Below are 140,585 nucleotides of genomic sequence, written 5' to 3'. Positions count from 1 at the left end.
AAAAAAAAGTAAGAATTTTTTGTATGGAAAAGTGAAAAAGTTTTGTTTTGTAGTAATTTTTTTATTTGAATAATAATAAAAAGTGAATGATGTAATATAAAAAGTAAAATATTTTGATGTTTGATTTTTTTTTTTATAAAACAAATGTGAACAATAACAAAGGGAAAAAAAGACTGCCAAAGAAAGCCTAATATTTTGGAATAAAAGGAGAGGAATATTAGGCGATAGATGATAGGACCGTGTGCTTTTGGTGATGAGGAAATTAAAGGGACGTGTGATGGTGGGAGAAACCTGAAATGGGAAGAATTAAACAATTAAAAAAAAAAAGAAAGACACCTTTTGGGAATATATAAGTATAATATTGATATGGATAAGGGCATTCTAGTAGTTTTGGAAAGGTAGAGTTTTAAGAGGAATTTATAATGATCTAGAAATACCTTTTTGGGATTAATTTTGGGCCAGAGGAATTGAAATGGGAAATATCAAATTTGGAAGGCTAAATTTGGAGTTAGAATGATTTGGAAATATCAAATTTGGCCCAACAATATAAGGTTTCAAGAGATTGGACTTAAAGGGGCCTAATGATTAATGTGTAGGCCAATGAGCCCAAGTAAGGACCCATTAGGCTAGTGCTCTAGAAGAGGCCAGGTTTCTAAAAGGTGAGGTGGATGCTTCTAATTGGACCAACATAGCAAATAAATAATAATAACCTTAAAACAAAAGAACAAAAAGAATAATGAAAATGGATATTTGAGAATGCTTAGTACTATTTCTCGTAATAATACGGAAACAAATGGTCCAAAGATCATGTGAATTTTGGAAACTATGGACTATAAATGCCTATAAATACACAGTCCCACTATGGCGGTGGGTCAGGCATGGGCGATGGATTTTTCTCAGCTGGAGGTTGGTTTCTATATTAACTTGTCAGAAGAGAGGTGAGAGAATAAAAGGTAAATGAAGAGATTTTTTAGTCTATCTCTGTTAGATTTGGTGTGATACGGTGTCTTCGTAACATTTGATTTTCTTGTGTCCAACCTGACTTGTTAAGTTCTCATTGGAGGACAAAAAGGCTTGGGTTGTGCCACATATCACTGGTCTTTTTCTTTTTTTTTTTCCCTGGAAAAAAAAATATATTATTATTACATATGTGAAACTCACATAAGTCCTATTCCTATAAATTAAATGATAGAAAAAAAAAAAAAAAAACATTTCTCGGTTTATTATGGTAAAGCATTATTTATTTGACATGAATAAACTTAATGAAATGCATTTTAACTGTTCCAATGCGAGCGGATATTAATCACAATTATTCACTATCTATTGTTCGTATATGCGGACACAATTAGCAAAAACTACTATCCGCATATGCGGATACTGACAGTGATTTTATTATATGCAGAAGCAGTTAATAATCACATCACCACACATTCGCATTAATAAATTCACCAAAATGATGTCGTTTTGGTGTTTAATATCAAAAGACATCGTTTTGGATCTAGTATAGAGCTATGTTTAGGTTTTTATTTTCTCCCATCTCATATCTACATACTCACACCTATGCCGTAATAATAAGGTTTTAAACAAAAATTAAAACAAATTCAAAACATTAAAAACATGTCAAAACTATTTTTAAAATCGCTTAAAATATGTTCTAATAGAGACTCAAAAGACTAAAATATACCCAAAAGGCCACATTACTTAATATACAGATAACTAATAATAATTACAATGACTACCCAAATGACCATCCCTAGGAAAATGATAGTGGCTCTTAGCATAGGAAACACATTCATTGGAAGGAGAAAGCACTTCTAGTCTTTCAAGCACTCTCAAAGCTGAGCAGACTTTTCAATCAATAATGATATGGTTTCCCAACCACAACTTTAGTTAGATTTTGACAATATGGGCTAAGACAATTATTAAAGGATATATATTTATAACTTCAAATAGATAAGTAATCTTTTAAACCACACATTGATAAATCAAACTCAGGCATGAACAAGAAAATAAAAGTACACAATTAATTAACTCCCAAAAAAAAGGTAATTACTTCAAGAAGGAAGCCAAACGTTTGATCAAATTCTTGGAATTCTCACTCCCAAACAGCAGGACATGGAAAGCGTGAACCTCCCCGTCCACTTGAACAAATTCAGCTTCTCCTTCCCACTTGCTTTTCTTGACTTCATCATAGTAAACAACACCTCTATCCCTCAGCTCATCCTTCTCGGCCACCACCACCAGCAGCCGGGAACACCCAAGTCCAGCCAAGCTGGGCGCTCCCGGGCCGGTCGGATTGATCATCGGATTATCAATACCGCCAGGCGCCGCTTCGTAAGTGAAGTTCCAGACAACCTGCGGCAAAGCTTTGTCATGTCCTTCACTAGGCTCGGACCCTACCGGCTCCGACCCCCAGAAGTAAGGGTGGGTAAGAAAAGCTCCTAAAATCTTAACACCTCCACGCAAGCTCTCCGCGCCGGCTCGCATGACAGTGTTGTGAGCGATGGTGGCTCCTGCACTGTCACCGCCAATAAAAACTCGTTTAAAGTCGCCGTGATTAACCAGCCACGGCTCTTCATTGATGGGAGCGGAAGCGGAAGCGGAAGCAGAAGCGACCCATTGGAGGGCAGCCCAGCTGTCTTCGAAGGCGACGGGGAGGCGGTGCTCGGGGGCTAGCCTGTACTCCACCGAGACAGCGACAACTTGAGCTTGGGCGACCAGACTGTTGAGGAACCGCTGGTGGTCGGAGGAGAAGGCGGATTCTATGCAGAAGCCTCCGCCGTGGTAGTAGACCAAGATGGGGAGCTTTTGGTGTTGGGCTTGGGCCGTTTGGTCGAGTTTAGGGAGGTAGAGTCGAGCGGAGATGGAGGGGTTGAGTGAAATGGTGATGTCCTTGGATGAGACTCCGGTTTCTGGGTCTTGAGCCGATGGGGGCACATAAGGAGAGCCTTTGAGCCGCTCAACCGAGCCGTCCTTGTAGATACGGACGAAAGGGAGAAGCTCTGTGTCTAGCTCCTTCGGAATGGAATCCATGTGAGAGAGGTGTTGATTCTATTTCTGTTGAAATACGGGGAATGTAAAGGTATGCAGCTATACTATATAATAGCTGGGGGTGCAATTGTGCAAAGCCTGGCGCCTGGCGGGCATTTTCTAGCCTTAGCTACCTTTCTGCCTATATCCCAATTCTCCTTGAGATTTAGCATCCGTACGTGAAAGTAGATGCCTTTTAGAGAAAAACAAAAAAAAAAAAACAAAAAGGATAAGGCCTTGAAAGTTTGTTGTACTAGAATTTAATAATTCTCCGAGATTCCGGGCGGTGAAAGTTGGTCAACTCTAAAAGTCTTCGATTGAAAACAAGTTTGAGACACTTTTGACCAACAGAATTCCCGTGTCCCTCACGTTGCTCTACTAATGCGGTCTTTTTAGAGAGGATTAGGTTATTTTTTACCCATTTTTAAATATTTGGATTTTTTTTTTAATTGTATTTTTTGTTTTGTTTTGGGTTTATAATGTAGGAGTCAACTCCTTTTTATTTTATTTTATTTTGATCCCATGTAACATTTTTCTAATTTGCTTCTAAAAAAATATCGCCTTTTTAAGTTAGCATGGGATTTTAATTTTAGGTGAAAAAAGAAGGGTTCAGAATGGACAAGAAAAATAAAAAAGTTCAACTATAAATAAAATATTCAGCCAAATAAGGGTATAGTTGTGACGATGAAATTTTTTTTGACTTTTTTTTTTTTTATAAACGACCAAAACAGAAAATCAAAAGAGAATTAAAATTGAGAGAGAGTAGAAAAAATCCACCACTGCCAAGGACCCAAGCCACCTTATGAAACCTCCAAACCGGACTGCAACGCTGCCAATCTCCACGCCCGCAAAGCCACCAATCCCTAGACAACCGAAGCCCCAGCCACGCTACATCGCCGATCGTCGACCCGCTGCATCACCGAACCTCCAAACCAGCGGCATTGCTAATCTCCAAACGGCTGCAGCACTGCTGAACCTCTAGACCCACGGCATCGTGGATCTCCAAAACAGCCATAGCATTGCCGGCCACCCAATGGCCTGGGGTGTCCACGCGGTCCACCCTAGATGATGCCATCCAAATTTGGCCGGAGGTGGCCACGCGCCACCCTAGAAGACCGCCGGATCTCTCTCCCTCTCTGTCCGCCGGGAGCTTATCGGTTGATTGGGCGTGGTGCTGATTGCTGGGCGGGTTGGGCGGGCTGGGCGTGGTGGCTGTTGGGCGTGGGCGTGAAGGACGGTGAACTGGGTTAGGCGTGAAGGATTGTTCTTTGTTGGTTTTGATTTATGATGAATTGATGAAAATATAATCAGATGTAGGCATACTTATTTTCTATTTTGCTACATGTTGAGTTGTCATTCATTCCGTGGGTTATCCACACGAAGATGCACTCTCTAGAAAATACCTTTTTGGAATTAATTTTGGGCCAGAGGAATTGAAATGGGGCCTTACGGTTAAATTTACAGTCCAATTGATTTGGAGGGCAAAATTTGGAGCTAGAATGATTTGGAAATATAAAATTTGGCCCAACAATATAAGGTTTCAAGAGATTGGACTTATAGGGGCCAAACGATTAATGTGTAGGCCAATGAGCCCAAGTAAGGTCCATTAGGCTATAGAGTGCTCTAGAGCCTTGAAGAGGTTTCTAAAAGGTGAGGTGGATGCTTCTAAAGTTCTAATTGGACCAACATAGTAAATAAATAATAATAATAAGAGAAATGATACTCACTATTTTCAAATATCCTTTTTTTTTTAGCATTCTCTGTTACGTTGCACATTTACATCCATTTTTTAAAAATTAAAAAAAAAAAAAAACAAACAAACAAACAAACAAAAAGAATACTGAAAAAAATGGATATTTGAGAATGCTTAGTACTATTTCTCGTAATAATAAGGAAACAAATGGTCCAAAGATCATGTGAATTTTGGAAACTATCCCATAATAGCGGTGGGTCTGGCATGGGAGATGGATTTTTCTCAGGTGGCAGGTGGTTTCTCTATGAAATTGTCTGAAGAGAGGTGAGAGAATAAAAGGTAAATGAAGAGATCTTTTAGTCGATGCCGGTTAGATTTGGTGTGATACGGTGTTTTGTTAACATTTTATTGTTTTTGTCCAACCTGACTTGTTATGTTCTCATTGGAGGGTGCAAAAGGCTTGGGTTGTGCCAAACCTTTATAGAAGTCATTATTAAAGTATAAATGAGATGTGGTATCATCCTCCCACGAATTATTAGTCTTTTTTTTTTTTTTTTTAATTATTATTAAAGTGGAACTCACATAAGTCATATTCCTATAAATTAAATGATAGGAACAAAATAAAAACCAACATTTCTCTGTCATAACGGGAAAGCATTTTTCTTTGACATGACTAAACCTAATGAAATGCATTTTAACTGTTTCAATTTCAACCATGCGAGCGGATATTAATCGCAATTATTCGCTATCCATTGTTCGTATATGCGGATGCGGATAACGATTTTATTGTATGCGAAAGCGGTTAATAATCATATCACCACACATTTACATTAATAAATCACCAACATGACTTTGTTTTGGTGTTTAATATCAAAAGACAAGGTTTTGGATTAGGTATAGAACTATGTTTAGGTTTTTATTTTCTCTCATCTCGTATCTCACATACTCACACCCATACCCATGCCATAACATTAAGACTTAAAAAAACTAAAACAAATTAATTCAAAACATTAAAACCATGCCAAAACTATTTTTAAAATCACTTAAAATATGTCCTAATAGAGACTCAAAGAAGGTTCAAAAGACTAAAATATAAACAAAATGCCACATTTCATAGGATTTGGCTTTTATGCGGTAGTGAAAACTACCGCATAGATGCTGTAGTTCAAAACGGTACAGTTTTGAACTGCAACAGTTTTGGGTACTGCGCCTGCAATAAAAACGGCACTACAGCATTAATAACTCTTTTGCACGCCTGGAGCTCTTCTGCACGCTTGGAATCACGCCGTTACAAACGGAAAACCATGTTTAAGCTTACCAGTAGTCCTCACAAGAGGCAAACCATGTTTTAGAATCCTCCTTCTTTTTTCATTTTTTAATTTTTTTTAAGAACTTTTAGAATCCTCTTATGTGTGCAAAAAGTTTGATATTTTCACTGGAACTTTGCCACTTTGGTCTCTGTTAGTTTTTTTTAGGAATTTTCAGAGTCGGCCTTTTTTTTTTTGTTTTTTTTTTGCAGGTTTCTTCCTCTGGAACTTTGCTCTGTTATTTTCACTCGATCTCTAGGAGGCAACTACTACTTGCCTCAATAAAACTTTGCTCTCTGTTTTTGACTTTAACAGAAAAAAATGCAATTGCATTTTATCAATGTTTTTTATGGCACAAACTATACACACTTAACTCTAAACATAAAATCATCATAATTTTTGTTGTAGAGAAACAGTTGTAATGACATCAAACGTAAAATCATCGTAATTTTGCTGGGTAGCTGGAAATAGAGAGTATGAGCAATGTAAACTCGATGCCATTCTTTTGCTTGTATTCACCTTGAATATGCATATTAAAAAAACAAAAAACACAAGACCTGGGAGCAGTTTTAGAGCCTTTGGACGAAAAAAAATAACACAAGACATTACCGTTTGCACTGTAATGGCGTGATTCCCGGCGTGGAAAAGAGCTCAATTTTTAATTAATGTTGTAGTACTGTTTTTATTGCAGGCGCGCTATCCAAAACTGTTGTAGTTCAAAACTGTACCGTTTTGAACTACAGCATCTATGCGGTAGTTTTCACTACCGCATAGAAGCCAAATTCCATTTCATAATATGCAGATAGCAAATAATAACTGCATTCAATAACTACAATAACCATGCAAATGCGGTTAATAATCATTTATACTAATGTGAATGCAAGTAGGAATACCTAAAAAGTGATAACCAATATACAATCCCTTGGAAAATGATAGTGGCTCTTGGCATAGGAAACACATTCATTGGAAGGAGAAAGCATTTCTAGTCTTTCAGCAAAGCTGAGTGGACTTTTCAATCAATAGTAGGGGTGTCAAAAAAAAAAAAAAATTGGGTACCAATTGGGAAACCAGGTACCAACGGGTAACTAGAAAATCGGTTCTAGTTTAAGTTTTTGGCACCCGATTATAACCGGATAACCAGGTATATATATAAAATAATATATTTTTTTTATTTTTTATTTTAATTTTTAAGGCATTTTTAAACATTGAAATTTTTATGACATTTGTAAACATTGGATTTTAAGGGCATTTTTAAACAATGAAGTTTTAGGACATTTTTAAACATTGGATTTTTATTTTTTTTAGGCCTAAAAAGTCAAAAATAGTGATTTTTTAAGGATCCTTTTAGGTTTTTTTTTTTCTTCGAACAATCACAACAAATCCCACCTTATTGGGACAAAAATGCTAATTGCGTTTTTAAAAAATAGGCAAAAAATTATTAAATTAAGCACAAAAATTAGACTCAACCTCAAATAAGCCCTAAAATTATGCACAATACCTAAAATAAGCCTTTTTTTTTTTTTTTTAAAGAAACCGGTTACCTGGTTTGAATAACCGGTTACTAACCGGAACCGGCCGGTTATTGTATAACTGGGTAACCGGTTCCGATTTTTTTATTAACCCTAGTTCTAATTCCTAGTTTTGGCCAATAATCGAGAACCCGGGTTGACACCCCCAATTTTTCAACCACAACTTTAGTTAGATTTTGACAATTTGGGACAAGAAAATTATTAAAGGATATATATAACTTCAAATGGATAAGTAATCTTTTAAACCACATATTGATAAATCAAACTAGGCATGAACAAGAAAATAAAAGTACACAGTTAATTAACTCCCCCCCAAAAAAAATAGCAATTACTTCAAGAAGGAAGCCAAACGTTTGATCAAATTCTTAGAATTCTCACTCCCAAATAGCAGGACATGGAAAGCGTGATCTTCCCCGTCCACTTGAACAAATTCAGCTTCTCCTTCCCACTTGCTTTTCTTGATTTCATCATAGTAAACAACACCTCTATCCCTCAGCTCATCCTTCTCGGCCACCGCCACCAGCAGCCGTGAACACCCAAGTCCAGCCAAGCTGGGCGCTCCCGGGCCGGTCGGATTGATCATCGGATTATCAATACCGCCAGGCGCCGCTTCGTAAGTAAAGTTCCAGACAACCTGCGGCAAAGCTTTGTCATGTCCTTCACTAGGCTCCGACCCTACCGGCTCCGACCCCCAGAAGTAAGGGTGGGTAAGAAAAGCTCCTAAAATCTTAACACCTCCACGCAAGCTCTCCGCGCCGGCTCGCATGACAGTGTTGTGAGCGATGGTGGCTCCTGCACTGTCACCGCCAATAAAAACTCGTTTAAAGTCGCCGTGATTAACCAGCCACGGCTCTTCATTGACATCATTGTTGTCGTCAGTAGAGTTGGAAGCGGAAGCTGAAGCGACCCATTGGAGGGCAGCCCAGCTGTCTTCGAAGGCGACGGGGAGGCGGTGCTCGGGGGCTAGCCTGTACTCCACCGAGACAGCAACAACTTGAGCTTGGGCGACCAGACTGTTGAGGAACTGCTGGTGGTCGGAGGAGAAGGCGGATTCTATGCAGAAGCCTCCACCGTGGTAGTAGACCAAGATGGGGAGCTTTTGAGCCGTTTGGTCGAGTTTAGGGAGGTAGAGACGAGCGGAGATGGAGGGGTTGTGTGAAATGGTGATGTCCTTGGATGAGACTCCGGTTAGTGGGTCTTGAGCCGATGGGGGCACATAAGGAGTGCCGATGAGTCGCTCAACCGAGCCGTCCTTGTAGATACGGACGAAAGGGAGAAGCTCTGTGTCTAGCTCCTTCGGAATGGAACCCATTTGAGAGAGGTGTTGATTCTATTTCTGTTGAAGTACGGGGAATGTGAAGGTTTGCAGTTATACAATATATAATAGCTGGGGGTGCAAAGCCTGGCGCCTGGCGGGCATTTTCTAGCCTTAGCTACCTTTCTCTGCCTATATCCCAATTCTCCTTAAGATTTAGCATCCGTACGTGAAAGTTGATGCCTTTTAGAGAAAAAAAACAAGGCCTTGAAAGTTTGTTGTACTAGAATTTTATAATTCTCCGAGATTCCGGACGGTGGAAGTTGGTCAAGTTGTCAACTCTAAAAGTCTTCGATTGATCGAAAACAAGTTTGAGACACTTTTGACCAACAGAATTCCCGTGTCCCTTCACGTTGCTCTAGTAATGCGGTCTTTTTAGAGAGGACTAGGTTATTTTTTACCAATTTTTAAATATTTGGATTTTTTTTTTAATTGTATTTTTTGTTTTGTTTTGGGTTTATTATTTAGGAGTCAACTCCTTTTTATTTTATTTTATTTTGATCCCATGTAACATTTTCCTAATTTGCTTCTAAAAAAATATCGCCTTTTTAAGGTAGCATGGGATTTTAATTTTAGGTGAAAAAAGAAGGGTTCAGAATGGACAAGAAAAATATAAAAGTTCAACTATAAATAAAATATCCAGCCAAATAAGGGTATAGTTGTGATGATGAAATTTTTTTTGGACGGCCGGACAGGTGGGTGATGAGCACTTCCAAAATAGGAAAAATAGTCACTAAAAATTAATCAATTGTCAGGGGGACAAAAAACATTTAGATGTTAAAGTTAATATATACATTGTTTGACAAAATAACCAATGGTGAGAGTATTTGAGCCTCATCTTTCTTTGAAGAGAGTGTTCCTTTTTAACTTGAGAGGCTACTATATATGGCCTTTAGATACTTGTCATGGGGTGGGTTGATGTTGTTTAATCAATTGCACAATTATATTCAAAGTAGTATGGTGTATGAGTGGGTTCACCTATCATTTATATCCTCAACAAACTAATATGTTGTTCATGCACAGTCCATCTCCCTAATTTTTCTAGGATGAGTGTAAGATTTATAGGTTTAGTGCATGGCTACCGCTCAATATTTCCTTTTTACACAAAGGAAATTCATCGAAGTAGGTAGAGATGAGCACTACTAAGAGTCTATTTAGAATTGTGTTAAAATTTAAAAAAATATTTTTAGTACCTAAAAATTTGTCCCAAACAAAAAATCGAATATATTTAGTAAAAAATTATAAAAATATTTCTTTCACTTTTTTATTTTATAAATGGCCAAAACGAAAAATCAAAAGAGAATTAAAATTGAGAGAGTAGAAAAAATTTATCTATTCAACCTAAAGCCGGCTATTCTTACATAGGGAGAAAACAGAAAGGAAAATCAAGAAAGTTGGTGCTAGAATAAAATCATCATTAATATTATTATCCTTTACCAATATATTATGAGGAATGTTACAAAAACATTTTACAAAAAAAAATTTACAAACTGATGTGGTATAACACGATTGAGTTTCTCAAAATTTGAATTTATCTCATATCTAATCATATTGTGCCAAATCAGTTTGTAAATATTTTTTTTTTCTGTAAAATGTGTTTATAAGCCTAACATTTTTCATATATTATAGGTTAAGGATCTCTTCAAATAGCCATTTATCATTTTTCTTGCTGTGGACTATTTGGTTCATATCATTGGAAGTAGGTAGTGGAGTATGGTGGTTGGAGGTCGTGAGAGAGCTAGGTATAGCCAATTTCTTTAACTTTTTGTTTTTAATGTGATATAAAAATGAAAGTAGTTTCTTTAGTGTTTTGTGTATTGAGTTGCTTGTAAAAATTATTGTTTTGAAAATAGAAGTAAGAAGAAAGAATGGTTTAACAAAAAAAATTGTTCAAAATCAATGAAATTGACTCAAGAGTCGTATTGTTAGGAGGATCTTATTTTGATTTTTCGTATTCATGCAATTAACTTGACAATGATTATAGGATTTCATTCTTACCTTTTATCATTTTGGTTATAAACCTTGAAACAAAAAATGCAAAATCAGTATGTGGTAGACCTGATTTACAATTAGCTCATTGTAGGGGAACATTTAAACTGTTCCTCACTAGGGCCAAGGAATTCGAACAGTGGTCAACAATGTGAAAAACATTCTACTTACCAAGACGACCATAAGAAACCCATTTATTGATTCTTGGATATAAGCAAATGAAACTCATTTACTTTGAATGTAAATAAGATCCACTCTATTTGAAGTTAAATGAAAATAAGTCATTTTATGATTAAGATTATATTTTACAAATCTAACTACGTACATAATGCCACATGGTTAAGATAAATGACAAAACATCATACATATATATAGCTTATATAAAAAATTAGGTGCAAAAAAATAATAAAAAACCTCTATTATGCACCTTCTAACTTGGTAAGTTAGATCACTCCACGAGTCCATGGAACCAAAATCCCCTCTTAAATGCAGAACTTAATTTTATTAACATAAAAAATTCACAATTATTTTACTCGTATCCCATCATCCCATGAACTAGAACTAATGTGGTAGTGTTCATTAGCCATTAAAAAAGCACTTGTTAAAAGAAGAATTCAAAAGATTTAATAGACACTATCACTTCAACCTAGTTAACTGAATAAGTGCAGTATTTCCCGTTACTAAGTTCAATATGCAAACTCAGAAATCTATTTCCAAAATAAAAACCCAAAACTGCTCTCCAATTTCAAGGATTCTAGTGCCTTTGGGACGCAGGATTAGTCTGCTCTTAACATTCTTAATTTGTTGGTTCTCAATAAAAAAAAAATGGAGTCAGAGAAAAAATGTCTTTCAGGAGAATAAGCATAATGTTTAACGTAATACATCATATCCCAAGCATTGAGGAACCTAATAGACTCCGTCGCTGGGGCTTTAATTGATAATTCTCTCCGAACAATTTCTCTCAATCTTTACAGAAGAAATCAATGGCAATACTATAAAGGTAGCCTTCAAAGTGAACTTAAGCAGCCTACTATTATTGCACAAAGATGCCAAATTCCCTACACTTGAGACAACACATTAAGTCATATAACTATCATAGTGCATAAAAATAGTAATATTCGTGAAGGTAATATTGTCACACAAGAAACTTACAGCGTATTCACAAGCAACAGGACTCTGGCCTCAGAAAGTTTAGGAACCTCACTACAATCAACAAATTAGAACCTTCGACTGGCTCGTCAACAAGAACTACCATTTCTGTACATCGTATTTGGTTAGAGATCAAGAATAGAAGGGCAGCAATCTACAGCCGCAAGTCATGTAGGTTATGCTTAGTAAGAGCTTTAGCAAAGTAATTACGAATCTCTGGTATTATACGCTGAATCAGATGAGAGTGCCTGCAAATTCCAGCATTAAGGACAATTTAAGCAGATGCCAAATAAATTTGAGTCTAGAGCTTTAGCTGACGATGAATATAAATTCTAGGTCCGTTTGATGAAGGGTTTTGGCAAGGCAAAGGCAACCCCACTTATTTATTTTTCTAACATTTTCTTCCTTTTTACGTCACATCAATCACTTTTTTATTACTGTTCAAATAAAAAAACCACTACTAAACAAAATTTTTTCATTTTTTCATACCAAATATTCTTACTTTTTTATTTTTTTTTAAAAAAAACATTCTTACTTTTTTTTTTTTTTTCACATCAATCAATTTTTGTTACAGTGTAAAACCAATGCCATCAAAAACGTTTGTCAAACACACCCTATGCAATCATTCTATACATGGAATGCAATCGAAAAGTTCAAAATATCTACGGCTTGCCAGCTAAAAGTTGAGGATCCTAGCTTCTGTGATACTACATATGCTAGAATTCTTAACAATATTGGGAATTTGTCACTATTTATAAAAACAGCTTTATTGAATTTTTAATCGGTCTCTCTTTTTTGATTTATACTAAAACAAACAAACCCTCTTACTGTTAAGTTTTAAACTAATGAGGGTTATAACAAAGCTTTAGCCATAACTTTCATCATGGGTGTTTATTTCTTTCCCATCTCCCAATTGTTCTCCCATCTTTTTTCGCAACATAATTTTTTCTCTCTTTTCTCTTTTTAAGGGATGAAATGTATCTCAAACCTATATATTCAATTGGATCTCCGTTTCAAAACAGAAAGCATAACCAATTCAAAAAGTTCCAATATCTATCAGCATGCTTCACCACTTCCTACATATATTCAAGGAATATAATTTGACATTTAAGATCTAAACTAATGTCCGGTGAGCAAGCTAACGTCACAAGCAATAATGTAGCTAGGACTATGTGCATGTGCAAGTACGTGGGAAGAAAAGCAGTCTTAGAACCCACACGTCGCTAAAGGCGTTCATTAAATGATCTTATTCTTTATATGATTACCTCCCATAAAACTTGGAAAAGTTCCCGAAATTATTCAAACTTTTTCTCAATGATTTAAATAGTAAACAAGAAACAAACACTATAGTTTTTTGTTTATTTGAAATTGCCAATGGAAGATTTAAGAAAAGCAGGAAAAAGACAGGTTGAAAGGAGTAGATACCCAGGCCTAGCACTCAATTTATCAAACTGCTCCAAGATAAACAGGATGCATGTGTGTCTCAATGACATCGCATTGAAGGCTTCTGAAAGTTCGTACATGCTTGATACATTCTCCAATGATATATCCTGAGATTTATATTGAATAGTCATAAAACAGCCACTTCACCTTCCAAAAACGCATATATATATATAGGTGTATCTGTGTGTGAACCAACATCCCTAGCTCACCTGTGCAATAGTATACTCACAAAGTCGCTTAAGTCCCTCCAAGAGATACTGATCAGCAGCTCTGAGGAGATCTTGTGCTATATCTAATGCAACATCTACAGATCCAGTGTATATGAATCTGTAGAAAATGAAAAGTCAGTAAACTAAAAAAGCTCACCAATTACAGTTTTATCAAAAAGGAAACTACAGTGCATTAAACCTCATCATCAAGTAGAAAACCTCCCATCTAATATTTGGAATCTCAATGTCCCTTGCGTCCTTTTCCTGTAATACATATGTAACGGAATACATTAAATTGTGTATTAACCAACACATCCATCAAAATTTACATTCAAATTCACATTAAGAAAGAGACTAAAAGCTTAAAGAGCACAAAAACCAGAATCATCCGGATTTACATCAAGTCACTTGTGAAACCAAAGGAAGTTCAATAATGCAGCTCTCTTTTGGGGGGAAGGAATAATGTATGGTCAAACACAATATATAGATACTCACCCGGTAACCACCATCAAACATTGCACGGAATGCATCTGAAGAAGCAAGTAGGCAGATTCTGTGAGCATTGAACCGTCTACCTGCAACAGAAAATGCAAAGACACCTAAGTATTCAATGAGCTCATCAGTGCTAACAAAAGTTTTATCACTGCAATCACATTACTCAGAATGTTTCCCAAAATTATGCAGCACAGCTTGAAGTAGATCAAACTCATGAAAATAATAATTTTTCAAACCTTCAACTAGAAATGTAACATCAGACAATGTAGGATTGTTTACATAGTCCTTCCCTAGGTAGACCTGCAGGAACGTATTGTCCGTCATCATAGGCAATTCAAACCAAAGTCAAATTTCAAGAAATTCTCAAAAGTATGAAACAACAGCATGTACAAAAGTTGGAGGTGCCATGCCCCAGAACTCATGCAGGAGGCAAACATGCACAAGGGAGTAGGCATCAAGATATTTTTCTTTTTCAATTTGTGGAATATCCTTGGAGATCGACATGGACTCCCCTAAATGATACTACACACCCAAAATGAATCTTCAATCCAGTTTAATAGCTCATTGTCCAACCATTATGTTTTTTTTTTAAGTAACCGAGATATCATTAAAAGCGAAAGGCGCACCAAGGTATCCAGGAATTATACAGGAGAAAATACCTGGCTAGAAGAAGAAAAAAGAAAAAGAAAATCATAATAACTATACACCATAAGAGATACAAATGCAACTGTGAGTCGATAAATTATGTGAACCATTATGTGTAAGAAGAAAGGAAAGCAGAAGAAAACTACATAACTAATCACCAACCTTTCCATAAATTTTCAGCCAACAAATAAATTGTAGGTCGGGTCCTTAAAAACAGATCCCCAAGTGCATTCCATAGCAGTTTAACTAATATCATGATGCCAAATGGGTCCTAGTACAGTAATAAACTACCACAAGCATTTTATAGAGAGGGGTAGAGTCACTGGTCAGTTAGAATCAGCGACCAAAATGGTATAAGCAAACAGCCCAATTTAAGGCTTAGTGAGTTGAGTTGAGTTAATAAGCAAACATACTGACCAACAGTTGAAGCCCCTAAATTTAAGAGGCTGCATCTATTTGCTCTAACAATAAACACAATCCATATAAATTTGTATGACAAACTATTCTCTTGCCATGCTACCGTTTACATTATGACCAAAACACATTGATATGATTTATGTTATGACAAAAAAGCATGAACAAGTCAAGCTTAAAAAAGGAAACCTACCTGCCGGGTTGGAGATGGAGGAGCTGCATCAACAGGAGAAAGAGCCATGGCTTTGTTAGCCAACTTGTATAGAGCCATGGCACCATCAAGTTGCTGCTTAAGGCTAGTAGAACCAAGAAGCCCAAGAAGCAACTCCATCCCTGCAAGAAAGTGTAGTATAATCAGAAACACCATGAACATAATTCTACAAAGAACTTTCTGTGCAAGGAAAAAAATTGATTAAAATAGACAAAAGGAGATTACTGAGGATATGACATGCCATTGTTATCAATAAATATGGTTCTCTGATCATCTGGGGAACAAAGATGGGCAAGAGCCAAAGAAACTCTTCTTTGGACAGCCTTCTCTGCCACACGCATAAGATATAACAGATGGTTCAAAACCTGCATGGAGAAATCTTTTTTTGATAAGAAAAAAGTAAAGAATAACTGCATGGAGAAAATTAAGGATCAGCCTCTCAAACATATTGATCATAGATATTTATGGATACATATGAACAAATTGGTACACTATCATGCCTGGTAGTCTGAAAGCAAATAATAACAACAAGAAGAAGAACAAAACAACGAAGTTAAAATAAGTAAAGTGAAATATAAGACACTTACACGTCCATGAATCTTCTCCTCTAATCTTTTCAATGTCTTGGCTACACAATCTTTTGTTGCCTGCAGATAAAATTATCAACTCGATACAGTTAAGGTGCCCCACCAGGCAAGAGGAAAAAAAAAACAGCAATGTTCCCAGGTTCTTATGATCATTATGATAAAGAAGCAACCGTATTGAGCTCTTGTTTGCAATAGGCCATCAGTAGCATGAGGCATTTAAAGGAAGCCTAATTAAAACAGCTCAGGTTTGTAAATAAATAGAGACACACACATACTTGAACTATAAACTCTCCATCCTGCAGCTTCTGAACACCTCCCACCCTAATAAAATCGGACACATTATCCTACAGGAGAAATGAATAGACACTATACAACATTAAAATGGTGTCTACTAATGACAAGTTGAAGCAATTCAATTTTCTAAGCCGTTACAATATAAGGATTCATAAGTTGTAATATACCTCATTATCTGCAAGGCCATAAAGAGCAAATGCAGCGTTATGTTGCAAAGACCCATTTTTGGAATCAAGAAGCTTCAATAACGGCACCAAACCACCATTGTGAGCTATGCCAGCTTGGTTGTGTGCATCCTGAAAGTAGAGACTCCCATCAAGCCAAAAAGAACTATGCCTATCAAAGCTTGCAAACAGGAAATTTACTTGAAGCAATTATCTTAAAAAGCTCTTGATTATTATCATTTAAAAAAAATGCTCACAATCGAAATAGTTTAGTAATTATACATTTAGCGACAACAATGCAACATATGTTACACATGATATATTGCAGAAAACCAACATAAGCCAATTTGCTTCAGCACATGCATTTTAAAAGCTATATAAAAATTCAACGCATTATACATGATTTGACTTAGTTGCCACCATGATGCGAAGATTTTCTTTTTTTTTTTGGATAGGTAATCAACAAATATTATAAAAAGCGCAAGGCGCTCCTAAGTACACGGGAGGTATACAAAAGGAACACAAACAAAGCAAAACAAAAAGAGCAAAGATAATCCAGCCAAGGACACCCACAAAACCCAAAAGAAAGGAGCTACAAAGAGACTCTTAAGTCCCAACAGAACTAAAACAAGACACCCACAAACTGACACCCGCACAAGAGCCCTGGGCTTCATCAGAACAATGAAAAACCCTCTTGCCTTTACCCCGGCTAGAACAGTCACCTCTAGCACCAAAATTTATAGAACACTCCAAGTTTTTAAGCTCCCTCCCTCCTTTCGGTTTTGAAGGAGAAACCAAAACCTCATGACATTGTTCCTCTTCAATAACTGTCAAAAGATCCCAAAGCTTTTTCTCATTACCCCCACATGAGATCCCCAAAATAGGAAAGATCTCCCTCAAACATTGCACAACCTTGGCGTAGCTGAAATCACCCACCTCTGTCCATTCTCAGCATCACCTGCCCCATCCAACCTTGACTCTCCCTCTTGCTGATCACCCCCCTTCGAAGTCTCTACCAAATCTGAATACTTGGTTAGAGGAGAGGTGGCAATGTCAACCACCGATGGATCAAGGATAAAAGGTGGCCGAAAAATGCTACTGAATTATCATATTTACTTATTTTTATAAGTAATTGAATTTCATTACAATGCGCAAGAGCGCAACCCAAGAGGATTTCAGTTCTTTTTCTTTTTTTTGGGGGGGGAGGGGTTACCGAATTTAGAAAGCAACAGAAAACATAAACAAGCAAATTCCAATACCATTAGAAACCTGAAGAACTTGTAACTGTAGGAGAGAGTATAATAACTTCCATATGCTTTTCAGTTTAAGGGTGAATTCATCCGCTCAAACATATAACCTTTGAATTCAACTTAAATTCTATCAAAACATAATAATTCATCAATAAAAGGTCATGAAAATCAAAGAGACTCTGCTCACTAGTAAGCAGGTGCATAAACGAGTTTTCTTGTCCGATAGCTCGGGGTATGGCTATGTCGGATTTTGATGCCCAAGTGCTCCAGCTTTCGGGGAGAGGGGTACGGGGTTCCTAATTTGGGTTTCTATTTCATGAGTTATGATTAATTTTGTAATAGAGGCAGATCTGCAATTTTTTACTAAGCCATTCAAATTAAGGGCATTTTGATCATTGAGTCAAGTCTATAACTCCTATACATGTCTAAGTGTCTTGGGTTTATTTCCTTTGTGTCCATGTTAGTCTTTATTGGGATTTTATTAGGTCCTTAGTTTACCAGTCAAATTAAGAGTTTCTCCTAAACCCTTGAAAACCTTAAATGCCTCTCAATCACTCAAATAGTATCCATGAATTGTGATTTGAAGAAATTAAAAAATGCATAGACAAATGATAACCTGTGCCAACCTCCCCAATGCAAAAGCTGACATTTCCCTAAGCTGTACATCAGGAGATTGAAGCATCTCAATCAAAGGTCGGACAGCACCCCTCTGTACGATATGAACCTGTAGAATTTTCAGTTTTTCAATAAAAAGAGATAAGCAAAAAGGAAACCAAATGGGCCAATAATAAATAACAACAATTGATGCATCATCAGAGAAGGTATGGAGCAAAGAAGGAAAATAATAAGCCATAATTAATCAACAAGGAAAGACTGATGCTCTGCTTATCAACTAAGAATACAGAGAGAAGGGAACAAAAAAGTTTGGAGTTATAAAACAACCATCTCAGCTAGAAAAATTCAGTAGCCCATCATTTAGTTCAACTTCCCTGTCTTCTTGGCCCAAAAAAAACAAAGGAACTAACTCTAAACATGAAAATCAAGCAAAATGCAAATATATAATCTACCTTGCAATCAGAATCAGTTGCAGCAAATTGTCCAAGTAATAAAGCTGCCTCTCTTTGACTCTCGGAGCAGAAGGAACTGTTACACAGCATAAAAACTTAAGAAGTGTTTTTTTCTCTCTCTTTTTATTTTAACAGTACAAGTTCTGGTGGATAAATAAAAGCTAAACAAGAAGAGAAAAAATACAATAATTCAGAGAATCCAAAGTTGGGGGCATACCTAAGCAGTCCAATAACAGGTTGCAAAGCTCCAGCAAGAAGAACTTCTTTCTTTATGTTGGGCGATGAGTGCACCAGATTTCCAATCACACCAACCTGGGAGCCATAAAAAAATGATCTGATGCTGCAGATGATGTAAAGTGCAAGCAACAAATTCCACACTATTATAAATTTCAATAGTTTATAATATAAATTGCATCCTCTTCATATCCTACCGCTTCATAATGTATAGCAGTATCTTCAGATCGAAGCATTAGAATGAGGGTAGGAAGCGCATTGCATTCAACTATCTGCAAAGTCATGATGTTATATGGTTTAACAATGTGCAACCTCGTAAAACCAAAGTTTCAACGAAAGAAAGGCCCATTACCTGGTTCTTATTTTCATCATTTTTAAATGCCAGGGTTCGCAATGCCCCAGCAGCAGCTCTTTGCACCTTTGTATCAGTGAATTCAAGCAATTCAACAAGAGGTGGAATTCCTCCTTCCATCCTGTATATCCATATCCACTCTAGATGGTCACATAAAGGAAATGTGGTTGAATCCCAAACTTTAAGTAAAGCACATAAAACAATCAAACCTGACACGGGTTTTAATGCTGCTGTTCTCATGGGCAAGGTTGGTGATGGCATCAGCAGCTCTACGAATGACACTATTCACAGCACGAGAGCTGGAACAATCCTTGTGTCTCTTTAACAGATCCACAAGATGTGACAAGGCACCAGTGTAAACTATGAGTTGTTGATGCTCTGGCTGTTAACAGATAAAACAAAACAACCACAGGTCAGCAACTACACTAACAGCATGCATTATCTTTAAGATAAATCCTAGATCATAATTGCCCAATAGCACAACTAACCAAGCAAGGTCAAACACAAAGAGATAACAGAAGACAGGTGAGGGTGCAGGTCGATCAATGGCAGAAATCATAAATGGAAGCAGAAGTCACCGAAGGGCAACTCAACTAGCCCTAATTAACCAACACTCATGATATCCTACAAAACAGAAACAACATGGCTGAGTCCAGACACGACCAGGCATCATCAACTTCGGTCAGTACAATGGCAAAAAGTAACCACTATAGTGCATGTACCCTATTGAAGACTGCCGCAATAAAGTGCAGTTCGTAGATTCTCCCAGAGCATGTGCAATTTTTACTTTTTTTTACAGCTACTCATTAATGCTTCATGTGTCATGGAAGCTAAACTAAAATAACGCAGTGTTACAAGTTCATTTAACATAAAGTTCTATATTATTAAGAATCTTTAAGGATTAGCGCTCCCTTCTACCATGATTTTGGGGCCTCAGAGTTCCATGTTTGATTAATAGTATGACCAACAGTAAAATGAAGGGCAGCGTTCCTTTTGTTTTTCTAAGATATCTAAGGAACACTACATAAATTTACAAACAAATGAAAAAAAAATATATATATTGAATTATTTTTAACAACACCTAGACATATTATACACCAATTATGATGCATTAACAAATACTGTATATAACATAGCTACACCACTTTTGTTCACTAATAGATTAAAAACACACTTCGTCATTTAATAAAATTGTATGGATTCATAAATTAAAATATGATATGAAGCTTTAAATCCATCATCTTGACTAATGAAAGCTGTAAATCTATTATTACAAGATGTTTTGGATGGAAATAAATGATAGAAGTTTTGAGGACCATGAGAGGACTTTGGAGGAGACTACGTCTTTATTTTTCAACACCCTGTATCTTTGGACAGCTGCTTTTGTTTCCCTTTGACGATTAGTTGCCATGATTTTCTTGTTCTTTTTGCTCCTAGTAGTTAAGTGGCTCCCTCTTGAATACTCCCTATGTACCTGAGGGCGCTTATGCTTTTAATGACGTCTCAATTACTTACAAAAAAAAAATCTATTACCACGAGATTTACATCACCAACTAAAGTTTCTAACACAAGGTATTTCAACGGCTGCAATTAAAAAATGCACCATTTAAGATGTAGAACATACAAAAGAATAAAAATAAAAATATATGAAACTAAATGCAGTAATGCACACACAGATTTCCCACGGAACTGCCAAAGACACCCTAATATATATTTCAATTGTTCAAATCCTTGCCATTCTTAAATCTAATTTCATGAAATTTATGCACGTCACGTATGATTTCCTATGATTCTTAAAAAAATCTTTAAGACATCAAAAATCTTACTTATGCCACAACCAAGAAATAAAAATACAAGTACTGCTGCTAGACGGTGTATGCTACGAAGTAAGAAGACTCGCACTAACTGATTTACTCTCACTGTAATTCAAACCCTACGAAATCATTCACGATAATCTTCATGTGTTTGCAACTATGTAACCTCTACCAAATATTAATTACTCTTACACTAATCTTTTTCAAATTTAACAAAACTTGTGGAAAACTAGAGGCCGCAAGCCATTAACAATAACTTCAATTCGCATCAATACCACTGAATCGCTAAAAATCAAGACCAGGATATCACAAACTAAGCACAGAGCTAGAAATTCAAACAACTAACAACAAGATTAAGTAAAATTGGAAGAAAAAAAATAAAAAATAAAAAATAACCTTCACAGCAAGAAGGCCCAGTGCAAAAGCGCTCCCCTTCTCGACCTCGTGCTCGTACGGCTTCGGACTCCGGTCACCTTCAGTCGACGGCGGCGCCTGAAGATGCTTCACCAGAGCCGGAACCGCCCCGCCCTCAACAATCACGTTCACCACTTCCTCTGCACCAAAACAAAAGTCAAAAACCAACAAAAGCGCAAAAGAAATTCATAATTATGAAGAAGAGCGAACTCCAGAAACTTCCAGCGAGTAGAGAAGCGGAAGGGGAAGGGACTCGCAAATACGGCGAGATCGGATATACATACCGTTCTTGGCGAGCTCGGCGAGGACGTGAGTGGCGCGCTTGGCTGCCGCGCGATCGGCTTCCTTCCAAGAGAAGGTGGAGTTGAGGATATTAACCTGCGCACCAACGTCGGCGAGTAGCTCTTGCCTAGCGTCCCCGGAGGGCACGGAGATCTGTCTCTCCTCTTCGATCTCCTCCTCCAGTTTCCTCTTCTGCCCCTTCCTCTCCGGGAGGCCCTCCTCTTGGCGCCTCTGATGCTCCATGAACAACAGCAGAGAGAGGCTGATCCGAAATGAAAGATTTGAATAGATGCGGAAGACAGACAAAGAGATAGAGAGAGAGAGATGAGGGTATTTTGGGAACAAAAAACAGGTTTTCTCTTCTTTTGTTTTCTTTTGCCCTTTTTTTTTTCTTTTTCTTTTTCGGTGAAATGTGTCGGGTTAAAACCGGCCACATGATTTCCGGTTTCGGAACGTGTAGGAGGAGGGTCAACACTGCGCACCTTTATTCTTATTTGATTAATGGGCTAACGTGCGCTCCCGCCGGGAAGCGAAGAAAGGGAGTGAAATTAGCTAACGTCCGCATGCTCTGGGCGGGAGGGCTGGGCCCACGAGAACGTTGGGGTCCGCTTGGTTGCACGTTTGGTTTGGAATAAGAGAATGTGGAGCGCATATCATCGTGGTGGCAAGTTGCAAGTAAGGAAATGAATGGAATAGTTTGATTTGTTGATATTTAAAGATGAAATGGTTATGGAACAGACTGAGTTGGGTGGAGTCGGGTCAGGTTGATGTCGGGTGTGACCGGGTAATAATTGATTTAGAATTTTTTTTTTGACGCGACTTTTATTGGTGTAACCTCATCAATTAGCCCTAACCAACCCAACCGACGGAGCCGTGCACGTGATGATATGAGGACCTGGTTTTACACGGATGCTGATTATGGTCCCTTCGAGTTCACTTGCGTAAGGTACACAAAATCTCGATTGGTAAGAGCAACGGGGATGGGGCCCGCATTACTTTCACAACCCAAACCAAATATAAATATTTACAGAAAGAGAATGGAGTGCCCCTGCTGTCAACGTCTGCCACCAGGACTAAAAGAATCCTATGAAGTACGAAGGATGAGCTTGAGATTTGAGAGCAGAGGTTCGAATGGGCCGGGTAAGAGGTTTGGCCCAAGTTTCAGTGCTAGGCCCATGATTATCTCACACTCCAATGCCGGAGCTTTTTCCGGGGTTCGAAAAAAAAAAAGAAACAGAAAAATCTCTAACGGCTCCATTTAGTTACCGTACCTAACACCCAACTAAAGCCGAATAAACAAGTGCCGCCCTCAGGGGCCCTGACCTGGCCCTAGTTTTCCCGCGTCACCCCCATCGTATACCTTTCTCTTCCCCAACTCCAACCCCCCGGCCCCTCCTATTCCTTGCTTGCATCAGCCAACAAAGAAATAGACCCATTCAAATCCAAAACTAAGTCTAACAAAATTCAAACCAATCCTTATTTCGTCCAAATCATATCTTCTCATTCTCATATGCCAAGCCCTCAACCATGTTGCCCTTCCTCTCCCTCCTCCTCCTCGTCCTCTTCAACTTCCTCTCCGTTTCATTCTCCCAGTCCGAATTCCCCAAGGGTCTTTTGATTGATTGCGGTGCAACTACCAAGTCTACAATCGACGGCCGGAAATGGCTCCCCGACAAGGACTTCGTGACCGGTGGGACCCCGAGGAACCTGACCACCCCGGTCCTGGTTCCCTTCCTTTCCACCGTCCGATCGTTTCCTCTCCGCAACAACCTCCTCAAGAAGTTCTGCTACGTCGTGCCGGTGTTCCGCCGGGCCAAGTACCTGATCCGGACCACCTACTTCTACGGAGGGATCAACGGCCGGGATTCGCCGCCTGCGTTCGATCAGATGGTCGACGGGACTTTCTGGAGCGTGGTGAACACCACGGAGGATTACGCCAACGGCATGTCGTCCTACTTTGAAGGGGTTTTTGTCGCTCAGGGGAAGACCATGAGCGTCTGTATCGGGGCGAACACGTATACGGATTCGGACCCGTTTATATCGGCGTTGGAGTTCCTGATAGTCGCCGATTCGCTCTACAATTCCACGGATTTCGGCAAGTTTGGCCTCAGCTTGGTTGCAAGGCACGCTTTCGGGTACTCGGGACCAATCATTCGGTATGTAATTCTACTATGCTTTTGCATTTGCGAATTGTTAATTGCTCGCTATGTGAATTTTGATTATTCGTTGGTCAAGCAACTTGCATGAATTTTTTTTTTTAGATAGTATATACACAATTGTTCTAGGTTGTGTAATGGTTTTTGGTTTAAGTTGTATGAGTTTTGGGATCGTAGACCAAGAAGGAAGTTTAATCTGTAAGTCATGTGCTCGTTTTTTTTTAATTGACTTTCTCAACTGTTAAAAGCTATAGCAATGTTATTTATTGTGTTAATTAACAAAATTTATTCAATTTTAATGTATAAATTGTTTTATAGAAATCATTTAACCTGTACAGAAGAGACAATTTAAAACTAGATACCCATGAACTAGAAGGGACTGGTTTCCCATAAATAGTTTAATGACTAAGAAATAATTTTGTAATAGAGAGATTTGATGTGTGAGTGTGCGTGTGCGTGTGTGAAATATGTCTTAGCTTTCAGAAGACTTGAATGTGCTTTTGAATTGATTTGCGACAAAGGGTGCTTTCAAGTTGTCGATAAAATGGGATTTGCTTATTAACAACGTTGAAGTTTTTAAGCTGTTTTGCTGCATATTCTTTATCTTCTTTTGTTTGGATTATCACCAGGTATCCTGATGATCAATTTGATCGGTTGTGGGAGCCACATGTGGGAATTTCTTCTACAGTAGCAGGCAACAGAAATGTATCTGTTTCTGCTTTCTGGAATGTTCCTCCTTTAAAGATATTTGAGACAGCTCAGACAACTAATGGAATACAACCCATAGAGTGGAATTGGCCTCCAGTGTCCCTTCCAAACTCAACATACTACATTGCTCTATACTTTGCCGATACTCGTAATTTGAGCTCAAGGGTGTTTGATATAACCATAAATAACATATCATATTACCGCAATTTGAATGTCACTCCAGCTGGTGCTTGTGTCTTTGCAACTCGGTGGCTTCTTGCTGGTCCTACTAAGATAACTTTGACCCCTCCTTCTGGTTCAGACATTGGTCCCTTGATAAATGCCGGAGAGGTTTTTGACTTGCTGGTTCTTGGAGGAAGAACTGCTACTCGAGATGGTATGTTTTTTTCATATTGCATCTTCTAAAAAGGAAATGAAACTGGAGTAATCTGTGGGAAATCTCCAATATTCTCCCAGGTTTACTAGTTGCTAGTGTGGCTATTTCCTTGATGAGCTAGATTAAAACATATATGGCCGAAGTAAGATATAGGAATGTGTTGTGAGTAATGGGAGGAAACTTGATAGTTTATCATGGTCTCTCTACCTTATGGCATTACATACTTATTCCCAAAGCAATGGCTGTACAGCTCATGTAAGCAGTGACCTATCAAGTTAATGGGGCAGCAAACTAATCTAGCCTTAATAACAGCTTCTTTTGAGAAAAGTGAAGTGTCTTTTAACCAGGATAAAGTGTTGAGTTGATTCTTTCTCTCCCGCTGCCCAATCTCTTTCAACATTGTTTATTACACTTCATCTTGATCATTATCAATTATATGAATTTGTTTTTTTAAAGGAGAACTGCTTTTCTTGTCTCAGCTATTGCTTTGAATGACCTAAAAGATAGTCTCAAAAATCCTCCACTTGATTGGAATGGTGATCCTTGTTTGCCCAGCCAGTACTCATGGACTGGCATTACGTGCTCTGAAGGCCCCCAGATTCGTGTGATCACCTTGTGAGTGAGACTTGACCCACTATATCATGATAATTTTTATACTTTTGTATTCCTTAACAGGAAGCTTACTATTTCCCATTGTTTCCAGAAACCTGACAAGCATGGGTCTCTCAGGATCGCTGTCACCTGGCATTGCCAATATGACAGCATTGACTGACATGTAGGTTTTCAATGATAAATTTATTGATTAATGAAATTGAGGGACAGGGATTTAATGATTAACGATCTAATGCTACTGGCAGCTGGCTTGGAAATAACAGTTTGACTGGACCTATTCCTGATCTCAGTTCATTGAAGAGGCTAGAGACATTGTAAGTTGTGGGATTTTCTATTTTTGCCCTATTTCCTACTATCATTTGTTGTTGAGCTTATAAACATGATTTCATAGGAAATTATTACCGCATGGGTCTCATCTGTAATGTATCATGTATTTCAATGACATGAAACTTATTGTGCATATGGTCTGATGAAGTAATTCATATTCCTCTGGCAGTTACTTTTATTTTAACCATTCCATTGTTTGTATTGTATTATCTGAATGGTTAGAACCTGCAACCTCATTCATCCCAAAAAAGTAGAACCTGGGACCTTTTCATGTGACTATTTATGTGGATAATAATGTTGACCTTCTCTAATTTCAATTCCATTTTTCTTCAAGGGATTTGGGAGATAATCAGTTCAGTGGAGAAATTCCCTCATCACTTGGGAACATTAACAGCTTGCGTGAACTGTAAGTTTTTTTTCTCCAATATGGCATGCGCGTTAGTTTTTATAGATATATCAAATGTTACACATTCTTTTTATAATTTTTATATTTTTCTTATGTGATTGATTTAGTTCCATCCTTTTTCTTTTTTCTTTTTTTTTTTTTTGTTTATAAGTAATCGCAAATTCACTAAAAAGCGTAAAGGCACAACCCAAATACACAAGGAGTATACAAGAGAGAAGCCTAGCTAGTAGCGGAAAAGAGGTCTAAAAAAACATGAAAGTTTGAAATACTAAAATCTAAGGCAGCAATCCAAAGAAAGAATCTTAAAAAATAAAGCCTTTAATTCCATTAAGGTCCTCTCATGGTCCTCAAAGCTATGATTGTGTCTTCCCCTCCGCATAGGCACCATATAAAGCAAGGTGGGATCATCTTCCAAACTGCATCAAGCTGAAACCTACCCCTTAGTGCTCTCCAATAGGCGAAGAGATCTACCACCCTTCTAGGCATTACCCAAGGTAGCCCTAGACTGCTGAAGATAATATACCAAAGTGCACCTACAGTCTCATAGTAGAGTAGAAGATGGTCCACTAACTCCCCATTCTTCTTACACATGCAACGCTACTCAACCACAATGATGTGTCGTTTCCTTAGATTATCCGTGATGAGAATCTTCCCTAAAACGACCGACCAAGCAAAATTAAACCACTCTTAAGGGAGCCTTGTCCCGCCAAATATTCCTCCAAGGGAAGGGAGTGTTATCGTGGGGAACAAGAACATTCCTAGAAGAAATCCAACAGAGTCTATTCTCACCACCTTGTCTCACTCTAGTGGAATACAATAAAGTAAAGAGAGAGATAAAGAGATTCATCTCCCAATCATGAGCCGCTATGAGAAAGTACGTATTCCACTGATAGGAGGCACTAGAAAACTCCAAATGGTCTGCTACAACAGCATCCTTAAAACGGGCAATGCTAAACAATTTTGAAAAATATGTCTTGAGAGCTTGATCCCCACACTAAACATCATGCCATAATCGAATTTTGGAGTCATCCCCCATCTCAAATCTAGATTTTCTAGAAAGCTCCCTCTAGTCCGTCCAAATATTCTTCCAGGGCCCCACCCCAAACGACTCATGAACTTCATTAGAACACCACCCACCTCAGGTACTGCTATATTTGAAATAAAGAATCACCTTCCATAAGGCCTCTCTCTCATGAATGGTAATGCCACAGTCACTTCCCCGAAAGAGTCCGATTGAATACAAGTAAATTCCAAACCCCCAACTCTCCTTCAGATATTAGAGTACATATGTTGATCGAGCTAACCAACCAAAATTTGAACTCTTCACCCATATCACCCCACAAAAAATCCCACTGTAACTTTCTAGGCAACAACTCTTTGATAAGTACATCTTCTTCTGTCCAGCCAAACAACGTTCCACCTTCTCAATGATGTCATCCCAAATAAACAAAGCACCCAAGTGAATACCTAGGTACTTCATAGCTATGGAGGATACCCTACAGCCCAATCTACATACTACACCCCAATCCAAATTGTGTCAAACACTATACTTATTAACTTTCCTGCTCTTAGTTATCATGAGCAGTTATGAGTTATGACTGAAAGTCCTTGGACGTAATGTAATAAAATTTTTATAGGAGAACTAACTTTGATCAGATTGAGTTGTCTCTAAAGCTGAGGAGGTTCTTATAAAGCATTGGATTATTCACTCGGTCATTGCAATAATACGAGTGATAAGCATTATCTACTAGCATGTCATACTGCAATTATTTGGATTGTAAAATATTAGATTAGAAATCTGTCTCTCACTAAGTTAGTTGTGGTTGGGTACAAGGATAATGACTGATTCTCATTTTCTTTGGTACTTTGATATCTATCTAATTAAACTCAACGAAGCCTTAAGTCTAACTATTTAGGATCAGCTACCTGAATCGTTTTCTACAATTCAGCTCTATCTATCTTCCATTGACCCAACTAACCATCTTTAATATATTAATGCAGTTTGATATATAATGTAGTCATAGAACTCAACTTAATAAGCCTTCGTCTCAACTACATAAATTTTCTTTTTCTTTTTTTTAAATTAATTGGAGCTGGCTGAGTCGTTTTAAAGCCAATATAGTCTGCTGTGTATTTACTGATCATATTTTTCCTTAGTGCTTCTACCCACATCCCTACAATCTCTTCTGATCTTCCCCTTTTAGAGCAAAGTAATGGGGTTGAACCTTCATATTTATGGGGTGTTATTGAGCACCAGACATTGACAAGGACTTGCTGCCTTACAAATTTAACTTTGTTCAAGGCACCAAAGATGCTACTGCTAACCAATATACACATTCGCAAGATCTCACAGGCTTTTTGTCTTTACTTAGGTGGCTTGAAAATATACATTATGTGGATTAAAATTTAACAAATATGAACTGAGAAAAGGAATATGGAAGCCTCAGCGGTCTAAACAATCCAAAAATTGATTGTTCCCTTCTTGGATCTCACATTTAAACATTGGTTTTTCTCTTCATTTTAGAATATATAAAATCTTGGTTTACTTTGTCGTTTGTGCTTGGAATACTGGACAGTTTGACTAGATAACTTAGAATATGCCTTTGTGTAATTTGAACAGAGACAATCTCATTTTATGAGATCAATAGCTTACATTGCAAACGAGGGAAATAAATAAAATTATGATGGAAAAGTCTATGAAAACAATGGGTCTATATGATACGTATTGGAAGTTTTTAACTTTTGGCCCTAATATATGTATTTAATATTTATGCATGCATATATAATTCATCTTGTAATTAACCATCTAATTGCTGCCCAATCTTAACTTGGTTGGACCCATGTACTTGATCTACTTCACATGATTTCTTTGTCCCGTATCAGAATGAGAACAGCCACAATTAAAAAGCCCGTGCTTTTTGTTGTGCTATAAGTTACATCTAGACACTGTAGGATTTCCATGTGATCTGTCCTATTTGTTCCAGGGCAGCAATCACCTTTTATCTTATGGTCTGCTCTTGGTTTATATGGTAGAGCAATTTGCTTGCTTACCAACATGGAATCAATGCTTTTTGATGTATATATTCACCTTTCTATTTTAAATTTAATATGCCATCCATTATTACACCAATTTATTCTTCAATTTCTGAAGATTTTGATAATCAAATTTTCAATTGTGCTGCTGACAATGCTACTGGATGTTTTTTGGTGTTTATATTAATATTTGATTAGAAAATGTGGCAACTCTTGAGTATTACATACCTAACTTTGTTCCTTCTGTCTTTCAGTTTCTTACAGAACAATAATCTGACTGGTCTAGTTCCAAATAACCTTGATGGAAAGTCTGGACTGAACCTTAGGTAAGTGTGTGAACATCCACTAGTTTTATTATCCCTATCTAATCTTATCCACAGCTGCTTATGCTGATCGTTTCAATTTTATTATCAGAATTTCTCCTGGAAATAATTTTGCATCTCCTGCTCCTGCGCCTTCTTGAGCAAGTACATCTATGAACCCAACAATAAAGGAGATTCTGACCATTCATCCCTGTATAGATATATTCCCTTTAAAAAAAAAAACTCACTTTTGTTTCACAAATTTTGCTGGAAGTTCTTTATCGCAAGCTGTCCCACTGTGAAATTGAAAGCCCTCCATGCTTAAGACTTCTGTAGTTGGGCAGAGACAGCTCTTTGAAGCAATTTGGAGAGTCCACAAACTGGATACTCGAAATGGTTGTTCATATTCAGTCGGTCTGATTCCTTTTTTTGTCAGTTTGGATCATGCTTCCAAAATTTTATGTGATTGTCTCCCAATAGTCATTTCTTATTCTTTGATTTATAAATACTTGTCTTGTGTCTGTTAGTGTACTACGATTTCTTTTTTCTTTTCTTTTCTTTTTTTTCTCCATACTGGCTCATGTTTCTGTACTTAAACAAACAACAATATTTGTTCATGTTTTTGTAATGTGACATGATTTGATTCCCTTGCTGTATAGGTTTTGCGTTGTAGCTCGTTGGGCATTTTCTATATATCTCTGAACTGTTTCCAATAATTCTGGATGTCTCTGAAGAGACTTTGACATTGACGCCTCAAACCCTTCCAGATCCCACCAGTATGTTCGTTTTACTATTATAGTATTATTAGTCGTGGGACTCAATCAGGGAGTCATTCATAACTGGGATGAAAAGAATTAGACAAATTTCCAATTCCAGACAGATACTCGGAACTGCATAATTAGATGTACAGTAACATAGTTTTTTCAGCTCCGTTCAACATTTTTCATAAAGGACAATCCGACCAAATGGCCTTTAGACCCTTTTCTTCTATGAAGTACACACTGTCTGATACAGGCCCTGTATCCTGCATCTGGGATGACTTTTCACTTCTTAGTTCCCTATCCATGGGAGACAGAAAAATGTGCTTCTATTTCTAGGCAATAGAAGAAGAAAAATTGTCTCCAAGGAGTACCTCAATCGGCTGGGGACCATGCTTTAATAAAGCAGAGGTCACTAATTTGAATCACTCTCTCCCTCCCCTTTTGTTTGGACATGCCAAAAAAAAAATAAGAAAAAAGGAATGCAACTAAGTTTAATGTTAATTTCTCACAAAAATAGAAGTCACCATTTACATATTGTCACTCTTCAGATCCACAATAACCCACCATAATTAACATTAATCTAAGCACAAAAGCAGATACATATGTAATGAAATAAAAGAAATGAGAGTGATGAACATATAGAACAACTCTGTAGAGATCAAAGGGACAACTCTGTAGGCTTTAGCTGCCACTTTCTCATCCTCACCTCTCTAATCTTCCCTTCTTGAGGGGAAACAAAGGTGGCAAGCCACTGCTCTTCATCTGTGTGCAAATGGGCACATTAATCATGGGCCTTATTTTAATACTCGCTGATCTTGTCCTCTCCAATCCTTTCTTTATCCTCTTCACATGCTTCTCTCTGTTTCCCTTGCCTTCCTTCCCTTCATCTCTGCTTGCAGCTATATCAGCAAGCGAGCTGGAAGAAGAGGAAGAGGAAGAGGAAGAAGAAGATGGTGATAAAGAAGAAGCGCGTTGCTTCTTCAACCTCAATAGCTCTTTCCACAAAACGGTGCACTTTGGAGGCCTCGGAGATGGGTCATCATCAACAAACCAACTTACCCTGTTACTCTCCTCCTTGGTTCCTTCCTTTATTCCCTCGGTGTCTTTCCCTTTGAGACTGATCTTGTTGAGCTTTTCTGACTGCTGCATTTGCCAAAAGGGAAGGAGCTTCCCTTCAAAGAAAAGCTCATCTGCAGTCAACATCGCATGGCTACTTACATTGCTTGACAGGAACTCAAATTCTGCATTTCTTGCTTTATCCATCTCCTTTTCTTTAGCTTTTTCACCCTGAGAGTTTGGGCTAAAGGAGATGAAATCCTGTTCATCGAGGAATTCTGCAGAGAAAGAAATCCGGGGACTTGTATGTGGTTCATTGGCTGTAGAGGTGGTTTGAACAGTTTCTATGGAGACCATCCTGGTTGTGTGTGGATCCAGGGAGAAGGGGAATAATAAGGTTGTTGTGTCTTGTGTGGTTGGCTAGTGAGTTGTGTTTGATCAGATGCATGAGATTTGTGATTTATAAAGGAAAGGAGATGCTTTTGTGTCTTCTTTTTATTTTTAATCTCTTTGTTTTGTAATTGTAGTAAAATTTTTGGACGGTCAGATTATAAAAAATGAATTGGTCCGGTGAAGGCGAAACAAGAGAGGCTAGTTTGTGTTTTAGAATATAGGAACAGCACATGGACACCTTGGGAACTAAAGACAAAAGAGGTTTTTACACTACTTTTGTATGCAATTTTAAATGCTATTACAAACTTTTTTACTATAATTCTTCACATACAAATTGATATGCCACTTGATAATTAGTGAAATAATTAAAAGTGTATAATTGACAAGTCAAAATTTTTTTCTTAATCATTTCACCAATTATATACTGCCACATCAATTTGTAAAATGACTTATAGTAAAAACTGTAATACATTTACCGGTACTCATTTAACAACCTCAACATCTTCTAATTACATGTAGTGTCAAAATTGTAAAACAATTATAAAAAAGTCTTTATCTCTAGCATTTTTCCATTTAAAATAGTGTTTTTTTGTTCTTTTTTTCTTTTTTTCTAGATTCCAGGAAAAAAGAAAAGAGCATCAAGGAAAGTTCCCTAATTTATGGCAAGGGGCGGGGGAAGGGAGAAGTATAATACAATGAGAAAAGGAAAAAATAAAAGAGGGTAATATGATGTTGTCGAGGAGGTGCATGGAGTTTCTTGTTTATACGGTTTAAAATCTGTGAGAAGTAAATGACACACCTCAGGCTTTTACTGATTATGGGTGAAAAAAAGCAAACAGCAGCATGAATGAGTCAGTAAAAGGTCAATGTGGGTTGTCCTGATCTGTTTGGTGAATTGGGTTTTCATGGAAAAATCCTAATATAAGAAAGGAAAATCTAAATTATTAGCAATTCGAGTAGCAAAATTACTAAAGATTACTACTACTACACAAAAGCCACTGCATGTTAGTGCATCCATTTTCTTGCTTGGGGTTTTTTCAACTTACTTTATTGCGACGGACCGTTAAAAAGGTGTTACGGTTTATAAGTTTGAAAGAGTTAATGTTGTGACAAGTGATATCAGAGCTAAAAATTAGGCACGCCATATCTAGTGGGAAGAAAGTCATCAAATGAGTTAATTGATAGGGTGGCTAAGATTTAAGTTTAGGTTATCCTTTAGCTAGGTGGCAGTTGATTATTAAATTTGCATTGGTCAAAGAGAAAAAGCTTTGTTAGTTTGACTCCCTTGCTTGGAGGGATTATAACATGGTAGGAGGCCTAAGCATGTGGGCACATGAGAGTAATTTCTCTTGCCATGTGAAAGCTGAATCAATGATATCTGCAAAGATACTCTTTCTGACCAAGTTGCCCTTTTGAAGAGCTTCATCAATGTTGGTGCATTAAGTTATTTTTACCATCTTAGGATGGGTTTCTGTGTCATTGACAATGTTTTCAAGTGGTAGATATCATATTGGTTGGTTGCCTGGAAAAGCTTCCAATTAAGATTTGGACAGCACTAATTAAGTCTAGACAGCTAATAAACATAGAGTAATTCTTTGGATTATTATAAATGGGTGGTATTTTGATTATTTAGTAGCAAGCACAGTATCCTACATGCAATAATTGAGGAAGACAACAATGTCAGAGAGATTAACGAACTTGAATAAACAAAAACATTGAACATGTAATATATATACAAAATACCCAAAGAAAAACCCTCTCATTGATTAACATACCACTAATCTCAAATTAAGAGAGAGAGAGAGAGAGAGAGAGCCTTGATTCATACATGAAGGATGCAGTAGACTGATATTATTCCTTTAAAAAAACAAAAATCCATATTGAAAACAAGTTTTTTGTTAAGAAAATAGCTTTTTAATTTGGAAAGGAGGAATTATGAGAAGTCCCCAAAAAAAAGAGTAATTAGGAGGAGTTAGAGATCTTGAAAAATAAATAATGATCTTTTAACGGATAATCCAAATAAAATTATAGGCCTACAAAGTATTAGCTACATATTTGAGGCACTAAAATCACCTTTTCAACCCGATAAAGAGTAGGAATGATCATATTATAACTCTATTAGAAAAGAAAAAATTCACCTTTTCAACTTTTTTCGCATGTATTTGGTAACAAAGTTTGCGGTATACATTAGAGCATGGTTCGTTGTTAATTAAAAACATTAACATGCACAAAACATTTTCACATTTAAGTCACATCAAAATATTTTTTTAAATAAAAAATAAAAAAGCACACCCCAAAACAAAGTGCCACCATAGCTTTAACAAAACCTTTATGAAAAAGCTTTTAAGAAAAGCATTTGAGCCTTTGAGGGGTTGTGGTTCCCTTAATTTCTACTACTATTTAAAAATAAATAAATAAAATTACATGGGTTTGTGACATAATAAAAGAAACTGTGTTTTGACAAAGGGTCGGACTGGATTGGACTCAAAAATATATTAAAAGAAAAATTATTCTCAAAATCAACTCTAACATTCTTACTTTTTATATTACATCAATCACTTTTTATTACTATTTAAATAATAAAAAAATCATTACAAAATAAATTTTTTACTTTTTTATACAAAATATTTTTACCCTTTTTTTATATATATATATTAATCAAATCTGTTATAAAATCATTTCACTTCCTTTTTTTCATACCATTGCCAAACACAGCCGTAGGGTTTGTAAAGTGGAGCTGGAAAGGAATATTGAGGATCGGTCAAAATGCAATTCTGAAATGAAGTAATAAGGTGGGGCCCTGGGGGGGGGTGGGTTTTGTGGTGTCCTAGAGACTGAAAGGCATAGTACCCCCAATGACATGAGCAAACAGTTGGTCTTGTTAAAGAGACAAAAGAGTAAGGGGTTTGAGCTAATTCTGTTACTTTTTAGGCGGAAGGGGACAACACAAAAGAGTCCCCTCTTGATCTTTTGAGGATGGAAAAGAAGATAGCTCAGCAGCCTCAACTGTGCTCAATTTGAGAGACCTGGGAAAGACTCCAAGGAACATTGATGTGGCTTCAGCTGTACAAGAGTGGGGGACCATTGCCCATTCTATTATTTTCAACACGTATTTGGGGGAGAGTGGTGGGTCTGGTTTCATGCAAATACCAGCTGGTAAATTTATCACTATTTTATTCTTTAAAACATTACATTAATAAACTCTCTGGTGTAGTACTGGTGTTGAGAGAGATGGAGACAGAGACAAGACAGAGAGTGCTTTGACCATGCATTGCCCAACTTCTTGTTAATTAAAACAAGTCAGGGCTTGTTACAAAGAAAAAAAAGCAGCCCAGGCGATTGAGCTCAATCGGGTTTGAAAGTACGCATACGGTTCTTACTATTTAAGAGTAGAATTAGGATTTATAGTGTGGGGGATGATTTTTTTTAAAAAAAAATAGATCGACTTATGTAACTTTAAAATCACATAGATACATATAATCTTTTTATATGTGGTTGTTCCTGTTTATATAAAATAAAGCATAAAAGTCTTACATTTAATCTCATGTCATCGCAAATACACAATAGTATAAACAATTAGCAAATTAATAGCTTAGGAAAAAAAAAAACTAGCAAAATAGACTAAATACAATCTATAGGGTCCAAGAAAAATGTATCTTTGAGTGTGAACTTTTTTTCATAACAATCATCCAGAGCCCCAAATAGCAACAATGCTAAGAGACAAGAGTCAAGCCAAACAATTTTGCAATTATAAATTAGTAAACCATTTAACTTGTCATGTCAAAACAAATATTGTAAACTTAAATGACTCAAAATTACCACTCAAAAAACTGATTGCTAGCAGTTAGAAGCTACTCAAAGAACCAAAATCATTTAACTTTGTCTTTCACATATTCAATGAGAATCCCAAACCAAATTAAGTTTTTGATTATAAGTGAACTAGAATATAGAGGGAAACTAAATGAATTGGGTATTTTAGGTGTTTTTATGTTGAGAGAGGGGCAAAATAATAATAATAATAATAATAATAATAATAATAATAATAATAAATTTTTTAAAAAAAAATTAGAGGGGGGCAAAATTTTTTTTTTTTTTTTTTTTTGGGGGGGTTGAAAACTAAAAAATAATAATTAAAAGGGACACAAATATTATTTTGGGGGGCAAAACTAAAAAAGGAAGTAAAAATAGACACAAATAATATTTTGGGGGGACAAATATATGATTTTTGGGGAGACAAATTTATAAAATTGGTATATTTGAAGGACATTTATGAAAATTTGTAAAATTTTGGGGGGACGAGCGTGGGTCCGCCTTTGACTATTATGATTGCGTTCAGATAGAATAACTACAGTTGGTCCTTCACTTGCCTTTTTTCTTAGAAAAAATAAATTAAGGGAATTCTTGGGAGACCTTTTAATGTAGCAATATAATCTATTTTATGGTCAATAATTTTTTTATTGTCTTTAATGGTGTCATATTATTTCCAAAGAAATTAAATAACATGACACTATATTCACCATTTAGAACATATTTACCATTAAATTTGTAAAATCTAAGAGCGTATTAGGTAGGTTGAATGAATGTCTAAAGGAAAATGTTAGGTTTACAAATATATTTATCAAAAAAAAAAAAATTACAAACTAATGTGGCACAAAATGATTGAGTTTCTCACAATTTGAATTTATCTCATATCCAATCATGTTATGTCACATCAGTTTGTAAATTTTTTTTTGTAAACTATGTTTGTAATCGTAGCATTCCTCATATCTAAATGATAAGAAATGGTAAAAAATGTAAAGGTAAAAGTGATAATTTAGACACACATAAGTTATACGAGTTGAGTCCAACTTATACAAATTTGTCTTGTTTCATAAATGAGCCTAAATTTATGTTCAAAGCTGACTTTTTTTTTATTAAAACCCGAGTTATTAAATTTTTACTAGCGATTTATGAACAATCGATTCATTTAAAGCCTAATGGTTGACTTAGCAGCTATAAGATTGTTCATTTAAAGCCACATGGTTGACTTAACACCTATAATCCCAAGTTCCTAATAAATTAGACTTTCTTTTAGTCTTTGGGGTGAAACTTTTTTTATTGTTTTTTTTTTTGGTTTTGTTTAAGTTCGTATATTCTTAATATTAAAAAAGATATATCTATCATAATATTAAAAAATATTTATATAATTCCTCATTGGTGATACCAAAGCATGGGTAGATGTGAATAATACTTGGGCCAAATTCTAAAGCATGAAAGGAGATAGGAGCTTCTTGTGAGCCCGCACCAGGCCTTATGTTTTTCAAACAATACTTAATTAGAAGGGGTGAATATGAATATGTGTTTTTCAAAATATTAAATCAATTAACAATTTAGCAATCACACAATAATCAACCAAAATAGGAAACTATCAAACACAACAATTTGGTGTGAAGTAGAGATCCTTTAAATAACTCTTCAAAGGTAAAATTACTATAGAGCAACCAAATTCAAATAATTCATCCACTATAGAATAATTAAATTACACACATCATGTGCAGCCTGATAAACGACTTGCTTGTCTTCAACCTTAGTAGATCCAGAATCTTTGTCCAATTCTTCTACCAAGTCTCTCCTGTTGAAACCTATTTATTGTATTATCTATAAATTTTGGCCAAAATAATCAAGCTTAGCCCTTACCCATTTAAAAAAAATACCCTACACCCTTGACCATATTATAACAAAAATCACCTTACACCCAAACAAATAATGTTATAAGAGCATCTCCAGTAGTGTAGCTAAAATGAAGATATTAGCTACATTTAGCTATTTTTGCCATTTTTTTTTTTTTGCTCTAACAGAATAGCTTCATATTAGCTATTATACCTTAACTGCTACAGTGAATAGCTTCATATTGTTATTCACTGTAGCACACTAGATTGTTGAATATAATATTATTCCTCATTATTTTCTCTCTTGTCTCTCTCACTCAACGTTTCTCTCTCTTCTCTCTTCTCTCCACCCTCAACGTTTCTCTCTCTTCTCTTTTCTCTGTTCACGAATTTATAATATAAATTCAAGTCTTTTGAATCACTAAAAACTCCCCCAAAAAAATTGCAGAGCTGGCCATGGGGGGTTTGGGTTGAGAGGGAATAGCTGGTCATGGGAGGATTGGGTTTGGGTTGAGAGGGAAGAGTGAGAGAGAGAGAGAGAGAGAGAGAGAGAGAAAAGTGAAAAAAATAAAATAAAGATTAAAAAATAATATTTAAAAAAAAAAATAGAGAATGATATAAAGAATCTGTTGGAATTGATATTAAAAAATCAGTAGCTAAAATAGATAATTGTGCTTTTTGACTAGGTAGAATACCTCTTACTGCTGGAGATGCTCTAAGTTACTATTGTGTCAATCTAAGAATGGTAAGGCTTTTTAAATCACCACTGGTCTTATAATTGATCATTATTAAATTTTGATTAAATTGTGATTTTAAAAGACATATCATTTTTAGAACCTGTTTGGGATTGCGTTTAATAAATAGAGATTTTAAGTAAAAAAAAAAACGCTTTTAGGCAAAAATTTTCATTTTTAAGTTTTTGTCATAAGTGTGTTTTGGCAATTTTTAAGCTTTTTGACATTCAAAAGCGCTTTGAATTTTTTTACTAAACGGATTTTTTTTTTTCAAACGAGTTTTTAAGGTGTTAAACGTACTTTTAAGGTTCATAAACGCAATTTCAAACAGGCTCTTAGAGTGACACAAGAGTGACTTATAGAATTACTTCAAACGTTAAGCAACTAAAATATATCATAAGCAACAATATATTCAAATTTGTCATTAAAAAAGTTAAGCATAACCAACAGACTCCCGATGCCGAGTGAAGTCATTTTTAACGCATCAGAGGCAACATAGAAGCTGAAGCGACACGGCTATGACAGAAAGTCGGATTCTATTTTGATAAGTGTTTGAATTAAAATTGAAATTTATTAAGAAAAAATTATTTTATTTTATTTTATTAATATTAAATATATACTAATTTTATTTTTATATACTAATTTATTTTTCAATTATAATATATTTTTTATTTATACTTTGGTCACTATATTTTAATATATTTTTCATTAATGATTTCAAATCTTTCAATAAAAAATTATATTTTCGTCCCTCCTAATAATATTATTTGTACCACGCCGGATTCAACAAAATCAAGAAGTTGACTTGTACATTTGTATATGTCCTAGTTTCTGACATATTTATTATAGATTTTACAAAGCAAGCACTTTCGATACAATGCAAGTATCTGAGATATCCGAGCCATTGGAAAAAAGGGCAATCATGATTACCTTGGAACAACCTTAATGTAGGAATCTCATTGTACAACGTACTCAATGTATCACCATTAGCATTAACCAGGCACATTTTCAAGAATGTCAAGGATTTGAGCAGTTGACCATTCTTGCTGTCTCGCCCAAAGATCTCTAATGCTTCCAAACATGTTAAAATACAATTACCACAGGGACAGAATTATTGATTGGATTGCTGCTTTTTTCTAATGCTGGATTATGATTATGGGGGGGAAATTAGGACAAGAATGTGACAAATGGAGACAGTTTAAAACATCTTAATGCAACTCTCGAGTAGCAATTCATCTGGTGTCTACTTGTGGAGTTGCACTATTATGAGCTAATTAAAACCTTTGAAAGAAAGATTAATTATGATGTTTGGTCTCACCCAATTAAGCCATTGGGTAATTTCTTCAATTATAATAGGTGACAGGTGACAGGTGACCAGGGAACAAAATCAACTTTAATTACCATATTTGGTTGATTTGGGTTTGAGAACTTTGGTTTCTTTGAACCCAAATTAAGTCGATTAATAGAAAGCAGGTTCCATTATCTCTCCCTCTCTTTCTTTTTGGTTTCTGTCGGACAATTAGATTTGAACCATTAAATCCTTTTACAGGACATGTGATTTAATGCAAAATTAAACTGCCTCTTCTAGTTAAAAAGTATTGTAAATATTACTTGTGAACATATGATAAACTCGGTTGATCTTTTTGTTTAATAATTAAACGGTATATCACGTCAAATCAATCAGCGACTATCACTTGTTATCTATGCTACATTAAAAGCAGTAACTAATTCTAAAATTAAAATCGCAGCGAACATCTTTTCTTTGGTTTTCACAATGTCTTTTACACTTTTTTATTGGATGAATTTGCACATTGAAATAAGTTGATTACTAGTTTATAGGTCAATTATTTCATTGGATTTTTTTTTTCTTTTTTTGTGTATTAATTCAATTTGACTGTCGATTGTCAACAGACCCAACACCTTTAGGCCTCGTTTAGTTTGTAGATTGAGTATTTCGTTAGAAAAATAAATAGCTAAATAGCTATTCAATTATAAGATCTATTCCATAAACTAAACAGTCCGGCCAAGCTTCATAGTAAGAGGAGAGAGCATTTACCAGTGGCATGTGATTTGGAGGAAATCAGACGGTCCTCAAACGCCGCTTTTTAACGATATACAGTATTACTCAAGCACGTGAAAACCCATCAGAGAAGACAGTGGACCACGTCAATTGCAGGCATGTGAACTGTCTCTGCCTCCTCCATGTGGAACCCCTTTTTCATCCGCAACTGGCTGAGAGACTTCCAAACTTTGACGTTAACATCTGCTAATTGCTAAACAAAATAATTGTTCAGAAATTCCACCTTTATTATGGTCTTGTAACATCTCACAATTAATTTCCTTTTTCCTTTTCTAATTAATCATTTCTGTCTTGGTTTTGCCCCAATGTAAAACAAAATCTTACGCATTTCCTATTTTTCCACAAAAATATGTTGAAGTATATATATATATATATATATATAATTATATAATTATGAATGGTTAAATGTCACGTTTAATAGGACACAGTCCAAAGAAACAGTATAATGATAAGGTAAAGCGACACGCAGCACGTTACCCAGTCAAGACCCGCCAAGGACACAAATGTCCCGGGTCGCACTAAAGTTTGGTGGGGGCATAGGGATGTGGACAGACCAAGAAAGATCAGCATATGATTGGTCCACCGCAAGTAACACCCAAACCGCAGAAAGTACGTCCCACTGATTACGTGGCTAAATTTCAATGCTGCATTTTCCCGAACCCCCGCTGTGTCATTTGTCCGGGACCCGGTCTCAGATCAAGATCTTATGATGATGATTTGTTCAGGCTATCCATCGTGATTATCTGAACCGACAGAAACTAATCGGAGCAGCTAAACGACAATGCCAAATGAATGGTTACGATTGCGTCACACAATCATGAACTTTTTTTTTTTTTTTTGGAGAATACACACACAATCATGAACTTGGCCGTACTAGTACCGCATCATTATCACTTCCCTAAATGCGCGTGTATTCACGTCCCATCATGCACTTCTAACACGTCAATGGTTACACCAAAGAGGTTACGTGTTGAAATTCTTTTGCGTCTTAACGACAAAAAATGATCGATTGTGCCAAGAGGTGACTGATTATTTTATTTACTGTAGTCTTACAAATGAAGAAAAAAAATCTAAAGTGATAACCATTTCTAAAAATAATATAAGAGATAGGTATTTATAATTATTCACTATATTAATGTATAGATTCATTACTTAATGGCGCAAAGCGCAACGCAAAGCAAAGATCATAAAATATATAACACGATCATATTTTTTTGGTGTTTATTATGTGTTTTCATGTATTTATTTTATATCAGGAAGACATAAAATATATAACATGATCATATTTTTTATCATTTATTATTTGTTTTCATGCATTTATTTTATATCATGAAGAGTGTGATGACATATTTTTCAAAAACCTTTGAAGGACAAAATTTGATAATGTTGTACTTCTCAAATATCACGTGCATTTTCAAGAATTACTTCCCAACAAATTTCAAAGCAAAATTTTGTCCTTAACACATTGGGACTTGCACTAGTCCCACCCATCACCGTCAATTGAGGTTCACATTACACTAAATAAAAAAATACAAATGTGCAAAGATACTTTTCTTAGTTTAAACTCAAGCAATTAAGCAAAAAATTAATGGAAAATTAAAATATATATATCTTGTGGTGGAGATAATATAAAAGATCAATAATTTGGACTAGTAGCAACCTTAACAGATAGCGCCGCTCTATACCTAACATTATTTTAAAATTCAAATTCAATGTTGAAGATGTTATAAATGGAAAGTTCATGGCAGCAGCCCCCGTACAATAATACCACCGTCTTATCCGACGAGAAAAGCTGAAGCTTCATTAATTCTGACGCACAGGGAGGCTGCTTCCGGGCACCAGAAACCCCACATTTGTTTTTTTCTCAAAAAGAGCATCAGAAACTCTCTGAAATTCAAGATCCACATAGAAAAGACACACAAAATACACGAACATTTCCAAAGGACTGAAGGAGCAAAGAGGAAAGGATTTTCTTTTTCTTTTTCTTTTTCTAATAGGAAAGAGAAATTTAATATGCACATCCTATATTAACATACAGATAAATCTAAATAAATTCAGCCTGGAGATTGGAGCTTCAGCCAACCCAACAACTATGCCGTAAGGAGAAAAGATTCGAAAAATAAATAAATAAATAAAAAGGTTCAGCAGTTGTTATCAAACTCAGAAAGAAAAAGAAAAGAAAAGAGAGAATCAAAACCAAGAAAGGTTTCGAGTTCCAATGACAAACAGTCAGTCAGAGTCATAGACTTGGATTTTGATGCCAAAATGAGAGTGCCCTCACATTCACATGCATCTTTTACGTCTCAGGCGTGAAAGAGAAAAAGAAAAAGAAAAAAGGTTAAATACTTTTTTTCTTTTTTTTTTTTTTGAACACCGATACAAGAAGGAACCTGAATTAAATATCAGTTAATATTTATTCTCAAATTTCAAATCTCATTACTGACCACCATAGTCTTGCTCTGGATCATTGAATTCTTGCAATGAGCAATGGCGCCTTGAATCGCGCTCTGCAACTCCTCCATCGACGACGCGTCGGCGTGGTACACCCCTCCGACCCTACCCGTACTCATAAACCCATTCCGACTAAGCACGCCGGAGTGACTCGGCGAGGACCGCATCGACGACGGGCAGCTCGAGACGCAGCTTCTCCTTCGTGGGTACCTCAAATTTCCCGAGAAAGAGTGAGAAAACCCACCGCCATTCTCTTTGCTCGCGCTTTTGCCAGATATTTCCGTGTCTTTCGCAGATCTCTCCGCTTTCACTGACAAAGGCATAGTAGTCGTCGTAACTGCTCCCAGTTTTTGCTGCTGCTGCTGCTTTTGCGACAGCTTTTCATATAACGGCTTGACTTTCTTCAAGTACTTCCTAATAACCTCTTTAGCCGTCGAGCTCACTCTTTTAACGGACGATCCGGATACGTTGTCGGCGTCGCGGTTCTTGGGTTCTTTTCGGAATACCGATGAGAATCGCGAGAGTGAGAAGTACTTGCTCTTCTTGATCTGTGTGTTGTGGTTGTTGTGAAGGCGCTTGAACTCGTCGTCCTCGGTGGCCGAGCTGGGCCGGGACGAGTCGCACTCGGCGAGCAACGCGAGGTCGCTGTTGAAGGACGAGTGGGAGTCGTTGGAGCTGCCGGTGGAGTCGCGCGAGGCCGTCGTGTCGGAGGCGGAGGACGTGCTGGAGGAGGCGAGGAGCGTGCGGACCATGGAGAGGCGTGGGGAGAGGTGGAGAGGCAACAGTTGGCCCTTGTAGAAGAGCTCGTCGGCCGGGCAGAGAGCGGTGGAGGATTTGCGAGGGGAAACGGAAATGGTGAACTCGAAGTCCGAGGATGATGAGGACGAGAAAGAGTGGGATGGCGAGGGTGGGAGAGTGTGGGATTTCGTGACTCTCTCTGTTCTCCTCCCCATCGTTGATGCTACGACATTATCAGCCTGGGTTTTGTAGAGACGATGGATTTTTTGAGAGCAAAGTTTGAGAGGGACCAGATGGGCGTTTCTTATAATGGTTTTGAGTAGCGTACTACTCTGTTGCTGCCCCACGCGCAGAGGTGGGGGCTTGGACACGACGTGCCACCAGTCTTCGTGTTTTGTTACTTTCGTACGTTTTATATTGCTGGTCTTGGAGATTTTTGGATCTGGGTTCTCAAATGGGTCACATATTCACATGGGATTGATTTTGAAACGTTTCTCTCTCTCCCTGTGTGTGTGTGGGGGCTGTGCTATGTGTGTGATAGAGTCATGTGTCGTGATTACATAGAGTTAGGTCTCACGTGCCTTAAACGTGAAAGGTGGGGCTGAGATCATGGGTTAAAAAGGTTGAGATTAATATTTAATTAAGTAGGGATAATATGGCACAAAAGCAAGGGGAGGGTGCTCTAATTACTGATTAGTGTGAGCAATGTGCTGGCTCAGATCAAACAAGAATATTTTTTATAATCTTTTGGTGAGTTTAGGCACTTTACAGTTTACACAGCTGTTTAGGCTCTACAAAATGTGAATTTTTATGATGATTACTGATAATTAGTAAGTGGTGACTTTTATTATTATATATATTGCATGCATGGATGTGGGTCAACGTGACTTTCTAGCTAGTTTATTACTAATTAGCCTCTTTAATTCTCCACTGTTCTTCATATATATAATTTTTTTAGATCGTTACAGAACTTGATGAGAAAGTTTCGGATGGTTTTATGTGAAATCAATTAAATGGGAGATCAGATCGATGCTTTCACCCGTGGATCCCCAGCATTAACTTAGATGCTTTGCATATAAGGGAGACTAATTAATTTATTTTAATATTAATTTTGGAATTTTATCGATTTAGTCTACGTACAGCTTTAATTAGCCTTCTAAAATAACGATGTGCAAATTATCGCAGTATATATCGAGGAAATTAAAAAGACTTCACGTGAGGGAGAAGAAAAATAAGGAAGATTAATTAATTTAGGTGGGACAGTTATTGTATTACAAGTGAGATTAGATTCTCAAGCCTTCACGATAATCCCAACATAAGCATGCAGTCTCTTTAGGTATCCAAAATCTAATAGTTAACTAATTATCATTTGTACCTTAAATACATCGAAATCAAGTAGCCAACTGTTATATATATTGTATACATGAATTGTTGAAGGTTGGAGGGAGTTCTTGGGGCAAATCCCTTTCATGTGAAGGAGCTGCATGCGGGCCATGAAGTCTTTAAGGGACTTTATTTCCCCTTGCTTGAGAGTGAGGATATAATAAATTGAATGATAAATTGTTTGCACAAGTGCGTAAAGGATATTTATCGAACCACAAATCCCTTTAGGTTTCATTTGGTTCGCAGAATGCCTAGTCTATTCGAAAAAGATTAGCTATTACTGGGAATAGAAGAGTGTAGAATAGATTAACTATTCATATTCCTTTGTTTGGTTGTAATGCCGGAATAGACTAGCTAATCCTATTCCTTCGTTTGGTACGGCAATATGTTGGTGAATGATATCATATTATGATCAAATTTCATAAAATACCTTTATAATTCAAATACAATTTATATTATTAAGGACTTTCATTTTTTTTTTTAAACATAAACAACTTTACTATAATTTCTTTTTTTTTTTTTTTTTAATTATGTCAAGTGTGTGGCCTTTTGTTTTTTTTTTTTTTTTGCAATTATGCTACAAAATTATTTATATATAAAAAAAAAAAAATATAGTCAGAGAAAACAGAATCAAACTCAATCTTGAAATCAAAAAAAATATAGTTAGAGAATGTACAGAGAATCAAAGAAATCAAAAAACAGATTATATATTTGTATTTTATAAAAACCTTACAGATTATGTTTATCCGTCAAAGAAAAAAAAAATTGAGAAAAAAGAGAGACGGAGAAAGAAAAAAAAAAAGGTACATAAATAAAAAAACAGAGAAACAGAGAGAAGAAAATCAGAGAGAAGCGGTACAGATAATCAAAATAAATCAAAAAACAGAATTAAAAATAAATTTAAAAATTTAAAAAAAAAATTAAAAAAAAAAAAAATTGTTTGCACTTGTAGAAAAATTGTATCGGAAGAATCAGAGAGAAAATAAAAAGAGAGATAGAAAAAAAAAGAGAACGAAATATAGAGACGGATAAAAGAGAAACAGATATATATATATATATATATATATATAGACAGAGAGAGAGAGAGAGAGAGAGAGATATAGAAGAATCAGAGAGAGAACGAAATTTAATCACACAAGTGGGATTTTTTGTGGCAATTTACACAATTAATTTAATCTCATAGAAAATTATTAGCTAAGCCACTCATTTTTTAGGCCCCGTTTGGCTTGCGGAATAGACCCTTGGATTGGACTAGCTAATACTAGGTATAGCTAGTCCTTTGTTTGGTAACACTCTATTACTGGGAATAGTTTATTCCTATGGGACTACTAATTCCATACACACAGGGTTAGCTAAGCCACTAAAAAATGAGTGGCTTAGCTAATCCTTTCCTGTGGGATTAAGGCCTCGTTTGGTTCGCGGAATGTCTAGTCCATTGAAAAAGGATTAGCTACTACTGGGAATAGAAGAGTGTGGAATAGATTAACTATTAATATTCCTTTGTTTGGTTATAACGCTGGAATAGACTAGCTAATCATATTCCTTCGTTTTATACAATGCAATAGGTTGGTGAATGGAATCATATTATGATCAAATTTCCTAAAATACTCATATAATACAAATATAATTTATATTATTAAGGACTTTCATTTTTTAAAAAAAATAAAAAATAAACATAAACAATTTTACGATAATTTCTTTTTCTTTTTTGTTTTTAATTATGTCAGGTATGTGGCCTTTTTTTTTTTTTTTTTTGCAATTATGCTACAAAATTATTTATATAAAAAAATATATATATAGTTGGAAACTCAATCTTGAAATCAAAAAAATATAGTTGGAGAATGTACAGAGAATCAAAAGAAATAAAAAAACAGATTATATATTTGTATTTTATAAAAACCATGCAGATTGTGCTTTTCCGTCAAAGAAAAAAAATAAAAAACTGAGAAAAAAGAGATTCGGAGAAACATAATAATAATAATAATAAAAAAAAGGTATATAAATAAAAAAAACAGAGAAACAGAGAGAAGAAAATCATAGAGAAACGGTACAGAGAATCAAAAGAAATAAAAAATCAGAATTTTTTTTTAAAAAAAAGAGAAGGGAGATGGCATAGAGAAAAAAAAATAATTTCGTTTGCATTTGCAGAAAAACTGTACCAGAAGAATCAGAGAGAAAATAGAAAGAGAGAGAACGATATAAAGAGACGGAGAAAAGAGAAACAATATATATATATATATATATATTAAAACACCGAAAGGCGAAAACCTTCAAAAGACGCATTGGCATTATTGCGTAATACTAAGAGTAAAAGAATTAAAAAATATATATATATATTATTTAATAAAATAATACCCGGTTCCGGTTTTCCCGGTTTTGACCGGGTGCCAAAAACCGGGACCGGAACCGGGGTCCCGGTTTTTTTTTTTTTTGGAACCGGAACCGGAACCGGGTCCCGGTTTTCCGGTTTCCGGTTTCCCGGTTTCCCGGTTTTCCGGTCCCGGTTCCGGTTTCCCGGCTATTTTTGACACCCCTAATTCTCTTACTATATTTTTTTGATTTCAAGATTGGGTTTGATTCTGTTTTCTCCAACTATATATATTTTTTAATATAAATAATTTTGTAGCATAATTGCAAAAAAAAAAGAAAAAGGCTACAAACCTGACATAATTTAAAAAAAAAAAAAATGATAGTAAAGTTGTTTATATTTAAAAATAAAAAAGAATAATGAAAGTCCTTAATAATATAAATTATATTTGTATTATAAGGGTATTTTAGGAAATTTGATCACAATATGATTCAAATCACCAACATATTGTATTGTATCAAACGAAGGAATAAGATTAGCTAGTCTATTCCAGCATTACAACCAAATAAATAAATAAGAATAGCTAATCTATTTCACACTTTTCTATTCCCTGTAGTAGCTAATCATTTTCTGATGGACTAGACATTCCGCGAATCAAACGAGGTGGTATAACTAACCCTGTGTGTATAAGATTAGTAATCCTATGAAAATAGACCAAGAAGAGTGTTACTAAACAAAAAAACTAATTATATCAAGTATTAACTAATCTAATCTAAAAACCTATTCTACAAATCAAACGGGACATTAGCATAATTGACAAGGCATAGCACATGATTTGATGGGAATTAGTTTGTTGTAAAAGCATGTGGGCATCTGGTCCAACCGACCCTTTATAACTTTCGGTACGACGTACGAGCCTAGAGAGCATTCTGGTCAAACCGACCTACCCTAAGTAGGTGGTACACTACTGACCATGTCATCAAGATGCCAAGAGCTGTCCATGGCATTGAAAAGCCAATGTTTGCAGAGAAGCTTAAACTTGTGTGGAAATTTGGAAAGAAAAATGGCACCAAAAAATACTTTTAAGACTTGATGTTTAGAGAATTTTGGTATGAGTACATTCTGTTGTGCATGTTTGACCAAAGATCCAGTCTATAAAAGCCTGATGTTGATCATTATTGAGCTGTCAATAGATGGTTACCTGGTTTAGAGGTAACATATTAATTGTATAGAACAGAGTTTGGGGTACATGCACAGCAGCAATAGTTGAAACTTGAAGGTTTAATCATCTAATTACAATTAGATTTTGGGTGTGCGTCCAAAAAGTCTCCGAATTCTAGTTATTTCTCAACGAAAAAATATGTAGTTTCTGCATAAATAAATGTTTGTTCAGTCAAGACCAAAGTGAATTAGTATGAGAGTTTCCTCCGATGTAATTACAAACAACGCATCTCAAACGTTGCAATCGAGGTGGGAGCTAATCTAGTAATCTTAAAATAAAGTCAACAAATAAACAATCTACTTATGGTTGTAATGAAACATAATAAAGTAAATAATATCAAATATTATAATATCTCCCCTCAAACTCAATGTATAAAATTGAGGTTGGAAAAATAAAGGAAAAAAATTTTGTTTGGTCGCCGGAAACGTCGCCGGAGTGTGGCCGGAGTTGGGCAGCCGGAGGCGGTGGACGGCGGCAGTACTCGGATATGAGTTCGAATTCCGCAATAGAAATTTTCATGCCTGATTAGTGTAAATCACTTTGATTCTCATTGAAGGAGTATATGTGATTTTCACCGTCTAACCTCTCACCTCATTTGCTTAGTTTTTGGTTTAAAAAAAAATCACTCGGGGCATAAATGAGGCTTAGGTTAATTAAAAGCCCATCACAATTCAACTTGTGGCAGCACATCCTACTGTTAATTAGTGGGCCATACGTTATGACCATTCTAAGAAAGCCCACTTTATTCTGAAAGTCATGCTCTGCTCATTGGGTATAGTTTCTCTATTTGATCACCTCGTTTCTCTATTTCAGCTTCTTCTTTTTTTCTTTCTTTCTTGGTCTTATGCTACTTCAGCTCAATTCGACAGTGCTTGATAGTATAAGTGACGATGAACTCCAATGTAATTATAATTATTATTTTTATTGATAAGCTAATATGTTAGAACAGTTTCCGAATAATGTGAATACCATTGGATACATGCAAAACAATTAAGAAATTAGACAAAAGAGCTTGTCGGGAAGTACTGGCAGGGGATAGCTCTGATACCTAAACCAGTAATCTTTTATGAACTATAACTCAAATAAAAAATGTCAAAGAGTCAATCCTTTTTACTTGAATGAAGGCCTCTTTATATAGAAAGGTGTGATAGTTAACATCAGATAAAATCCTCTGATTATCGGGATTGGCATGATCCCAAAAATTCCAGAAGTTGGACATTATGTTAAAAACTAACAGAAGATTGTGTCTTATTTTTGAGCAACGCAATGATTCTCGAGAATTTTATTATCAGCGTGTCTGAATTATCCGTGTGGATTCAAGCCATTCACACTGACTCATTGTATAAACATTGGGTTTGGTTTTTGAGTCTTAGAACCTGTTTGGGATTGCGTTTGAAAAATAGAGTTTTTAAGTCAAAAATAACTTTTGAGTAAAAGCTTCATTTTTAAGCTTTTGCCAAAAGTGCGTTTTGGTCATTTTTAGGCTTTTTTGACCCTTAAAAGCACTTTTAATTTTTTTACAAAACGAGTACTTTTTTATTCAAACGGCTTTTTGAATGTTAAAAGCACTTTTAGGACTCTCAAACGCAAACAGGCTCTTAGTGACCTTTCAAGCTTTTTACTCTACTCATTTTATCCAACCCATTTTGGCATTTGGATCATTCGAATGGCCCAATTCCTAACAATAACATAATCGATTCTATTTGAGTTATATTTAAAATCTCATAAGACCTTTTAATTTTGTCGTTTGAGAATATGTTTGAACATATGTTCAAGTGATTCAGTGTGAGATCACTATTTTGTAATAGAGCAATAAAGCCCAATGGATATAAAAAAAGAGAAAAGAAAAATTCTTCGCTTAGAGATCTAAGTGATACTTATATGCTTAAGTGATTAGAGTTTTTGGAGGGAGGTTGCGATTGATGCTTATAGGAGAAACTTTAGTTTACACATAAATTTCATTCATCCATCTCCTTAGCCAAAAAATCAGCTCCATCCTCTCATATACAACCTTTAGTAGAGATGGACCCAACCTAGAATCCTTTAAAGTGGGATACCAACTTCATTTGAGTCCTCACAAACATCAAAGAGGCAAATTTTTTGAAAGCCCAACAAAGCAGTCAAATAAAGATTAGGGATAAATGTAAAACTGGTCTTTATGGTTGGTCTAAATTACAAATCACTCCCTTTGGTATAACAAATAATTTATAAGCCTCTATAGTTGGCCTGAATTATAAATCACTATATGTGATATAAAAAATAATTAATAGGTCTTTGGGGTATGCCAAAATAACAGTTTACTACCTTGAATCAATTTACGTTAAATAATTTAACAAAATCCATTACTTTGCCACGTCATACCTAATAAAAATATGACACATGTTATTGTGGATTTCTAACTTTAAAAAATGACAACTAGGAGTCTAGGATTTTGTATATTAGTTTAGGACACCAGCTAAGATTATACATGAGTCATCACTCCACGTTGTACTGCTACAATAAATTAACCTATTTTCTTATATCCCCAAAATTTTACTTCGTGTATAACTCTCCCTCGTTTTCATATTCCTGTGAAGCGGCTGATGATATTATGTTAATTTACTGTAGTTATATGACGTGGAGTGAGGACTGATGTATAATCTTAGCTGTCATCCTAAGACGATGTGAAAAATCCTAATTGTCATTTTTTGAAAGTCATAAATTAATAATAATACGTGTTGCGTTTTTAATTGGTTATGACGTGGGAAAGTAATGGATTTTGTCAAGTTACTTGACAAAAATTGATTTAAGGGAGTAAACTGATATTTTTGCATACCTTAAGGATCTATAAATTATTTTTATACCACAGTGAATGATTTGTAATTTAAGCCAACTACAAAGACTTCTAAATTATTTTATTTATTACATTGAGTAATTTGTAATTTTGACCAACCACAATGACTAATTTTGCATTTATTCCTAAAGATTATGATTTTTTGTCGAGTAATTCTATAAATCACTCTTGTGTTCATAAAAAAATGATGTAGCTCTTAAAATCACTATTGTGTGGTCTTTGTAAGAGCCATCTCATATTTAGAGAGGCATAAGAGTGACACACTCAGTAATACTACTCTTTAAATTTATTTATCACATGAGTAATGCAGCTGGTTTGGGTTTGCGATTTTTTTATATACTATTGAACTGAATTCAAAATTGCGAATATCGAGGAAAAAAAAGAGTTGAGATTATGTTTGGGTTGTTTGAAGAATATAAAATTTTGAATAAAGTTGAAAATTTTTGAACTGAGTTGAGTGTTTGTAATGTCAAATCAACTAAAAAAAAGAAAGAAAAAAGTTGAAAAGAATTGGGAAGAATTGTCTTTTTACATAAGCCCGTTATAGCTTGCATCCACTTCTAGGCAATTGAGCTGATGTTACGGCGTCAATAAGCTCTTGGGTTCGCCTTTAAAAAAAAAAAAAAAATTTAAGGGCGGATGAGGCATAATAAGAGTTGTGTATTTAACATTATTTTTGATTGAAATCGTGACATATTTTAAATAATTTTTTTGTATCAAATCACTTTAAATAAGAAAAAGAAAAAAAAAAACTTAAAACACTTGGCATGAGTCGATATTACTCTTTCTAAAAATAATGATTTGCGTGGGAGAAAGGTGCAATCATAAAATAGCTATAAATTTTATAACACGTCGAATGGTGCAAACTTGTAAACGTGGAGATTATTACGTTGGTTTCCACCTTACTCGACCGAATACCGAACAAACCAAACTCTATTTTATCTGTACCATCCTTGTAAGGTTTCCAATTTATATACACGTCTCCTTCCGTGTTGTCTTCATATTAGGTCCCTCTTCCTTTTTTCCCTTAACATCCTTTACGCTTTCCTCCACCAAACCCTAATCTCATCGCAATTCCGATCTTAATCTCGCCCCTGACTTTATTCAATTCTCTCTCCCAGCCCAATTTCATACCCAATTCCCAGATCTCCTTCTCTGATAGCCGGGTAATTGTTGCTGTTATCCTCACCGTTTTCAATTTTTGTTTTTCGTTTCTTGGGGTTTCTTTTTATCATCTTTTGTTATTTTTCCTGTTCAGCTAGGCCTGCTTTTATTTTGTTCGTTTCTCAATTTTAATGATGGTCTGGTATTTTTTATTGTTGTTGTTATTCTGGTTGTTATCGATAAGTATTTTAGGTTTTAATTATTATTGTAGACAAGGCCCTTGAGTTTTCAGGGTTCAGGTTAACCAGATTTGTGGTTTACATATCTATGTTGGTACGAAAGTTTATAAATATTGATGAATAATAATTTTTATTAAGAGGAGAAGCAAAGATCACGTACAGGAAAAGCTCACAAGAGAAGCCACCACCTTAATAGGGTCGAAAGTCTAAGTAGTTAACAAGATCTACAAGATTAGAGGAAGAGAATTTAGGTACAACATTATAGCCCGATCTAAAAGAGCTCTCAAGAAGAATATATGCACGTATTTGTAAGCATCATTGGGTAATAAGCTGCATAATTAATTTAGATATTGATTACGGAACTGGGTTAATTTCTAAGTTTATTGGGTAATTGATTATTAATTTTTAAATGTCAAGTTTAAATAAGCATTAAAGTGAAGACAAAACTGAATTTGATAAAATTCTGAATATTGTTGACTGCATGCCTTCTTAATATGTTGGTGGTTCGAAGTTTTGGTGTATAGGTGCAGGTTTCTTGTGCTCTGCTGCTCGGGAATTGTATAGCTACCTGATCTGTTCTGTTTTATATTAGTAGCCTGCTAGCTTGTGTTTAGGTATGACATGGTTTGTTTGGAGTTTTCTGCATTCTGCAGCTGTGCGTTCAGTTGCTTTAAACTGGAGTGTAGCTAAGGTATTTTTTTTAATGAAGTTTTCATTCATCTGAAAAAAAAAATGCCTTCTTAATATGACAAATGCAATTTGTCTCCAGGAAATGGAGGAAATAAACAACAAATATTTAATGTAAGGTGAAGAAGATAGAAAGAATTCTTGAAGAATCACTTTGATCAATTCACTTGACAATAGAGCTTTGCTGCTTGGTAAAACTAAGAAATATAAGGTGTACTTTCTTAGAATAAGAAGAGTGTAATAACAAGAACATAAATTTAACAAAAGGTGAAGATTTTAAGGGTAGATTGTCAGTCATTGCACCTTGGTCTCTAATTATTGGCTTGTTAAGGCAAATTACTATATCTGTCTTTAAGTTTTCTGACATGATTTGTCGGTTCTGTTATATGGCAGGAACAAAAATGTCTTTTCCACTGAATTTCCGTTCGCAAGGAGGTACTGCTAATGATGACTATCGGTCCTGCTTCAGTGGGAGCAACTTCAGCAACAACAGGAACCAGAGCAGGAACAATTATAATAATAGGAGTCATACCAATATCAATGACTACCTGGGGAAAGTTTGGCAGCATTATGATAATTTCTATCATGTTAGGCCTCATAATTCCATTCATGTTAATCCAAATGGCGCAGGAGCCCCTTCTTTGAAACGGAGAAGGTTTTCAGCTTCTACATGGGGAGGCAGCGGGAGACACTATGTGCTGCCTGGCATGTATGACACAGCCCCTTCAACCTGCAATTATGCTGTCCCTCCTCCCTCGAGATCCAATGTGGAGGCCTCTACGTCTACTAGCTGTAAACGTGACTGCTCAGTATTAGAAGATGATGAACCAGTCTTCATGTCAAGGGAAGAAATTGAGAGATACTCCCCGTCAAGGAAGGATGGTATTGACGCACTTCGTGAAGCACATTTGCGGTACTCATATTGCACCTTCCTTCAGAATCTTGGATTGCGACTTGAAGTGTAAGCTCTTCCTCTCAAATTTGTTTCTTAATTATGCTGTTTTGCTTCTGATTTATAAATTTAGTTCTTTTACTTTTTGGCAAGGTTCTTTGATATGACTGACATTCTTTGACATGTATCTTGCAGGCCACAAACAACTGTTGGCACTGCGATGGTTCTATGCCACCGGTTTTTTGTTCGACAATCACATGCTTCCCATGATAGATTTGTAAGTTTCCCAATTTTCATGAGTAAATTTTCAGAATAGATTAGACGATCTACAACTTAATGAAATGCTGTATTCTTAGGAAAATTTGTTCTATTTTAGTGAATTGTGTGAAAATGATTATGTTTCGGAATGTGTGCTATTTAGAACATTCATCTCCAGCAATGATGTTGTCATCTTTTGGAAGGGTGGCGTGCTCATTTTTAGAACGATTATGTGGTTCATGGTTTGGGTGATATAACTTCGTTGACCTTAATTTTTCGAAGATGATGCTTGAAATGTTAAGAGTAAAGTTTTTGTTTTTTTTTTTTTTTTCTTTAGAAGAATTATATACCATCTATTATTTTCTGTAGATTTGTTTGTCTCTATATCAATCTTTTTAATGATGTGGAAAAAGTACAATCCTCTTTCTTTTCCTTGAAATTTTGTTTTAGTGACAATAACTCATATGATCTTGATCTAAGTTTTCAATAATCCATACAGGATTGAACCTGTGATCTCACTCTCCATTCCTTGTTTTAAGAGGGTGGAGATGCCATTTTGTCCATAGACCAGTGGCTGAGTCATTTCCTTCTATACTGTGACATTTGCTAATCAATTGTTAATTCTGATCTGGCTCTATTGCAGTTGATTGCTACTGCTGCTCTTTTTCTTGCTGCAAAGTCTGAGGAAACTGCACGCCCTTTGAACAATGTGCTGAGAGCATCTTGTGAAATTTCCCATAAGCAGGATATATCTTTCTTGTCCTATCTGCCCTCTGCAGTAAGTTTTTTTTATTAAAGAAAAAAATCTTTTGCATTTTAAGTGTGAATGTAAAACTCTGATATTTCTATGCTATCCCTGGCAAAGTTTTATAAAAATTTGTTAAAAACCACACTATAGGCCTTTGACCTTTCTCCTTTTACATTCAATCGTATTTCCTGTATTACATTTAATTTCAAATTTAAGGTGTTGGATCTAAAGAAAACTGTTCTGGCTACTTGGTCTAATGGTCTTCATTGTGTCCATTAATATGCTTCTAAATGGATTTTGGTTATTTAAAAATAATTGAAACTACAATTTTTCTTTGCTCTGACATGACATGTATTGTGTTGAACAGGATTGGTTCGAGCAGTATCGAGAGCGAGTAATTGAGGCTGAGAACATGATACTGACTACTCTAAATTTTGAGCTTAATGTGCAGCATCCATATGCTCCTCTTACGTCCATTCTTAACAAATTAGGTCTTTCACAATCTGTTTTGGTCAATCTGGCATTAAGCTTGGTTAGTGAAGGGTAAGTTTAAAGCTTTCAATATTTTTCCTCTCTTTCTCTCTCTCTGGGATGTTGTGATTTCTACTGGTGCAATGTATTTGCATTGGCTGTTTTGTTTAGTTTTGGCACACCAAGCTGGCTCATGTTGAACTGCGCCTGAAGTGTGCACCTTCTTGAACCTGTTGACTTATGTTTTGCAATGCTTCTGACCCTGTATCTTTCGCTTGTGGTGCGAGACTGTCCATGTTAATAATTCTGTTTTCTTACAAAGTAGTTCAGCTGAAAACATAGTGTAGGAAACAGGATCTAGACAGTGGGTGTTAGAAGATGCTCAACCAAATTGCAAATTTGTTGGGTTCTGGAAGTGGTTCCGACTGGCAAGATGGCTACAGTGGTTTCCTTCCATTTTCTTTGGGGAGGTTCAAAAATGAGTTTTGCTTGTGTCAATAATTTTCTTCTTTGAGCAACTACTCTGTGTAGTTATTCTGGTATGGGATATTGATACTTTTGGCATGCATATAATTGCAGGGTCTACACAAGATTAGCGTGCTCGCATGTATGATATTCTTAGCTGGCGGATTGATATGCTGTTCATGGAAAGTTTTGTTTTACATCTGAAGTTGAACTGCCGATGTGGTTTTGATGACTTTATCATGAATACACCCCATCAACTTGGTCATTGGCTATTAAAGATAGCCCATGGACCCTGCAAATCCAGTTTCGCTATACCTTTTTAAACACTCTTCTTTTTCCAGTCCCACTTTTTCTTTGTGGTATCCATTTGAGAGGAGTCCTCCAGTTTTCTTAGACAAACGAATGATTTTTGAGACATGGCAACTTGCACTTGCTGTCCATTTACTGACCTGGAGGTAAATCATTGACTGGGCAAGGATTGGTTTACCTTCATGCTCATGGATAGTCATTCCCTTCCCTTCTTTTTTCCTATGATTTTTTTGACTACCTGGTGAGGATACTTTCAGGTAGCTAGGGTGATTTTTAGGGTTGTTGGCAGACGTGCTGCCAAGTTTTTGTCTCCCAAACTTTGAAACATCAATTTAAGTTTTTTTTTTTTTTTTGTCAACTAGTTCGGATATTTTGACAAATTCAACTAATGTATTCTTTTATACCTCCTAGTACTTAAAATGATTTTTTTTTTCCAACTAGTTCGGATATTTTGACAAATTCAACTAATGTATTCTTTTGTAACTCCTAGTACTTAAAAATGATTTTTTTTATTTTTTTATTTTTTTTTTATTTTTATTTTTAAATATCACTGAACTTCATCTGCTTCAACCAAGCATTATGAAAGTGAGGAGCTTGCACCAATTTAGAAGTGTCGCATCTGATATATTTTTGTGCGGTTTGAGTCGGATTTTGATTCTATTATTTAAGTTCTCTTTCCCAGTAAACAAATGATAGACATTAAAATATGCTTTAGTACAACTCACCTGGGATGGATAGGTGCTGAAAGGATTAGTTAATGCAACAGACATGAAATGGAAAATTGGAAAGAAACAGCATAAAATCTTTGACATTAAGTCGAGTTGGATGTATAGCAAAACCTTATCCCTTCTCCATGTCTTTGTTATCTTTATTACTTTTCAGGGTTTGTTGCTTAGATGCTAGTGGTTGCTAAGTGAGCGATGCCAGCCCAATTAAATTGGATGGTCTTTTCCAGTAGCAGCAATGTGCTGATGCTTAACAGGGCCGCTGGGTCCAAGATTTCTAGAGTAGATTAATTAGGAAGTGAAATTCTTTTATATATTTTGTCTCTAATTCGGTGGATGTTGTTGAGGCCATTATCTTCTGCATAAACTATATTGATGTTATTTAGATCTGGTGTGTTGAGATTCATGGGGAATAAATGACAGCTTAGGCAAAGCTTTTAATAGATTAGAGGGGAGGTTTTTAAGTGTTCAGTCTTTGCATAATCAAATAGTATATTTCAAATCTATGCATGGTTTTGGGTTTCATAAAACTCAATAATTAAAAATTTTCCACTTGGCCATTTCAATATTACCTTCAAGAAAGAGGAAACTGGAGGATATGGATGTATGTCTTTTCCTGCATCTTGAGAGGGGTAGAGGGAGAGTAATTAGCATGGTATAACAAGTTTAATATCTAAAACTCTTCTCCTTTTTGTTCTTTTTCTTTTCTTTTTCTTCTGTTCTCTTGTAAAAGGTGTAATCATAAAGTGAGACTCTTATTCTGCTTCTTTTCTTCACTCCTATTGTTATATTAGAAACTAAGAAATAAGTATATTGGTGGCTGTTGCTATTGCTTGCCTAAAGTTTCATGACGTCTTTGGTTCTACCTCATCCCTTGATCATGATGTGTCAAGTTTTGCTGGTGTTGTTCACACTGCTTTGTTAATGCTATTACCACACCAAATAAACCTTGTGCCATAAGCTCCTCTTATTATCCTTATTCCCCCCTGGTCGTTTTGGATTCTTTGAGGGTAATCTCACATTTGGTAATCTAATGCATACTATTCCCACCTTTCCGCTCCAGCTTTCAAGATTGGATAACTTCATGATTTGGATGTCTTAGTATTAAAATGTCGTTGAAGAATAGATAATATACTTAGAGTAACATTAGTCCTCTTATGCTATTTAAGTATGCTTTCCTAATTACCTCAGAAATCTTATATTCATTTTGATCATTATTGCTGGCACTGATGTCATATTTTTATTTTTCTTTAACATTGTAATCATCATCAAATTTTCTATTACGGCTTCTTTTTCTATAAATACTCTATAATAATTCTTTTTTCCATAAATAGCGTGATAAAATTTTGAAGTTGTTAATATTGGAAACTAAATCACCAATAATCTTTTAGATATATTGAGTAACATTATTATTATTATTATTATCATTGTCCTCGTCTTTATCATCATTATTATTAGTATTATTATTATTATTATTATTATTGCGTTCACTTTAATTTTTGGATTCTAAAATATGTTTTCCAAATATACTCACATAATATTGTAATGATTTCAATGATTGGATACTGTTATAATTATATTATGATTATTTACTTGTGTCATTCTGCTACAGTGTTTTTTTTTTTTTGATAAAATTTTTATTTTTTATTTTTGATAAAAAAAAATTATTTTACAGTGTTACTCGCTCTTCTTCTTCCTTTTTAAAGTTCGCATATTTGTGGAAGCTTACACTTTTAGGGAGTTGAATGTCATGATATACTCGTCTATAATTTTTCAAATTGACAAGCCATATTTGTCTATCCTTAAACCTTTTTTTTTTTGGGTGGGGGGGGGGATGGGGGGTTCTAAGTTTTAAAAGTTCTTCTCAGTGAGTTATTTTTTGTATTTGCATTTTAAAACCGGGTTGGTGAGGTTTCATTTCTGGTAATAGCATGGTAGTAAATTTGCTTATATTTGATCTTGTATAATACAAAAGAAAAGAAAAGAAAAGAAAAGAAAAAAAAAAAAAACCCTACCCCTAAAAAGAGAAGTCAATATGAAGAAGCCATACTACTTTCAAGGTGGTATCTAAATTTTTAGAGATCCCTCTGATAGTTCACCTGAGGGGAACTTCTGTTCAGGCCATCCTTTTAATCATCTCTTCTCACATGTTACAGAAACCCTTGCATCTTTCTGCAAAAGCAACTTTAATTAAGAACCATGCTATTGCACGTAGTGCAGCATGATTTTCATTTCTTCTAAAATTTTATCAACAAGTCTTGCAATACCCTATGCTACACAGATTACTTAAGTATAAGAAAGATTAAAATATATATATATATATATATATACATATATACTTAGTAGTTGTGCCTAATATTTCACACTATGATATGAATGATGCTTCTAGCTTTATCTCAAGCCTGCAATATCGCTTCCGCTAGAGGATTTTGGGTGGTATTCTATATTTGGGATTGTATGCATGCTCTAGTAGCATGAAAGCACACGTGTCAACCAGCCTGTCCAGAAGCAGAAGATGTTGGCATTTACTTTGAGAGGTTTGATTGCAATAGTTACTTCCTATTTGCTTTCTCATTTGAATTGCATATATCTCTGGAGTTAGAAGCCCCTGCAGCAGAATTTTTCCTTGGAGTTTGGTGTGTTCAGTAGATGAGTATAACTTGTTTGCAATAGTTTTGGTACTCTATCAGCAATCCTGCAGAGACTCTTGGAAATTTTCTACCTGAGTTGCTGCATTTTTAGTTGGTAAGGAAAAGTAACTTGTCTTGCTCTTTTCACTTGAAACCAATGGTTGATTATATTGTTGTACTTTTAACTTTTGCTATAGATAACTGTTGTATCTTTGTAGCTGACATAAATTTTGTCAATGTGGAAATGTATGTTAGTTGTACGAGGCAATGAATGTTCTTTTTTGTGTAGCGCCAGATGGTTGGTTTGATTATTCATGGATCTCTCTCCCTGTGCTGATTAATGGTGGTGGTGCTGCTGCTGCGTTTATATCACCTTCTAAAGTTGTTGAATGTATGTTTTATAGGCTTCGAAGCTCACTGTGGCTTCAATTCAAACCTCATCATATTGCTGCTGGAGCTGTCTACCTTGCTGCTAAGTTTCTGAATTTGAATCTTGCTTTCTATCAAAATATATGGCAAGAGTTTCAAACAACACCAGCAATTATTCAAGGTATAACCTTTTCCATAATTATTTTCAGAAATTGTGTTGGAGGTTTAAGTACCAAAATGGCATTACTGTCATTGCGTTTGATTTCATGAACTTGACAACTTGAGTGCATGCAAAACTTTACAATCTCGCCCTTCTCTCTCTGATGGATACTGAAGTTCATCATCTATTGAATATATCTGACAACTTAAAAAACTAGTATGTTATTCAAATGGATCAAAAAAGTCTATTTAACAATATTGTTTTTGTTTTGACATTGAAGAATGATTTTGTGCTTATTGTTTAGCGTCCTGTGAGCCCTTATCAATATTAAACCTTCTTCTAGATATGGGAACCGCCTTACTAGGTTTTGTTTCCATCCTATATTGGTAGATGATAACTATGTGTGATTGTTATGCACAGATGTATCGCAGCAATTGATGGAGCTCTTCTGAGAAGGCTAGCAGAACCCTAGTAGGCTGCATGTTGATGTTACTTTCCAGGTCCCGTGGGTAAATATTCTTGTAACGTGTGACATTTGAGTTATTAAATAATGATAAAGACAATCATCGGTATAGTTTAGGTTGTGGTGCAAGAAGGTTTGATGACTTTGATGGAACGATAAAGATCACCAGTGACCAGTATGCAAAAATAGAGGAGATGATCCATGTGTTCTTCAAGGACTGGTGGTAGAATTACACGTTAAAAGAATTATTGAAGTGCTTTTTTTTTTTTTTTTAGAAAAAAAAAAGGGTAGGCCACTTCTCTCCTAGCATTTCTTGAAAGATATTCTTTCAGTGCCAGGTTTCATTACAAATTTAGGTCTCTTATTTTGGGTTGTGCCAAAAAAGAAATCTTGGTTTATATGGGTTCCTTGCTATTTTCCATGTAAATGGAGGTCAACCGAAGTACCTTCGTAACGGGACTACTGTCGGGATTACTAGATTTACAAGTAGCAGATGGAGTTGCGGTTTAATGCGTTTTATACTGTAATAGCAGATGTTGCAAAGGAATCTGTTCCTTATTTGTTTTTCATTTACGGCTTACGGAATCCTACATGTAGCGTCATGATTCGGATACGGAAAAAAAGTGTCTTTTCTGTTTGTTGCTCTTCTTTGTGCCGTCCTGTAAAGGGAGCTGAAAGGGGTGGGGTGTCAATCCGGATGAAAGAAGGAAAGAAAGAAAGAAAAGTTCTACGAGTGCCAAGTCCTACCCTAACGAATTGGGTCCCCAAAATAAATTTCAAAATTGACCACATTCGCATTGAGAGGACATTTCGAATTGGAAGAATGGTAAGATTGTATATTCTGCTAAATGTGCATAAGATATTTTAAAAAAAGAGAATAAAAGATGAGGTTGCCGAGGGGGTAATGTTAGGACCTTTTTTTTTTTAGTTTACATGGCATTTAAAGTTATCATTGAATCGAAATTTAATAGTGATTTATTTAATTTTAATAATGATGTTAAAAGTTACATTAATTTGGAGAGAATAAAAAGAGGATAAAAATACCATTTTTAGCATTAGTCAATTGCCAAATTTGATTATATACATGAATCTCTAAGAGATTAAGAGTATGTTTGTGATTGCGTTGAGAAATATAAATCTTAAGGTTTTTTTTTTTAAAGTGTGTTATGGTAATTTTCATAATAATAATAAAAAAGGTGCTTAAATTTTTTTTTTTTAATCTAATAGATTAGCTTTTTATTTGACACAATTTTTTAAATAATAAAAATTAATTTTTAACCTGATCACAAATGAATCACATTTCTATTCTGACTCAATAAAATTGCCTGAAAAGGAAAAATAGGTTTTGGGTCTAATTTAACCCAAAAGTTAGCTCAAGAGTTAAGGTTTCCGCTCACTTTATAAATGACTCATCTCCTTAATACCCAGACAATATGAGACTTCCAACACGTCCCCTCACGTGTGGTGGGAGGACATTCAAGCCAACACGTGCGATAATGGGTGACAGTGGGTCACAACTAATTGGGCTAGGCACGTGTGACGGGAGGACATTCAAGTCAACACGTGTAATAATGAGAGACGGTGGGTCGTAGTCAATTGAATCTGGCTCTGATACCATATTATAAATGGGTCTTGGGCTTAATTCAACCCAAAAGTTAGTTTAAGAGTTAAAGTTTTTCTCACTTTATAAATAACACATCTTCTTAATACTCAGACAATGTGAAACTCCCACCAAGAATCCATCTTCATACAAACTACAAAAGGCTAATTTCAACCAAAAACCCGCACTTTGCAAAATAGGTGAAAGGTGTCACATCTAAGTAATTATTGTTTTCTATTAAAAAAATTATATCATAAGCCCTCACCGACAAAAAAATAATAATTATATCATACTTTTAAGAATAATATATTTATCTTTCAATGTGAACGCTGAAAATCAACATGAAACTAGCTGACTAGTATTCTGAACAGCCGCCGCCCATCCTGAATGTTACAAGCCAAGTTTTCATGTAACTCTAGAGTTTCACACTTTTTTGACTATTTCAAACATTAACAACTTACGTATCAAATTCAAAACCAATCAGTCTTCTCCATTTCAAGTGTTAAGAGGAAGAGGAATTGTTGTCCCCCGGCAGTATATATGTATATATATATATATAAAGTATTAATGCAACGATTACCGAATTAATTCAAATGGCAAAGCGACAATTCACAGTTTCTCTGTACAGTTACGTACAGTTAACCTGACAGCCTAACCTTTAACGTGATCCGCATAGGGAAGCGTGCCTTGCCCATCTCTCAAACACGCATTTCCTTCTATTTCATTTTCACGATTCACGAGAAACAAACTGAAAATTTGTCCCTACTCACCTCACTAAATAAGCGAGTTCACGGACCGAACCAGAGAAATTTTCGCCTGAGAAAAAAAAAAGCTATGGATTCCAGCGCAGCTCAGCGTCGTCTTAAAGCCATTCACGGCCACCTCGCCGCCAACGGCGAGTCTCACTCTCAGCTCCGGCCCAACCCCACCGCCGGCGAGTTCTTCCTCGGTACTCTCTCTCTCTCTCTCTCTCTCTCTCTGTGCGCGTGTGTTTGATCTGCGATGCTGAGCGGTTTGATTTGGAAGATTCGTTTATGTGAAGGTTGTTTCTTTTATGTGCAAAAAGAACTAGGGAATTTTGGGTGGACCCTTTTTCTTTAATAGATTGCAATGGACCAATGGTAGGTGTAGTATAAAGAGTGGATGTTGATGGGGTTTAATTCTACTATGGCTTTTTGAATGTTGATAAATATATTTTTTGAAGCGTCAAAAGCCACAAGAATCTCATTGTTGATTGGGTGAATGTTGGTTCTTAAAAAGGTTTTTTTTTTTTCCTGAGCTTTTAAGGAGGGGCATTAGTTCCTCGTTGTGATGTGGAAACTGGAAAGCAACTATTCCTTGTTCTGTCCCCCAACTGTGCATTTCTACCCACCACTATTCGTGGTGTCGGATAAAGATAGGCAAAAGCATTTGGTTCATTCCAGTTTGTTGATTTAGGAAACTGGTAGACCTTAAGTGGCGCTTCCGGCTTGGATAGGCAGGTTTTGCCGTAACCTTTCAACAGGAAAGTGAAGATGACAAAAATAGGAAACTTCATAACCTTGTCCTCATTAGGAATCTCACACTCTCACCTAAGAGAGTATATTGCAGGAGTCTCGAAGTGGCCATCCAGTTTACAATGATTTCCTAAATTTGACTTTTGTAATCATGTTTATGTTATGAGTAATGCTACATACTCAACTCCCATGCCACTAAGCTGATGTTGCAGTGCCCAATATCGGCCCTTGGATCAACGTTTATTAAAACGAAAAAAAGAAGAAGAAAAAAACCAGGGGCGGATGGACATTGCCATATCAAACCAGTTGAGATGAGAGTGGGATGAGAGCTGAATATTTAGAATTACTCTTTCTGTTATATACTTTGTATGAATAAATTATTAATATAGCTAATGCTGGCATAAAATCCTGAACAGAGCAGGGGTATAGTGTTGTGCTTCCAGAGAAATTGCAAACTGGGAAGTGGAATGTGTACAGGTTGGAATTTTCCACTTTCTTGGGCTTGCTTGCTCTAGATTGCCATTTTGCCCTATATTGCGCCATAACTATTTGCCAGTTCTTTTTCTTTATGGCAGATCAGCCCGTTCTCCTTTGAAGCTTGTGAGTAGATTCCCTGATCATCCTGGAATTGGTACACTGCATGATAATTTTGTGTGAGCATCGCCCAACGAGTTCTGGCTAAAATCCTTCTTAGGCTGTTCTATGTCATGGAAAATATTTTCATGATTGAAAACTTTCAAATAGCACTGTCTTATTTTTCATTTACATGTTAGCTGAACAGTTTCCTCTTTGTAAACATAGGCACTCAGTTGACACTTTCCGGGATTACAAATATCTGGGAACACGAATCCGGGTTGACGGGACGGTTGGAGAGTATGTTTCTTTTTTTTTTTTTTTTCTTTTTCTTTGGGTATGTAAGCTAAGCTCTTAATTTTACAAATATTGTTTCCCCATTCATTAACAAACATTTTTTACCCTTCAAGGTACAAATGGATGACTTATGGAGAAGCAGGTACTGCTCGATCTGCCATAGGTTCTGGCCTAATTTTTCATGGGATACTAAAGGTAAAATCTGAAAAATAAATTTATGTTTGAAGATGTTTATGATTTATTGAAGTTCACGTATTTTATAAAGATAGTCGAAGTCCTTGATCTTTTCTTCTTTTAATAAGTAATGTAATCTCATTAGAATAGTGTAGGAGGACGCAATCCTAGTACACATGAAGTATATAAGAGAAACCCCCTATTAAGGAAAAAAAGAAGCACAAAAAAACCAAAAACCCAGAAAAACTAGAAAAAGGCAAATTAATATGCGTTGCTATCCATGTGTAAAGGGATTTCAACAAAATATTTTTCAGCTCTACCACCAAAGCCTCTTGATCTTCAATGCTTCATGCATTTCCGCTCTGTCCAAATACATCACATTAAACACAAAGGAGCCAACCTCTAAACTTCCAAAACATTATGATTTCCCACTTGACTGCTCCAACACACCAGCCACTCTCTCACCCTTTTAGGCATAACTCAATCAATACCAAAGAGATGGAAAAGCGAACTCCATAATCTCTAGTTACTTCACTATGAAGAAGAAGATGATTAATGCACTCTTCTTGCACATACAACACCAATCTACAACTATGATGTTCCTCTTCCCCAGGTTATCCAGAGTCACTTTTTCCCCTAATGCCACCATCCATACAAAGAACGCCACTCTCGAATGAGTTTTAACTTTCTAAATACTCTTTTAAGGAAACAGGGACATTAGCAAAAACGGATAACACATGATAATATAACTCTTTTTGGAAGGGATCCAACATATCCTATCCTCATGTTCTTGGAGAATACAACAACTCAAAGAAAGGAGAAACCAAATCCATGCAATGGTCTGCTATTTCGGATCTGTATATGATTTGCCACCCATGCATCCTTATAACGTGCAATACTAAACAAGTTCAGATAAAAAATCTTTAACGACTGATTTCCACACCAAAAACCATGCCTAAACCTAGCTTTGGACCCATCTCCTACCTCATATCTAACAAATCTAGAGAAAACTTTCCACCCCCTCCTAATGTACTTCCACACTCCCACACCGAAGGGCCTCGCTACCTTAAAACATTAACCTCCCCTTACACAATCGTATTTAGTTTCCACTATGGATCTCCACAAAGCCTCTCTTTCCGGGGTGTAATGCCATAACCATTTTTCCAGAGGTGCTCAATTAAACTGAATCAGGTTTTTAACCCCCAAACCACTTTCACCCTATAAGGAACTTAAATTCTTGACCAATTTACTAGATGAAACTTAAAATCATCACCACTTCCACCCTATAAGAAATCCTCAAGAAGTTTTTCAAGCATATTTGCTGCGCCTACATGAATGGGGAAGAGAGACAAATAATAAGTAGGCAAGTTAGAAAGAGTTTTTTTATTTTTTTTTATTTTTGATTTACTCTTTTTATCAAAGTCAACCTACCTCCCTTAGACAAATAAAGCCTCTTCCAACCAGCCAACTGCAGTTCGATTTTTTTCAATAATGCCATTCCAAATAGAAGTAGCCTAATATGAAGCTCCCAATGGAAGACTCAAGTACTTCATCGGCAAAGATGCTACTCTATAACCAAGAATATGAGCCAAACATTCTACATCAGTCACATAGCCAACAAGAACCAGCTCTGATTAGCCAAATTAAGTAATGCAAATTCATTAAAAGCGTAGAGGGGCGCGGCCCTAATACACAAGAAGTGTCAGTTGTAACCCTAAAGTGTAGAGAAGAAGAGCAAAACTCCAAAAGCTTATAACAATTAGAAACATACAAACTATTCCATGCTATTCTCCAAGTATAAAGGTATTGTAACATCATTTTCTTCAACTCTAACATCCCTGTCTCACGATCTTCAAAGCTCTTTGCCTTCTGTTATCTCCAAATACACCACAATAAGAACAAATGAGTCAATCTCCACATTTTCAAAGCAATACGATGTCCAATTGTCCCTTGCAACTCACCCATAACTCGCTCACCCCATTAAGCATGACCATGCAACACTAAACAATTGGAAAAGCGCAATTCACAGTTTTGTTTCCACCTCACTATGAAGAAGAAGGTGATCAATAGACTCCGCACCTTTTTTTTTTTTTTTTTTTTTATAATTTATTTTATATGTACAACACTAATTCACCACAATAACATTTCTTTTTCGTAAATTATCCAAAGTTAAAATTTTTCCTAAAGCAGCTGTCCACACAAGGATGCAATTTTTTCTCAATTTGCCGCTACAAAAAATCAGATTATTATTCGCTAACAATAAATGAGATAGTTTAAGCTCTGCATTAATCCTAGACCCTATCGAAAATCCTAATTAGAAACCCCCATCTACTATAGCCAACATCATCTTATTCAGAGCTTCCATAACAATAACAAACAATAATGATGATAATGGATTGCCTGTCTCAAACCACAAGAGCTGCTAAAGAATCTAGAAGGAGAACCATTAACAAGAATGGAGAATCACACTAAATAAATGCAATGTTCTATCCAAGCTCTCAATTTCTCCCCAAATCCTCATATCTTCTACAAATATAACAAAAACTCCCAATTAACATAATCATAAGCCTTCTCCAAGCCCAATTTACACAACATTCTAGGTTTCCTAAATTTAATCCGACTATCCAAACATCCATTAACTATCAACACTGAATCCAAAATTTGTCTACCTTTAATGAACACATTTTGGAAACTTGAAGTACTCTTTCCCAAAATCGTTTTTAGCCTGCTGCTAGGACCTTAGAAATAATTTGTAAACACTACCTACCAAACTGATAGGACAGAAGTCTTAAATGTCCACAACACCAGCTTTCTTTGGGTTAAGAGACACAGAAGTTGCATTAATGCTCTTCTCAAACTTCCCTCTGCTCTGAAATTCCTTGAGAACTTCCATGATGTCCTCTTTCAAAACCTCCCAACATTTCTTAAAAAAAGCATAGAGAATCCGTCAAGGCCCAGGGCCTTGTCTCCATTTAGATCTTTTAGCACCTCCAACACTTCACTCTCCTCAAAATCTCTTTCTAACCAAATTTTCTCATCCGCATAAATGGAGAGAAACAAAAGGCCATCCAATTTTGGTTGCCAACTAAATTGTTCAGAATATAGCCACTTGTATAATTGCACAATATGTTCCTTAATTACTATAGAATCAAAAGTCAAAGCCCCATTAACAACTAAAGAATCTATAGAGTTATTTCCTCGATGTGAATTTTGCCACCCGGTTAAAGAATTTAGTGTTTTTATCCCCCTCTCCTCTCTCAACTAAAGGGTCCTTGACTTTTGCTTCCAACCCACCACTTCAAGAAGGAGAATCCTCTCCAATTCGCTAGAAATATCTTCCTTCCTTGACCTTTCATCCTCAATTAATGGTCTTCCCTTTGCAATAATATTTAGCTCGCAGGATACCATCCAAAAAATCCTTCTTTCTCTTGCTTGCATTACCAAAAATCTCCTCATTCCATTTCTTCAAATCCGATTTCAAAGCTTTCAGCTTGTGTGCCAATACAAAACTAGGAGATCCTTGAAAACTATAGGACATCCACCATGTTTTCACTTGCTCCACAAAGCCCTCTGACTTCAGCCACATATTTTAAAATTTAAAATACCTATTAGGGCCATACACACCCGCAAACGCCCAATCATAAATATTATTAACACTTCTAAACAAGCAAGCTACCACAAAATTCCCCACACAAACTTAATCTTCTCCACCACCCGTTTTTCCCACAAAATCCCTTCTGAAGCCCTCCTCAACCCCAAATATGATTGGTCTACATGTTGACAACCCCATTAACTCCTAATCATCTCCCTAGAAATATATTCCAATTTGGTCTCTTGTAAACAACAATATCCGCCTTCCAATCTCTAAGAAGACCTCTAATTCTCATTCTTTTATCCCTCTCACATTCCATGATACTATCTTAGGATTCATAAGGAACAATTAGAACTGGGACTGTCAATTTTCTATACGTTCTACAAACACGACATGAACCCAATGCGAAATTAGCGGTTTAGGGTTGAGGGGTTTGATTCGTTTAATTAAATGAGTCAGGTTAGGGTTGACCTATATAAACTTACACCCATGTCTTGACACTACTAAACCCACACGACACTAAAGTTGGCAATTTTTGACACGAGCCGTGAACTCGTCGCGAACCTGACACAAAATTAGAGGATTAAGGTTGAAAGATCTGACCCGTTTAATTAAATAGGTCGGGTTATGATTGACCTATATAGTTTTATACTCACACTTTGACACGGCCTGAATCCGACACATGAACACGAATGGCCACCCCTAATTAGAACCTCTTATAATCTGGACTACTAAGAGTGACCTCCCTTGTAGTCATAATATATTGAACAATCCAATCTTTTTAATTCACGGTTACCTCTATTTGCTGACTTAAAACTTAAAATTTGGACTACTATTTGAACTGTCCCGATGTGTACTTGCTTCGATTGCAGGAAACAGAGCCAACAATTGATCCTCAAAACCCTTACATGACATCCCCTCTACATGATAGAAATTTTTTACCCTTGTAACCACCTAGTCTAAAGACACCGAATAAGGCATTCCTTGTGCTTCACCGAATAAGGCATTCCTCAAAACCCTCACATGACACCCCCATTACTGTTGCTTTATTTTACAGGCATCTTGCATTGGGCTATACTTCATCAACAGACCGGAGTGGCTCATTGTTGATCATGCTTGCTCTGCATATTCGTATATATCAGTTCCTTTATACGACACTCTTGGTTTGTCTCCGGTCATTTAGTAGACTTACATAAACTTTTGTCTATCTGGGCCTAGCTTTCAGATGTTATTGTAGGTGGTTATTTTCTTTTCAGGTCCAGAAGCTGTCAAGTACATTACAAATCATGCTGCTGTACAAGTTATATTTTGTGTGCCTCAAACCTTGAATACTGTAAGTTTAATTTACATTGTACTTAAGCTGTGGCTTAGCATAAATATTGTCATATTAAGTTTGGGAGAGGATAACTTTATAGCATTAATACATCTGCAAACACATTATTTTTATAGTAGAAATTACTACACTAGGCCCCCCTTGTGACTTACCAAAGGAGTTTCAGTTGCTATGCACTGTAGGAGATCAGTTGAGAGTTTGTTTAAAATTTAGGCCTAAAAAATATGTAAAGTATGCAATGACCACTTTTAAGAAAAATGATGATGCATTTGTATGTTGTGGATAGGATTGACAATCAGCTTGTAGATTCTCATGCAAGATGTCAAGCAGAATTGTTGGAGGGTAGACATATAGATTCCATTATGTTGTCATTTTGCTTAATTTGGAGTGAAGGACCATGAATCTGTGTAAAAATTGAGATCCAAGAATAGTAATGGATAGTGGGAAAGCGTTTTTTATTTCTGCAGAAATAACCGAGAGAATGAAGAAAAATATTATTGGTTAATGAACAATGGAAAAATTCAGCTCAACCCAACTCAACAATGGAGTTGGCTTCTTCTATTCTTTTTGCCACTTGGCTTTATGTTAATTATGTATTTTCTCTTTGTGTCAACCCCATCCTTTATGGCCACTTCTCGTTTTAGCGTCTTCAACTTGAATCTAATCCCATATTTATGTATCATTGCCTTTTTAGCCTGACTCATTGGTTTTGTCAGAATTTGTCTATGGTGTGGGTGCCTTCATCCTTTTTTTTTATGAGCTGCCCTCATTTTTTCGTGCACAAAAGTCATGTAAAATATCAACATGTGCTGCATCATCATAGTTTTCACATTGAGTTCATCTCACCAATATTCAGTCAAAAATATCTCAACACGGGCCCACATGAGCTGGTCAAAGTTTACTATATGAGTCTGTTCAATCTGTAAAGAGAGAAAATGCAATCTTCAATTGGCTCATTGTATAGTCACCAATTTTCACTTTTACAAGATCCTAGCTTGCAAAGACAATCCCCCTTTCCCTTGGAAGTGTATTTGGCGGACCAAGGACCTCTTGAAAGTGGCTTTCTTTGCCTGGTCGGCAGCACTAGGAAAAATTCTTACCATGAACAATCTTAGTAAGAGACATCTCATCGTGCTCAACATGTGCTACTTGTGTAAACTGAACATGGAGTCCATTGATCATCTCCTCCTCCACTATGAGGTTGCCAGTGCCTTATGGAATGCCATCTTCAGCTGTTTCGAACTATCCTGGGTTATGCCTAATAGCGTGGTGGATTTGTTCGCCTGTTAGTGGTTGGGGGGTCGCTCTCGGAGTGCGATAGTGTAGAAGATGGTTCCTCTTTGCCTTTTGTGGAGCTTGTGGAGAGAAAGAAATGATAGGAACTTCAATGATCAATAGAGGACTTTAGAGGAGCTCAAGTCATTTTTCTTCTTTTCTCTCTTTACTTGGACAACTGCTTGTTTAGCTCCCTTAGTAATTAGTTTTTCTGATTTTCTTGTTCTCTTTTCTCTTTCTAGTTAGGCATCCTCTTGTATACTTCATGTGTACTAAGTTGCGCCCCTCTACGCTTTTTGATATATACAACATTACTTATCAAAAATAGTCACCAATCTTCTGCACTTAGTCCAGATTGATTTTCTCTCTCTCTCTCTCTCTCTCTCTCTCTTTTAAATGGGAAATATGTATTGTATAATCCTCCATCCAGAAATTTTTTGTTTCTCTCATGGAGATTTTCACGCAAGAGGAGAATTCTTTATGGAGAGATGATTGTTGAGAAGTATGGGATTTAGAGAGGAGATTGGTGTTCAGAGGAAGCTTGAAGGCCCTATGGGGTGAGTCTTTGGAGGAATATTTGAAATGGTTGGGAGTTTTTTGCCAATCTTGTTTCCTTCAAGGTGAGGACGGAACTTGCAATTGCTTTTGGCATGACTTGTGGTGCGGAAAAATGGCTCTAAAGTACTCATATCCAGAACTTTATTCAATAGCTCGTTACAAAAAGGCCTTAGTGTCAAACTACTTGGATCCCTCCAGCTCTTCTGGACATTGGAATTCGAGTTTCATTAGGGCAGTCCAGGATTGGGACTTGGAATCTCTCACTTCTTTTTCAATTTATTATACACCTCTAAAACCCATTCAAGGGAAGTGAATAGAATGTTGTGGACCTCAGCTAGCAATCACGGTTTCGACGTGAGGAGCTATTATAAAATGTTATAGACCAGAGAGCATTGTTCGTACACATTGAAAAGTATTTGGGAGGTTAAGGCCCCTCCACACATTGCCTTTTTCTTATGGACAACAACAATGGGTAGAATCCTCACGGTTGATAATCTTAGAAGGCAAGGTTTATCTCTTATTATTGGTGTTGCCTATGGAAAAAGAATGAGGCGACTATAAATCACCTTCTCATTCATTGCGGGTACACTAGTGATCTCTACCACTTGGTTCTCAATTTATTCGGGGTGTCATGGTCAATGCCTAGCACCATCCTAAAGCTGCTTCATTGTTGGAAGATCCCGGGGTGGGAACATCCCAAAGAAGCAATTTGGAAAGTTATTCCTGTTTTCTTAATGTGGAGCATTTGGAGAGAAAGGAATCAGCGCCTCTTTGGAGACTGCGAGTCCAATGTGCTTTCTTTAAAACCCTTTTTTTTGAGTTGGGCTGTTGTATATGTTCCTAACTTTTCCTCGTCAAATTTGGAAGACTTGGTTACTTTTTTAGATTGTAGAAGCCTATAGGGTGATTGTCTCTCTTGTATACTCTTTGTATACGAGGGCTCTGCACTTTTCTTTCTATAAAATTATTATTCATAAAAGAAAAAAGAAGAAAAAGCCCTCCATCCATTCATGAGGTGAATTTGTCAAGATATGTATCCACGCAGGCCAGTCTTATAGGCCTCTACAAATTATATCAGCCACTTGTCCTTGTGCACTTTTGTTTTGGTAAAATATATGAGGTAACAAAAAGCTAGATGAAGGTGCCCTCATTTTGAGGTTTTCGATTTTGTATTACATTACATATATGCATATCATGTAAATAACAAAAATCATTTGATATAGTCTGCTTTGCTTGTTGAAAATTCTTCTATTACTTCTACCTGTCTTTTAGTTTATTTCATTCACATATGATTTATGATTCTCATTTTGCTTCTGCAATATTTCTATGTTTTCACTTGGAATTTGCAGTTGTTGAGCTTCTTGTTGGATATTCCAACAGTCCGTCTAATTGTGGTATGAGCATACACCTTGTGACCCCGATTCTGTAGTTTTTTTTTTTTTTTTTTGGTTTCTTGCTAGTTATTTCATCTGCTTTCCATAATACACAGGTTGTTGGCGGGATAGATGATCAAATTCCGAAGCTTCCATCATCAGCAGGAGTTGAGGTTGTAACATATTCAAAGCTGCTTAGTCAGGTAATCATGTGTTCTTCCCTATCAACAATTCTTAAAGGGTTTGGGCAGAACTCTTCAATGAACCACCAGAGGAATGCACAGATGGGGTTAAGTAGTTCATTTTTTTTTTCTTAACCTTCATTTTTCTGGTGGGGTTATTTATTGCGTGCTTTTGCTCCTTGTATATGTGCTTTCTTTGCAATATCAGAGTAGTAGCTAAGAATTTTTATTTTGTTATCGATCAATAAAGTCTTAGGTCATAATGCTGAAGTCATAAGATCATGCATCTCTGGTTTATAAGCCACTTTATCAAGAATGAGCTCCTATCCTTTCAATTATTAATCTTGGCTGATTCTTAAGATCATGCCTTTTGTTTCTGAGATTTGTTATTTTCTTTCTTATGCACACAAAAATGAACATACATAGACTTGCTCATGGATAGTCACTCACTCATGCAGCCATGTTCTCATGGCTATGTTTGAGTGAGCTAATGTGTTCACCACTTTGTCGTTAGACACAACAGAATTTACATCCTATATCCGGTAGCTAAGGCATTATCATATCAAACTTGTCATAAACAAGTTGCTCTTAGCTGCACATATTGTGACATGTTCATTAAAATTATTATGGAGGTCTGGTTGCATAACTAATGATCATATTTTAGCAGATTTGCTTGGCTTTGTTTTATTGCTAGATAATACAATTTTTCCTCATTATGTGAATGGTTTCATTTTAGGGCCGCAGTAACCTTCAGCCTTTCTGTCCTCCAAAACCTGATGATGTTGCAACCATTTGCTATACAAGTGGTACAACTGGGACACCAAAGGTATGTCTTAGTTTAGTGTGAATTTTTAGCTTTCTGATCTATTGAGTTTTTGTCGACATGGTTTGCTGATGGAGTGCTGTACCCCACCCGTTCCTTTCTCCCTTCCATGAAATCTTGTCAGGGAGCTGTTTTGACACATGGAAACATGATTGCGGATGTTGCTGGGTCCTCCATTGCTGTCAAATTCTACCCCTCAGATGTGTGAGTATTGGGTTATTTCCATCTCATGTAGTATACTTGAGTTATTGGTTAAATGAATCTTATGAGATTTTATAATAAACTATGTAATACTTGCTGAAAGTACCTTCTATTTTTTCCAGTTACATTTCATATCTTCCTTTGGCACACATATATGAACGATCTAACCAGGTCATGTCAGCATATTATGGAGTTGCTGTTGGATTCTACCAGGGGGTACGAAACTCATCCTTTTGTTTCCAATATATTTATCTGTAGGTCTTTATTTTAGAAGTTGTGACAGTTGTTCTTTTCTCCCTTGTTAACGCGACAAGATAGTTTGAATTTTTTTATTTTCCTGTCCCTAATCTTGCTAAAGGAGTTGAAATGTTCATAATCACTGTAATATATGCTGCTTTACATTGAATATGCAATGCAAAATTATTGGCTTTGAGCATACATGCATAGCTTTGTTCTCAGGGGCAGTGCATGATAATTTAGTGAATTGTTTCCTATGTGTAGTGTTGATAGGTGTCAATTTTGTCTGTAATTTTTTTTTTTGTCATCATTTTTTACTTGACAAAAACAATTTAATGTTAGCTACCATACTGACAGAGTTGCATCTTATTGCATAAACATAAATCATCTCCAAACTGAATTTAGTATCCAATCCATACTAGTAAACTGCAGGCAAACCTTTTGGTGATATCCATGGTAGATGTTAAACTGATTACGTTCGCCTTAACCCTTTTCTCTTCCTTTCTTTTTACTTTTGTATGCAGGATAATATGAAATTAATGGATGATATGGCTGCTCTAAGACCTACTATCTTCTGCAGCGTTCCTAGACTGTATAATAGAATATATGCCGGGTACAATCATTGCCTGTTGCTTCTGAAATTTCTTAATTAATATTCAATGAATACGTTCTTTTCACTCATCCAGTTGGATACTTTGATGTGCAGTATTATGAATGCTGTAAGGACATCTGGTGGGCTACGGGAGAGGCTATTTAATGCTGCCTACAATGCTAAGAAGCAAGCAATATTGAGTGGTAGCTTTTATCAATCTTGTAGCATAAGATTCATTCTTGTTTTCAGACTGTCTAGATTGTTTTTCTTTGTGTTTTAACCATATATGCATTGTGTTTGAGCATTCCTCCTGTCTCACGTGGCTCCTTCTATCCAACAATGTTCTCTGAAACAAGTTTTACATGCCACCATGTCACTCACATAATAGAATCTCTGCTAAGGTTGTCCACTAGAACATCAATTTTCACTTGGGAAACAAAATTTATTGTAACATATTATGTAGGATTTTTTTTCAAATAGACTAATGCATTCTACAGAATAAGCAAACTGTTGCATTGCATTTTACTTTCATGAGTTCCTTCATGTTAGCAACATAGGCTGACCCTGATCATTTGTTTATCTACCTTGTTTTTTTTCACACGCGACTGTAATTTTTACCCTTTTGGTGTCTACTGATGGTGACATATCTTGTCATTTCAGGAAAGAATCCATCGCCTATATGGGACAAATTGGTATTCAATAAAATAAGGGAAAAGCTTGGAGGACGTGTTCGTTTTATGGCATCAGGTGCCTCACCCTTGTCCCCTGATGTCATGGACTTTCTAAGAATGTAAGTCTTCTTTTTCTTTTTGAATTCCCACCCCCCCTCTTTCCGGTTTTCTGGCTCAATAATATGTTATACTTCACAGCTGCTTTGGTGGTCATGTAAGTGAAGGATATGGTATGACTGAAACTTCTTGTGTCATAAGTGGTATCGATGAGGGTGACTATCTATCTGGCCATGTCGGCTCTCCCAATCCAGCTTGTGGTGAGTTATTGATGTGAGTTTCTCATAATTTTACATTCTGATCGTCAGGTGTTACCTGTTTGATAAGCTGGCACAATAGTGCATAATCAAGGATGTCCTGAGTATACATAATTTTTAATGATTGCACATTTGTTTTTACTAATTGGTTTTGGCTTGAGGCTTGTGCAACCTTAAGCTTGCTAGTATTGTGGGTGTGGTCTTGGTTTGGTTCATAAGAGGTTCACTTGGTCAAGCCAGGCTGACTTTTTTAATTGCATTAAATCATACCAGATGGTGATAATCACAGTTATTTTGACACGAGTGGCTAATTATGTTTAACCAGTTCAATCACTGGTTTTCAAACATGTACGTCTGTGTTCTCCCTCTGTGTGTGTGTGGGAGTGTTTTGGTTGTATATTAGCCGTTTATATTCATGTTTCTTGGTATATGTTCCCATCCTTCTTTCCCATCAGTTATTTTATTGTTAGCGCATCAAAATGATCTGGTTAGCACAAGGCAGGGATATTAGAGTTCATCATAGTGAGTTAGAGATGTTGTTAGGATGTGGTATTGAACAGTCATTGAATATAATTATGCTGAAGATCAGGCTGCCCTGATTTGTAAAGTTATCGAACCGTTTTTATGTGTATCAGTTGAGAGGAAAGTAAAAAGTTGGGCCTCTTGATGCAAGATTTCCTTTTTATCGTTGGGTCATGTCTTGCTTTTATTTGGGCTAAAGATCCTTTCTCATCTTTCCTGTTTCAGAAATAAAGCTAGTGGATGTCCCAGAAATGAACTACACCTCTGATGATCAGCCCTATCCTCGTGGTGAAATCTGTGTCAGGGGTCCCATTGTTTTCCAAGGTTATTACAAAGATGAAGTGCAGACGTACGTAACTTTAGAATTTGCTGGTTCTCTTGAAAGTTATTACTTCCATCAAATACCAATGCATCTGATAAAGTAATCAAATTCTACAGGAAAGAAGTGATTGATGAAGATGGATGGCTTCATACTGGAGACATCGGATTGTGGTTGCCTTGTGGTCGTTTAAAAATTATTGATAGGTACTATCATACACTGAAATATTTTTCTCAACCCAAGTAAGGATTAGAGAAACTATCAATGTTTCTCATCTTCCTAGCTGTGATGGATTTAATGGGTTTTTTGACTCTGTGGTATGCTTGATATATATTGTTGGCCACTTTCTAAGAGCTTAAGCTTTTGCAACTGATGATTCACTAACATGGTAGAGCTTTGTTGTCTTTGGGGTCTTCGGTTCAAACAAGTTTGGATGACTTCCTTCTAGTATACATGTTTGTTCTATATGTGCAAGTTTAACATACTCTCAGCTTTGTTTTCACTCTTCAGTTTAAGCTTTTGGATGGATGGTTTACCAACATTATATTGGAAGTATTGTAATTTCAGCTTGCAAGAGGTCTTCTGATACATCAGTATCATTACCTTCAAATAGCTTGGTCTATGAGTCTGTGATAATGTGATATTATCCAATCTGAGTTTACTATTCATTGTCATTCATCAAAAAAGTATTGTCCGACATAAGTGCGATTCTTTGTCCTTATACGTGTGGCTGGTATAGTGTTTATAAACAGCCATTTAGTTGGTTATTCATTTCAATGGAAAATATTTTGTTCATCGAGGTACAACGTGCATGCTCTAGTTTGTCTTTTATGTTATTTCCTCAAAACATGCAATGGGATTTGCTGAAGCAATTGAAGTGTCTTCAGGCTGTATGCATAAGGTTTTAACCAGACAAGGTGGTTGTATTAATTTACTTCTACCTGCCTCTTATCTCTAGTTTGTCTATTGGTTATGATTACAACATATACTAATTATGGTCTTTAGAAGATGTGAATGGTTACTGAATTTTGCCAATCGAATTAGGAAGAAAAACATTTTCAAGTTGGCGCAGGGAGAATACATAGCTCCAGAGAAAATTGAGAATGTATATGCAAAGTGCAAGTTCATTTCCCAGTGCTTTGTATATGGTAAGAAAAATGGAATTTCACTCTTGACCTCTCTCTCATATTTGGCCTACTGACTGCTTATTTGTTGCTGCTGGTAGGTGACAGCCTGAATTCTTCTTTGGTCGCTGTTGTCTCGGTGGAGCCAGATGTTTTGAAAGCATGGGCTGCCTCTGAAGGCATTAAGGTTTTGATTCGGTGCTTTTAATCTGACAAAAAAGAAATGATAAGCCTACATACTTGTGAACTTAGTGAGTTTGGCCTGCTTGCAGGTTTCATTTAGAAACATGCAATTAGCCTTGTATGTTTCAACACTCCATGTGATATCTAAAATCTTCACATAGTCAATAAGGAACAACTTTCATGCAACTATAAATGGTGAAAAATTAAGTATCTATTTTTGCCTGCAATCTGCATGAATGAATTTGTTCTGTAATCTTCATAGGAATTAAGCCAATCCAATCTTGTGTGATAATAATATACAAGAATTAAGCCATATTTTAGGTAGAAATGTTTGCTGCTCTTAGAACTATGAGCAATGTCTTACTTGTGTCTCCCTGACTTTTATGTGAATGCAGTATGAAGATTTAGGGCAACTGTGCAATGATCCAAGAGCAAGGGCTGCTGTCTTAGCTGACATGGATGCTGTTGGGAGAGAAGCTCAGGCAAGTTGCCTCAACTTATGCTGCTCTGGCTTTCTGATTGCACCTTCTTTAGATTTCCGCGTTAAAATCTTCTTCTTAACTTTCCAAATTTCACTTGCAGCTGAGAGGTTTTGAATTTGCAAAAGCTGTGACTTTGGTGCCCGAACCGTTTGCGCAGGAGAATGGTTTACTTACTCCAACCCTTAAGGTAAGTGTTTAGTTTCAAGAACCTGGGGGCAATTGCATGGATTGATTAACATGGTTCTCTTGACTATTTTCCTGTATTCCTCCAGATCAAGAGACCCCTAGCGAAGGAGTACTTTGCGAAAGCAATATCTAACATGTATGCAGAGCTCTCTACTGTGGACCCCTCTCATAAAACATAGTGAGTGAAGCAGAGAGCTAGAAAATCAAGCCAAGCCAAGCTACACACCAGATTTTTGGTGATAACATGATGAAATAGTTGGACCCAATCATCATCTGCCAAAGCATCCTGCATCATAGTTCCTTCCTTCCCAAAATAAAATAAAAAATTAATTTATCCTGATGTGCTTTGGATCAGAGAATTATATGTATTTGTTTCCCAATAAGGAGCCATTATTTTCAGAGAGCTGGAGTTTCAACGTGCCGATGCACTGATTTAATAAAAATTATATTCTGGGTTCCTATTTCCTATTTAGGTTGGAGATTGAATCCCATTAAGCAACAGTTATAAATTGTCCATTCACATGAGTGAGAGTGGGAACTTACCTATTATTAAACCCATATTAATTGGAAGTTATTACAGATAGTTCTTCTGCACCTTTTTGTGATGTTACATTATTTAAGTTTTTTAAAAGATTAGACATACCAATTTTAAATTCTGATAATGAAATAAAGAGGATGGTATTCCAATTTAGATACCAATCATATATGCAAGTGTCAGGCATCAAACACGTTTTTAAGGTGTCAAATTTTGAAACTTTAACTAGTCTTCTTTAATGGACTGATGACAAAAAGAACACGTAGATCCCAATGCCTCAGAGCAAGATCAATGGCAACAGAGCGTCGAGGTTTGGTAGACAAGACCAACTTTGTTAGGTGCATAGTCCTCATCAGTGGTTCAAAAAGACTTCGGGTTGGTCCAAAGTCTCCTTGTGCAAGACAGAAGCTCCATTTCTTTTCTTTTATTCATCCTATTTTTTGTCGACAGTTTTTGTGTTTTTTTTTTTTTTAATGTTTCTGAGCAGAAAGAAGCTCCAATTAATCGACTAGAACAAAGGGCCTAACGCTTAGTGCCTTTGGCACTTTTAGGACTTAGTTAATTGTTGTTATAAATCCAGATTTATATGATCAATGACTTTATAATTTAGTTGTCATGGATATGAGATTTTTTATCATTTAAAAAAAGGATTTCCCATATAATTTTCTTTTTATTGATTAGTTATACATGGAATAATTTTATTTATTTATTTATTTTTAAACAAGGATAGGGAAAATTTCTCCGATCTAATTTATAAAATTGATTGATTACATGCATTTTCAATAGAGCATATGATTTAAAATTGCATGTGAGAATTACATGCTCTAAAGAGCACGTGTTATTTAAACATACTAAATTGAGCCAACTTTCTTTCAATTCAATTTGAAATAACTTTTGTCCTTGTACACATGCCTAATAAAATTTGTACTCCTGGCATTCATACCTTATTAGGAGAAAGAGAAATGACATGTTTTCCTCCAAACTGAGTTAAAGGAATTTCCTTTAACCTATTTTATAAAAATGACGTGTGTCAATTTTTTTAATAACATGTGAGGTGCACATAAGTTTTTAATAGTGGCTTTCACTTTACGTCAAAGAGTGTACACTTGAGAGTGTGTATTACATTTATTTTTCAAAAAGAAAATTTCCACTCAAAGACCAATAATGAGGCATTTCTAATCCATCACTCAAAAAACTTTTTAAGTCAATGAATCACTTAATTGGTTAATAGACCTTCAAAATTTTCAAATTCTCTCTTTGGTGGTTAGTGTGTGCACTTAATTAGATAATTATGTTGCTGTCTCTAGGATTTATTTTTTTATTTTTTTATTTTTTTTTGTAAGTAGCTGTCTCTATGTTGATCTTGCAACTTTAAGCCTTGCACCACAAACACCCTCTTTCATCTTCATTGAAATTATTAAATATACATATATAATAGTGAAGCTCTGTCTGTCCTTCTGCAGTCAAACATTTGTCTAACCAAAGTTCATACTCTTCTGCTCGTAGTTCCTTTTATCTTTGACTCTATTTTGTTTTGAGCAATGTTTTTTAATGCAGTTTTTTCTGAGATTGTGAGAAGGACTGTCAGGGAAAAACTATTTGTTTCCATTATTTTTACCGTCAACGGTAGGTCCACAAAGATATTCACACTTTCAACCCACGAGCAATTATGGCGTACACAGCGGCATTCCACAAATCCTTTGCTATACTGGCACACGTCATCATCCACCGTATCAATTTCGCGTTATTCCCACTGCGTCGTCAACATTACATACCACGATCCAGACGTCTATGTCAACCCACCTTATCGGATCGACAATGCAAGACTTTCCAATAAGCCTCGATGTACCTGATCAAACCTCTTTTTTTTTTTCTTTTTTTTTTTTTTTTTAAGATAAAGAGGGCAAATACTGTCAAACCATTGCGTTCCTTCAAAATGAACAGTTGAATTGAGTCACGTAACTATTAAAATTAAAAAAAATAATAATAATAATAAAAAAGAGTTAAAGAGATCAACAATAACTACTTAAAAATAAGAATGGAATGATTATTTCATATTATTGGTTTGGTGACATTTTGTTAAAAATAAAAAATAAAAAATTCTATTTTTTAGGGGAAAGACATTTTGTTAGACCTATTCTATTATTGGGAAATAGTTATTTCTTATCTTTGATAAATGAAAAATTATTTTTTATTTTAATAAATTCTTAAAATAAATATTTCCCAAGAATAGTATTTTCAATAACGGATTAATAGAATAACTATTCTCTTTATAGCCTATTATTAGGTACCAAAACGTGACCAAATTGAGGTTTAAAATGTCAATTGCACGATAATCTTTTCGCTCTAAATGACCCGATAACTAACTTCATTCTAGGGTTCATTTGATAAAGAGTTTTGGGGTTTTAATGGTTTGATATTATAGCAAAAATTGATTGACGTAAAAAAAAAAAAAGAATTTTTTTTTTAAAAAAAAAGTGAAAAAATAAGAATATTTTGTATGAAAAAATAAAAAAAATATTTTGTAGTGATTTTTTTTTTTAAATAATAAAAAAATAATAATAAAAAAATGAATAATATTGAATCCAAATTGTTTGCCAAACGCAGCCCTAGTCAAAGAGACAACTCGGGACAAATCCCAAAACAACCTCGTTTTATATTTGAAAAAATAAAAAAATAAAAAATAAAAAGAACGCAATTCTGAAAACCCAAAGAAAGACAGACAGTGAGAGAGAAAGTCACAGAGCCCAGTCACGGTTCAACGCTACAGTCAGCCCCACCTCTCAATGCTCTTTCTCTTCTCTAACAATTTTCAGAGTTTCTCACCTATATAAATTGAAGTATACGATTCATCAATCTCTGATCTGCTCTTCTCCTCTTCGATTCTCGGAGACCGAATTTCAAATGCTATAGCAGACTCAATTCTTGAAGAAGACTTTGGGAATTAGATTCCAGGAGACTTTTTGTGAACTTAGGGTTTGGAATTTTGATTCGTAGTGGTCGATCATGCTCTCGAATCACCTGCAAAACGGGATCGAGACCGCGAAACTCGTGTGGTCGCGGCTCCCGAACTCCGAGGAAACTGAGCAAGAGGACGCCGGGCTCTTGCAGAGGAGCGATGGGAGCGGCACCGAGAGCCTCGACTACGAAGTCGTCGAGAACTACGCCTATTGGGAAGAGCAGGTCCGGTTTCTGAGCTTTGCTTGAACTTTGTGCTTCGATTTGGTTTTTTAGACTTCATTTCTGAGTTCAATTTGTGTTGCTTTGAGATCTTTAGGAGCAGAGAGGGAAGCTCTATATTGGATATTATGTGGTGGTGAAGTGGTTCTTTGCTTTGCTCATTGGCATGGGTAGGCTCACTCAATAAGTTTTTCGTTTTATTTACGAGTTAATATCTTGGTCTTCTGAGATTGATTTTGGACTAGGATTCAATTCCAACCATTGGTCTAATTGTTTTCACCTAGTTATTATTGGTTTAAGTGTCATTGCACTGGAAATGGGTCTTAGTAGTTAGTTTAATTATGGAGATTGAGGATCAAAGATACTTTGGATGGAAATGTGTGTGTTATGATTGCAGTTGGCTCCGATAAGAGTTCTATTTGTTCCGATAAGATTCCAAAGTGAAGTTTGTAAGGAGATTTCCTACTCTATGGTTCAACCAAAGTGTCTGTCCGTTGCATTGGTTAGTCAGCTAACGTTATAGTAGTTATTTAGATTTGAACTACAAAGATGGAAACATATATATATATAATTTTTTAATTTATGCATTTATAGATGCTAGTGCAGAGTGAAATTAATGAATTTCGTCTAGTTTTTGAGTTATCATTCTGGCTTTTAGATTATTGTTAGGGTATCAAAGCCCAAGGTACAGTATAGTTACTATTGATGAATACTGTGTTATTTTTATGTTTGTAAATTCACTTAGTGCATGGTTGTTCATAGCTTTTGGTGTTTATCGTATATATTGCTTGGTTATTTATCTTAATTTCTTTTTTATTGTTCCAGGTACGGGATTAGCTGCTGTTTTCATAAATATTTCTGTTGAGAACTTTGCCGGCTGGAAGTTTGCATTGACTTTCTCTATAATACAAAAATCATATGTGGCTGGGTTTATCGTATATGTATTAATCAACTTAGTTTTAGTCTGGTCCTCTGTATATATCGTTACACATTTTGCACCAGCAGCAGCTGGATCCGGAATTCCTGAAATCAAAGGTTATTTAAATGGTAAGCTGGACTCGTGTCAATCAGCTTTTCTGAGATCTAGTAAGCTGTCTCAATTTCATATCATGACAGTGCCAAGTGTCATTCTAATGTACAGGAGTTGATATTCATGGTGTCCTTCTTTTCAGAACCTTGATTGGAAAGGTAAGGTCTATCTTGGCATTCTCAATTACTTGTTAAAGTTACACTTAATATATGTTGTGGTTGTGGTTTTTCCCTGGTAATTTACAGATATTTGGAAGCATTGGCTCAGTGGGAGGTGGTCTAGCTCTTGGCAAAGAAGGTCCTCTTGTTCATACTGGTGCTTGTATTGCTTCTTTGCTCGGACAAGTAAGCACATGTGGTTTGAGAATTAACTATATATTTTAACTGGGCAGAACATTTTCTTTTCTGAATTTTTTTTTTTTTTTGTGGCAATGAGGTTTGCTCAAATTATACTTTCTCGTCCTATAGGAATGTAACACCCCCAATATTTATGCAGTTGTAAACACCTTGAGGCATTACTACTATGCCTTGATATTAAACTTGCAACGTAAAATAACTATAAATTTTTCTTCTCTGTAACTATAACATCACATGGACAATATTCACCAGAGCACTAAACATAAGCATACCACATACATCCATAGTCACATAATTACATCAGTTCAACTTACAGTCTTAATTAAACATCATAATCTATAAACTTCTACACCAATCATATTTACATAACAGGAAGCAACTCTAGGGAACCAAAACTATATAAACCCAATACCCTTAAAGCTCTCGTCTATTGATTACTCTGGTTGCTCGTCCTCTGCTAGCACGTGTTCAATCTCTGGAAAACAACGTTTTACAAGTAGAAACATGAGTCCATGGCTCAATAATTTTAGAAACGTGTTCAATCTCTGTGCGATTTTAGAAATCTGGACTCCAAGATGTATTTGTTTTAATAACTTGTTAAAAAAAAAGGACATTTGTTTAAGTACACAACCACATGTTGTGTATAGTTCTGTTAAGTTCATCATTGTCTTGTGCTATAAAATTGGCTTTTGGTATGCTTGAAGCGTGTGAGCTGTGTTGCTGGTCCTTAATAGTTTGTTTAGAAATATGGATAAATGAAAATAATTTACAGTAAAATACTATTTTGGTGGAGTGTATTAGCTTTTTGCAACTTGTTGGACTAATTTTGTAGAAATTTTTATGCTAATAAGCTAATATGCTGGCAGAGATAGAAGAAAGAAAATCCTAACCTATTACCATGTTTTTAAAATCATATGATACAGCATCCTACTGTTTTCCTTACAAACTAAATTTTTCGTTTTATGTTTTGTAATTCAGGGTGGATCCACAAAATATCATCTAAGTTCCAGATGGTTGCAAGTTTTTAAGAGCGACCGGGATCGCCGTGATCTTGTGAGTGACTTTAAACCTTTAAATCAGTAGTCTGAAGCCTCCATGCTTGTCATGATTTCCAAATTTATCCGAGTCTCCTCATGCTACAAATTTCTTGCTTTGTTGGTGTTGATGTGTAGAAATGGTATTTTATCTCTATTCTTGTCTAAAGAATAGGAGATAGTATCTTCTGGATGTGTTCCTTTGTTGTGGGTGTAACTTTTATTTTCATAGTTGCTAATTTTTTTGTACAGAAAAGATTAGACATGACAACATGCTTCGTTTAATCTCTTTTCGTGACAGCCATAATTAATGATCTTAATGAACTCTGTGAGTTTAATTAAGGTTATTGATTTTTTTGGATATTGTACTCCAATCTGTATTTGAATTTTGGGTTTACTGAAAGGAAGATGTACCGCGTGCTATCAGAAACCCGAAACCTTTTTCTGTTCAAATTTGTCTAGATGCTTTATGTTTATTTCCATTTTTAGATGATTCTTGTGTTAACATTTGTTAACAATGATTGTATCATACATTACAGAATAAGGTTTAATAACAATAGTTATCTTGGTCTTGTCCATGGAGTGTGCATCTGGATTATTACTCAGTTAAGGGGGGTATAACTGAAGGTAAAGAAAGTAACTCAGTTGAATCTTTATATTTCTGCATTTGGATTGCAGCTCCAAAATGATGGTCCCAACTTTGATGCTTTCATTTATTTCAGCGCAATCTATTGGTTTGGATGCTTGATAGAATGTCAATGCCAATTTGATAGCTTAACCCCCCTCCCCCCTCCCCTCCAAAACAATAAACATTGTAACATTGTTTTATGTTGATGTGAAAACATTGTAACTTGGTTGGCATCTTTCTTATTTCTTGGTATACTTAGATCTTATCTAACTACAAAGGTGGTATACCTCTAATTTTTCTCATTTTACATTTGTCTAACCTTTTGAAAAGGTGACTTGTGGGTGTGCAGCTGGAGTTGCTGCTGCTTTTAGAGCTCCAGTTGGCGGTGTATTATTTGCATTGGAAGAGGTGACATCTTGGTAAGAAATTTTTCTTCTTGATTACATAATTAATTCTGACGTGAGGGTATGTACAGGCAGGGTAAAAGAGTTTCTGTTCCTTTTCTTATCTACATCTCTTGACACATTTGTTCAAGTATGGCTCAAAGCCATTGCACATGCCCTTGGTTTCTTGGAGTGTGCTACTTTTTATGCTCTTGTGTATTCCATTCTAGAAGTGGTTCAGATTTACACATTTATATACGTGAGAACTTTTTAATTGATTTGCATTATACAATTGAAGGTGGAGGAGTCAACTTATGTGGCGTGTCTTTTTTACTTCTGCTATTGTGGCTGTCGTGGTGCGTACTGCAATGGGGTGGTGTAAGAGTGGAAGCTGTGGACATTTTGGCTCTGGTGGCTTCATAATATGGGACTTATCAGAGTTAGGATCAAAACCTACTTCAGCTCTTCTATGTTCATTTCTGCCTCGAGCTTTTGCTCTTTTTTTCTGACTGATCCTATTTTCAGTGGTCAAGAGGACTACTCTTTTGAGGAGTTGCTGCCAATGGCAATTATTGGAGTTATTGGAGGTCTACTAGGTAAGTTTTGCACCTATGGTTTACACTTTTTTTTTTTTCTTTTCTTTTCTTTCCATTAAATTTGTTGGTTTAATTTTTTGTCTTCTTTGCAGGAGCATTGTTTAATCAGCTTACTCTTTATATATCATATTGGCGCCGAAATCATTTACACAAGAAAGGTAACCGAGTCAAGGTAGGCTTTTGAGTAACAATTATGGAAACTGCATGTTTAATATGCTTATGTTTGTTCTTCCAATGATGTGCAGTTATCTAACGCTTAGTTGTACCCTTCATCTTTCCCTAAAAAACAAATCCTTGCAGATAATTGAAGCATGCCTTGTCTCCCTGATAACCTCATTTATTTCCTTTGGATTACCACTTCTAAGAAAATGCAGTCCATGCCCTGAATCAGATCCTAAGTCTGGTATAGAATGCCCGAGGCCTCCTGGAATGTATGGGAATTATGTAAATGTAAGATCCGATACTGGTTATAATTATCCTTTTGGATTACTTTTAAGGTGTTGTTTATATTTGCTTTTCTATCTGGCATGTAATTTCCATTTCTGAAGTTCTATCTAGTACGCAGCATAAACTCCATTTTATCTATCTGTTATAATCTTTTCTCTTCTACTTCTAACCTGAAGTAGCCTGTGTTGACTTATCAAAAAAAAAACTCTTTTGAGAACAAGAACTATATACCCAGTTATATATTAAAATTAATTTCTGGTTGAAATTTGGACCTTAAGATACCAGGCTGAGAAATCGTTGACTCAATGTGCATGTGAGTATTTCACCTTCCCTTTCTTTTAACAATACAAGATATTTTCTCTCTTATTCCTTTAATATCACACCTGCCTCAATCAATATCGTTTAATTGTAGACTCTCAAATAACTAAAATTGTTCAAAGCAGATAAAGAAAACATTTTGTTTCATTTGATAAATAGTATCTTCATTGTTGTTTTGAATTTCAATCCTTTTTTTTTTCTCTCTTTTGGTATTTTGTTTTAAATTTGTACACCTCAAATATATGTTTTGAATCTTGATGTAGCTTTAGCAATTATTATAATATTATCTAAAGTCATGCCCTTTTTAGTTTTACTGCAGCAAGGACAAGGAATACAACGACCTTGCAACTATTTTCTTCAATACACAGGTTTTTCTTTATTTCTGGAAACCTTTTTGTTTTTAGATTTACATGCTAAATCCCCATGGTGCTTCTTTGGGTTCCAATTTAATGGAATTTATCTCTGTTGGTGCAGGATGATGCCATAAGGAATTTGTTCAGTGCAAACACCATTCATGAGTACAGTGCCCAAAGTTTGTTGACCTTTTTGGTACTGCGTTTATTCTCTCAGCTTACTGCACAGTCTTTTATGCAAGTATAGTGCTCATACTGCCTTATGTTTCATACTTTTGTCTGGAGATACTGTTGAATCTTAAGTTTCCTATTGTTATGAAGTCCTAGCCTTTAAAATTTGAAAGCCAGAGTTGTCTAATCCTTGCTCCCATAAAATAGGAGCACTTTTTTAGCTGACCTACTAGACAAGAAAATTTAATCCGGACCCAGATCTTATGTGTGATGCTCACATCGAGACAGGGTGCAACAGGTATATCAGGAAACGGATCCATTACTGCCTGCTAGCCTGAAGAAAGCTTGCTACCCAAGAAAATAAACTCTAATAAGTAACAAAAGATATTGGAAAAGGCATATAGTTTCCAACAAATTCTTTCAGGCTGATGGGACTTCCATTGAACAAGTGAATTCAACTTTTTGTAGTCCCCATAATGCGCAAAAATAATATTGGTGTTTTGCTGCTTGAGTTATATCTTTGTTAAATATCAGTTTTGGTTTCTTTAAATGTCTTGCAGGTTATGTTTTATTCCTTAGCTGTGGTGACATTTGGTACTGCTGTTCCAGCTGGTCAATTTGTTCCTGGAATAATGATAGGATCAACATATGGGCGTCTAGTTGGCATGTTTGTTGTTAACTTTTACAAGAAGCTCCACATCGAAGAGGGAACGTGAGTAATGTGATGGTTTCCCTGTGAAGTTTTTTTCAGATCCATATTTCATTGCTATTACTGTGATCATTTCATCCTGTGGAATTTTTATATCAGATTTCATATTTCATTGCTATTTGAGCTTTAGAATTCTTCTTTGCTTCTCGATTGGTCTATGAGTGGATGAGGTCCTTAAATTGCTTCTTGATTTCTTCTTTGCTGGATTTCTAGTGCTATGTAATCTTAGGTCATAATTTTAGGTGTTACTCTCGTATACAACTCATGTACTTGGGCAATGACACCCCCCAGCCGCTCCCCCACCCCCACCAAAAAAAAAAGGGGGGATTCATCTTCATGTATTGGACATTGGACAATGCTCTATTTATGTTGGTTGGGGTACTATAAAAGGTACTAGAAAAGATTTTGCCTGTCACATTTATATATGTGGGTTTGACCAAGCTCTGGAAATAGGTCTCCTTGTTTACCCAGAGTGCATTTGCGGAGTGCTACCAACAATTCTCCAGAAAGAGTATATCTGATTTCCATATTCTTTGTCTTATCTGATTTCCTTTTTCTGCGTTAAAGTTAGTACCCCGAATACATACTTTGTCTATTACAACTATTTGGTAATATCTTTCTATCTGCATGCTGCCTACAATTTTGACTGCAAGAATGGTTCTTGCTATAGAAATAGAACATTTTGCTACATGCTGCTGTCCATCTTACTTCTGATGTACTTTATGTAATCCTTGGTGGACTTTCTAGATATGCTTTACTGGGAGCTGCTTCTTTTCTTGGCGGTTCAATGCGGATGACAGTGTCTCTATGCGTCATTATGGTTGAGATCACAAATAACTTGAAACTTTTGCCCCTTATCATGCTCGTTCTTCTTATTTCAAAGGTATTGTTTTTAACGTTTCTCATTTTACTAATATTTTCTGTGTAAAATACTCAACTCTTTTTGCACGGCAGGCTGTTGGTGATGCTTTTAATGAAGGCCTATATGAAGAACAAGCACGACTGAAAGGCATTCCATTACTGGAATCAAGACCTAAGTACCAGATGCGGAAAATGACAGCAAAGGAGGCCTGTGGACAAAGGGTGAATGTCACTTGAATGCTTCAGTTTTCCTACTTACAATGACTTTTGAACAACGATGTATCTAGCATATAGATAACTAGAACTCCGGTATCCTGGTGCAATTAAATTTAAAGAGGCCTACCTGAAATAAGCCTTGCAGAAGCTGATTTTTTGGTGCACTTGATTTGAATGAGGCTTTTAGAGAAAGAAAACCCTGTGTCTTACGAGTTATTTGAAAAGAAAAGATAAAGTGATCTTATTTGTGGAAAATAGGCTTTTGCTGTTATGCTATAATATGATTATTATTATTACAATAGAAATGTGAGGACAAAAACATAGATGCTTTTGGTAAAAGTGTCCAAATCATTTCTCCCCTCGTTTTAAACCCAAAAAACAAAAGCATCTCCAATATAAAATGATATGCCCATTTTCTTGCCAAATAAAAGGGGACTTCATGATCCAAAATGTATGATGTGGCAGGTGATACATTTTTCCGGTTAGTCAACTTCGGCAACATTTTACATTGCAGAACATGTTTGGACACAGGAGTGCCCTGTAGTGTTCATGTCATATTTGCTTTGATATTTCCTATTCTTCTACTTATGTTGTGCATGCCATCATAAACTCACCGAGTTCTTTATTTGCTATTATTGAAGGTGGTCTCCTTACCTCGTGTTGTTAAGGTTGCAGATGTAGTTTCTATTTTACGGGGAAATGAACATAACGGTTTTCCTGTAAGCTTAGCTTCTAGTTTGCTCTCTTTTCCTTTTTTTTTTTCTTTTTCCCCTTTCTTTCTAGTAATGATCTGGCCCATTTCTGAAGTATTTTATCTTACTTCAACCAACCTAGGTGATCGATCACACAAGAAATGGGGAAACACTTGTCATTGGACTTATGCTTCGCAGGTATATCATATCGAGTTTGTTTTCTTTCTGTATATGTGATATCATTTCTTTTAGATGTGGAAGCACGCATTTTATTGAAATAAAGTAACTTTTTAGTATTTTGTTCATGATGCAGTCATTTGTTGGTACTTCTGCAGTCTAAGGTAGATTTCCAGCATAGTCCTTTGCCCTTTGATCCAAGATCTGGATCCAGGCCTACCAGGTAATTAGAGGTTTCATACTACGGTTAAGTCTTGCCTTTTCTTCACTTCGTGAGATTTTGATGGTTTCGCTAAACTCCAGACACACTCCAAGTGAATTTATCAAACCTGCTTCCAGTAAAGGAATATCTATTGGTGATATACATCTTAGTTCAGATGACTTGGAAATGTACATAGATCTTGCCCCATTTTTGAATCCATCTCCATACATTGTCCCTGAGGATATGTCTCTAACAAAGGTGATAATGTCATTTCTTTTACATATAACACTATTCTGTTTGCACATTTACTATGTCTGTTTCTAATCTTATCAGCTAAATGGTGCATCTTCTTGACCGTGCAGGTATATAATCTTTTCCGCCAACTAGGTTTGAGACATCTATTTGTTGTCCCTCGTCCATCTCGTGTGCTTGGTCTGATTACACGAAAGGATTTGTTGATTGAGGTATTGCTACCCTAGACCTTTCTATATATTCCAGTACAATAGGCTATGTAATAACTGATCTTTCATGTATGCCAAAAGAAAAACTGATATTTGATGGTTTGGCAGGATAATGAGGAATCAGCTACAGTGGAGCTCCAATCGACTAGTGTAAGGTCTCTATGATTCTTTACTCGTGTTAGATATACCAACTTTGATACTTTTGCGTTGGAGATCATGAAATTTATATATAGGGCCAGCTCAGTATTTTTTTTATGTGGATGTACAATTTGACATTTAATTTTTGAAAGGAAACATATTGCCAATAAAAGAAGCATTTCAGTTTTGGAAGCAAAACTTTGTTCCTTATATGGTTTGATAGATGTCTATCAGTGTATGATGTACAAAGTTCACAAAGCAAGCAACAAGACACTTTCTTCCTACTTCGTTTTTGATATTTTACAAGTTTCAGCAGAAATTACATGTCAGTTTTACTTTCATCCCGTTTTGATGAGTGTTATTGGGATTTTAAGACAGTCTTGCCCTGTTTAGATTTTTACCGGACAAATTCTATTTAATTTTTTTTTTTTTTTTCCCTTTCATGGAAGTTGCTTGAAAATTATTCTTTTAAATGCTTGTGTTGAAGAGTACTCATTAGGGAATTTTTCCTAGTATCATGGGCTTTCGCTGATGAGCTTTCCAAAGAACATAGTGATGTGCCTGCATGAATGCTTCTATGATGAGCATAATTAAGATACCTTTATTTGTTTATTAGTTGTTATTCCTCCCCTGGATTCTATTTGTATTTTTGGTGCTTTAGTATTTTCCATCTTAAATGAAGATGCAGTTTAGCTGCAGAGATGAATTGGAACTAGAAAACAACTTGGATGTTTGGTGAGTTGCAAGACAGAAGGAACTTCTTTTTTAAGATCTTTTATATTAAATGTTTCAGTTTGTAGAATGGCATAATGGGAGTGAAGCTGCCAGTTTGTTTAAAAATTTACATTTGGAAGAATCTTCAAATCTTGTGCATGCCAAAATTATATTTTGCTTTCATGCTTTAGTGTCAATAACCAATTCATATCCTTTCTGCCTTTCTGGTACTTGACTCAGCCACTCGTTTTTCCTTCTAAGCAACTTGTGCTGGTCATTCTCTTACTTGTACAGCTAACTGCCTGTATTTTCAAATTTGAAAAAGCAATTTGTCATCATTTATTTATATCTTTTCCATAATCATCTGAATGCAGAGCCTGGCGTCGCGATAGAAGCGTGTCCACAAGGAATGGGGATGCAGAACGCCCACTTCTCAATGGTCTTCTGGTCCAAGGTCCTTGAAGACAATTCTTTTCGCCAACTCCATTTTTTCCCCAGAAATCTAATTATTCCATTTTGTCATTATAAATCTATCAAGCTTTTAGGTCTTGAATTGTTAATTGATTATTCCCCCCCTTTAAACATGGGGGATATCACGGATCACACCCATTTGAGTTTTGTAATCATATACGACTGAGAAAAATAATGACATAGCAGATCAGTGGACAGTAGAGTGTTAGTACTGGGATGTGTTACAGAATTGACAAAAATCCTGTGCAACCAGGATTCCTTTTCTAAACATTATTAACACCGTTGGTTTTAAAAATGATTATTCATTGTTGTCCTCAATTATGTGTGGAACAAAATTTGCTGCCTCATCGGGTTGAGAAGAGGAAATTTTTTTTGCAAACATGTCCGCATCCATGTTCATCGAGCAAAGCCTTTAATTATGTATGCTTTGGTTTTTTTTATCTTGTACTGCGTTTTTCTTAACTTTATCATGCTCATACATTTGAGATTATTGATAATTTTTGACACAGTTAGATGCCATGATTGCCTGAAAATTCCTAAAATAACCAGCGTACAAAAGCCTAAAGAGATGGATATTGTCAGTTTTTATGCTATAAATGATTAGAGTTTAGAACTATTTGTTCTCCTTCTAAAAGGGAGGTTTAAAATTCCTTTCACTGTGAAATGTGAACATGGAATTGTGGGATTTAAGGATTTTCTATTAGCTGTATATTTTAAAAAGAAAAAAGGAACGAAAGAATGGAAGAAAGAAGCTTGCTATTTGGCAACACGCTTATTTTTATCCAACAAAAGTCGATTCAATCTTTCACATTAACAATCAATATTTTTTCACTTTTCACTTACAAACAGGAAAAATTCAAAATTCTTTTTACTTTTATGTTACATCAATTAAATTTTTATATTACATCAATCAATTCATTTTTCATTTTCTCCTTTAAAATAACAGTTATTTTATCTAACAGACCCTGTTGTGGATCTCATTATTACTTAAACCAATGGTCTTTTCAGGGGTCATGGGTGCAGCAATTGTTGCAGACAAAATGTGACGCAGGCCACAATTGCAAGCTCATTTGAATGTTTAGTCCTGCTAATCCATAATTTTTAAAAGTCTAGTTGGATTCAAATAGAAAACTTGTCTATGTGGAGAATACGACAAAAAAAACATAAAAGCCCATCCATTTTCTCTGCATTTATTAGTATCTAATGTCCACAATCATGACTGAATATGATTATTGAATTATTTTGTAAATTTAAAATACATGTTGGTATGGGATCTAATCAAAGAATTTCGCAATGCTAACACATTCTATATATTACCCATAAGTCCCAACACAAAGAAACTCCCAAAAATCCCACAAAATTTTAACCAAAAAACTCTTGCTTAAGCGGCTGAAACTAAAAGTGCAACAACTGTCATAGCCAACTGGAGCATAGCAGAACCACCACAGCCCTTCAAATCGTTCAATGCAGCCCCCTTGTTCGGAGAAGGAGCAGGTACGGTGGTGGCAGGGACCAAAGGGGAGACCAAGGCGGATGGAGTTGGAGCTGTTGAAAGATTGCGAAGCACATTAATGTCAACCTTTTGACCAGACTGACAGTGGCCGGGGACGCCACAGAAAAAGAAGTGGTGGCCACGAGCAATGATAGTAATGGAGTCATTTCCGGAGGTATAGGTGGCCAGTGGCTTTGACGTATTACATGACTTGTACATCGCATGCGTTACTCGCATCACATTGTGAAATTGGGCATTGTACTCAAAACCTTTTCATTCATCAAAAAAAAAAAAAAACTGTTAAAATTGAGGCACCAAAAGGCCAGTTGAAAGTATATATATATATATATATATATATATATATATATATAGGGTTAATCACACTTTACCCCCAAACCAACAACTCATTTGCACTTATGCCTATAAATTATGATTCACTCCAACTCTCCAAACTACTACTTTGTTCTTTGTAGCACCCTGACTAAGATTTAGCCGTTAAATGTAGATGGAAATGTTGTATGAACATAGCACGTAATACTGTTAATGAGTGTAAGTGCAAATAGGGTGTTACGTCGAGAGAGCTTAACTGTTGTAATTTACCCAAAACTTCATAAATTTGCCAAAAGTAAAAGGCAGTAAAGCAATTGGTTCCAAAGCTTAAAATTTCTTTGACAGTCAGTTTAACAATTAGTAGCTGTAACGTCTTTAGCCCTTTCCCAAACATCCGAACTAGTTAGTGGAAGTGGTACCCTACCTGGATCCCCTATGCGAATGGATATTTTTGTATTCCGAGTGAAACCCATGAAAAGGAAAAGTGAAAGCAATGATGGTGATCATGAAAGCAAGCGTGCAAGAGTTGGTGGGTGGAAAGAGTAGTTTAATTATGCAGGTGGGAGCCATCGCTTGCACGCAACATGGCCGACACAATCATCCACGGGAACGCAATCGGGAGGTTGATGCTATAATATGACCGTTACCCATTTTTGGTTTCCGATCGACAAGTGTCAATGATGGTGCACTCAACAGCAACGGCTATATATACTTTCCTCCATTAACAAGCAAATCCTTTGACAGACAGACGTACTATGCCTAGCCTAGCTACACTGTTGTCGGCACTCATTTAGCTATGAATTTTTTTTTTTTTTGCAGGATCCTTCATTTTAGACCCCCAAAAAAAAAAAAAAAAAAAAAAAAAAATCTCAGAGGAGAAAAACCCAAAAATGAGAACGAATGAAGATGAAGTGAAGAAGAAGAGAAAATGAAGAAAAACTTACGGATAACGTCACCAAGTTGAAAGTTCTTAGGAGCAGCCCACTGCTTGTAGTCGACATTGCCGATGGTGGTCCAACCTGCGGAGTCCCCAACCTTGTACACAGCTGCATTGGACACGTGGACCACGGCCATGGCCATGAGCACAACGACGGCTATCTCCACCGAAGCCATGCTCTGTCTGTTTCTCTTTGGGTGGTGGGTTGGTTGGGTTGTGAGAGAATTGGAGAGGCTGTGTGCCATTTATAAATCTTCTGGACTTCTTGTCGGTTGGAGCTCTGATTAAGAAAGTGACACTTCCTCCTACTTTTTAAATTATACATTCTAATGAGCACAGAGCACCCTTTCTGTATATTTATTCTTCAAGTACAAGATTGAAAAAAGAATAGCTAAAAAATGTAATCTCAATTACTAAATACCCCATAATTAAGGAAACTAAATATATTTCACTAATTATTTTGCCCAAGCTTCTTCTTCAATTCCAAATTATATATATTGACTACTTAAATACTGGGCCTAGACGCTAGCTGGTAATATATTAGTCAATTATGGATGTAACTAGTCACCTACATTAAAAAATTAGATAATAATTTTTTGCGCAAAAATCATTGCAAAAGAATTTTTTTTTTTTTTAACGAAAATCTGAGGATTTACAGAGTAGAGCAAAAAGCTCTTACAGCACAAATTATAAAGTTTTGCAAAATCATAGCCACATGCTATGACGTTACAATCAAGTGTTATCTATGACTTAAATCTCCCGCTATCCCATGTACAAATACAGTTAAAGCAGATCTGATTTGAGTAGACTAAATTTAAGATATAGGTAGCCAAATTTTCTAACAAAATTTATTTAAACCGACCGTGATAAATAACCATTTACACCCAACTATCTAGGCCGTGAGAAATAACCCCTCACACTAAATTATTCCTCCTAATCGCTCATGAAGGCAGACCTAATTAAGGTCATTAAATTACCACTTATTTAAACACTTATCCCGAATCAATGAAGCATAACCCTTCAAATATTTAACTTAAATAGAAGGTAAATTATAAAAATAGAGTACTAATTAATTCAAGTTCATTACTTTGATACCATGTTTGATGATTACTTAAGTCCTAATTAAGGTAGAGGAATTAGTGTCGCCATTTTTAACCTTTGTTTTTTTTTTTTTTTTTTGGGTATATAGATTACTACAAAAATATTGAAATCGAAAAGGGGAAAAGATTTAATTATTGATTCATGATATTTGGTATTAATACAAGTGCAGCATCCATTATTGGCGCGCACTATGGCATGGGTAGTTGCCTTCACGCAATCTAGCTGTTTACTTGGTTCGTCAATTTTTACTTTTGGGGGCCATTGGTTGAAGGCCTTGAAAGGAAAGAATGTTGGAGATATTGGTGTATGGTGCACTAGTGCGGTGCGCATTCGTACTCAACAGAAAATTTAGAGTGTCATCATCACTTTGGTTACCACTTTAATTTCATTCGACAGATATTGAAAACTACACCACCACTATTTTATCTTCATTCATTTTATTAGACTGACGTGACAATTGTCAGAGAATATGTAGGTTCGTCTCCATCTTGCTTATGTACGAGAGTTCCTCCCCATTTGGCTTCTATGTATTGATACTTCCTATGTACTATTAAATTACTCAATAAAAACAAGATTTAGCCTATTATAGGGTTTTAGTATGTAGATATAGGTCATAGACCCTACATATTTTGTCTCTTTCAATTCTCTTGTTTATTATTATTCTGCATTATATTCTATTATGTTCTCATCTCATCATTGTGAGTTCTTACAACAATTCTTTCAGTCTTTTAATTTATTTTTTTAACAAAAGATTGGGCTAAAAATTAATTGACACTGTTACATCTGTCAGATAAAATAAAAGATCTAAAAACTAATGATGACTATCAGGTAATCTTAATAGAATAAAAGTGAAATGGGGTGGAAATTTTAGCATTATTAGTCTTATGGGAATGCTACCAAGCATTAGGTGGGTAGCGGCCCATTTTGCTAAAATATGGGCACAATAATTGGTACATGTAGAAATTTTCAAAGCTTTCCAGCTTTGAAAGGAAAAGAGCGCAAGTCTCAAATCAGAAACAATAAAAGCAAACTGCCAAGTAGCAAAAAGATGAGGCTAATTCACAGTTAAAATAACATCTTACTACTAACTTTTTCTTTTTATGTATCTCTTTCTTTTTACATTGCAATATTGGTACGGTTTGTTATAGCATGGGTGGTGCCGTCCACTCTATTGTGTGGGAATGTGATTGTGATCATTTCCATTTTAAATAGAGAAGAAGGGTAAAATTATAATTTTATTCTTTCTTCTCCATTTCAATTCGTTTGTATAATTTCCATTTCTTCTCTATCATTTCTATTTTAAATAGAGAAAGTGATGGGCCTGATGGCCCGGCCTTCCACATGTTCCTGTTAATTTTTTTTGTTGTTATTTATTATTATTTTTGTTGACGTGATTTAATCTAAACCGTTCATTTAGAAATAACGACCTGGATGATTGGAATTGCAAGTCCCTAAAATTCTTAAAAATTCGGATGCCGATCCAACTATACAGAATAAGGGAAGCTAGGAATACTCTCATAAAGCATGTCAAACCACGGCCAGCTCATTAATGCACCCAAAAATAATTATAATTATAATTATACTTATAAAAATAAAAAGTAGTAAACCCCGACACTGCAATATTACAATATTTATCTACCTTATATCTAATGCCCAGTGTCTCTGTTCTAGTATATCAAGTTGGTTGAACAATTTTCTCGAGTTTACAGTTGAGAAGAAGGATCAAATCCATTACTATGCCCCTTTTTCCCATTACTATGCCCGTTTTCCTTTTCAGTGCCATTGAAAACATGAGCTCCGCCGTCTTCGTGGTCATCATCCATAAATCTCTTCCACAACCAGTGCTGCTTCCACACTCTCTGTGTCATCTCTTCAATTGGGATGTTCTTGGTCTCCGGCAGCAGAAACAGCACGAAGATTGACATGATGACAACCCAGCCGGAGAAGAAGAGAAGGATTCCATACTTGAAATGGCAAAGCATTGAGAGGAAGGACTGCGCTATAACAAAAGTGAAAAGCAAATTGATACACACCGCCACACTCTGCCCCGCCGACCGAGTCTCCAGCGGGAATATCTCGCTGGGGATCAGCCACCCAAGAGGCCCCCAAGACCAAGCAAAGGACGCCACATACGTGCACACCAAGACAACTACGAGGATTCCGAAACCCTTCTCAAGATCGTACGAGTGGTCTTTCATCTTAATTCCTAGGATGATTGCTATCGCCACTTGAGAAAGGAACATCTGGACGCCCGCTTCCAACAAGAGAACGCGACGGCCCACTTTGTCGACGGAGTAGATGGACACGACGGTGGAGAGGGAGTTAACGGCTCCGGTTATAACGGCGGAGTAAAGGGAAGCGTCGTTCCCAAATCCCAAGGTGTTGAACAGAACAGGAGCGTAAAACATGATTGCGTTGATGCCGGTGAATTGCTGGAAGATCTGGAAGCATACCGCGATGATCAGCTGGGGGCGATTCCTGCGCTTGAGGAGATTCCTGAAGGGGTGCTTCACTTCTTTAGCGACACGACTAGCCTCGACAAGCTCCGAGAAGAACTCAGGTTCAATGTTGTCGGTTCCCCGGATCTTTCTAAGCACAGATTTTCCCTGTTCCAAGAGACCGCGCTCTATCAGACTGTTGGGAGTTTCCACCACTAGGAGAGCCCCCAAGGTTAGGAGACCTGCGGGAACGCCGGCTAAACCCAACGACAGCCTCCAGCCCCATCCCCCTTTGATTCTGCAATTTCATGCCAATACATATTATCAATAAAATGACTATTTATTATTCCCTCCAACTAGGCTTCTATATCAACGGCCAATCAAAGCTAAATAACCATTAGGGTTCCCCTTTTTTTTTCTTTTTTTTTTTTTAGTTCGTCTCTTCTATTATCATTTGATTTGGTGCTCAGACAAGTAAGGATTGACAGTAATTATTTGTTCAAATTATTAGTAATTATGGCAAGTAATATAAAAACTGACTTACCCAAATAAATTTTAAAAGAAGTAAGTGGGTTTTGGAAGAAATTTTTTTCAATGTCATTTAACATGGTTGGGTTTCTAAAAAAATAATGTCTAGATTCTTATGTTAATAGAATGATAATAACAGTTAAGAATATTTAAATATATATATATAAGAGATGACAAGACTAAGTTGAAAAAAATTTATATCCATTGATCACTTATTGTCTCTCTAAATTTGTAATAATTTGAACAGATAATTCGGACAATCTTAATTAATTGGACTAGATATGCTAGCTAATTAATTGACCAATCATAAGTGGTAAGATAGTCATGTTCTAGGTCTAGCTGGGCTCTGCCCGAATATCCGGGCTCAAAACATACAAATGTCTAGTAGCAAGTGGGCGACCCATTTATTTATTAACAACGAGGTATTAATGCAATTTGCAGGTGAATAGTCAACATCGATGGTGATGAAGGAATCCTTTTGGCGAGGAGACCCAAGATGACAAGTCAAAATAACCTTCAACATACGAACAGATTCGTTGCGTTTTTTTTTTTTAATTAATACTGAGGACTACCAAGTGAATATCTACGGAACACGTGTACGGCAACAATTATATATATATATAAAACACAGTCGCTATTTTACGTTCAGGGAATCGTATACTTACTTATTGGTACCGTAATTTATGAGGTTGGCCAAGAGAATGCCAATGGTGACGTTAAGTTGAAAGAGTATGTTCAAACCGCCACGTATCCTTGTGGGTGCAATCTCCGAAAGGAACACCGGCACGGCCTGTCGTCATACATTGAAATTCAGTCCAACAACTCAAATAGTTTACACTTCATAATTGTCACATAAATTGCAAAACAAAAAACAACTATTTTCATGTGGATTGCATGTTGATTAATTTAATTCGAATCTTATGATTTTTTTATATGAGGGATGATAGGACCCAACTTTTTGTCTTATTTTTTTTTTTAAAAAAAATAATAATAAAAAATGAAAAAAATGTTTGAAGCAACCCTATCTATTTTTTGCCTTTCTTTTATTTGGTATTTTTTTTTAAAAAAAATGAAAAATGGTATTTTTCTTCATAATAATGACATTTTTTATTTTTAAAAAAATGTCATTATTATGAAGAAAAATACCATTTTTCATTTTTTTTTTTAAAAAAAAAACCAAATAAAAGAAAGACAAAAAATAGATAGGGTTGCTTCAGATATTTTTTTCCATTTTTTATTTTGTTTTTTTGTAAAAAAAAAAAAAAAAGGTGAAAGTTGGCCCAAAGTTGGGCAAAAAAGTTGAGCCTTTAACCCTTCTTTTTTTATATTTTCTTTTTAATTGTAAGGGAAAAATATAAAAAAACCTCATAAACTACCAGTTGTTTTCGATTTAACCCCCTAATGTTCCAAAAGTGATAAAGTAGCCTCCCAAACTACCAAACTATTCCATTTTGGCCACTCTGTTAGTCAAAACTGTCAGTTTGGGCTGAAACTGTAAAACGACGTCATTCTGTTATGGGTAAGTTACTACAATGCCCTTTTATGAAAAAACATTTTTGGGAAAAATATAAAATAGCCCCCCAAACTACCAGTCGTTTTCATTTAGCCCCATAATATTCAGAAAGTGATAAAGTAGCCCTCCAACAAAACGACGTCGTTTTTCAGTTTCCGTCCAAACAGACGATTTTGACTAACGAAGTGGCCAAAATGCAATAATTTGGTAGTTTGGGGGGCTACTTTATCACTTTTGAAATATTAGGGAGCTAAATCGAAAACGGCTAGTAGTTTTGGGGACTTTTTTATATTTTTTTCCTAATTGTAAATATGGTGTCGCACAAGTACAAGTCGTGTGTCCCCCTCCGGATCAACTTGGGATCGATCACATGCAGATGTAGGTGGGGCAGGCATCTACATAGACCAGCTACAACCTCCCCCATACATGTGTGGTTGAAATTTTGGAATTAAGGTCAAAGTAATTACAAAAAGATAAGATAAAGTATTCAAAAATGCACGCCATTCATGCAAAGACAGGGAAGTTGGGAAGAAAAAAAATGGGGGTCCAAAACATCACGTTATTCCACAAAGAACGAATGACTTTTTCAAAAGAAAATTGGTTTATTAGTCGACTTTCTCTCGATGACTCCAAGAAATTTCTTTATCAATGATGCTAAGCTAGAAATAGATACCAAGGATCAATAGGTCTTGGAAATACTTGTCGTTTTTCCTTATTGTAATTTCCTTTTCATGGAAGAAAATGATCCACATGAGAGAATTAAATAACGACCGGCTAGTAGTTTTGGGGACTTTTTTATATTTTTTTCCTAATTGTAAATATGGTGTCGCACAAGTACAAGTCGTATGTCCCCCTCCGGATCAACTTGGGATCGATCACATGTAGATGTAGGTGGGGCAGGCATCTACATAGACCAGCTACAACCTCCCCCATACATGTGTGGTTGAAATTTTGGAATTAAGGTCAAAGTAATTACAAAAAGATAAGATAAAGTATTCAAAAATGCACGCCATACATGCAAAGACAGGGAAGTTGGGAAGAAAAAAAATGGGGGTCCAAAACATCACGTTATTCCACAAAGAACGAATGACTTTTTCAAAAGAAAATTGGTTTATTAGTCGACTTTCTCTCGATGACTCCAAGAAATTTCTTTATCAATTATGCTAAGCTAGAAATAGATACCAAGGATCAATAGGTCTTGGAAATACTTGTGGTTTTTCCTTATTGTAATTTCCTTTTCATGGAAGAAAATGATCCACATGAGAGAATTAAATAACGACCCCATATATTTGACTCATAGCTCTAGCAAACTGTCTCGCCCAAATGATATTATAATCATCATGAAGTTATAATCATACGAAAACTAAAACATTAGTAAAATATTAATGATAAAAAAAGAAAAAAAAAAAAAGAAAAAGATTATGCATGTAACGTTAATTTAAAAGCCATAAAAGAAATTAATTAACGAACCTGATTAGCGAAACCAACACCACATCCGAGCAAGATCCTTCCAATAATGAGCATGGCAAGGTCTTGCGCCGCAGCATTAAGGATGGTGCCGCATATGAAGAAAATTCCGGCAATCAACATGGTTTGTCTCCGGCCAAGCTTTCTGGTCGTGTAGGACGCGAAGAATGTTGCGATTAAACCGGCGAGGTACAGCGATGATGTGAACAACTGAAGACCTTGATTATCGTATTTGCAGTAATTGCTGTTCAGATTTTTATCCTGCGTCTTCAGGTAAACAGCCGGGAAAAATTTATTCAAGAAGGAGGGCATGGATGTAACACCACCTGCATCAAATTAAAATTCACCAAAAATTAGTGGGCCATTAAGGAAGGATCGTAATAATGTAAGCTGGTGGCATGGGTATAAAGGTAATTTTGTAATAATTGAAAATTAGGTACACGGTGAAGATTCGGTTGCAACGAGATGTTGGGGGTGTTTGGCAAACTCCTTTGCACTGTTCACCTTCCACGGTACTGTAGCGCTTTAAGTGATTGAGCCGAAGACAGTCTGAAGAAAAGACTGCTGCACGCTGACCGTGACTGGGTTTATTACCAACATTTCCTATTTTACCCCTTATCATTGTAAACAAAGCCTATTTTGTCCCTTCAAAACACCCTTTAGTTCATTTGTTTTCTATTGTGCTATATAGGCATTTTTGTCTTTTAAGACAATTGGGTTCTCCCACATGCAAGTGGCTACAGGTAGGCAACAGCATGATAGTCAAACAAAGAACAGTGCCCTGGGTCTTGGGGTGTGTAGTGCCCTGGGTCTTGGGGTGTGTGCTGGGGTTTGCCAAACAAACCCGTTATTGGTCATCATGCTGTACTTGAAAAGGACAAAACAATACGGTCAACGGGTTAGATGATGGCAGTCTAAGCAAAGTCCCTAAAGTACCCTTCTCTACTTGATGAAAATTGGAAAGTGAAAAATCAAGCGCAAATCTTGTCCTTTTAGAGCATTCCCAATGGAGGAGTTATATTTTTATGTAAAATGGCTCCTCAAAACTCACTTTTATCTAGTTTAGCTAAACCATTTTTAAATGTCTCTACGTCTGATTAACTATATTTCTATCTATTCTATTAAAATATTATTAAAATTAAGAAAAGTTTTGGGACAAAGAGAACATATGAGAGGAAAAATAGAAAAAAAAAATTGGGAAAAAAGAGAACATACAGAGAAAAAGTAGGAAAAAATCTGAGAAAAAAAGAAAACAGGTAAGAGAAACAATGAAAAATAAAATAGCTCCCTTGAAAAGTGCTGCTATATTTAGCTTTCTTTTAGCTCTTCCAATCAAATATCTATTTTATATATATATATTTTTTTTTTGGCTAATCTAATGTAGGGGGTTTTTTAAACATTTGAAGAATTATTTTAGATAAAAGTAACATTTGCCTCTTTCATTGAAAATGCTCTTAGAACAATATAATATATATAGAGAGAGGGTGTTGCAACCGGCATTATCCCTTCTTCAAGGCAGGCTGTAAATTTAATTCTAATAATTTTTTTCTTTTATCAATTTCGATAATTAGGTAAGTTTGTGAATTTATTAATGTAAAGCAAATATTTATATTACGAATAGGGCTGGTATCGGTCATACTGGTCCGGTTAATGGCCTTATCGGTCGGTTAACCGATAAGCTATCGGTTAACCAAATCCTAACCGATTACCGACCAATAAGAAATGTTAACCGAAAATTATCGGTCATATCGGTAATCGGTTAACCGGTCGGTTAAATCGGTTTGGGCTTTTGTGGGCTTTTTATTGGGCTTTTAACTGGTTGTTAATTGGACAAAAAATTAATTGTTTTGGAGACCCAAATACGTTTTGTTAGGCTAAAGCCTAAAATAGCTTATTAAAAATTAGTTATTTTGGAGTATATTTTTGGCTAAAATAACTTATTGAAGTTTTATTTATTTTTATAAAAATAAATATTAAATTATAAAAAATTAAAAATTAAAAAACTTATTTGTCATATCGGTCATATCGGTTTTTCGATAAAAAATTATTAAATTACCGACTGATAAGCTTATCGGTATAAAATTTTTATTCGATTACCGACTGATAACTATCGGTTTGGTTAAATTTGATAATCGGTCGGTAATCGGTAACCGATTAATATGCTCACCCTAATTAGGAACAATAAGAAAAACAATTATATGTCACCGTAAAAGGGTAAATCTTGTCATTTGCCTTTCCACTCCCACTTTGGCGGGAGGGAAGCTACTTTTCCACTTTATCTTTCTCTATATTTTACAGATTCAACCCTGAAATTTTTAACCGTTAATTTTAACAAAAAGTTTTCCTTTTTATTATTTTTAGTTAATATTTTCTTGCCTTTTGGAGACGCTCACCAAACCAAGTTCTATAATTTTTTTTTTCGGTTTTTTGACATGTCCCCACGAGAGGTGGAGTGAGATTTCTATAACCTTAAATCTCTGAGACCAAGATCTAATATCATATATATGGGTGTCGTGAGAAAGACAAAGAAAGAGAGAGGTGAAGATCTACGTACCTGAAACACCGATATCGTAACCGAACATGAGGCCTCCTGAGGCGGCCATAATGCACGAAATTATGACGATTGGCGTGATCTTGGCCTCGAATTCAGTGCCTCCTCCAGGAGGACCGGAGAACCCACCGGCCGGCATGATTGTCATATCAAAAGTCTCGAGAAGATAAAGAAGTAGAAGAAGGGAGTTTGGATGATATGTGCTAACGAGGGAGGGGGCCTTGTTTATATAGACAATGGAGGTCTCAAGAGTTACATACAAGTGGGAGGGCAGGACGTACGAATTGGGTGATGTTTCATGTTAGTGGGCACCACCGCCAGGATCTTTCCACGTGGCTATTTAGATGGACTGTTAATTTTTTTGTTGTTGTTTGTTATTATTTTCGTTGACGTGATTTAATCTAAACCGTTCATTTAGAAATAACGACCTGGATGATTGGAATTGCAATTCCCTAAAATTCTTAAAAATTCGGATGCTGATCCAACTATACATGATGAGGGAAGCTAGGAATACTCTCATAAAGCATGTCAAACCACGGCCAGCTCATTAATGCACACAAAAATAATTATAATTATACTTATAAAAATAAAAAGTAGTAAACCCCGACACTGCAATATTACATTTATCTACCTTATATCTAATGCCCAGTGTCTCTGTTCTAGTATATCAAGTTGGTTGAACAATTTTCTCGAGTTTACAGTTGAGAAGAAGGATCAAATCCATTACTATGCCCCTTTTTCCCATTACTATGCCCGTTTTCCTTTTCAGTGCCATTGAAAACATGAGCTCCGCCGTCTTCGTGGTCATAATCCATAAATCTCTTCCACAACCAGTGCTGCTTCCACACTCTCTGTGTCATCTCTTCAATGGGGATGCCCTTGGTCTCCGGCAGCAGAAACAGCACGAAGATTGACATGATGACAACCCAGCCGGAGAAGAAGAGAAAGATTCCATACTTGAAATGGCAAAGCATTGAGAGGAAGGACTGCGCTATAATAAAAGTGAAAAGCAAGTTGATACACACCGTCACACTCTGCCCCGCCGACCGAGTCTCCAGCGGGAATGTCTCGCTGGGGATCAGCCACCCAAGAGGCCCCCAAGACCAAGCAAAGGACGCCACATACGTGCACACCAAGACAACTACGAGGATTCCGAAACTCTTCTCAAGATTTTCCGTGTGGTCTTTCAACTTAATTCCTAGGATGATTGCTATCGCCACTTGAGAAAAGAACATCTGGACGCCGGCTTCCAACAACAGAATGCGACGGCCCACTTTGTCCACGGAGTAGATGGACACGACGGTGGAGAGGGCGTTAACGGCTCCGGTTATAACGGCGGAGTAAAGGGAAGCGTCGTTCCCAAATCCCAAGGTGTTGAACAGAACAGGAGCGTAAAACATGATTGCGTTGATGCCGGTGAATTGCTGGAAGATCTGGAAGCATACTGCGATGATCAGCTGGGGGCGATTCCTGCGCTTGAGGAGATTCCTGAAGGGGTGCTTCACTTCTTTAGCGACACGACTAGCCTCGACAAGCTCCAAGAACTCAGGTTCAATGTTGTCGGTTCCCCGGATCTTTCTAAGCACAGATTTTCCCTGTTCCAAGAGACCGCGCTCTATCAGACTGTTGGGAGTTTCCACCACTAGGAGAGCCCCCAAGGTTAGGAGACCTGCGGGAACGCCGGCTAAACCCAACGACAGCCTCCAGCCCCATCCCCCTTTGATTCTGCAATTTCATGCCAATACATATTATCAATAAAATGACTATTTATTATTCCCTCCAACTAGGCTTCTATATCAACAGCCAATCAAAGCTAAATAACCATTAGGGTTCCCCTTTTTTTTTTTTTTTTTTAAGTTCGTCTCTTCTATTATCATTTGATTTGGTGCTCAGACAAGTAAGGATTGACAGTAATTATTTGTTCAAATTATTAGTAATTATGGCAAGTAATATAAAAACTGACTTACCCAAATAAATTTTAAAAGAAGTAAGTGGGTTTTGGAAGAAATTTTTTTCAATGTCATTTAACATGGTTGGGTTTCTAAAAAAATAATGTCTAGATTCTTATGTTAATAGAATGATAATAACAGTTAAGAATATTTAAATATATATATATATATAAGAGATGACAAGACTAAGTTGAAAAAAATTTATATCCATTGATCACTTATTGTCTCTCTAAATTTGTAATAATTTGAACAGATAATTAGGACAATCTTAATTAATTGGACTAGATATGCTAGCTAATTAATTGACCAATCATAAGTGGTAAGATAGTCATGTTCTAGTTGGGCTCTGCCCGAATATCCGGGCTCAAAACAAACAAATGTCTAGTAGCAAGTGGGCGACCCATTTATTTATTAACAACGAGGTATTAATGCAATTTGCAGGTGAATAGTCAACATCGATGGTGATGAAGGAATCCTTTTGGCGAGGAGACCCAAGAAGACAAGTAAAAATAACCTTCAACATACGAACAGATTCGTTGTCTTTTTTTTTTTTTTTTTTTTTTTAATTAATACTGAGGACTACCAAGTGAATATCTACGGAACACGTGTACAGCAACAATTTTATATATAACACAGTCGCTATTTTACGTCAGGGAATCGTATACTTACTTATTGGTACCGTAATTTATGAGGTTGGCCAAGAGAATGCCAATGGTGACGTTAAGTTGAAAGAGTATGTTCAAACCGCCACGTATCCTTGTGGGTGCAATCTCCGAAAGGAACACCGGCACGGCCTGTCGTCATACATTGAAATTCTTAGTTTAACAACTCAAATAGTTTACACTTCATAATTGTCACATAAATTGCAAAACAAAAAACAACTATTTTCATGTGGATTGCACGTTGATTAATTTAATTCGAATCTTACGATTTTTTTTTTTTAAAAAAAAAAAAAATTGTAAATATGGTGTCGCACAACTACAAGTCGTATGTCCCCCCGCAGGATCAACTTGGGATCGATCACATGTAGATGTATGTAGGTGGGGCAGGCATCTACATAGACCAGCTACAACCTCCCCCATACATGTGTGGTTGAAATTTTGGAATTAAGGTCAAAGTAATTACAAAAAGATAAGATAAAGTATTCAAAAATGCACGCCACACATGCAAAGACAGGAAAGTTGGGAAGAAAAAAAGGGGATCCAAAACATCACGTTATTCCACAAAGAACCAATGGCTTTTTCAAAAGAAAATTGGTTTATTAGTCGACTTTCTCTCGATGACTCCAAGAAATTTCTTTATCAATGATGCTAAGCTAGAAATAGATACCAAGGATCAATAGGTTTATATCACATGTACGTAGGTAAAGAATATATATAAAGAAAAAAAGGGTTGGAAATACTTGTGGTTTTTCCTTACTGTTATTTCTTTTTCATGGAAGAAAATGATCCACATGAGAGAATTAAATAACGACCCCATATATTTGACTCATAGCTCTAGCAAACTGTCTCACCCACCCACATGATATTATAATCATCATGAAGTTATCATCATACGCAAACTAAAACATTATTAAAATATTAATGACAAAAAAAAAAAAAAAATGATTATGCATGTAACGCTAATTTAAAAGCCATTAAAGGAATTAATTAACGAACCTGATTAGCGAAACCAACACCACATCCGAGCAAGATCCTTCCAATAATGAGCATGGCAAGGTCTTGCGCCGCAGCATTAAGGATGGTGCCGCATATGAAGAAAATTCCGGCGATCAACATGGTTGGCCTCCGGCCAAACATTCTGGTCGTGTAGGACGCGAAGAATGTTGCGATTAAACCGGCGAGGTACAGCGATGATGTGAACAGCTGAAGACCTTGATTATCGTATTTGCAGTAATTGCTGTTCAGATTTTTATCCTGCGTCTTCAGGTAAACAGCCGGGAAAAATTTATTCAAGAAGGAGGGCATGGATGTAACACCACCTGCATCAAATTAAAATTCACCAAAAATTAGTGGGCCATTAAGGAAGGATCGTAATAATGCAAAGTGGCATGGGTATAAAGGTAATTTCAGTACTAATTGAATCTATTGGTCATCGTGCTGTACTTGAAAAGGCCAAAACAATACGGTGAACGGGCCAGATGATGGCAGTCTAAGCAAAAGTCCCTAAAGTACCCTTCTCTACTTAATGAAAATTGGAAAGTGAAAAACCAAGCGCAAATCTTTCCCTTTTAGAACAATATATATAGAGAGGGTGTTGCAACCGGCGTTATCCCTTTTTCAAGGCAGGCTGTAAATTTAATTCTAATAAATTTTTTTTTTTCTTTTATCAATTTCGATAATTAGGTAAGTTTGTGAATTTATTGTAAAGCAAATATTTATATTACGAACAATAAGAAAAACAATTATATGTCACCGAAAAAGGGTAAATCTTGTCCTTTGCCTTTCCACTCCCACTTTGGCGGGAGGGAAGCTGCTTTTCCACTTCATCTTTCTCTGTATTTTACAGATTCAACCCTGAAATTTTTAACCGTTTTAACAAAAGTTTTCCTTTCTATTATTTTTAGTTAATATTTTCTTGCCTTTTGGAGACGCTCACCGACCAATTTTTTTTGTTTTTTTTTTTTGACATGTTCCCACAAAAAGGGGAGCGGAATTTCTATAACCTTAAATCTCTAAGACCAAGATCTAATATCATATATATGGGTGTTGTGAGAAAGACAAATAAAGAGAGAGGTGAAGATCTACGTACCTGAAACACCGACATCGTAACCGAACATGAGGCCTCCTGTGGCGGCCATAATGCACGAAATTATGACGATTGGCGTGATCTTGGCCTCGAATTCAGTGCCTCCTCCAGGAGGACCGGAGAACCCACCGGCCGTCATGATTGTTATATCAAAAGCTCTCTGATATATATCTCTTATCAAAAGTCTCGAGAAGATAAAGAAGAAGAAGAAGGGAGTTTGGATGATATGTGCTAACGAGGGAGGGGGGGACTTGTTTATATAGGCAATGGAGGTTCTTAAGAGTTCACATACAAGTGGGAGGAGCAGGAGGTACGAATTGGATGATGTTTCATGTTAGTGGGCACCACCGCCAGGATCTTTCCACGTGGCTATTTAGATGGACCGTGTTCTTCATTGTCGGCTGCCAAGCTAGCTAGTCAAAGGCTCTAACTTTAGTTTTAAGAAGTTTTTTCCTTTTATCGATTTGGATAAGTTGGTCTGCGGGTGGCTGTAATAGAAAAGCACGGAAAAAATGAGGACAATGAGAAAAAAAAATGGTAAAGCGAAAAGTCTCCTGCGAAAATTAAAGCAAAATGGTTTGGATAAATCCAGGTGAAGAGCATGGTATCTTATCGATCGACATAACAAATATTATCGCTTCATATATTTATGATCGATGTGTAATGTGTACGTATGATCAGATCCTGTACGTACGATCGATCTGCTTTATTTCTCGTATTAAAGGCTTTTTAGGGGTAATAATCAAATTGAAGCAGGGTGACTTCCATATGACGTGTACAATAGCTACTCTCCTTGAAAGTCTTTTACTTGCTTAATTTGTAAGGAGGAAGAAATGCTCTAGTGGTTGTTGGCTTTTAAGCTTAAAAGTTCTAAGCTCGTTATCAAATAGATCATTTCATCTATCTTTTATTAAGTTTTTAACATTGTACGTTGTCATGTTATACCTAATCAAAAAACGATAGAAATGTAATTGAAACGATCTATTTGATAACTGTTCTAATCTTAAGAAAAAAATTGATAAAAAGTCAAACATATTATTAACCGACCAATGGAGCAATGTTTCCCGAATTTGTATTAATTAATATATGGATATTACCCTTCTAAAAATATAATGTGAAGTTGGCAACCATTATTTTTGGGTAATAATACCATAATAAATTAATTGGATGGATCATGGATGTACTTCCAATTGCGTCCACGTCCTCATTGTTACAGCGCACCTTAATTAATTACGCAATAAAAATGAGATTATTAGGTCATGTAGTGAAGTACAAGCTCACGTTAGCACACCGACAGAATCGTAATGTATTATTGCTGGTCCGTCCAACCAGCTGCTGCGACTTTTAATTAGGTCTCATGATATCTATCCAATTACTTAATTCATACTTCCTGCTAAAGTTAACCACCACTAGCATCAAAGAATGGTACACCCTACCTTTTTTTTTTTTTTCAGGCATAGTTTTGCAATTATTGTTTCCAAATTTCCCACCATATTAATGTTAAATGTACCTGACTGAGGATCCAAAAAAGTTACATGGTTCAAACCCAACCAAATTCTGATTGAATTGAAAGAATCAGGACTAGTGCTCCACCAAAATTCCAGACATAACACGTTTAATTGATATCCATTATCAAAAGGACGACTCCTAATAATGCACTTATTGTAATAAGTTGAGCTGGGTATAATTGATGATCATATCCCACCCAAATTTCAACACCTGGCCTGTATATGTAATTAAATATATTACAAAGGTGCTCTTACTTTTTCTTTGATGGAAATGATTTAGGGTTCGTGTTTGGTTCAATGGTCGCAAAATGCACAGTTTGAAAAAACTAGCGATTTTCTATATGCACTATCATTGTTTTAGCTGAATTTCATTCATAATTTGCTTGAATAAAATCAACCAAGTGAACACGATAGGAAAAAAAAAATCATAAATTAAAGATCGGAATAATTAGGTAATTTAAATGATGATACAATATTCAAACAAAAACCTTGATTTCTTCATAATAGTAATTAATTAAGACATTAATTCCTTTTACAATTCACTTGACTGATTTCTTAGAATTATTTTTATTTTATTTTTATTTTACGATCTTGAATTTTCTTATATTTTCTAAGGGTCCGTTTGAAATTGGGGTTTTAATAAGTACAATTTTAAAAATAGAATTTTTGAAATCACTACTTTTTAAAATCGTAAAAGCGTTTAGTAAAACATGTTAAAAAATACTTTTTTATTAAATATTTATTATGTGAATTCATGATTTTAGTTTAAATTCGTATTTTTTCTGATAAGCACCCCTTAGCTTGATTATTGAAATCGCAGATTTTTTTCATATTTTAAATTAAGTGATTTTGAAATTGCAATGTCAAATACCTTACGTTTTGCGATATCTTTTAAAAAATGCAAACTATTCTTACGAAATCGCAATCTCATACGCACGCTTAGTGTTCCGTATCTTGGATGTCTTCCACTCATGATTTTTTCCTTATCACATCATTGTCACGAGTGTCATCCAACTTAGCGTGTCAATACATTGACTAATTAACAAATTCAAAAACAAACAAAACAAAGAAAACAAGGTACGTAATTAATTAAGAGAAAGGACAACTTCAATTTTACAACAATCGCGGCAATTTCAACTAGCCGGAAAGTTCCAACCTTTTACTCTACATATTTTATTTGACCGGCCACCACATGAACAGCCAATTTTTTCCTTTGACTGAAATTATCTTTCTTCGTCGGAAAATTACAGCACGTAGTCACTCCCACCCACAGACACACGTGTACACTGTACAGACACAGAGAAAGAGAGACGCCAAGTATATGTACGTAGGGCTTTGATGTGTTAATTTAGACTTTGGAGGCACCAAAATTGACCGTCTTTTGAGTTTTGTTGTTTTTCGGATAAGACTATAGAATACAGAGCCTTCTGGGTTCACGAGACTTGTTGAATTTCATGCACATGCACAATGTGACGGAACCACCCTAGGCGGCCGCCACCCCAATTTCAGATATTTTTTTTGAGTAACGGGTGTAATAGTGTAATAGTATACTTACGAATTCCGGAATGCATGGGTCGGGTCTCGATCGATGATGGTTTAAAATTAATTAAAGGAAGAAAGTATATATATATATATATTAACTTAATATAAAATACAAAAATCTTCTGAAAATTTTGTGTCTTTCTACAAGATTCCTACAGAATAAACAAATCAAGGACCCTAACAAGTTGAGAAATTATTGCACCTATGGGTATGCCATGCCTTTAATTATGCCTTAATTAATTTATTACTGATCATAATTTCATTTAAATATATTTACATGCATTAATTTTGTTATTTGTTGGCAGATAGGGATCCCTACAGTACTTGAAGATCTCCTTTAATAGACCTAAATACATGCCTTCACACCTCATTTCCTTGCTCGAGTAGGTGACCCTATCAAAACATTTTACAATTGCATTCAAATAAACCAACTAATTATTCCTAGATTACCATTAGGAAAAGCAAATTCTGCCGGCCAACAACCCCGGCCAAATTAAAGCAAAGCTAGTCATGCATCTTCTTTTTGCGGCGCACAAAAGATAATGTGCGTATATGATTATAATCATATATTACATTGACCTTATAGCAGCCTCTAAAGCGTTACTACATCATATGGTGCTTATTCTTATCCGTACCAGTAATAATATGTAAAAGTATTAATTATGAATTAAACGAAAAAGGAAAAGTGATTGGCATTACCACTAATGGCCGCAATATGTTCAATCAAGATCATGATCTTCTAGAAACAAAAAGTGATACAATTAAGGGGTCAAAAAATGATATTATTACCAAATACACTCTTAAGGGAAATTGCATGCTAGATCCACTTCCTTTTTTATTTCAATTTATTACATTTTCCTATAATCTTTTATCTCCCCAAGGGGAAATTGTTTAAAGGGTTTTACCTATATATATATATATACCTAAGTAAACTAATTGTTTTTCCAAAAATTATTAAATGATTTCCACGTAAATCTACAAACAAACGAAAATTGCGGACATCCTTCAGTAGAAAGAAGGTTTATCATAATTGTTATAATGTAATATTTTGAGAGATAATTAACCATAATATTAATTAGGTGATGATCAAGTGATCCCCTGGAGCTCCCCTGTTGTCAGATTTTCAAGTTTGACGCGCCATTTTTCTCCTCAGAGTTATCCATGAATCTCTTCCAGAACCAATGCTGCTTCCACACTCTCTCTGTCATCTCTTCAATGGGGACATTCTTGGTCTCCGGAAGCAGAAACGTGACGAACACCGACATGACAAGCACCCAAGAGGAGAAGAACAAGAAGATGCCGAACTTGAAATGGCAGAGCATGGAGAGGAACGACTGCGCTATGACGAATGTGAAGAGCATGTTGACACAGACAGTAATACTCTGCCCAGCCGAACGCGTCTCCAGAGGGAATGTCTCGCTGGGGATCAGCCACCCGAGAGGCCCCCAAGACCATGCAAAGGAAGACACGAACATGCAGACAAGAACAACAACGAGGACTGCATACCCTCTTGTGAGGTTGTCGGAGTGATCTTGAACCGTAAGTCCTAGAACCACGCCGATGAACGTCTGAGACAGGAACATCTGGACGCCGGCTTCTAGCAACAGCATGCGCCGACCGATTTTGTCGACGGAGTAGATGGATACAACGGTGGAGAGGACATTGACTGCTCCGGTTATAACGGCTGAGTAAAGCGAAGCGTCGCTCCCAAATCCCAAGGTGTTGAACAGAACAGGAGCGTAAAACATGATTGCATTGATGCCAGTGAATTGTTGGAAGATCTGTATCAAACATGTATGCAAAGAAATTAAAGAACATATTAAAAAAAATGAAGAAGGATTCGGATTGAGATTGTCAAATACATAAATTCCAACCATCCATTTCATCTGAACGTCTGAAATAAGCTAGGAATTACAGAATTTAATGAAATGGATGAAGGTAACTTCCTCATTTAATGAGAAGGATGAGGGTAACTTTCTCATTAAATTTTGAAATATAGCTTATTTTAAACGATTAGATGAGATGAATAGTTGAGATTTATAAATTTAAAAATCTCAAATTTAAAAGGCATTGTAGGCGATTTCTATCAGAAAAATTCAGTTAAATTTTGTCAAACACATTGTGGGCATGCAAAACGCTGATGACCTGCATGAATATTGCTATGACGAGTTGAGGGCGATTGTGCCTCATCATGATATTTCTGAAGGGGTGCTTTACTTCTTTGGCCACGCGGCTTGCTTCAACGAGCTCCGAAAACTCTGGTTCAACATTTTCGACGCCCCGGATCTTCTTAAGCACAGCTTTTCCTTTTTCGAGGTGTCCACGCTCAATCAAGCTGTTAGGAGTCTCAGACACTAAGAGGGCCCCAAAGGTAAGGAGAAGTGCTGGAATGCCTGCCAAACCCAACGATAGCCTCCAGCCCCATCCCCCTTTGATCCTGTTTTTTAATTAATTGCACAAAAACTTGATTAGTGAATCCCAAACAAGTGCAACAAAATATGACAATATGTTACCCCTCCAATTAAGTACTAGACGTACATCTCTAAAAGAGATTTGATCATTAATTTAATTAGATGTTAAAGAATTAGGATACTGTAAAATAGCTAAATAGAATTGTAAAAGTTGATACTAAAAGAATGCGTGGGAGTTACTTGGCGGTGCCATAATTGATGAGGTTTGCAAAAAGAATGCCAATGGTGACATTGAGCTGGAACAATATGTTAAGAGCTCCTCGAATTCTCGCGGGTGCAATCTCCGACAGGAAGACTGGCACAGCCTGTTACACAGTCGATCATATATATGAGATTTCAATGCCAATGGTTATTATTATTATATTATTATTGGTAAAAGAAAAGGCACCTGATTGGCGAAACCAACACCACATCCAAGTAATAGCCTGCCAGCAATGAGCATGCTCAGGCCTTGGGCTGCTGCATTGAGGATAGTTCCAATTATGAAGAAAACACCAGCGATCAACATCGTTAGTTTTCGGCCTAGCTTTCTGGTAGTGATGGACGCAAAAAGAGTCGCCGTTAAAGCGGCGAGGTACAGCGACGACGTGAACAACTGCAGGCCTTGGTTATCGTACTTGCAGTAGTTGCTGTTGAGTCCTGGTTCCTGTGTCCTGTTGTACACGACAGGGAAGAATTCTTTCAGAAAAGACGGCATTGATGTAACCCCCCCTGCATACAACGGTCAAAATATATATATATATATATAGATTAGGATATCAAAAAAATATTAATCATTTAAATTGTTTTAATTTCTTAATATGCATTAATTACCTGAAATACCCACATCATAACCGAACATAAGGCCACCGGTGGCGGCCATTATGCACGAAATGATAACAGTGGGAGTAAGCTTGGCCTCCGCCCCATCACCAGCCACCGGCGCCACCGCAAACCCTCCCGCCGGCATGATTAACAACAAATTAATCAAACGTAAACTAACACACAAAGATGTACTACTACTCTCTTTGAGTGTTACACGGAAGGAGATAGATCACGGTGGCCGGCAGAAGGGTAGCTAGCCAGTCGACGAAGAAGCTTTAACTTCGTTAATTTTGCTCGTCTAGGGGTTTAATTATATGGGGCAAATTAAGAGGGTTAAGTACTGTTAATGGAAGTAGAAAGCGGCAGGCATGAGAGAGACGGCCGGAAAAGAGAGAAAAATAGAGGGGAGAGCGTGAATTTCGGAATGGATGCATGGATGATGTCGTACGTGGGCTCCAAATCCAGGATATTTCCAAAGTGGTAATAATTAACGATGTTTGGTTTTTTTTCATTGGCTTTTAGACAAACAGGACATTGACATGATCCTACTTTTAGGTCTTGATCTGCCCGTACAACGTTATCAGACTCCTACAATATTGGGGGTACTGAGACAGTAACAGGTGTCTTTTGGGATTTAATCCACTCATTCTATGGTTTTCTTTTTCTTTTTCTTTTTTTAACAATCCAAACAAATTTCACTTTTACCTTACTCCTTACGTAAGAGAAAAAAGATTCAAACAAAAAAACGGCTTCTAGAAAAACGTTAACAAACGGAAATATATATACATCACTAGCAATTCTAAATGGAAACTGTCCTAAAATTAACCCGAATATATTTAATGGTGTAAAATTGAGAGGTTTTGGGGTGGAAAGTACAATTGATTTTTTGTACAGCAGGTATTAACTTGAGAAATCCTTAACCTGACATTATTTTTAATGAAAAGAGTTTATGCAATAATTAAGATACCCATATAGAGAAGAAGTGTAACCGTCCGCTTGAAGTGGTATAATATTGTCTGTTTTAGGCATCTGCACAGTATTGTTTTTGAGTTAAAGAAATCACTACACATCATCACCCCATAGGTTTGGGCATAATTTGGATTCTTTAATCTTTAGGGTATACTCTCAAAAATCAAAATTGCATGCTCTCTTAAAAACTACCCATTTTGCAAGGAGCTCTTTTTTTACTTATTTAGAGTAACTCCCTGAAAACTATGATATTACATTTCATCACAAAGAAACCATGAAAATTTTCAAGACAGAAAAACCGTTGTAATGGTCCATGGGTAGAAAAGGAGACAAAAGAAGAAAAGGAACCATGTATGTTGTGTGTGTTCTGTATGTTCATTCTACAGGGTTCTTAATTTTTTTTTTCTCTATCCATTTTGCCCCATATCCTTATATTGGGCGGGCGACTTGGGTTTAATTTGAAAACTGTTTTTTGGTTGGGGAAGTCTGTACAAGTTCATGGAATGGATTAGCCTAAGGCAACCCTGTGCAAGGATGGAGCCTGATTAGGATGAGATGGGCCTCGAAATAATATGGGCTGCGGAACTTGTGTGGTATTGGCACAGTTGAGAGAGAAGATGGATCTGAATGATGTTGGGATTTGACTTATTTTTAGATGAAATTTGTTAAAGAAAACTCTGGTTTTTATATACCAAAATCTTTGGCAAGATTTTGTAAAGATAAAAATAGGCGAAATCATATATATAATAATGGGATTCGAGGTAAGTGTCAAATTTTCACTGGAAAGAGTGCATTAAATAGTGGGTGTGTTAGGTAAGCTCTTATGAGTGTTTAAGGTGGTGTTTGGCAAATGGGTTGGCCTAGTCACTATAGTTGATGTAGATTGATGTGAAAAAAAGTAAGAATGTTTGGTATAAAAAAAATGAAAAAGTGGTATGGAAAAGTGAAAAAAAAATTTTATTTTGTAGTGATTTTTTTAGTTGAATAATAATAAAAAGTAAATGATTTGATATAAAAAGTGAAAAAGTTAGAATGTTTTGATGTTGATTTTTTTGGAAAATTGTGATGAACAGTATTTGGGCCAACCCATCCCCTTTACCAAACAAAGCCTTAAATTTCATCACCTCGCCTGCCCGATGCCTGACTCGGAATATTAATGTATTAGCAGTAATTTTTGATTAATTTTAAAAGGTCTACTTGTATTCTATTTGTATCTTACTAAGAATGATGTACCTATTAAAATTATCATTGAACTTGTGATTGATCATTATTAAATTTTGATCAAAAACTGATTTTAATAGCGACTTCCTTCTTAATTGGACACCCTTCTAAAATTACTCGTAATTCGTGCATCTCCCCTTTCTTTTTTAGGACTACCTTTTGTTTGTTTCTGGCTATATAACACTAAAAAAAAATTACTAATTCATTTTCTTTGGGTAGAAAACATTCGCACGAATTAAAGTTGTTTTCATGCATCCTACGCAGCACCTATCTCGATGAGATGATGAATTAATAATCTAATGGTTGGTGCCACAAAATCTCACAAGCTACGTACGACGACGAAAGCAGGGAGTGGGAATAATGAGAAATGGATCGATAGAGAAAATGTCGTAGGATAAGGTTTATTGGACAAGGCTGTGGCGCGAGGGGGGAGAATCTAAGTATTTTATGTTTACAATCATACATATTCAAGCAATTTTTTCAACAACCAGACTGGTGACAGATCATTTGCAAAACGAGAGAAATAATCACAAAAAATCTCCAGTCTCAGGAGATTAAGAGAGTATTCGATGTTCAAGTTAGTAATGATTCTTTAATAAAAACTAAATAGAGAGAGTATGAGAAGAGAGAATCTCTGTTCTCGAGAGTTGAGAGCCTGTCCACTTTTTTGTTATAAACTCCATAAAATAAAATAATCACAAAAAAACTCCGATCTCATGGGATTAAGAGAGTATTTAATGCTCAAGTCAGTAATGATTCTCTAATAAAAATTAAATGGAGAGAGTATGAGAAGAAAGAATATTTGTTCTCGAGAGTTGAGAGCTTGTGCCTTTTTTTGTAAGAAACTCCATAAAATTGTAGTTATAGTTATTTTCCATTGAGTAGATTTGTGCAATTGTCTTCAACATAGTGAGGAGCTTGAATCAATCTACTTAATTGTAAATTTTAACCCCTACAAATACACGTCAATATTATACCCATATAGATAGTGCATGGACCATGCACGTGACCTAACCCTAAGGACATGGGACTACAATCTTTCAAACGGACGGAAACATGTCTTGACAACATGATCTTGCACGATTTGGGCGTGTGTCTGAAAAGTCATCCAATATTTAGGTATCCGGCCTATTGGATTGATTTCCCCAATTATTCAACATATATACTAGCTAGAGATGGAAGTCATTATGGTTTCACTAAATACCATTATATTAAGATCTCAATTTTTAATTTTATAAATTTTACTTTTTTTCAATTTTTAAATAGGAGAGCCTAATTTTATTTTTTTATATCTTTTCTGTTATATTTATTTAGCAGGAAAATATATATATGGAGGAAGCCTTCGATTTCAATGATTTTATTAAAATTATCATTTGTTTTTATATTAAAAAACCACGTATTTCTCAAAAGACAAATGATAATTTTATAAACATGGTGATTAAAAGAACTTTTTCCAACTCAATTTTAATTTAAAACAAAAAAAACAAAAACCTACTCTCCCTCTCAAATTTACAAAATTAAAGAGTGGAGTATTAATGTCAAAAGCACCAAAAGCAAAAGAGGGGTTTTATCAATATTTTCCTTGACTTTATTAAACAACAGAATCTTCTGGGGACGTATAACACCACCTTTTAGGCATCTTGCCCTATCTATATCTATCGTAATCTAACCCAGGCAACCTCAAATGCAAGGTAGTGCCGTGTGACTTGTAAATGGGGGAAAAACTAATCTACAGCTTTTATGGCATAAATACACCCAAAAATGCTCTTTTCTTTCTCTGTTTAATTCAATAATGAATTTTACAAATACTTCGACTAAAAATAACAAAAATTAAAAGAATATATATATATATGAAATGCTAGGTTTTTTTTAGTATTTTTTTTTTGTATTCTCTTAACTGTAATGTGACTTTTAAAATTATCAATAAATTAAAAGTTAATAATAATAATCTCAAATTCAACTATAGTTTTAAAAATTATATTATAATTGAGAGAATACTAAAAAAGCACTAGAAAAACACTTAATATTTTTCTATATATATATATATATATATATATAAAGTCTTTTTGGTGTCTTGCTTTAACTAGGAAGTTTTAATTACGTAAACATTTGAAAAGAGAGAGAGAGAGAGAGAGAGAGAGGCCCCACAGGGCATGCTCCAAATCCGGGCAGGATAAGACATGATGAACCATACATGGTAATTGATGATACGCCATAATATTTAGGTCCCTATTGAGTAGTGGCAACTCTTAGTGGCATCAGCTATGTCATTTTGCCATCATAAGCATCATGATTAAATACCATCATAATTTAATTTCAAAAAATAAATAAATAAATACCATCATAATATTATGTTATGAGATGCTGATTGTTACGCTCGCCCACATTGCATTCTTCCTGCGCGCGTACAATGTGGGTTCAGCCCATTTATATATATATATATATACTTTTGTTTTTAATATTTTGACCTGACCTCACTTTCTTCGTGCAGCCCACTATCGACTTTGACAAACGAGGACTTCACTATTTTGCCATTGATTAATGTTATCCGACGTGTTCTACAAATTTTTTTTTTTTTTTTTTTCATTTTACAAAATAACCCCGATTATTTGAAGAAAACATTAGCGGAGTCGGATAAAGTAGAGGAAATGGAGGAATTTTTTTCATTTTATAAAATAACCCCGATTATATGAAGAAAACATTAGCGGAGTCGGATAAAGTAGAGGAAATGAATGGTTTGATATTTAATCTAAATTCTTAAAACATTAGAGATAAATAGGTATATAAAACTTCAAACATATACTTCTAATTTTCATAATCACTATAAATTCTTACCTTTATCGCATCATTTAAGGCTAATTTCATTTTACATAAAAACTGCTATATTTTAATTAAATTGTTTACAAGATTCATCATTTTTACTAAAATTTTTATTAACATTTTGTAGCTAGTCCAAAGCTAAAAATTTGTTTGGTGTCATATGATTGACGTATTTGTATTATAAGATGGATTTTTAAGAGAACCTAGTATACCAAATCTAAAGATTTTTGCTTAACATTGTATTTAGATTGAGAGAAATAGATAAAAATAAAAGATAATCATTGGAGTGATTATATTTTTTAATTGCTTCATATATTCCTCTTATCATCAATTTTTTTTTTTTTCTTTTTTTTTTTTGTTCTCTAACTAGAATAACCAAATACGCTGTAAATCTTGTCCCTTAATGTGTTCTTTATCAATATTCAAAGTATGGTTTTTTCTTCATAAGCAAACAAAACATATACTTGGAATTAAGCAAATGCCAATTAAAATAGGACAAATTTTTCTTCCACATCGAGTTAGAAGTTTTTATTTTTTAACTTAATTTATTAAATTGATATTTATTTTTAGAGCTTATGAGAGCAATGTTGAGGAAGAACTTTATAATTATAATTTTTTTTTTTTTTTCTAAACAAAAAGGCGGGAATGGGCGATCAGCGTAATTTTTCTGTAATTTCTCCCCTTGGGTGTGACTATCAGGGTTTTCACCCGTTGTGGAATGTTTGGTTTGAGCCATAACTACTGCTTGGGAAAGCGAGTCCATCACCACAATTTTACCAAAGTGCAAGTTGGTAAAACCCCTTCTTAGTAGCATATAGTTCGCGGATTACTACCGCAAGCGGGTTCGAATCCGTGATCACTAGGAAGAAAAGATGGGGAATTGAACCGTATCCCTTGCTGCTTTACCAACTCAATTACCACGTTAGTGGTAATTATAATTGAACACAAAAGTCTGATTTCCTTTGGTCCAATTACATGACGTCCGGATCTACACACAAATTTACGTCCTTCCATGGCACTCATCAGCTCCTTTCACAAAGACATATAACAAAACTAAGCATAGACAAGATATTAAAACAAAAAATCCTTAATTTCCTCATATAATATAGGCACGAGTCTCGTGCATTTATGAAGTTATCAAGTTGACACGATCATATTGAAAACTTCACTCGAGAGTTAGCTTCGTGTGAAAGTAAAATTAGTCAAGTGTGAGTAAAATACAAACCAACTTATACGTGTAGGCAATTCGATAGGACATAATTGGAACAAAGTATGGCAACGATTTGGCCACACCTTTTGAAGGACCTCTTTTGTCCTCCATTATTTTTTTGTCAATAAACTCTTAGTGATTTGTTGGTGAATAGACCATAGACCAATTTTTTTTTAAAAAAAAAAATTGTTTATTTGGAAGTATTAAATGCATCTATAATTCTGAGCTTATTTGTTCTTTCTACCAAGAGACAGGGACATAGAATTATTGAATGGGATGAGTTTGAGAACTCCTAAAAGATAAAATATGTTTTGACTTTACATCCTTATTAGTTGGGACACATAATAACATGACTTAGTAAAAGTAGAAAAGGCAAATGAAATTTGAGTCAAATGATCTTTCTACCTTTAAAATCATAGGTAGGTGGAGATGGAGTCATAAATTCAAAACCAATTAAGTGTTGAGGAATAATCACACACCGCCCGTGAACAAGAAATTGAGCATGTTTATAAGATGTGTACAACTCTCTCCTATAAAATTAGTTTTATGAGATGAGTTAGACTAACAAATTTCTTCATGGTATCATAACTTATTACAGGACGAATGGGTCAACATTACTTACCTTGCGACAAGGACCAAGAAAAATAATTGCCTGCACAAACAATTTTATGAGATGAGTTAGGTTTATGAATTTATTCACCACTAAGTACATGTGTAACCTACCAATAAACAAAAAAAAAGGACTATTATACTACTATTGGAAAACACCCCATAAGTCATAACATATTTATTTCAAATAACTTTGAGAGAATATAGTAGATAACAATTAGGAGAAATAACACTTAACTCTCTTGAAATATTATTAAATAAAAAATAAAAAAGGTTTCAATTGACCATCCAAGCTACTAGCCTATTTCACTTAGCCCACTAAATGATATAGAAGCTGATTCCCTAGTTTGAATGTAGAATGGAACCAGATTAATGAGTTACTCTTAGGCCTTAATGTACATGTCAGCCCACTTCCTAATAATAGTTAGCAAGAAACTTACCACAATTTATTTTATTTTTTAAGCAATAAGACAAGGAGGGGGAGAAACTTACTACCATTACATATATTTAATTACTTTATGTCTAAAGGGAAAAAATAAAAAATAAAAGAAAAAGATTACATAATTTATAATTATTGAAGTGGTTAATCATATAAATTTACATCCTTATTTACTTGAGCAGTGAATATAAAAGCACGCATGAAACAAAAAATATATATTTCTATTGAAAATATCATAATATTCATAATATTATATTATGTAAGAGGTTTTAGCCTACTCAACAACTTAAAACATGACAAAGAAGGCATACCTTATTATATCAGAAATACATATAAGCTAACGAGGTGGTATCTAGAAGACTAATCTAATCACACATATATATATATATATATATATATATATATATAAGATTTTATCAGATTAAATTATCTTTGAGTTATTAACCAGTCTTTTTGCTAAGTTAATTACTTTGTTCCATTCCTTGCACTTGGTCACATCATAGCATAACATTTCCATCTTTTAAATATGAGCAGCTTGGCTTCACTGAACGGCTTTCTCTACTATTATTTATTTATTATTTTTAGTATGGATAAAATATATTAAAAAAAAAAAAAAAAAGGAAAAGAAAGGAGGCAGTGACTGTTTGCCATCCGAGAAAGAAAGAGAAAGAGTCAAGAGGGGAAGGGCCCCACTTTTTTTTTTTTTTTTTTTTTTTTTCTCCAAGGCCCTTTTTATTCATTCACCAAAGGTGATATATGACACGAACCATGATATATCACCACCCTGCACTTTCTCAAATCGTCGCACGTGGGGTCTTGTCCACGTGGCATATAACACGCGTGCCCTCTTTACAATTTCCTCAAAAGAAAAATTTTATTTTATTCTTTCTGTCCACACGGGATTGGATCTTGTGAAATTTTAATACAAGATAATTGTTGTTTTTTCTCTTCCTTTTTTTAGTGAGCATGAGAGAACTTGTCGTGTGCCACTAACCCCAGAAAAAGAGTTTTTTTTTTTTTTTTTTTTTTTAAATAATAAAAAATTATACTATATAAAAATGAATTAAAAAAAAAAAAAACTATTAATATGGCATGTTAGGTCAAAACAATCCAATTTCCAATAGAATAAATAAAAACACTTACGATAGTGACTATTTTATAAAATTAAAATAATAATAATAATAAAATAAAAAAAGTAGTTGCTTTTTGTAAAGAATTGTTTCCTATATTTTAGCAAAGGAAAGCAAGGAGATAGGCCCCTTTCTAGGGCCCAAGGAAATTAAGTTTGATTATTAAAAAAAGAGGGGGAATTTAACAAGGCTCGGGTAAAAGCCACTGCATGACACTACACGCTTTGTCCCACCCAGAAGACCTTTCTGATACGTGTCTCTCTAAAGATTGCACCCTTCAAAAATATAAATATATATATATAAATCGGAAAATATTATGTGTTTTTTTAATTTTTTTTTTGATGTCTTTTTTAATAGTAATATACCTTTTAAAATTATTAATAGATTAAAAGTCAATAATAATAATCTCAAATTTAACAATAATTTTAAAAATCACATCACATTTGAAAGAATACCAGAAAAACACTAAAAAAAACACACAATATTTTTCATGCAAATTATATATATTCCCACAAAATTTAATTTATTCTCATCGATTGGACTCTCAATAATATGTTTTTAGGGTTTGGGTCCCACCTGAATTGCTTCACAGCTTCGCAATACTGGATCATTCTTTATCTTTCTCTTACTTTTCTAAAATATTATTTAAACAAAAAAATACTTTCTTATTAGCTGTTTAGCAACTGCTTGTATGTTTTTTTTAAGAATATCCTATTTCCAACTAACCAACGAGCCCGATTTTTTTAATATTTGAAATAAATAAATGTCCCTACAAATATTTTTTCTTTATTATTTTATTGGGTATTCTCAACATTTTCATACCACTAAAGTGAGTAAGGGCAGGCACCACATTGACATTTGAGGTCTTCCCTGTATGAGACTTGAGCTACTGCTGTATTGGTTTTTATTTTCATGATTACTAAGATGTTCCATTTAGATTACATTATTGACCAAATTATAGTTTGTTTTTCTTGGGATGAAATAAAATTATTATTGAATAATGGTTATAAATATTAAATCTTGTTAATTATACAGCACATTTGGAGCTCAAATGGTAAATGATTCCTCTCGAATATTTATTATATTATCATGCCAGAAAAAACGAAGAAAAAAGAGAGGTTATGGTAATGGTGTCGTTATAATAGTGATAAAAAGATTTAATAAATCAATTATCGTACTTCTGTATCTTTTGTGTCCCAGAGCTATTTCAATTAAGTAATAGGTGTTGGGCTCTGGTCTAAAGGCGAGAAGGGTGGGTGGTGCTGTTGTTGACGGCTAGGGTTATGTCTACGGTGATATTAAAAGCCACGGAGGCAAGCGATGACGTATCATACAGCCGCACACGTGGCAGTTCTTCTGGATTTCATGATAGCGTTACTTCTTTATTTTATTTATTTATATTTTTGTCTCTTCCCCTGAATTGCGAGGGAATGCCAACCCCCTTGCAAGCGACAAAAGGAGGAGGAAGGGATCCATTATGGTGGGTCAACCATTCCCGGTGGGCCTACTCTGACGTGGACACGCTAGTCTCTCGAATCTAATAGTTTTATCGATAAATGATAAAACGACTCGACCGTCTTAAAGATGATTTATTCACCACGCAACTTCTCTTTTTCTGGTTGCTAATTTTTCAATACGTTCAATCTCCTGTCCCATATGAATAACCATAATTTCTGGGTTATATCGAATCTTAAAATGACGATTTTTTTTTTTTTTTTTTAAAAGGTTGTTATTACATTTTTTATTTTTTTTATTTTTTATAGTTGACACGTGAAGCAATAGTATGCCTGTCTGGTTCAACCTTTTGAACTGCGTTATAAGATTAACCTTCCCTTTCTAAAAAAAGATATTTGCTGGTTTTGTGAGGAAAGTGGAAGGGTAGCCAATAACAAGATCCAAGGCCAGGAATAAGGCGAGGAAATAATTAGCACGTGTCTGTATATGGCGCTGACACGTAAAGAAAATGACCTTGCCACGCTGTACAAACTTTATGAAACCAGTACAAGAATACAAATGTAAACTCCGACGTAAGCGCGCGTGGAGAAAAATCCGGAAAACAGACCGAAGCTGTTTGCACTTTTTTTAATTAATTGATTTTCGCTTAGTTTAACTGCGCTGTAAAATTTGACCGCGCGAGTAGGTTCCCTTTTTTAAACAGCGGGACCCAGTACACGTCACCCTCCGCTGCCACATCCCACGAACGTGACAATAGGCCAACGCGAGGAAATAATTTCTAGATCGGCAGCTAACGCGGGACCCACATTTCTCGGAAGTTCCGTGACCGTGACCTGAGTTCCCTACCAGTTTCAGCCGTCGGATAAAACAAAATAGACGGTTGAGATCCGGCGCGCTGATCGACATGGACGAGCCTCCTGGTTCGGTGCCAGCTCGGACTTGGTTGTTCCTTCCAATCTCGTATTGGGTATTGTTTAATTCCACTCTATCGCCACGTCAGATCGATCAACGGTGAAGAAAGTTCCTCTTACTGGTAATGAGGAGATCTCGTGCATTGGAGAGCAATTCGGTCCTTTCCAGGTGGTCCCACGGGTCAATTTCTTGAAATATTTGCGATTGAATATCATCCGTAATAATTAAACGTGGAACCGAATAATGGATTTGACCGGTTGGAACGATATTTTCTGCGGTCACCTAGATTCCTTGTGATCGTCATGTTGCTTTTACCAAGGTCTTCGTAACCGGTAATAGCCGGTCACAACATCTCTTGGGAGGAAATTCAAGGGGCTTTCCCCAACAGCGCTCTCGCTCCTCAGAGGCATATTCAATATTTTATAATTTGCATCATTTAAATTATTATATTATTCTCAATTATTATATTGTTAGGAGTAATACCAAATCGGTAGTGAAGTAAACATGGAAGCTTACGGTGCAAGAAAAGATTCTGACACGTGGCGATAATGCGTTGAAAAGATTAAGAGTCTAGCGGGGCAATGGATTGGACGGTCAAGATTTTGCCATGTTGGTTTTAGCCACTTAGAACCGCTGGATATGTTGCGGAGGGAACGGTCCCGATGGGAGCAAGTGGTGTAAGCTCAAAAATCGTGGCCGTCCACGAGGCGTTGGAGTGGGTATCGTTGAGAGTGAAATAGCGAAAAGATGATGAGGTGAGAGCACAAAGTGAGGACAGAGAGAGAGAGAGAGAGTTGGAAAGAGAAGGAGAAGCGCAACGCAGACTGAGGAAGAGAGTGAGAGAGAGAGAGAGAGAGAGGAGAAGATAAACGAAAGTAGGATCTTTTTCTCTTTCTGATAATCCAGCTTTGTGGAAGATCTTTGATCTGCTGTATCGGTTAGCTAAAGACGTTCAATTTCCGGTGGCCGTGATACCATCTTCGGGGAATTATGGTGGGTTTCCGGTGATGAGCGACGAGATTAATCTCCTGGGTGTGGCTAATTTGGTGAAAGCTCGTGGCAGCGGAGATGGATAGGAGCAGAGAAGCGAGAAGAGCAACCATGGCGGCTGCGAACGGTTTATCCAGACGTAGACACAGAAGTAGCAGTCTCAGAGACTCCCCAGGTGTGTAAATCTCCATCAGATCTGAGGGTTCTCAGCAATACCCAGTTCTTCGGTTTCAAGAAAACGACTTCGTTTTCGCTGATTTTGATGGCTCTCTTAATTTTGTGGTGCAGAGGAGGATGGGCCAGAGTTACAAGAGACGGCGAGGCTGAGAGATCGAGGAGGGAGCGGAAAGAAGGATCGAGATCGCGATCGGGACCGCGAGCGCGACAGGGATCGGCTGAGCCGGAGCAAGAGGAGAAGAGCCGATAGATTGCTCCACAGCAGAGAGGATGGCGGCGAGGAGAGTTCGGAGGAGAGCGTGAACGACGAAGAGGATGATGAGGATGACGACGGAGCCGCCTCCGTGAGGATGCTACCTCCGAACCCGCCACCGCTATTGTCCTCGGCTGTGGCCATGTCCAATCATCGAAAGAGCTTTCCTCCTCCGGCCAAAGTTTTTAGAGCAGCGCCGACGTGGAAGGCAGCCGACGAGATGATTGGTGTGTCGGTGCCCAGAAAAGCCCGGTCAGGTAGAACCGTAGAACGGTGGAAGTCCTGTCAGCGTTCTGAAATTTCTTAGATTTGGTGGATTTCGGGTTTTGATATCTTTGCTCTTTTTTGTTGTTTTTCGCTTCAGCGTCGACAAAGAGGTCGCACGAATGTTGGGCTTCAAGTGCTACCGGAGTTGGTGCGGAGCAAATTCACCGCCAGACCTCGACATCGCCGGTGAGACCGAGCCTCGTGTCGATTTCGGTGGCAGCGGCGCCGCCGGCTCCAGCCTCGCCGTCTTCTTCCAATGCTTCGTTGCGTAAGAAGATGGTGAGCCTCAAGTCTTTCATTTCCATGTTTGCTTCTCTTTTTTATTGTTTTTTCTCTTTTGTTTTGTGAAGTTGTTTGGTCGATTAACGAGGTTCATTATGCCGATGTAGAAGCCCAATGGACCCAAACTGCGGCCTCCCAAATCGTCGTCCAAGTCATCGTCCTCAGCTCAGGACGAGATCGAGATAGAGATAGCGGAGGTGCTGTACGGGATGCTGAGGCAGCCTCAGGGCCCTTCCAAGCAAGAAATCCTGGCCACCGATTCCGTCAAGTTCGATCCAAGAGAACCCAATAAGTCCGGCGATGCTAAATCCAGAGTCTCGTCGCCGATCTCAAACTCTACGTCCGCTGCACCTCAGTCATCGTCGATTCCACCTCAGAATTCCAGTTCCTTGGTCACTCCTATGTCCGCTGTTGGTGGGTACTCTCGGCCTTCAGAGCAGCTAATTACATTTCTTATTGTTCTGCAAGTGACTCATAAAATTTTTGGTTTTTTTATTCGAACCAGTGGCACCAAAGAGGAAAAAACCGCGAGCGGTGAAGTACGACGATGAGAATCCGTCGATTTTCACAGTCAGGAACAGTCCCATTTCGACCACGACGAAGGCCGAGATCGATCAGCCGGCGAAAATCGAAGCTTCGTCCTCGCCTAACGTGGAGAAGAAGCCAGGATCCGTAGCTGAAAATGGCGGAGTTCCGAACGATTTGGCCAATCCTCAAGTGGTACTGGTCTCGTCGGAGGCGCCACCGGAGTCAACAGCCAAGCCGGAAAGCCATCCCCTATCGGATTCAAAGCCTTTGACGGGAGAATCGGAGGGTAAAGACGTCGGCTCCAGTAAGGAGGAGCCTCAGTCGCCCAAGAAGGAATCTCCGGTGGTCAGAGTGGATGATAATCGCGAGGACGGGAAAGCGAATAAAGCGTGAGAGCTTCACAGATTTTTCTTTTTTTAACATTTCTTCTCACTTATTATTTTTTGCTCAGAGGTTAATCTCTGAAATTCAGGTTCTGATTTTATTTGCGGGGTTTTATGCAGGAATTCAACGGTGTCTGAGGTGGAGAACCACAAAGAAGAGAAGTTCCAGATAGATCTGATGGTGAGGATCTTGGTCTTGCAACGAGCTCCTCATTGTTTCTTCACGAATTTCTTTTTCTGAAATTGGACTCTTTTTTTTTTTTTTTTGGTGATATTGGTTGTGCAGGCTCCGCCTCCTCCTCCGTTGAGATCATCCCCAGAAAGGGACGGTGTGATTGATTTTGTGGCCGTAGATCCTAAATCTATGGTCACAGATGCTGAAACGGTGGGTGGGCCAGCCTTGTCTCTTTTTATTATTTCCGTCTCTCTCTCTCTCTCTAGTCTATCCCTATGTTTGGTATGGAGTGTGATGGTTCTGAGCTAGAATCTGATATATGGTGTTGTACTTTACTCAAATGTGCAGGAAATTAAGCCTGTGGTGAAGGAAGATGATAAAGCAGTGAAAATATGCAAGGAAGAGGCGGTGAATCTTGAGAACGAGAAGGCGAAATCGTTGGCCGCAGAAGAAGCCCAATCACAGACGCCGGTCGTTGCTCGTAAGGAGAGGAATATCGACCTCCAGGTTGACTTGGAGAAAACCGATAGAGATAGCGGCACTGTTAGCGTAAGCGGCAACAACAAGTTCCACCACCATGTTCAGAAGCAGCAGCCACAGCACGGTAGCACTGAAAGAACTGGTATTTCAACTCGATCTTTCTTTTTCTTTTTTCTCTCTTTTGGAAGATCCTTTTGGCCCAATTGGGTTTCTTATTTTAAGTGGTTTTTGGTTTTGTTTCAGCCCAAACGAGCCCTCTACCTTTGCCAATATCTGTCCCTGGCTGGCCGGGCGGTCTTCCTCCAATGGGGTACGGTCGGGTTAATTTGTTATGTATTCCTTGCTCTTTCGATCATTAGCCGTACATCAGTGCTTTTGATAATCTTCTCTGGGGAAATGACACTCTTTTCATCAGCAGATATATGGCACCTCTCCAAGGAGTTGTATCCATGGATGGCAGCACCGTAACTCCTGCAGCTATACAAGTATGTCAAAATTGGGTATATTTTTTGGTTATGTTTAGGCTCTTCAAGTTCGCCTCTGTGCTGACGAAGTTACCAACTTGTGCAGCCACCACAGTTGCTTTTCACTCAACCTAGGCCAAAGAGGTGTGCAACGCATTGCTACATTGCACGGAATATACTGTACCACCAACAACTCGCTAGGATGAATCCCTTCTGGCCTGCGGCGGCTGGGTCTGCATCACTGTACGGGGCTAAGCCATGCAATCTCAATGTGGTGCCTCCGGCAGAATTGCATGGAAACATTCCAGGGAGGGGGGTGAACTCCGCCCAGGACAAGGGGCAGGGTCTTGCTATGTTTACTGGTCATACTGGGAAGGATAAAGGTTCTCAAGCAGCAGCCAACGTTGTGGATACTTCCCAAAGAAAGCAAATTTTACTTCAGCCAGCTCTGCCCCCAGGAGCGCCTAGTAATATCTTGGTACGATTCTCTTGTCCGAGTTTGTATTTTTTATGATTGTGTTGTTTTTGTGAATGGTTTCTAAATTTTTGTGCTCTTTGTATTGAATTCCAGCATGGCCCTGCTTTCATCTTTCCTCTGAACCAGCAACAACCAGCAGGAGCTCCTTCTGCTCGATCTGGTTCTGGAAAGTCTCCTCCTGCTGCTGGTAGTGCTGCTACATCAAGTGCTTCTAATTCTGCTGCAGTAAGTGCCTCAGCGACAGCAGCAGCAGCTACAGCTGCACCAATGAGCTTCAACTACCCAAACATGCCTGGGAACGAAACTCAGTATTTGGCAATTTTACAGAACAACGGATATACGTTCCCAATTCCTGCTCATGTTGGGGCACCGCCAGCTTATAGAGGAACCCATGCTCAGGCAATGCCATTCTTCAATGGGTCTTTCTATTCTTCTCCAATGCTCCATCCTTCGCATATTCATCATCAGCAGCAGCAGCAGCAACAACCACCTCCTCAGTCACAGCAGAGCCTTCAGGCTCATCAGAATAATGCAAGCGTTTCTAGTGGTTCATCGTCATCTCAGAAGCACTTGCAGAATCAGCAGCAGAGGCCACATGGCAACGGTGGCGCTGGAAACGTTCAAGGCTTTCCTGCCCCCAAAAACCAATCTTCACAGCCACTACAGCAGCAGCAGCGGCAGCAACAGCAGAACCAGCATGTCCCTCATCAGGCTCGCCAACTTGAGTCTGAGATGGGTGCAGAAGATAGCCCTTTGAGTGCTGATAGCCGTGTTTCTCGTGCCAACATGAGTATTTATGGTCAGAATTTTGCAATGCCGATACACCCTCCCAACTTCGGCTTTATGAATCCTGCAATGATGGGCGGTGCCAGTGGGGCTGGCAGTGCAAGTGGTAATCATACCGAAAGGAAACAACAGCATGGATCGAAGGCTGGAGTGGAACCCCCATCATCTCAAGCTTTTCCTGTGTCTTTTGCTTCCATGAATGGCGCTACCACCACTCCTGGCCTTGACATTTCATCCATTGCACAGAATCATGCTATGTTCCAGAATAATTATCATATCATGGCTGCCGCTGCTGCCCAAGTGGCACAGCAGAAGAAAAATTACCGTATTTCTGAAGATGGGAAAACTGGAGGAGGTGATTCTTCCAATTTGGAAGAAGAAAGGAAGGCCATGCCAGGGAAGGCTTCAGCGACGGTTGGACAGTCCATTGCCTTCTCTAGGCCAGAGTTGGCTGATGCCTCGGTTACCACAGTGAAGGGCAACACTGTCATTGACAGCTCCACCCGAAGTCTTAACCTTGGGTCTGCTCCTGGCCGTGCTTCTGGTTCTGTTATGCCTGCTGCTATAAACACAGTGAATGCTCCTGGTTCTCAGCAGCAACTGCAGCGCAATCAACAACAGCAGATGATTCAACTTAAGCAGCATCAATTTGCTGTAGCAGCTGCAACTCGAAGCAAAACTCCGGTGACGAGTAATGGGAGTGTTTACTCGGATCATCACTTACCTTCGTCGTCTTCTATGGCCACAAAGTTTAGCAATCTGTCTTCTTTTCCCCAAAACCTAGTCCAGACCAGCAGCGGCAGCCCAGCTCAGTCTCCTCAGTGGAAGAATTCTGTACGGACAGCCACTTCGCAAGTTCCTTCTCCACCCCTTTCCTCTTCAAACTCCTCAACCCTTAAAAATCCCCTTCAACAGCAAGGAAGGACCCAGCAAAGTCACACACAAATATCTTTTGGGGGTAATGCAAAATCTTCGACATCACAAGGGCAACCACCCTCAAGCAGCAACCAGTCCCCATCTCCTCCAGTGATGGTTGGCTCACCCACAACTTCCTCCATGTCAAAGAGCGCTGGTGGAAGCCCCAGGACTACTGCTTCCACTTCCACAGCCAACAAAGCTGGCCAAGCTTCTACATTGTCATCTCAGCAGGCGAAGAACGCCCCTTCAGTGCCTAGCAGGAAGTCATCTCCAGTTGGGGGGAGGAATGTTCCATCGATTCTTGGAAACCACCACATCACCTCTACTTCGGACAGTGCAACCAAGCCTCAATTGTCACAACAGCAGCAGCAGCAGCAGCAGCCGCCACAGCAGTTACCAAAGCATATTCAGCAAGCCCAGCTCTTCTTCTCTAACGGCTATATACATGCACAAGCTCCACATTCGACTGGTACTACCCCTGGATCACCTGCAAATGCGTATTATCTTCAACAAAGAAACCGCCGTGAGCAGCAGCAGCAGCCACAGGGGTCATCGGGTGCATCCTCAACTGGGATGTTGTCATTGTGCCCTCCACTTGTTAACACCAGCACTTCTGATCCTACGAAGGTAGCTGCTACAGCTGGTAGCAACATGAAAGGTGGTGGCTTACCCTCGCAGGGCATTCTCCATGTTACCCAGTTTGGTGCTGCACAGTCCCCTGGGAACCCACATCAGCTTTTGCCTGCTGGCTTCTCCTACGTGCGTGCAGTTCCCACCCCGGTTCCGGTGAAGCCTGCAGAGCAGAAACAACCAGCTGGTGAGTGAAAACCATGTCCCTCGGTGGTTTAAATTGTAACCCCCCAGGGAAAAATGTGAAATGGTTGAATGAGCTAGTTTGTGTCAGGAGCGGTTTCTTGCCTAGAAAATGACTATTTGCATACCTTCTGGCAGCCTGAAGAAATGGAGCATGCTGCTAACATTCAAAAAATCATGGCTTTGGGAAAGGCATTTCTGAATGGAATCCACAATTTTGGAAGTTAGTTGAGCCGAGTGGGAAAGATAGTCCTTGTTGAATGTGGTTGAGATGTAATCATCTGACTCTGTACACTTGTGTTCATAATCTGACAGGGTTGATCGTGGAAGTCTAATTGAAAATTCGATTAATTTTGATGGAGCGGGGGTTAAGACGGGGGTTGGCAATGGCACGGGAGAAGAAAGTGTTGTATCGATCTTTTGTAGGGCAAGAGAGGAAAGAAGGGTGTCAAAGAGCCAAGGCAAGGAAGAGCAAGACCAAACCTTCTCTTCTTTTGGGAGGTTCCTCTTTGCTTTTAGTTATTTGTTTTGGGTTTTTTAGTTTTTAAGGGAAGAGCAGTAAAAACATCAATCTTTTGACATATATATGCAGTGGAGGGTGTATATGTATGCATATGTCTGGCACATACAAGAGTGTAGCCCTCTCAATTTTTTTATTTAAATTTGCGAGCCAATCTTTCTTGCCTTGCGTGTGTTGATGGTGGTGCTGCTGCTGCTATTGCTTAATTATTATTTATATATATTGGCTTCGCCTTGTTTCCTGATAATGATGCGCCATTTTCTTAGAGAAGAGAGAGAGAGAGAGAGAGAGAGAGAGAGTGACGAGAGCACACACACACATATTTGTATATATATAGGGGTGGCCCACTTTTGAATATTTTGGCATCGTTGTCTATTCGTGGAACTGTCAAGTATAATAGAAAGGAGATGCCAAGCGACCTTTGTGCTGTGGCTTTGTTATGTTTGGTGATGTGAAGAGATGGATATATGTGTACAGTGGAAGTTGAGGTGAGGTGGATGCCTTGAAGAACTTCTCCTATTCAATTCAAAAAAAAAAGGAAAAAAAGAAAAGAAGACTAATTTCTTTGTTTGTTTTTATATGGGGTGTGGGGCCCGGTGGGGGGTGGGGGGGTGTATTTGGATATTACGTAGATACTTGATATTCCAAAATTTTATTACCGCAAATGCTCTTTGACAAATGTAGTAGGTTGTTGTTGGAAAGGTAAGTATCTTCCACGTGGCTCATGCCCACTTTGCCCCTATCTATTCTATGATGATTACTGTGTTAGTATATTGTATCATAATCATGATCGACATTATTGAATAGACCTCTTTGCCCTTCCCCGTGGTCCTACTCAGAGACCACTTAAACTCAACTCAGAGCGGTTGGATCTTCCAGAGTAGGACATGTTGTTGTTCGTTCTGAGACTTCTGACATATCCTGTTTTTGTAAAATAAATTACTTTTCTAATATTCACCCTCAGCTTCACACGTGTCTTCAACTCTTTCTATTTTCTGTCCAATGTTTGAATTGAAGAAAAGGGCAGCCCCCCTCCCTCCTCATATCTTATCTTTGAGTCGTGATTACCCCACCCACAGGACCCACCACACTTTGAAAAATATTAAAAAAATAATAAAAAAAAGTTTACATAGATGGTGAGGAAAATAGGATGTACATCCTGAACTTGCTAGAATAAGCAGGTGACAAATCTTTCACTCCATTTCTTTTCTATTTTCTCTTTTGATGATCGGAAAGACAAAAAGTATTTTTCTTTTGCTTTTCCTTTTTACCCTATCTCTTTGGTTGAGAGGGACCCCATGAGGGAATCCATGAAACCCCACAACCGATACCATTGCCTTGAGATACTAACAAAATGCAACATGCCACTCAAATAAAATTGGTCCATATAAGAATGTTGAGATAAAAAGGATGTGAAGGTGGAACAAGGGCACATGTGCCTTCCTTTTAACACGAAATAAATTATGAAAATTCCGACTGGCCACTAACTTGAAGATGAATGGGAAACAAAGTTGTTTTGGATTGATCTATTCACGTCGAATATTGGAAAAATTTAACAAAATTCTTCTGAAGTTACTCCCTGAAGTTTAAAAACTTTTAACCTAAATTGAGATAAGATATTTTTTTATTAAAAAAAAAAAATGGTATTTTGAAAATATTTAACAAAAAATCATAACGGAAGAAGGGCATTGCAAAAAATTATAAATTCAATACCGTAAATTGAAAGTTTTTGATATTCGAAGGATAATTTCAAAACAAGTGAGTTGAAATTTTCTGAAATTTCTCCTTGAATATATAACGTTGAGAAATGGAGGTTAAAACTTATGAGTTATGGTAATAAAAAAGAAAACGATGACGTGTTAGGCTGTTAGCAAAAAGAATAATAGAAAGGATTTTATGGAAAGTTGGAGCTGTCATCACCTAAGTATAAAATGGATTTGACTGGGTCCTCACTACTTTGCTCATCTATAAAGAAATCAACAACAAAAAATAATACTTAAATTCTTACCTTGTCGAATCTCTAGAGCTAAAAATGGAAGGGCAAAAAAGAGTTCATTATAAGTTGTGGCACTAAAAAGGTTAGACTACTTACAATTTAGGGGTATAATGTAATTAATGTTACCCAGAAAGAAGAAACAATGAATTATATGCTTTCTTAACTTTATGTGTTTCCTATGCTTAATGTATAATATTCTTTTATAGGATGTCATGACATATAATTCCTCATTTTCATTAAAAGAAAAAACTTCAAAAAATAAAAACAGTAGAAAACTTATTGAGGTTGGTGGAAAACTCTCTGATTTTTAAGTTAACGAGAATAAATGGCGAGTTGCTATGAGAAAAAGAGTTATAATATTTGTGAAAGGAATTGTTGTACGTTGATATTTGAAATTGTTGCATATCCTCTACTTGTGTAGGGCGGCCACTAATGGATTAAGGCCTTGGCTAGGTGTTGTCTTGCATATGGGCAAGGCCATGTCCGTCTTGGCGTCGAATTATGGCCATAATTGCGTTTGATTTCATGCTCGCTGGCAATTAGGATGAAGCCAAAAGTAATTATCTTATGCGTTATGCAGGCTAGATATCAAAACAAACAAAGAACAAGAAGTATAAAAGAAATCACAAGTTGAATCAAAGTTTCATTGGCCAACAATGGGGTGTGACATAATTTCACCACCAAAAGAGGAGTCTCACCTTAGGATAATTTGGACGTGTGTTTATTCATCAAATCTGATTCAAATGGAGTACAAATCACACTTAAATATACTAATTGTTTAGAGCAAAGTCCATTTATTGAATTACAAAATCCAATCTAGAGCAACACCTATTTATTGACCTACCCAAAATAATATAAGGCAAGACTCATTTATTGAATTTCCAAAAATACGGTTAAATTTTGAAAATTAAATAAAACATAAACTAAATACTATTAACCTCATTCATTAAAATAAATGCTATTTAGTATTTAGTTTTTTTTTTTTTTCCATACTTTTTTTCTTTCTTGTCTTTTGAAAATCAATTATTGGATTTGAAAATCAACTTGGGTTGACCGAGTTGGTATTTGATATGTGATACTACGAAAATTGTTTACTCTTTATTTTCCATGCTGGCAGATACGATATGACAAAGAAGATGGTCCAAAGACATGGGCAACGCCAGGAGGCATATCATAATGGGACGTGACCTAATTGGAGGGCCCATACTTTTCAATCTTTATGTGAGTCCAGGTGAGGTGGGTGGCAGTTTATTGGACAACCAAAGAATTGGATTAAAGCCTTTGCCAACAATTATAGTACGGAAAGTAACCTCTTTTTATGACCGCAATACATATATGTCAATTGTTGTTTTCACACTTGCTTCGTTCTTGTTTTTGTTTTTGGTCTTTTTTTTCTCCCTCTCAATTATTATGAGAAGAGTCTAAATCTTGCAAATAATTTAATTATGGTGGGCTACTGGGTCGCTATGAGATTACTTTTTGGATTAGAATTTTCAAACAATTTATGTGATGAAATTGAAGAAAAAAAATGTTATATACTATATTTTTATTTGAGAGATGATAGAGAGCACGCCCGGCGTGCATGCTAAATTTTTTTTTTCTTTATAATTAAAATAGTAAAATAATAATAATAAAAAAAAAAAAAATTGTGCCCGGCGTGCATACTGTTCATGCACGCCAGGCGTGCTCTCTATCATCACTCTTTTTATTTTATTAAATTAACATGAGATAAATTAATAATTATTAAGCCTTATCACATTAGTATAGCAAAATAAAAATGAGATATATAAACTTGGTGAAAATTAAAGTACATAAATTTCTTCTAAACTAATCCGGAGGAAATATCTTCAAATTCATTTAAAATAGTGTAAAGTGTTTATAAATATTTAAAAAACACATTAAATTTAGTCTCAATTAATAAACTCCTATTAATGATATTAAGAATTTAATGTATCTTTTAAATGTTTATAGACACATACACATAATACTATTTTAAATGAGTTAAAAAATATTTCTTTCAAACTGATTTAGAAGAAATTTATGTCCAAAATTAAATCTTAGTTGTGAATTGGCTTCCTTTTTTTTGAATGAATATGAATTAGCTTATTTTCATTCAAAAACAAACGAAGAGATCCAAATCCAAGTGACACATTTTCACTGCAAAACTTAAGAAGGCCGTCTTTATTGACTTGGCAGGCTCCCATTCAAACGAGAGGGCTAAAATGTTTCCACCCTCCAATTAGGGAGGATGTCACGTGTTAAAAAAATAAAATAAGGGCTAAAATGTTTCCACGTCACTAATCTTAACCTTAACCACAAGTTTCCACGTCCCCAAAAAACCTGTTAACGTTGACTTTAACTTATCCCTTCTAAGCCTTCCTTCTTCAATCTTTCCCCTCTTTTAACAGTTGCAGACTGCGACATCGAAACTTGTCCACCGGCTTCCACGTCCTCTCTCTCTGTCAACGATATCAGGCGGTTAGGATTTCGAGATCTGTTTGTAGCTGCAGGCCTCGTCAGGCATCAACGACACCATCTGCGAGAAAAAAAATTGGATCTGGGGATAGCGAGATGAGGGAGCCAATTCTGGAGAGAGAGCTCTTCTCGCTCCGGCACCGTCCATTTCCGATGAGTACCAGAAGCAAGAATCAGATACGTTTACAACTTCAACAGTGGTTGACCAAAATTTAAGCAGTTCAATTAAACTTTCTCTTTTTGGGTTCTGGGCCCCGCCGCAGTTATCATAATTGTGTTGAAAAACTTCAAATGTTTGAATCGAACAAAAAAATCCCTGAAGAAGGATAGCAAGGGACGCAACGCAACCCCCAACCCCACCCCCACCTAATTATTTGGTTATAATTAAATAAATAAACTAAACAGGTTAATTAATGATAATGTATTGTGCCATGTTTATTAATTAATTACTTGAATAAAAAACAATTAATTGGCTCAATGGGGGGAAAAAAGGTGGTAGGGCCCAGGGGTGTTTAACCGTGTCCGAAAAAGCAGACAACAATGTTACATAAAAGATCGCAACCAGAAAATCGGGGGATGGTGGCCCACACCGTCGCCCATGTCAGTACTATCTGTCAGGCTTTCCAAAATCCCACGAGCCCCTTACACACCACCGCACAAGTGTGTTTGTTTAGATGGGGCCGGATCAGAGAAAATAATCCCACCGGAGGGCGCCGCCCCACCATTGGAGAAGTGGCCCCCACTACGCGGGACAATGCTTTGCTTTATTTTTTGCGCCTGGGCTCCACGACCACGTTGTTGGAATGACTAACCGTGACAGCCCTGTCGGCCTAGCGCGCCTTTGATGGGATGACCGTATTAAGTAAGTCCAAGAACAAATCTGGTCCGTTATTTACGTGATGCGACAGCCGAGTTGGTGATTGGTTTGAATGGGCGGACATCATTTGTCTTTTCAATTATCTCCAAGGGTTTCACAAAACCGACAGGATCAATTTCAGTTCGAATGGTTTTCGGGTCAAGTTTGTGGTTTCGTGCCTCCCGCTTAGGCCCGTCACATTAATGACCACTTTGGCCCAGTTTTTGGATTTCTGGACCTTCGTGGCCTATCACAAACACACACACCACAAGAATCAAGCCATACGATAACCTTATTCTCTGTTCATAAGAGCATCTCCAGTAATATTAAGTAAACTAGCTAATAAAAAAGCATAATTTTTTATTTTAATTGTTCATTTTTCGTATACACTCAAACAGATTATTTATTATATTCTCTATTTGATTAAAATTTTATTTTTTGGAATTTTTTTATTCTTTTCTTAAACTCTCCATCTCTCTCACAATTCTCCGCCACAATTCTCATGGAAGAGATTGAGATAGGTTTCAGCCGAATAGAGAATTTAGATTTTTTTTTTTTTAATTGTTTTCTTAAACACTCTCCCTCTCTCTCTCTCTCTCTTCCTTGAGAAGAGAGGAAGGTTCAACCGAGCACAGAAGACAGTTTTGCTTAAAAGAGAGATGGAGTTTCAACAAAAAAGTCTCCACCAAAACGATGCCAGCATTGTGAATTTAGAAAGTGAAACGCTATAAATTGATGTTGAAAGATGGGATTTGAGCTCTGCACCATGTTTGGTTTGATTCAATGTTACGATTTTGATGGTGGTGGTCTTTTGGCTGAGAGGATGCTGAGAATGACGAAGAGAAAGATCCTCATTTATCCTGAGAGCATTGAGAGAGAGAGAGAAG

The 140,585-nt window shown here is 36.4% G+C and overlaps 14 protein-coding genes across 18 annotated transcripts; 5 read left to right on the top strand and 9 right to left on the bottom strand.

Annotated features, from left to right (window-relative positions):
* Nucleotides 1–1,985: 1,985 nt before the first annotated feature.
* On the bottom strand, nt 1,986–3,195 carry LOC132167247 (2-hydroxyisoflavanone dehydratase-like). Its single transcript, XM_059578154.1, has one exon. It carries the CDS (start codon nt 3,031–3,033, stop codon nt 2,050–2,052), a length of 984 nt encoding a protein of 327 aa, XP_059434137.1. The 5' UTR covers nt 3,034–3,195; the 3' UTR covers nt 1,986–2,049.
* Nucleotides 3,196–7,842: 4,647 nt separating this feature from the next.
* Nucleotides 7,843–8,882, bottom strand: LOC132167515 (2-hydroxyisoflavanone dehydratase-like). The gene has a single exon (XM_059578516.1). The coding sequence runs from the start codon at nt 8,869–8,871 to the stop codon at nt 7,888–7,890; it is 984 nt and encodes a 327-aa protein (XP_059434499.1). The 5' UTR covers nt 8,872–8,882; the 3' UTR covers nt 7,843–7,887.
* A 2,812-nt stretch (nt 8,883–11,694) lies between these two features.
* On the bottom strand, nt 11,695–22,242 carry LOC132168185 (ARM REPEAT PROTEIN INTERACTING WITH ABF2). Of its 2 annotated transcripts, XM_059579302.1 has the most exons (20): nt 21,890–22,233; nt 21,588–21,745; nt 19,587–19,759; nt 19,378–19,498; nt 19,223–19,297; nt 19,009–19,103; nt 18,792–18,867; nt 18,341–18,448; nt 16,478–16,606; nt 16,292–16,360; nt 16,017–16,076; nt 15,671–15,794; nt 15,412–15,551; nt 14,396–14,459; nt 14,160–14,239; nt 13,864–13,928; nt 13,665–13,782; nt 13,438–13,562; nt 12,016–12,260; nt 11,695–11,921 (listed from the first exon to the last, which is right to left on the bottom strand). In XM_059579302.1, exons 1-19 carry the CDS (start codon nt 22,128–22,130, stop codon nt 12,167–12,169), a joined length of 2,115 nt encoding a protein of 704 aa, XP_059435285.1. In that variant the 5' UTR covers nt 22,131–22,233; the 3' UTR covers nt 11,695–11,921; nt 12,016–12,166. The 2 variants fall into 2 exon arrangements, with proteins under 2 accessions (XP_059435285.1, XP_059435287.1); XM_059579304.1 differs by lacking the exons at nt 11,695–11,921; nt 12,016–12,260; nt 13,438–13,562; nt 14,396–14,459 and having other exon boundaries at nt 13,692–13,782; nt 21,890–22,242.
* A 957-nt stretch (nt 22,243–23,199) lies between these two features.
* LOC132168186 (putative leucine-rich repeat receptor-like serine/threonine-protein kinase At2g14440) lies at nt 23,200–30,463 on the top strand. The gene is made up of 8 exons (XM_059579305.1): nt 23,200–24,043; nt 24,673–25,127; nt 25,607–25,742; nt 25,831–25,902; nt 25,985–26,053; nt 26,401–26,472; nt 29,760–29,831; nt 29,920–30,463. Exons 1-8 carry the CDS (start codon nt 23,415–23,417, stop codon nt 29,966–29,968), a joined length of 1,554 nt encoding a protein of 517 aa, XP_059435288.1. The 5' UTR covers nt 23,200–23,414; the 3' UTR covers nt 29,969–30,463.
* A 573-nt stretch (nt 30,464–31,036) lies between these two features.
* On the bottom strand, nt 31,037–32,075 carry LOC132167198 (uncharacterized). Its single transcript, XM_059578106.1, has one exon. The coding sequence runs from the start codon at nt 31,979–31,981 to the stop codon at nt 31,271–31,273; it is 711 nt and encodes a 236-aa protein (XP_059434089.1). The 5' UTR covers nt 31,982–32,075; the 3' UTR covers nt 31,037–31,270.
* Nucleotides 32,076–42,609: 10,534 nt separating this feature from the next.
* Nucleotides 42,610–44,071, bottom strand: LOC132185119 (probable membrane-associated kinase regulator 1). The gene has a single exon (XM_059598936.1). It carries the CDS (start codon nt 43,881–43,883, stop codon nt 42,906–42,908), a length of 978 nt encoding a protein of 325 aa, XP_059454919.1. The 5' UTR covers nt 43,884–44,071; the 3' UTR covers nt 42,610–42,905.
* An 8,304-nt stretch (nt 44,072–52,375) lies between these two features.
* LOC132177687 (cyclin-T1-3-like) lies at nt 52,376–61,578 on the top strand. 2 transcript variants are annotated; one of them, XM_059590117.1, is made up of 7 exons: nt 52,385–52,580; nt 53,838–54,405; nt 54,532–54,613; nt 55,238–55,372; nt 55,710–55,885; nt 60,347–60,492; nt 60,892–61,578. In XM_059590117.1, the coding sequence occupies exons 2-7, from the start codon at nt 53,846–53,848 to the stop codon at nt 60,921–60,923; spliced, it is 1,131 nt and encodes a 376-aa protein (XP_059446100.1). In that variant the 5' UTR covers nt 52,385–52,580; nt 53,838–53,845; the 3' UTR covers nt 60,924–61,578. The 2 variants fall into 2 exon arrangements, with proteins under 2 accessions (XP_059446108.1, XP_059446100.1); XM_059590125.1 differs by lacking the exons at nt 60,347–60,492; nt 60,892–61,578 and adding an exon at nt 56,393–56,790 and having other exon boundaries at nt 52,376–52,580.
* A 1,607-nt stretch (nt 61,579–63,185) lies between these two features.
* Nucleotides 63,186–79,542, top strand: LOC132162958 (long chain acyl-CoA synthetase 6, peroxisomal). The gene is made up of 23 exons (XM_059573168.1): nt 63,186–63,483; nt 64,447–64,507; nt 64,606–64,683; nt 64,832–64,903; nt 65,014–65,095; nt 69,724–69,829; nt 69,923–69,999; nt 73,182–73,226; nt 73,322–73,408; nt 74,124–74,213; nt 74,335–74,414; nt 74,534–74,627; nt 75,173–75,261; nt 75,355–75,443; nt 75,901–76,030; nt 76,110–76,228; nt 76,973–77,096; nt 77,186–77,272; nt 78,111–78,214; nt 78,292–78,377; nt 78,769–78,855; nt 78,956–79,042; nt 79,128–79,542. The coding sequence occupies exons 1-23, from the start codon at nt 63,369–63,371 to the stop codon at nt 79,218–79,220; spliced, it is 2,082 nt and encodes a 693-aa protein (XP_059429151.1). The 5' UTR covers nt 63,186–63,368; the 3' UTR covers nt 79,221–79,542.
* Nucleotides 79,543–82,287: 2,745 nt separating this feature from the next.
* On the top strand, nt 82,288–93,031 carry LOC132178093 (chloride channel protein CLC-d). Its single transcript, XM_059590552.1, has 23 exons — nt 82,288–82,759; nt 82,854–82,926; nt 83,582–83,803; nt 83,898–83,944; nt 84,032–84,130; nt 85,121–85,195; nt 86,135–86,223; nt 86,486–86,626; nt 86,713–86,783; nt 86,876–86,955; nt 87,084–87,233; nt 87,857–87,916; nt 88,023–88,097; nt 88,633–88,784; nt 89,529–89,664; nt 89,736–89,864; nt 90,500–90,577; nt 90,693–90,748; nt 90,864–90,950; nt 91,031–91,187; nt 91,292–91,393; nt 91,499–91,545; nt 92,617–93,031. The coding sequence occupies exons 1-23, from the start codon at nt 82,583–82,585 to the stop codon at nt 92,702–92,704; spliced, it is 2,391 nt and encodes a 796-aa protein (XP_059446535.1). The 5' UTR covers nt 82,288–82,582; the 3' UTR covers nt 92,705–93,031.
* An 856-nt stretch (nt 93,032–93,887) lies between these two features.
* Nucleotides 93,888–95,837, bottom strand: LOC132167225 (mavicyanin). Its single transcript, XM_059578131.1, has 2 exons — nt 95,480–95,837; nt 93,888–94,474 (listed from the first exon to the last, which is right to left on the bottom strand). The coding sequence occupies exons 1-2, from the start codon at nt 95,715–95,717 to the stop codon at nt 94,095–94,097; spliced, it is 618 nt and encodes a 205-aa protein (XP_059434114.1). The 5' UTR covers nt 95,718–95,837; the 3' UTR covers nt 93,888–94,094.
* Nucleotides 95,838–98,123: 2,286 nt separating this feature from the next.
* LOC132167517 (sugar transport protein 13-like) lies at nt 98,124–105,249 on the bottom strand. Its single transcript, XM_059578518.1, has 4 exons — nt 105,074–105,249; nt 102,523–102,845; nt 100,205–100,329; nt 98,124–99,309 (listed from the first exon to the last, which is right to left on the bottom strand). Exons 1-4 carry the CDS (start codon nt 105,216–105,218, stop codon nt 98,277–98,279), a joined length of 1,626 nt encoding a protein of 541 aa, XP_059434501.1. The 5' UTR covers nt 105,219–105,249; the 3' UTR covers nt 98,124–98,276.
* A 368-nt stretch (nt 105,250–105,617) lies between these two features.
* Nucleotides 105,618–110,005, bottom strand: LOC132187619 (sugar transport protein 13-like). The gene is made up of 4 exons (XM_059601992.1): nt 109,771–110,005; nt 108,678–109,000; nt 107,689–107,813; nt 105,618–106,795 (listed from the first exon to the last, which is right to left on the bottom strand). Exons 1-4 carry the CDS (start codon nt 109,904–109,906, stop codon nt 105,766–105,768), a joined length of 1,614 nt encoding a protein of 537 aa, XP_059457975.1. The 5' UTR covers nt 109,907–110,005; the 3' UTR covers nt 105,618–105,765.
* A 3,927-nt stretch (nt 110,006–113,932) lies between these two features.
* On the bottom strand, nt 113,933–116,237 carry LOC132178462 (sugar transport protein 13-like). The gene is made up of 5 exons (XM_059590922.1): nt 116,102–116,237; nt 115,677–115,999; nt 115,469–115,593; nt 114,963–115,254; nt 113,933–114,598 (listed from the first exon to the last, which is right to left on the bottom strand). Exons 1-5 carry the CDS (start codon nt 116,235–116,237, stop codon nt 113,933–113,935), a joined length of 1,542 nt encoding a protein of 513 aa, XP_059446905.1.
* Nucleotides 116,238–127,619: 11,382 nt separating this feature from the next.
* Nucleotides 127,620–134,535, top strand: LOC132167952 (protein TIME FOR COFFEE). Of its 3 annotated transcripts, XM_059579005.1 has the most exons (13): nt 127,620–128,022; nt 128,136–128,534; nt 128,642–128,823; nt 128,934–129,240; nt 129,332–129,743; nt 129,858–129,918; nt 130,024–130,122; nt 130,261–130,534; nt 130,636–130,702; nt 130,811–130,877; nt 130,963–131,334; nt 131,428–133,855; nt 133,990–134,535. In XM_059579005.1, the coding sequence occupies exons 1-13, from the start codon at nt 127,926–127,928 to the stop codon at nt 133,992–133,994; spliced, it is 4,770 nt and encodes a 1,589-aa protein (XP_059434988.1). In that variant the 5' UTR covers nt 127,620–127,925; the 3' UTR covers nt 133,995–134,535. The 3 variants fall into 3 exon arrangements, with proteins under 3 accessions (XP_059434988.1, XP_059434987.1, XP_059434986.1); XM_059579004.1 differs by having other exon boundaries at nt 128,937–129,240; nt 131,428–134,535; XM_059579003.1 differs by having other exon boundaries at nt 131,428–134,535.
* The last annotated feature ends 6,050 nt before the right edge of the window (nt 134,536–140,585 follow it).

This window comes from Corylus avellana, chromosome ca1 (assembly GCF_901000735.1).
Source record: "Corylus avellana chromosome ca1, CavTom2PMs-1.0".
NCBI classification, from domain to species: Eukaryota; Viridiplantae; Streptophyta; class Magnoliopsida; order Fagales; family Betulaceae; genus Corylus; species Corylus avellana.
Note: the sequence above shows the minus strand (reverse complement) of the source record. Positions and strands in the feature narration are given on the sequence as shown.

What these genes read in the sequence shown, in the direction of transcription:
- LOC132167247 (XM_059578154.1), bottom strand. Translation starts at nt 3,033, where the DNA reads ATGGATTCCATTCCGAAGGAGCTAGACACAGAGCTTCTCCCTTTCGTC.
- LOC132167515 (XM_059578516.1), bottom strand. Translation starts at nt 8,871, where the DNA reads ATGGGTTCCATTCCGAAGGAGCTAGACACAGAGCTTCTCCCTTTCGTC.
- LOC132168185 (XM_059579302.1), bottom strand. Translation starts at nt 22,130, where the DNA reads ATGGAGCATCAGAGGCGCCAAGAGGAGGGCCTCCCGGAGAGGAAGGGG. An exon ending in CGCCGAGCTCGCCAAGAACG is followed by an intron (nt 21,746 to 21,889) that starts GTATGTATATCC and finishes GTTTTGGTGCAG; the next exon opens with AGGAAGTGGTGAACGTGATT. An exon ending in CTCCATCTCCAACCCGGCAG is followed by an intron (nt 14,460 to 15,411) that starts GTAGGTTTCCTT and finishes ACGTTCCTGCAG; the next exon opens with GTCTACCTAGGGAAGGACTA.
- LOC132168186 (XM_059579305.1), top strand. Translation starts at nt 23,415, where the DNA reads ATGTTGCCCTTCCTCTCCCTCCTCCTCCTCGTCCTCTTCAACTTCCTC. An exon ending in TACTCGGGACCAATCATTCG is followed by an intron (nt 24,044 to 24,672) that starts GTATGTAATTCT and finishes GATTATCACCAG; the next exon opens with GTATCCTGATGATCAATTTG. An exon ending in AAGAACTGCTACTCGAGATG is followed by an intron (nt 25,128 to 25,606) that starts GTATGTTTTTTT and finishes TTCTTGTCTCAG; the next exon opens with CTATTGCTTTGAATGACCTA.
- LOC132167198 (XM_059578106.1), bottom strand. Translation starts at nt 31,981, where the DNA reads ATGGTCTCCATAGAAACTGTTCAAACCACCTCTACAGCCAATGAACCA.
- LOC132185119 (XM_059598936.1), bottom strand. Translation starts at nt 43,883, where the DNA reads ATGGGGAGGAGAACAGAGAGAGTCACGAAATCCCACACTCTCCCACCC.
- LOC132177687 (XM_059590117.1), top strand. Translation starts at nt 53,846, where the DNA reads ATGTCTTTTCCACTGAATTTCCGTTCGCAAGGAGGTACTGCTAATGAT. An exon ending in TGTCCTATCTGCCCTCTGCA is followed by an intron (nt 55,373 to 55,709) that starts GTAAGTTTTTTT and finishes TGTGTTGAACAG; the next exon opens with GATTGGTTCGAGCAGTATCG. An exon ending in AACACCAGCAATTATTCAAG is followed by an intron (nt 60,493 to 60,891) that starts GTATAACCTTTT and finishes TGTTATGCACAG; the next exon opens with ATGTATCGCAGCAATTGATG.
- LOC132162958 (XM_059573168.1), top strand. Translation starts at nt 63,369, where the DNA reads ATGGATTCCAGCGCAGCTCAGCGTCGTCTTAAAGCCATTCACGGCCAC. An exon ending in CAACAGTCCGTCTAATTGTG is followed by an intron (nt 73,227 to 73,321) that starts GTATGAGCATAC and finishes CATAATACACAG; the next exon opens with GTTGTTGGCGGGATAGATGA. An exon ending in CGTTTAAAAATTATTGATAG is followed by an intron (nt 77,273 to 78,110) that starts GTACTATCATAC and finishes CAATCGAATTAG; the next exon opens with GAAGAAAAACATTTTCAAGT.
- LOC132178093 (XM_059590552.1), top strand. Translation starts at nt 82,583, where the DNA reads ATGCTCTCGAATCACCTGCAAAACGGGATCGAGACCGCGAAACTCGTG. An exon ending in TGTATGGGAATTATGTAAAT is followed by an intron (nt 87,234 to 87,856) that starts GTAAGATCCGAT and finishes TGCCCTTTTTAG; the next exon opens with TTTTACTGCAGCAAGGACAA. An exon ending in TCGTTCTTCTTATTTCAAAG is followed by an intron (nt 89,665 to 89,735) that starts GTATTGTTTTTA and finishes TTTGCACGGCAG; the next exon opens with GCTGTTGGTGATGCTTTTAA.
- LOC132167225 (XM_059578131.1), bottom strand. Translation starts at nt 95,717, where the DNA reads ATGGCACACAGCCTCTCCAATTCTCTCACAACCCAACCAACCCACCAC. An exon ending in TCAACTTGGTGACGTTATCC is followed by an intron (nt 94,475 to 95,479) that starts GTAAGTTTTTCT and finishes ATGAATGAAAAG; the next exon opens with GTTTTGAGTACAATGCCCAA.
- LOC132167517 (XM_059578518.1), bottom strand. Translation starts at nt 105,218, where the DNA reads ATGACAATCATGCCGGCCGGTGGGTTCTCCGGTCCTCCTGGAGGAGGC. An exon ending in GTGTTGGTTTCGCTAATCAG is followed by an intron (nt 100,330 to 102,522) that starts GTTCGTTAATTA and finishes GTATGACGACAG; the next exon opens with GCCGTGCCGGTGTTCCTTTC. An exon ending in ATAAATTACGGTACCAATAA is followed by an intron (nt 99,310 to 100,204) that starts GTAAGTATACGA and finishes ATGAAATTGCAG; the next exon opens with AATCAAAGGGGGATGGGGCT.
- LOC132187619 (XM_059601992.1), bottom strand. Translation starts at nt 109,906, where the DNA reads ATGACGGCCGGTGGGTTCTCCGGTCCTCCTGGAGGAGGCACTGAATTC. An exon ending in TTACGATGTCGGTGTTTCAG is followed by an intron (nt 109,001 to 109,770) that starts GTACGTAGATCT and finishes AATTTGATGCAG; the next exon opens with GTGGTGTTACATCCATGCCC. An exon ending in ATAAATTACGGTACCAATAA is followed by an intron (nt 106,796 to 107,688) that starts GTAAGTATACGA and finishes ATGAAATTGCAG; the next exon opens with AATCAAAGGGGGATGGGGCT.
- LOC132178462 (XM_059590922.1), bottom strand. Translation starts at nt 116,237, where the DNA reads ATGCCGGCGGGAGGGTTTGCGGTGGCGCCGGTGGCTGGTGATGGGGCG. An exon ending in TTATGATGTGGGTATTTCAG is followed by an intron (nt 116,000 to 116,101) that starts GTAATTAATGCA and finishes CGTTGTATGCAG; the next exon opens with GGGGGGTTACATCAATGCCG. An exon ending in TCATAGCAATATTCATGCAG is followed by an intron (nt 114,599 to 114,962) that starts GTCATCAGCGTT and finishes TGTTTGATACAG; the next exon opens with ATCTTCCAACAATTCACTGG.
- LOC132167952 (XM_059579003.1), top strand. Translation starts at nt 127,926, where the DNA reads ATGGATAGGAGCAGAGAAGCGAGAAGAGCAACCATGGCGGCTGCGAAC. An exon ending in CAGTCTCAGAGACTCCCCAG is followed by an intron (nt 128,023 to 128,135) that starts GTGTGTAAATCT and finishes TTTGTGGTGCAG; the next exon opens with AGGAGGATGGGCCAGAGTTA. An exon ending in CGGTAGCACTGAAAGAACTG is followed by an intron (nt 130,535 to 130,635) that starts GTATTTCAACTC and finishes GTTTTGTTTCAG; the next exon opens with CCCAAACGAGCCCTCTACCT.